We start from the raw sequence: 113,742 nt of genomic DNA on the forward strand, positions 1-113,742 counted from the left end.
GAAAACTAACATCAGACTGTAGAAAGTATACAGCCAAGCGTGATTAAAAGGTTTTATTCCAACAACACAGACGTCCATGCACTGCTATTCAGTGCTCCCTGATGTGCAATATGTTTTGCTTCATATTTCCACAGAACAGATGATTTCATACAGCGAAACATCACTCATGTTCAGTGAATTTAGTTTTCATTGCCCACAGTGTTTTGGTAAGAGTGTGACTCAGTTTTGAAATGGTGGATATCTAATGTTCGAGACAAATTCTGCTTATGCCCTCAAGGAAAAAAACATCCATCACCGAGAATGAGAGAATGAGAGTGCCAGTTAGCTTGGTCAAAATGCCTGAGAAGAGAGACTTTGGCTTGAACGCTGCATGAGATGCTTCCCCAGTTTGTGCTATTATTGATGATGAAAGAGAAAAATGCTGAGCCCTGATCGCTAGCATCTCAGAGCTAATTCTTCAGGCGATGCACTCACTTTGGGGTCATCTTCTTAAAAGATGGAAATGTTACATGAAGTCAGATATTCCATTAGAAAATATTATCACGTCACAGGATTTACACCCAGTTGATGAGAGGAAAGCCAGAAAACAGCCCTGAACTATAAAAGCCCTTTATCATTTCAGGCAACACACTTTAATAAGTTGGCCAATTACACTTCCATCCATCCATCTTCTATGCCGCATATCCCTTTCGGGGTCGCGGAGGGAGCCGGAGCCTATCTCGGCTGTCAACGGGCGAGAGGCAGGGTACACCCTGGACCGGTCGCCAGCCGATCGCAGGGCACACACACACCATTCACACTCACACCTAGGGGCAATTTAGAGTCACCAATTAACCTAATGAGCATGTTTTTGGTCTGTGGGAGGAAGCCGGAGTACCCGGAGAGAACCCACACATGCACAAGAACATGCAAGCTTCACACAGAAAGGCCCGACCCGGGAATCGAACCTGCGACCTTCTTGCTGTGAGGCACGCGCACTACCTGCTGCACCACCGTGCAGCCCCCAATAACACTTCAAAGGTTAAATTTAAAGTAGGAAAATCCAAGTCCCAGATAGCATTATCAACAGTGCTCGAATAAGAATGAGACACACAATGCACGAGTGTACCAGCTGACGTGGTTAATCTGCTCACATCACACCCTGTGCAAATGTCAGTGCTCGAACACAGAACAAGAGGAAACAGATAAGAAAAAAAATGTTCTGTCCTGGTTGTTCCGCGGTGGAAGCATGCCAAAGTTTTCAGCACGGTGATTTTTTTCTCCTCAACATTCCCTCTGTCTGTGGCTTTAAGCATTCCTAGATGGTTGGAAACTAAACTGTGAAGAGATACTGCCAGCAATTAGACAAATCTGAGTGAGGGGGGCCAGTTGTGGGTCAGGAGGTAGAGAGGATCGTCTGCTGATCACATGGTTGGTGGTTCCGTCCCCATTTCCTCATGTCAAAGCGTCCGCGGGCAGAACACTGAACACTGGGATGCTCAGGGATGCCCAAGCCTGATAAATGGGGAGGGTTATGACAGGAAGGGCCTATGCCAAATCAGATATGCGGATCATAAAAATCAGATTGCCATGCCTGGTTGAGCGGGACCTGGTTTGCCAGTGAGATGGAAACAGACGATCCGTTGTGGCGACCCCTAACGGGGAGGAAGAAGAAAAAGAAAGAGAAGACAGATCCCAGTTAATCTTCCACAGAAAGTGCAGAGAGAGAAAACATCCACCCACTTTGTCAACAAGTCACATCCTCTGTGGTTGCAGAGAGCTCTTACATTCATGTTAATACACAGTCATTAACGTCTGAAGACCCAACGTTTCAGTGGAAACTCTCTGGCAAAACAGTTGATTACATCATGTTAGACTCTGAACAAGGCAGTTAAACGTGCTGTAGTTACTGTGTAGTCTGAATCTGAGGAACACGTGATCCAGTCTATCAGCTAATGCAACAATTGTCATTAATTAGCTCAAAACATTGCTAACACTTCATTAATGCGTTTGTTAGTGTCTCATGTTGTCCACCCATTGTTTACATCCGTTTTCAGTTAACATCTTTAGTCACATTTTTCCTTTTTCTTCACTCTCTGGCTGATTTTCTTTATTTATTTAACAGCTGTTTTCCACTCAGATATGTTCTTGACCATTTCTTATATAACATCTTTCCCTTGCTACATCATTCAAAATGTAAAATAAAACATTCTCTGTAATGACATTAAACTCATGTAAAGCTGACATAACAGAATAGAAACATGGATAATTCATATGTTTTTGGCCACTTTAAAATGGATATTTGTTCACTTTTTCTCTTACACAGTGTTAATAGTACATATGACACTGTGCAGCTTAATATTAATTAATAGGTCAAATCACTACACATAATGTAAATCATCACCTGACTCTGCAGTTCCCCTCAGGTCTGCAGAGAGTTTTAGTGTGTTGAGCTTGTGTGTTTTGGTTCATTCTCAGCTCTGATGAACTCAGCGTACACTACCTGCCAAGCAGCAAATGGCAGACAAAGCTAGGAGGTAGCTGCTGAACATAGTGTTAGCTGTTAATCCAGCTCTTTCCCTGTTGGTGGAGACCAAATCCGAGCTGAACTAAGAGCAAATAATGGGCTCACATTTGCAGGTTTGAAAGACACACAGCTCCGTGTCTGACACATCTGTGTTGAGTTTACCGCTTGTTTTGAAAAATCAGTTATGGCTGCTTTAAAGTACATCATGTTTAAAGAACGTGGAAAATTATATTGATTATAGCCGCTTTGAAGTGCGTTCTGTCGAGCAGCTCGACATGCTGCACACATTGTAATGTGCTTTTGAATATTATGGAAGAGCGCAGTTCTTTTCCATCCTCCGTATGACTTCACATTGTTATGCAGTGGTCTGTATAACAACATCATTGATGAAAAGCAGCGGAGGCAGACGGCTCTGAGTGAATTTCCAGAAGGGCTCTTCCTTAAAATAACTTCCCAGTCAGGTCCTGCATACCAAGTCTCTGTGTGTGCCGAACCCCAGCCCGCCCCGATCTGACCACCGCCTCACCCTGCACATACACCTTCAGGACCACCGCAGGACCACACTTCCTCTGGTCGTGTTACAGTTTGGTGCCTTCCTTCTCCAAAATCAACAGGGAGAACTTGCACAACTTTTCGCCTCAATCACAAAGCCGCCTTCGAAAAATAACAAGGACTGAAAGTTTGGCAAATTGTAAAATAACCGCCTGCCAACATGCAGCACATCATCGCTGTGTGGAGTGCTTGTCATATTCTCCAGTGAGGAAGAGAAACCAAGACCTGGTTTGCATTTTTCATGCATGTGTGCATACAGAGTAATACAATTTGTTTCCCTGCTTCATGCAGTGACACAATAAACCCTGGAGGGAGAGCTCCACCCTATCAGCTGGACGGAGCCACGACACAAACCAGATCTGAAGGCTTGACCCCCCCCCCCATCAGCTTTCAGGGAGGGGTGACAGGGGGTCCACCCTGTTGATTTCCTGCCCAGTCCAGACTCTTTGCCTTTTTCATGGTTTGGAGGCCATGAGGACGGACGAGGAGACGGAGGGTGGGTGGTGAAGGAGGGGAGAAAGATGAGGTGCAGTGGAGGGAGGGATGAAAGGAGGGTGGGAGGCTATATTAAACCAGTGCTGTGTTGTTCTTGGCTCACGCTGTAGTCTGTCCCACCCCACTGCAGGGTACTACACACACACACACACACACACACACACACACACACACACACACACACACACACACACACACACACACACACACACACACACACACACACAAGCAAAACACGAGAGAGATTTCCATGACAATAGTGTTCCAGCCAGTGGGAGTAACAAAGCAGGGTGACCACAGTGCCTTTCTCACAGACGAGGAGAGGGTGAAACTCTCACTCAGCGCCGGACCCAAGGAATCATCTGCTCCGCTGGTCAGGCCACAAAACCAAATAAACTGTGCCACGACTTCAGAGGCAAGCTGGCGTCTGGGCGGCCCGCTGGAGAGGCGGCTTGCTAGTGGGGGTCTGTGGCGAGCTGAGGAATGAATTGTGATGCGTTAATTATCTTTCAATCAGTAGAAATCAGTCGCTGTGATGATTGGTGTTTGGCTGATAAACTCTTATGTAGTTACATAACTGTGCTCTAAACCACATCATCCACTACAAACTATTAGTCACCAAGAAGGTGGCTGCAGCAAACCAGGGTAAACTGGACTGGAGTTTGGATTATCAGTCTGGGTATATTTGATGTCATATTGAGAACCCTGAAAAAGTAAACCAGTTTATCATAACTCTTATTTATGGCCATCATTCTTCACCACGGGCTGCACGGTGGCGCAGCAGGTAGTGCGCGTGCCTCACAGCACGAAGGTTGCCGGTTCGATCCCCGGGTCAGACGGGGCCTTTCTGTGTGAAGTTTGCATGTTCTTCCCGTGCATGCGTGGGTTCTCTCCGGGTACTCCGGCTTCCTCCCACAGACCAAAAACATGCTCACTAGGTTAATTGATGACTCTAAATTGTCCGTAGGTGTGAGTGTGAATGTTTGTTTGTCCTTGCATGTGGCCCTGCAATCGGCTGGCGACCGGTTCAGGGTGTACCCCGCCTCTCGCCCATTGTAGCTGGGACAGGCTCCAGCCCCCCGCAACCCCGAAAGGGATAGGCGGTATAGATAATGGATGGATGGATGGATTCTTCACCACAATAATTTAGGATTCTCATCAGGTTATTTGCTTAAATCTTTCTTGGTAGAGAAAATGAAAACAAGTGGTAAGATAATGACGGAAATGTCCATTGAAAACATCCGAAAACATAGTTTACAGACAAACCCTAAACTCTGACTGCGCAGTGAGGAGATCGTTAGCATCAAGCTTCCCTGGAATCCTTGTCATCAGACTCCAGGAGGTCACTGCTCCCAGCCAAGAAATAGTTCCCACACACCCTAATAACTCTGCTATCTGAACTCATTCATTTACCTCTTTAGCTGCTAAATGCTGCTCTGTTGCTGACTTTGTGTGCCATTTGGTGTTGAGCAGGTTATCTAGGCTGCACCTTTTTCACTGGAAGCAGCAGCCTGAGGAGACAGCAGGTGACATCAGAATGACGAGGGCGGTGAGAGAGAAGCATAGTAGAGAAGTACTGGGCTGGAAAACCTAAACAAGGACCTGAAAGACACTATGAAACTAAGGTTCATTTTGTCGGTTAATAAAAGAAATGTGGGATTACAAACCATCCAACAAAAACTACAACCCTAAATTGCTATGATGGCAAAATATGACCAAGAGCTACAATGTGAAATGAAAATTGATGATTTGCATCTAAAACCACAGCTTTGGTGTGTCTGTCTTTTGGGTTTGCATTCTTTTTCTGAGCCCGGTTGTTACGGTAAATGGACAAATATTCTCAGGCCGGGATTCTTTGTGTCCTCTGGTTTCCAGGCTTCGCTAAGCTTAGCTAATAGCTTAGCATGCTGGCTTATAATGTATAGATGTCAGGATAGTACCAATCTTATGAACTCCTCCAAAAAGAGCACAAATGTTCAGCTTTTCCTTTTAAGAATCCAAAATTAATCGTCTGTATGTTTACACTCAGACACCCTTTAAAGGAAGCATAAAGGTTGATTAGCACACCTCTGAGGAAGCTAAGCTAACTCTAAATCCTAGAGAAATGATCCGGTGTTAAAGTGCAACATCAATAGATGGTGTTCCTCTTTTGTTTTGCCACACATTTCCTTGATGGTCAGATTAAGAGTGTGTGTATTAGAGCCTTCCTACAAAGAGTTAATGTAATTACATGGTATACGTCGCCTACTGCGAATGGAATGTAGTTTGGAGATGCGGTTAATGAGGCAGGCATACAGGCTGCAGTATTCAGGGTTTTCACACACAATAACAACGTAACCTAAATCCTTAGGATCTCATTAATGTTCTCATATAGGCTGCATGTCTCCCTTCCTCTTCTCCTCTCTTCTGTCTCTTCTTTCTGTGTTATTTAGCAAAGCTGACATTTCTTTAAAAGATAATAATTCTGCAGTTAACAGACAAAAGATCAGGGGGATTTTTTGAGAGGCTGTAAAATTAGGTGACAGAATCACCTGTAATAAAGGCTGAAGGGCGGGGCATCCTCGACATTTATTAAGCAACATGCTAATATCCAGGCTTAAGCAATGATTCAGCCAGTCTTCAGGATAATTACCTAGATTACTGGTAATCCTGCTTCCTGACGTGTTCAACAGGGTGCAGCGACCTAACGTAGATCTTCCAATTTCACATTGAACTTAAAAACCTATGCTTTCAGTGTCTCACTCCCTGCAGGTTTGCCAGCTCAGACATTTGTATTTTGTAATTTTGAAAACGAGCAACTGTGGCTTTTCAGCATTATGTTGGGTCTATGAATCCTGATGCTGGCAAGTTGACTCCTGCAGCATATGTATTATGTTCTATCATGACCAGCTCATCGGCTGCAAATAATGGGGGAGACAGGAACACCTCAAATGTTTACATTTATTATACTGTTTACAAAATGTATAAAAAGAGATGGGACGTGGAGAATAGATCAGTGCGCAGGTGTGTCAGAGTGACCGCACCCAGCCCACAGCGGGTTGTAGCAGGCTGGTGGGCTGCACCTGCACAGCTGACACTGATGACAGAATGAACTGACACACCCTGGAGGACATTTTTCACATCACTGCAGGAAATTGAGATTTTCAGCAAAAGCAGGACACTCGAGTGAGTTGGGATGGGACCTTTGTTATTGCCAATTTATCAAAATTATTTATTTTATTGAGGATTTTGTAAAATTGTAATTAATAGAAATGTAATAGTGATTTTTGGGACACACTTGGAGTAATTGTTCTCTTGCTGATTCTCTTGGCCAGGACACTCTGGGAAAAATGACTCCTAATCTCAGTGATTCAAAAGAAGGCGAAGGTGAGTCATTGTTTTCTTAAGAACACGAACATTTGTAAGGAAAAGCCCACACACATGCACACACACACACACACACACACACACACACACACACACACACACACACACACACACACACACACACACACACTGTACAGTGTGCAAACAGGCTGTTCACACAGCCACAAAAAACTCGTCATTTATCCCTCATCCAGCTGTCTGTGTGTGTCCTTCTGACTGAAAGGCCTTTCTTTCTGCAGGACTGACTGCAGCAGCAGCGGGGCTGTGTTTGACTCTCACTCTGGCCCCAGTCCAGCACATTACGCTGCTCTCCTGACCCCAACATATGGCCGCGGGGACCCACCTCCAACCCTCTCTGACAGCTGCATGTGTGTGAGTGTTACATGTGTTCAGTACGAATCTCAGAGGATGGTTTCACAGAACATTCACAGAATGTCATTTTTAAAGGACCAGTCTTTAATTGGATGCATTTTATTTCCAAACCTTCTTTGAGTTTATTCAAGTCATCACAGAAAATTCAACTAAGAACAGCCAGTAAAGTATCACCATCTGTAGTTCCTGTTGGAGACATGGAGACATTTTGCTCCTCTCACCATTTACTCAAACTCAAACTCAAACTCTAGGAGATATACATTAAGTGCAATTTGATGGACACATAAAAAGGATATTTGCTTGTGATGCCAACAATATGATGTTGGGCTAACATATGAGCTTGTCATTCTGTTATCTGTATGAAGGTAAGCTATGAATGTGTGGCTCAGAAACGAGCACTTAGCTGCTGCTTAAGCTGATTTTTTTTATGGAATAAGTAGCATCAATTTACACGTGACTGAACTTGAGGTTGAAACAGTGGTGGAAGAAGTGCTTGGATCTTTTATTTAAGCAAAGTAGAAATACCATAGTCTAAAAATACTCCATTCCAAGTAAAAATCCATCCATTTTCTATACCGCCTATCCCTTTCGGGGTTGCGGGGGGGCTGGAGCCTATCCCAGCTGTCAACGGGAGAGAGGCGGGGCACACCCTGAACCGGTCGCCAGCCAATTGCAGGGCAACATACAAAGACAGACAACCATTCACACTCACACTTAGAGTCACCAGTCAACCTAATGAGCATGTTTTTGGTCTGTGGGAGGAAGCTGGAGTACCCGGAGAGAACCCACGCATGCACGGGAAGAACATGCAAACTTCACACAGAAAGGCCCCGCCCGGGGATCGAGCCGTCAACCTTCTTGCTGTGAGGCACGCGCACTACCTGCTTGCGCCACTGTGCTGCAAAAAGTACATTAGTATTGTCAGCAAAGTGTAATTAATGTATCAAAAGAAAAAGGAATTTTCTAATATTACATTATTCTCTCAATGGTATTTTGGGGGCATTTTTGCCTTTATTGGACAGTTTGAAAAGCTAAGAGGCCAACCGAAGGTGAGGAGAGAGACATGCAACAAAGGTCCCTGGCTGGAATATGCAGTATTGTACTGCAGTTATGTGGCATGTACAGTAACCATTTGGCTAACAAGGTTCATCAATGTGGAGCCAATTTTCTATACTTTGTGTACTAATGGGTAGATTAGTATTTGAGTGTTATATCATATAATCAAATAAATGTAGTGGAGTAATGCAGTAAAAGTGTAAAGTAGCATAAAATGGAAATACACAAATAAAGTACAAGTATATCAAAATTGGACTTAAGTACAGCACTTCTGTGTAACCAGGTCACTCAGGCTGAGTGAACGCCCGCTCTGCTTGTGCCTTCCTGGGAAAACTCTTCTGGCACAAACTGACTCATTTTACAGCAGAAATGGCGGTTTCATGGGATAAATAGATGAATGCAACCCACAGAAATTCATCAACCAAGCATCTAAATAATAAGACATCAGTGCCGCCCACACTGCTTGATTGACACATGATCCCTGAGAACTGCAGCGCAGCGACTCCACAGCTTAACACCCGTTATGTTTCCAAAATAAGTACAAACAGGAACTTGTGGAGAGCCACATCAATTAGAGAGAACTTGACTCAGTGGAGGATTCAAAGCGACAGCGCGATGCACCAATCAGGCGTGGAGGTTTGATACTCGGGTTGATGTGGAAGGTGGGAGCAGCGTGCACCGAAACACATCCAGGTTTGGAGGTTTGTCCCGTCACAGGCGGCTCACTGCATGTCGAGAGCTGATGGAGTCTGTAGATAATGTAACAGAGTAAAGTCCAAAGCAAACAGGCATGTCTCTTCCACTGAGGCTGACTCAGGGCCTGCCTTTAAGAGCTAAAGCCTATGTCAACACAACCCAGCTCAGACTTATATTGAAGGGTAACAAGCAACCTGATGTTCTGAAACTCAGAGAGGCCGGATGTAATGCCCACTTAATTGCTGATGCTCTGCTTGTAAAGTAAGTTTGTGACAGACAAGGTCAAACATCTGTCAGAGCTGGGACCTTTTTAGCAGTTTGACTGACAAACAGTGAAGTATTTTATGATTCAGGATCTTCTACTAGAAATGTCTTGTCAAGTGGACAAGATCATCTTTCTTCACTGATGTTGAGAACAAAAGCAAAAAATCCAAAACCATCCGATGTGACACTTTGTCTAGTCCTCGATTTTCACAGTTAAAGACTTCACGCATTTATCTTCACGGCATCTCAAAAATGCTTCCTCCTCCCCGCCTGGTGTGTTTTCATTCCTGTCGGTCTTCTGGGAGAAAGGAGGAGTCAATTGATTCCAAACTAATGCTGGATAACATCAGCCAACAACAACCAATCAGTGGCTCATTCTCTCTGACCAGGCCGAACACATGAAGGAGGCGTCCTGCGCGAAGAAAACACATTTCGATCCAGCGAGAGGCCTGCGGTCGCAAAGAAACGTCCAACTCTGATGTGCGAGCACATCTGAGGGAGTGGGCAGTGGGTGGTGTCCAATCAGTTTCAGCAGAGGGAAATTATTTCCTCCTCAAGCACTTTGTCTCTTCACGGTTTGCATTTTTGGTTGCAGGGTTTAGATTTCCAAACACTTCAGCATCAGAACATCAAGTCTGTCTCCAAGTTGTTAAGAACTGCTCTTAATACATGCTTATAAAGGCATGTCAACCAAGCATTGCTATTTACAGCCTTTATTAAGTATTGTTTCCAGCTTTAATTCATGTTTGATTTTCAGATTAGGAATTTGCATTAGATAGTAACTCTCATGCAGATGTTGATCTGAAATCTACATAACATCTGTGCTGCATAAACATCCACCAGGGTTGCTACCGTTTTATCATCACTATCAGTTTTATTTTTGCTTCACTTACTGGAATTTATCTTTCCAAAGGACGTTTGGTGGTTTTAGTTTAGTTTTGTCTTGATAAATGTTCAGCTTTAGTTTAATTGTGGTTTTGGGATATGATGTGAACAGTAGGCATCAGTGGCAAGGGAGACAATCAGCATTGTTGAGCGTGAGAGTTTAATTCTTTGGAATTTTTCATTTTCTCTCTTGTCACATTTTTTCTATTAGGTTTACTGTTAGCAATCATTGTGAAGTACACTATCCTTATTGTATTCATTTGAAAAGGCATTCAGCTTGAGACTTGACAGCCACAGCACAGTGACATAAGCAGACACATGTGGAGGAACAGCTGTGCCAAGCAGCTTATGAAAGCTCCAGGATGAGCGAAGGCCGAGCAGCAGCAGGCCAGTGACACCGGCAGAAGACAGGAGAGCAGGAAAATGTTCGAAGCTGAGAGAAACGCTTAAAGCAAAGGCCATTCACTGGAAAGAATGACGGATGGAGAGAACCTTGTTAAATGTTGATGAACGGCTGCAAGAACTGTTCTGGTTTCTTTAATGGCCTGTTTGCACCTGACCGCCACCTGGTGGTCAAATGCATGTATAGCATCTATAAAAAGCAGATAAAAGGTTGACAAAAATATGTTTCCCTGGGAAAGATGAAGCACTTTGTTTAGTATTAATAAGTAAAACTGTGTTTCTTGCCTTTAATTTCCTATCCTCACCTCCGGCCATCATTGTAAATAACTGTTTTTCTAAGGCTTTTGCTGACTAAATTAAAACTAGTAAATACATTTACAATCTAAATAGTTTATTTTGCAAATCCATGAGTCTGGTTTATGCATACATACGTTTGCATTGCATTTCAACACAACATGCATATATCATTAAGTAAAATAATATGCAAATATATAATAATTCAACTGCACTTGTAGTGTCATTATGTTGTTCTGATAGGTAACACAGTTGTGTCCTTGGAATAAACTAACTAAGCAAATTAGCTATATAGTGCCATCTAAACATGCTATAATATTAATTACTGCATGGAGAGAAAGTGCTAAAGCAAAAAATGGCCTCACATAAAAGGAAAAATCCCTCTCTATCTCTGGGGTAAAATTATGTACAGTAAGTTAGAAATATAGCACTTTTCAAAACAAAAATGAAAGTGTGCATCATAAAAAAAAAAAAAAAAAAAAAAAAAAAATCAGCAAAGCAGACCTAAAACAGCCATAACACAAAACAAAAGAGTAATGGTATAAGAATAATGGTGGATATATTGTGCTAGTTAAAGTCAGCTGATATAACATTTAACACAGGTTTTGTTGCATGAACATTTTTATTTCTATTAGTGCTGAGAACAAGCTCAGAGGCAGCAATACACGTTTCTCTTGTTCCAGAATCTGGACATTGCTTTGAATTACAATTACTTTTAAAGGTGCCTGTGATGTACACATTATAGCTTCATCTCTGACAAAGCACACAGCTTGTATATATGAACTGATGCATGGGGAGTGACAGAAATAATAAATAATGAAAAATGAGGGGGTGGTGATGAAACTCTGCGATGAACTCAGCCTTCAGTAAGCATAAAATAGACGAGTGACAGAGTGGAGTGATGGGCATCTACACAAACAAATACTCACACACAGACAGTCACACACACTCAGGCATACTTTGCAGCTGATCAGTCTAATTTAATGTGGTTACATGTACCTATATCTCTGATGCAAAACATGATATATATATATATGTCGAGACATTAATCAAGCCCAAAAATCTTACTCAAAAAAAGAATATTTACACATAAAACTGGTAAGATGTGTGGATGTGATATCTTGAAGGAGGAAACAGTATTTTTATTTCAGCTGTCTGTAAGACATAACACATCAGCTCCGTGCTGTCTGTAAAATCTCTACCTACATTTCTTGCTCTCAAAACACCATAAAAATATAAAATGAATACTGCAAAGAAATTATTGTATATTCAGTATATGAACAACGAAGAATAAGGTGTCATCGGTATACAGTATGAGAAGAGAAACGTACAGCAAAACAGTTTTCAGGAAAAAAAGGTTTTCTTTAGTGGATCCATAAAGTTATCTGTTTCTCTCATTGTACACTTTCTACTTCACCTTAAGCACTTACTCAACATTCATCAGCCAGCTAACCATCACAGGTCAGAATCACAACAAAGAGGAACAATAGGAGTCTGCTTTACAGTAACGCTTTTCATACAAAACAAGTCTAAAGAGTCAAAAAATGTCAGGATTTCAATATATGAAATCTGTATATCTGTATATTCAGCTTACATATGGAATGCTTAAAATCAAAAATAGCTTTGGCAACTTAAAAATGAACTATGTCGATGTCTTCACTTGAAATCAATGCAACACAACCAGTGGAGCATTTAATTCATTTTCCCCACCCCGGCACCAACCAGCTTTTATGAATTCTTAATTGCAGACTTGGAAACTGGAAATATCCCAGTATGAGATGACCTCACCTCTGCCTGTCAGCCAATACGGATGGGTTAAGGACCAGTACTACCGAAATAACGTCCTGCCAGTGGTCTACAAACTGTGGACTGTGTAGTTCTGTGGTCAGTGCTGTGCCAGTCCAGTGAACATTTACAAGCACTTTGGAAGCATGTAGAAATAATAACATATGACAGATGATGGCATGATTCTGAGCTAAATTCAATCAAACCTATGCAAGTTACTGCAACAAGTTTTTCATTTTAACTGTTTTTAGTCTTAAACTTTATTCTTTCCACACAAAAGTCAAACTGCTGAAATGTTATTGTGTGATGACAAAGTAATAGTTGACATTTTGAGAATTAGGCTTATTTGCTCTCTTACAGAGTTAGATTAGAGATCAATACCACCCTCTTTCTGTGCATAATGCAGCCACAGCGTGGAGATTGTTAGCTTAGCATAGCTTAAAGGCTAACATCTCCTGGCTGTAGATTCATATTTAACATACAGATACGAGAATGGTATCAGTCATCTTATCTAACTCTTGGAAAAAGAGTGAATTAGCTTATTTTCCCAAATGTTGTGCTATTCCTTTAAACTGAATTTAGCCCTGAGAAACATAATACAATGGTACCTTAAAAACATAATAAAGAGAAAACACAAAGAGGCAGTTTTTCATCTTCTCAATGATACAGCATATATTTACCTCATCATCTATATACAAGGCTTATCAACTTTCCTGAAGAACCAAAAACTAAAACCGAACTATCACAAAGACTTTAAATTACCTCTCCACTCAAAAGAATAATAATGGCCTATGATATCATATGGAATACAATGACAGAGCACACCCAAAATACTTTTTGCAAACACGTGGCATGTTTATGTCTTCATTTGTGCCCTTTGACAAAGAGGAATGATAAAACTAAAATAAATACACATGGCATGAGCCTTCTTAGATAAGAAACTGCCTCTTTCTTTGCCAATAAGTATTCAGTGTTTCATTGCCTGAGAACTTATCCACAGTTATGTTGAGATAAGTAGATAACCAATGGTGTCAAAAAATTATTTTCTTTTATGCTGATGTGGCAAGGTCTTTAATACTGAGAGGAATGATTTACGGAGGCTTCCAAACACTTGAAGATCCACCTCCCTCTGTGTCTTATCTCAAAGTGTCTCAGACCCAGTACTGGTTCTTTTTCAAGGCCGGGTTTGTTGTCCGACAGTGCTGCAACAACTCTGGATCTGCGTCTTTCGAGTCCATGTTGGACATGGGGATGTTGTTGGCTGGGTCAGTTTTGCGAAAGGTTTCTGTACCTGCCACCTCTCCGTTTTTGGGCTTGGATGCTGCCGTTTGGACATTGTGCTTGCCTGTCTTGTTTTTACGGATCAGGTAGTAGGCCAAGATGGCTGCCAGCAGCAAGAGGAGGAGGATTACCAGGATTGGGATGAGAATAGACCAAAAGTTGCTGCGCCGGGAAACATGTGGATTGCCATGGGGGCCAGAACCAGAAGATGTTGTAGTGGGGGCATCTCCGTGGGGCCAGTCCATATTGCCCCCCCAGCGGGGTCTAGCTGGAGTACCACGAGGGGACCCACCCACATCAGGGAGGTCATTACTATCCTTTGATGGGGCTTCTGAGGAAATCGTCAATAGAGTGGCAGGGTAGACCCCAGAGGCATTGTAAGGACCCGTTTGGAAGGAAAGCACACATTCTGCAGGAGGAACCCCATGGGCTTTGAGTAGGAAGCGAGCCTCATCACGAGTGCCACTACCTCTTGATCCAGAAGAGCTATTTAGGATTTCCATAGCTACACGGCCCTCATCCAGGTCCTTCTGGCTGAACGTGTCCACTGGCTGGCCTGCACCAGAACTTCCAGCCCTCACAAAACGAGCACCCCTTGGCTGTTGGATAACTGTGAATGTGGGGGAGGTTCTGGTCTTGTTTGCCAGGGGAGTGGCATCCAGAAGCTTTCTGTCCAGTTGGACAAGAGCACCTTGCGGTAAGAGAGGATCCTGAGCGATGTTGGCCAGAGGCTGGACTGTGATGTTAAGGACAGAGGAGACATTAGCAGCCCGACTGCGTGCTACAAATGCAACACTGTCTCGAGGTGAAGTTGACTTGACAAAGCGGACGCTGACTCTGCCTTCTTTGATCTGTTTCTGGGTGAAGGCAGATGTAGGCTGCCGGTCTACCATGACAGCTGCATATTTAGGGACACTTGTGATCTTGTAAAGAATGTCCTCCTCAACAGGGCCACCGGTCGTGGCCCTCAACATCTCCTCAGTCACCAGGGTCTCATCATCACCTTGCTTCACCTTGATCTCAGGGGCTTTGTCAAGAAGCAGTGTGCGAGCTAGGACGCCGATGTGGAGCGTGTACGGCTCTGTTTGATGTCCTCCATCTGACACGATGAATTCCACAAAGCCATCGGCAAGGCTTCCATCACTGTAGAAGCCCACCTGTCCACGATTGACCATCTCTTGTGTGAACTCAGAAATGGGGTCCATTGTGAGTGAGTCAACCAGTCGACCGTTGCTAGGGGCTTTGGTCACTTTGAAATTCACCTCATCTGGCGGACTGTCCTCATCTTGAGTGTTAAGATGCCTCTGGGTCAAGATGGTCATGGAGCCTTGAAGAACCTCTAAGAGCATGTCTGTAGTGACTAGTTCAGGGGGGTCAGAGCCACGCCGTTTAACTGAAATGTTAAAGACCTCTTCCAGTACCACAGATTCGGCAGGTGAGGCCACACCACGACCCTCAGACTTTAGACGGGCCCTGAAAGAGAAGCTGTCAAACGAGGCCCCTGAGTCATCATGGAGATACTCCAGGTTTCCTTGAGTTACATCTTCCTGCATGAAGGATGGGGCATTACGTGGCAGGTCCTGACCATCAAGAGTGATACGGCCATGGTCAGGGAAACGCTTAATCTCAAAAACCACATCCGCATTGCCTCGTTGAACTTCAGGTAGGGTAGCCAGAAGGTTGGAGGCGTCCAGAATTGAATCGTCAATGACTTTCCTCTGGCCTTGTACAATTTCCAGACCTGAGTGGAAACAACAAAAACAAACAATTTTTAAATGTCATCAAATTTCCAAAGATACTTTCTATCCAGTTTTGGCTGTCTCCTGATGATATTTAATTATGCAGTGCAGTGCATTTAGGCTGCTGGCACATTAGGAGAGACAGATGGAGCAGGGTGCTTGTTGTTTTGGCAGCAAAAGAAGCCGGGGCAGTGAAAAATTACAGTATATACAAAAGTCATTCTAAAACTATAGAAAAAACTGAAATGAAGAATGAGCTGCAATTTCACAGTATAACTGCAGATTAATCAGAAATACAAGTCAAAGTGAATTTAACTAGAATGGACATGTTTTATCATGGAGTGATTTTCAGATATTTTAAGATTCAACACCGAGCTGTGACTGCTGGATGAATTAAGGTGTTTTGTTGAATCCGTGAAGAAATTTCATCCAAATTCAACTCAATCTGCCATCGAAATTTCTTTGAACCATTTTAGGAAAATTTCTGCACATAAAGTCACTTCAAAACATTACAAACCTGCAAAAATGTCAGGTGAGCTTATGAATGTCACTTACATTCTCATGAAAACAGACATGTTGAATCAAAGAATTGTAAATTGAGTCGATCCCAGAGTGTGGAATACAAGTCACATGACTACAGTACTGCAGTCAATCAGTGTTTCCTGCTTCAACTGAGGGCCCTCAATCAAGGGTACCCATTACAACTAATGTATTAATTGCAGACCTCTCCCTCAATTAGTCTTTTACCTTTGTTCTTCCACAGCTGTGAGGAGATGTTGCTGTGAGCAGCGTAGTAAGAGATGGTGATAGGCAGGATGTGACGGACGTCTGGGGCCGGTTGGGATGACAGAGTCAGCTCAATGGAGTCTCTCGCCACCCAAAAAGGATCCTCAGGTATCTGGTGCTCATAGTAGATCGCTCCTGACTCCAGCTGTGCATGAGGGGAAGCAAAGTCAGGAGATGGTGAGTTTACCAAAACTCTTAATAACACTATTTACAAGGTTTACATACTGGAGTGGATAACACATAATATAAGTATTCTGGACACACATCTATGGCACCCTTTACTGTTGGACTTAATCTGTCAATATCTTGTCAATATGGGCCTATGACACCCAGTTTGCAGTCACTTGGTACTGACTTAGGTTTAACTTGAGTGATTTGAAGACATTTTAGTTTGCTAAAACATTTTATTGCTCTCTTTCCCTCTGACGTTTGTGAGCACCACAGTAAAATGGGAGCTCAAATGGCTGCAGCAGTGGTTTGGCTCAGCTGTACTGGGATCCGGGTTTGAGAACTGGAATGTGACGGCCTGTGTTCGCTCTCTGAGGTTGCCGTGTCCTAAACTCAACTCTGCTCCCTCCCCGTCTCTGTTGTTCACACACAGGCAAGCAAGCAAGAGTATATTCATGCATGCATGCGCAAACACACACTGCTGAATAACTCAAATCATTTTTTCAACTCAATGTAGTGTTAAATTTACTGTCACACTCTAAATGGAGGAGTTTCCAGGGAATTTGTTCTCACGCTCGTCCGAGTGTAGTTGGATGTCAGATGGACGAGACGAGATTGTGAACATACTGCAACCATAGCAGTAAAACACGGGGTCTGAGGTACATGCACAGTAGTCAAGTTGTGTATCCCAAAATCCTAAACCAAATCCAGTAAATGCTAAAAATACAATAATTAATGTTTGTTATAGATAATTTTTCTTTTGGTAATGTAACCTGAGTAAACTGAGAAAAACTCCATATTACACTGCACTCAATGAACAAAGGAGCTCTGTGAAAAGAAGGACCACACCCTGATGAAGATTTTTCTCGAAACACTTGGTGTCAACCATTAAAAACCAAAAATATTTTATTATTCTCAGAATTTTCTTTCCTGGAATTTTCCTCCTTTTTACATATAATCTGAATATATCATGTTTTCTGTGTTTGCTATAAGAAATGCTGGAATAAATTCCATAAATTCCTCTTTTTTCTCTTGGTATTATTCTTTGTCTGTAGCCTTTATATGTGTGTGTTTTAATCCTCTCCAACCCTGGCCATTAAATGCAGTGGCTTTGACAGGGAGATTGATCATGTTATTACCATGACTGCTCATGACAATGGCACAATGTCATGTTGAATGAGGCCCCCTGCTGGTGAAGAAGTGAAACATGCAGATAATTAAAACATTGCATCCATGTACAGAATGGAGCACAGTTATAGATGATCTGTTTATGTTTCGTAAAAACTTAATTTAACAGCATATATTATTTCATGAAAAACAATTACATTTTATGTGAAGCAGAACTTGTTTGCATTAGCTAGACAGAGAGGCAGGTTTGTTATGAGATTTGTATGAGACTGAAGTATATATGATAATTTAAGGGCTACATTGGGATGATTAGAAAAACTTGAGCAGTGAAGCTGTGTTCTTGACTGAGAAGGATTTCACCAGTGCTGCAGTATATTTGCATGGGTATGTCACAATAACATAACAAACTTGCTACCGTACAGAATGAAATAATAATACAACAAACAATCCACTGATAATAATTAAAACAACAACTCCATCAGTAGTTTTAGGATACTCTGGGTTATTGATGGTAATGTGCTCAGGATGGGTTATTGTAATGTCATGGTTAGAGTAGCGAGCCTATTCAGAAATTGTGTATAAAAAGAGATATTATTGCCCATGTTACAAAAATGTCTCTCTATAAATGTTTTAAATTTTAGCTCTTCAATCCACTTTAAAGCTACAACAAGTCCTCATACCTAAAGATGACACACCTGAATGATCCAAAGATTTTTGGTCTCCCACCTCTATTTTTAAGGGATTTGGTTAAGTTTAGGTATCTAAAACTGCTTGACTAAGGTTAGGAAATATAAAAACAATGCTGACTGTTGTGTAGCTGAGATTTTCAGTGTCATTCAGACACTGAAGATCTCATAAGAGATCAGTTGTTAGGAATATGTAACACACAGTTCAGTGCCGTTGTTTTTCTGTTTCTTTATAACTACAGTTTTTTTTATACAAACACAAAGCAATGGCTGTAGTTTCAACTGAGTGAGCTTTCCGACTGAGTTTATTGCACTTCAGACTTCTGCAATGTAAATAAAAGTCAGTGCTGAGTAAAATATGTGCAATAACAGTATATTTCTGTGCAGACCGTTAAAAGTATTCACGAGTCAAGAGCTGCAACTGCAAGCATCTTAATGCCTTTTTCCACCTCTGGACGAGTGGTGAGTTCTGCAGCAGCAGTCTGTGAAAAGGAGGATTAGCTGCGTTTATATGCATTAAAGTGTCATTATATCTTCTTATATGTCTTTCTGATGGTCTATGCAGCAGATGAGTGGAGTGCCTTTAACAGCTTTGACTGCTGAGTAACACAAACCTGCTATTAATAGGAGTGTTAAACCTGAAAGTGGAGAGGATTTATTTGACAAGAAGAAAATGAATAATAGTTGAACTCATGGTGCCCCCTTCATGCAACTGCTTATTGAAGAAAGTTTTCATCAAAAGACACTTTTTCCTCTGGTTTTTCTGGCAATGTTTATCCACAAGCTTTTTATTATAATTTTCGACTTTAATCCATTTTACTGATTTGGTGTTTACTTTTACCTTCACTAATAATTTATTATTATCATTAAAGGTTAATGTAGAACATTAATTTTAAGAAGTGAGGAAGGGAATTAGTACAACGCCTCGTCAAAGAAATGCATCCAATAAACACACCATCAGCATCACACACACAGGAAAAGTAATTACCTGTGTTTGTGAGAAACGGCTTATTTCCTCAAACTGGTTCCTGTCATTGGCCAGGATGAGCCTTCCCAAACGAGGTGGGCGGATCAGTGAGTAGCTTATCTCATTTCCATCCTCATTGGTTACAGCCCCCAGATTGGCACTTGTGATAGGCTGTCTTTTTCCTGTGAACACACACACACACACACACACACACACACACACACACACACACACACACACACACACACACACACACACACACACACACACACACACACACACGGTCGTCTGAGTGCTGAGATGATTCTGTGGAAAATGGCTTCTTGGAAGTGTAGCTGAGCTTGTGAAATTAAGCAGAGTCTGGAATTGCCTCAAACTTTAGTGGTTACAGTAATTCATGCACATTACTGCGCAGAAGAGTTTCCTGATGGGGAGAGTTTCACTCCAAATTTTTATCCAAGCTTTCAAACTCATCTCCTATGTCATGCTTAAAAGTTTATTTTTAATAGAGCTGAGCTTATTTCCTGTGCTGACACTTGCGCTCGTGCAATAGTTTCACTTCTCGTAATTTTAGGATGTTTTTTTTTAACCACAACAACAAAATGACATTTTATTTCCAAAGAAGCAAGACAACTAGTCTGAGGTGCACAGGAACATTTTCAACTGAGTTTTGACTATAAAAGGAAGAGAAAGCTGAAAGCAAGACTGTGTAATGTTTGTAAGACATAAAAACACTGTCCTCTTCTTATGAATAAAAAGCAATAAAATACACCTTTGTTGAGTTCAGTGCACTCAGGGCTTTTACAGCTACAAGCTTCCATGGTCTGGCATTAGCAGTAGCTTGTAGTGGCTAATCTTAGCATAGGTACCATGTAACTGATATTAATCAGTGACTTTTCTTCATGATGTTTCTTTTGTGCTGCTGTTACACAACATTTTAGCATGTTTTAGATAAATATTATCGTCTTTAAAACAACTGAGTCAAGATAAAGCAAATCTGTTGTGTCTTGTAATTACCACTTTTGGCCATAGTGGCTGCTGTTCTGCAGCAGAAGCATTCTTCAGTATAACAAGCAGCTAAAATAAACCTAACCAACCAAACTCTTGGCACATTTAATCAAACTGAAAACTAACACTCCATCAAAGTCTGCAAAATTTCATATAATTTATAATATAATAGAGACACCCAATACCAAGATTTATGTTATATGCATGCACTCAAAAAATTTCTCAGCCAGTGGTTAAAAGGATTTTCAAGTTAGCTATCATTTGATAAATTAACATCAGCGGAAAAAGGGAAAATCCAAGGACTTGTTCTTACACAGTAATGACTTAAGTAAGGTTTCTACAAACTGCTTTGACCATGGCTGAAAAACAGAGTGCTTAAAAAAAGACCTATTATTATATTGCTGTAATGGCTGGGTCTGAAGGACATTGGCAGCTTACCTGGAAATACCATGAGCTCCTCCTGTGTTACCATGGTGATGGAGAGAGGCCTGGCCGTGACAACAAATTGGTAGAGAGGAGACGTGTGCTCCCCGTCTGTCACGGTGAAACTGAAACCACCAGACTCCTCACCTGCAGGAAGGGAGGAGTTGAGACGTGACTTTCTGTTCATTCAGTTAGCTCCTGTCTGTCTTTCCTCTTTCATTTTAATTTAGATTATCCGACTTATTTAGATCTACTACTAATTGTTCATTAATTATAAAAGCAGAATGTGATTTTTGCCTTACTTTTGTAATCTTGATGAAAATGACTTCACTTGGCACAATAAAGGGGCAAATATAACTTACTCTCAAGTGCTATTTTTGCTGTCTCATGACGCTAAATGGCCACAATATATCTGTTGGGATTGCTGATCAATACCAGTGACTTAATGAGAATTTTGCCAGGTATTGAGATTTTGGCTTAAAAGCTCAGACACTTGTAGAAGGTGTTTAAGCACTGTAGGTGTAATACCAGCAGTCTAAGAAAGAGTCTAATCATTGATTCATATATGATATACGAAGAAATAACATTTCAAATAGAGGCATTATACGACTGAACATTGACTTCCTGTTGGCTCAACCGAGTGGCCTCACCCTCATGAATGAAGATGACCTCCCCTCTGTTTATGTGGGACTGCGTGAAATTCAGGATGTCCTCATCGGGCGCCTCTTTCAGCGCCACCATCCCATTGATTGGCACCTCAACATGGTAGACCAGCTCCTCCGCAGGGGTATCGGCGTCCTCAGTGTTCAGCATGCTGGAGGTGATGTCAGCTTCCTCTCCGGCGAGAACCTGTGAAATAACCAAGACAGTGAGAGAGAGAGAGAGATGAAAAAGACAATGTTTGGAGGGATGTAATTCAAGCCAGGGGTCAGGAGTTTATTTGAGCATTATTGGAGGCTGCTCCGTGCATAAAAGACAATACGATGCTGTCTGAAGTTCATCAAAGTAGAGAGAAACAAAAAGAAACCAATTACGAGGAACAAAAGAAATAAACAAATCCTACAAACAACTACCTCCAAGGTAACAATTTAAAAGGTTAATTATTTCTCAGTGGCTGTTGAGACGCTCCTGTTATCAGAGGATGGAGCATAGCAGCACAGGCTGACTGACTCTCCCTGGGTGGAGGGGCTTTAATGGACTTCTAATGGTTGGCTGGCTGAAAGGAGCATTAATTGAAAGAAATGGGCCCGATCCCCAGAAAGACATTCTTAAATAGCTGGAATCAGTTGGGAGAGCGAGCTGAGGGTGCCCTGCGGGAAGAGGTACATATTGATCTCAGAAGCCGTTCGCCCTCTGATGCCTCTCTCGCTCCCACTTTCCCAAGACTGAGGATGAAGAGCAAGTTGCCTCCGGCAGAAGGAAGAGGAGAGGAGAAGGCTCATTTGTGGATATTAAACCTTCAGGTGTCAATCACTGAGAGGCAGTTAGAATTAGAAGTTAATTCATGCTACAGCATGTACAAGCACATGCATGAGACATATGTCAAGAGGTATTCTCTAATGAGATACTGGAAGAGCTGTAAATAAACTGAGCCCAGTTTCTCTCCACCTGCCTTATCTTCCACTCTGGCAGCCACTAATTCAATCAACTAACTGTAGTGGCATTCAGTGACCTTGGAGCATGAGTGTGAACTTGTGGCATTCATGTGTTCGTGATGAGAGAAATAATTTAGAAGAGAATGACAGGAGTTGAGAGGCAGCAGGTCAAAACTCGACCGTCTAATAGCTGCATTTGATTGGATACTGTGCAGGGAAGAAAAGGAAATATCTCCCTCGTCCATGACGGACTTCTCTGCAGATGAAAGCTGATGCAAGAACTAAGCTGCTTTTTAAAAACACTGATGTTTATCGATGATATCTAACTTGCAGAAAATTGCTCTTATCTGTGCTTTGAAAACACTTGTACGGTGTCACGTTGTCCACACAGCACATGTGCTTGGTTTTTCATGGGAATTTGAAAATGCAACAAGTAACGCAAGCAAACCAGAAAGACATGGCACATTAACAACAGCTGCTTTCCACAGCGATTAATCGCTTTAGGGTGGACTCTCTTTTTAATTTATTGTAATAGCAGCCTAAATACTTAATTTATTTAACTTTATACTGTAGGCAGTGTAATCCAAAACGCAGATGTAGACACTGCAATTTAGTTGAAAACAATATAGCAGCGTGGCAGAAAGTGCTGAGTCACTCAAATACGAACCATTAATTAAAACAAGACTGCTGCAGCCATGCCAGTGGCTCTGTGTGGCTGCACTCAGGCACAGCGGTGCTTTTAACTAAATGACAGTGAACAGTGACAGTGACAGTGAAAATGCCAACATGCTGATGTTTAGCACGTTTGAGCAGAAATGATGTTTAACATGGCCCCCAGTTTGGTGTGGTTGCATGTTAATGGTTGTTAATAAGCACTCAATTCTGCAGCAAAGTGGCAAATATTTGTGGAGATATCTGCCAGAAAATGTCATAATGGAGCTTGTGGAGAAGTCGGGGGGTCGTTGTTGAGGTATTTCAATTGGTGGACTGAATGACCAACCGTAAAATCCTCTTTACTCCTCATGTTGTGGAACATGAAGACAGAAAACAACATTGCTGTCTCCTCCAGTCCTCTGTGTTATTTCTGGCATCTCAGACCCATTTGGACCGGCTCAGTATAGCATGTGTTGTGAAGTGTATAATTTAGTCGCCTTACTACTCACAACATCCCATTCAGTTTGACACTCCATCAACGCTCTATCAACATGAGTCACAGCATCGACAGTTCAAAGCCATAATCCATCGTTACACTCTGGGATTGTGTCTTTTTCCCTCTCAGATGGTAACTTTCACAACTCGTGACTTCACAGATGAGTAGATTTTGATGTTGTAGCTGCTACACATTAAAGGGGTCATCAGAAGTAGGGTCTGTGTGTACCTGCATTAACTGCAAGAAGCTTTTGTGAATCCTCAAAGACTCCAAATTTCATGTTTGTGCTGAGTTTAGATGCAAAAGAAAGAGACATAAACATGCAATATGGAAAGCAATTCAAATATTTGGAAAACATTTCACATGTCACGTAATGTAATATTGTTAAATGTAACTGGGAAGACTTTGTTTTGCACTTCGTGGCCTCTGTTTGGATGCTGCAGTGAATCTGCTGTTTTGCTTTCCAGCAGAAATAAGATGAGGATCTTTTAATGAGACCATTGTGTGTACCATTGTTCAAACAGGAAGAGCACTGATTTGATGATTTGCACGTCAAAATGTGTCTGGATGTCTAAAATTGGATAATATAAGATGAAATGAGCCTTTATTGATCCCCCGAGGGAAAATTTGGTTGTTGTAATGGCACAAGGACAGAAATGAGTACAGACAAATGGAGAAAGAAAAAAATAAATAATTGGAAGTAGAGAGAAAATCAGAAATAAAAATAGAAACTACAAAAGCAATTTAAATCAAAATTATGGGTAAGTAAGTCTATCCAAACCAGACTAAATCTGGTTGAAAGGTTAACATTTAAGGCGTCTACGTTGCATACAACTATTGTTTCATCAGCATTTAATTGACTATATTCAGATGTGTATTTAGCCCTGCCTGCCCTGAATACAGTCATTCCAGTGCTTAAAGGGCAGCCTCGGGTGCCAGGGTGCTGCTGTTTGGATATAAGGTAAATTTGGAATAATCCCTGGACCATGAGCTTGGAGGTGAGTGAAGCCTGTGAAACATTTGTGAAACAGGATCGATAGGAGCCGCTGGCAGCTCATCCTGTCAGGGGCGAAGAACAAGATTCTGGACCTGAGGCTTTCTCTATGGACCCCTCCCAAAACCCACAGCTCTTCGTTCTGGTATCTTTTGTGGTCCCTGCTCACACGAGGCCCCTGTCATCTCTTTTCCCTCTGAGTCAGACCCTCCTGCCCCCTGTGGTTTGACCACGACTGCTGCACGAAATACCTGCAGAGACTGTTTACCAGATTGCAACTGGGTCTGTTAGCCATGAGGGACTATTGGAGAATCCTGTCCGACAGATCAAAAACCTTTCATGTGTCAGATACCTCCATGACAGAATGGGGCTGATCTGCCTGCATGAGCTCGCTAGGTGGCGTGTCACCTTCAGAGCAAGAATGCCACATCATCCTACTGGAAACGATTGTTCTGCCTCACTTCAAGCCACCGATGGGTTCCGAGGATATTTCGGCTTGAACTGACAACTGCATCATATGAGTGCGCGTCGACAAAAAGCATTTTATCCACTGTGCTGTCGAAGCCTGCAGAGGAGCTGTGATGTGAAGCTTTGGAGAATGTCTACCTCCTCTGGGTGTTTTTACATCTCAGACCTGCAGAAAGCAGAGCCGGATAGTTTGTCTGGGAGCACGCCCCTGGTGTGGGCGTGGCAGCTGAAGCCAAAAACTGAATCTGGACACTTTTAGGAAAGGTGGATGTGGATTTGTTTGCCTTAAGGCAGAAACACCCACTATCCCCCATGCACCATGGATGAGACAGATGCTCTATGCGTTCCCTCCCGTCTGCTGTATCCCTATTGAGAGAGACATAAGAGGCTGATAGCACTTCTGGTAGCTCTGGACACGATATGCAGAGATGACTTAGCTGATAACAGCACCACCCGCCAGGCCAATTTCTCAGCATTAAGGAGAATTTTTGCAGGTAAAAGCTAGTGTTACAATACCCCCCACTATTCTTCATCACTACTGACAGAGCTCATGCTGTTGAAGACTTATTTTTTGAGGAGGGTTGGAACAATCTCCTGATAATACACAAATATGGCCTTAATTTTGAGCAGTTGTCGCCATCTCAACCATAGTTTCATTTGTTTATAGTAACCTTGCCATAGGGTGTTGCCATTAATTGCAACTGATTCAGAAGTTCTCTGTTAGATTCCTTGGAGGAAGCCCCACTGCAATCAGGCTTTAAAGAGTAACTTCACACAAGGCTGAAAAGCTATTTTTTTTGCTGTCCTCTCCAGATGAAAGTTCCAAGCCTGCTTCACCTTTGGCCACATGCCTTGATTGGTGTGGTCAGAAGTGTGCTTCGTAGCACCGGTTACCACTTCCAGTGGTATCACGCGGTCCTGGAGTACTTCTGTGCATCGCTGCAGGAAGGTGAGAAGTTAAACCACAGGAGGTCAACAAAGGGATTTTCTGGAGGTGTTAAATCGCTTTTTGAACTTTGGGGTATGCTGAAATTTGTTCTAGATGGAGAGCCCAAATCAAAAAGTGGCATTTTCCAGTTCAGTGTTAAACCTGGAGCACCAAAAAGTCTGAGCGTATATGCACAAGAACATTCTGTAGGAAAGGTGGAATAAGAGAGAGGAACACTTGATGAGGAAATATAAATGAATACTGCTGCCTGTCTCACATAGACATTTGTAATATTTCTTTACCTGTTAAACACACAATTGTAGAACATCTACTTTCTACTGTGAGTTGCTTTTGTAAGAATAAAGTGTTTCAAGAATCATTTGGGCAGTTTCAACTACAAGCCAAAGGTTAACAAATACACCAAACAGTGCTATAATTACAAGTTAACACCCTCTTAGGTAGACGTGGGGTTTGATCTGTGAGATTGTCTCATTTAAAAGACAGTGAAGGACCTCTGACTCGCTTTGTTTTTGTAGCTTGTTGCCAGTGTTTTCATTGATGAATTTCAATGAGCAGCTGAGGTGAGACAATGCTTTGTTTTTGACACAAATGATTATACTGGCTTGTGATGTCTATAATGAGGGTATAACAGTCACCAAGGATGCAATATTTAAAATGAGGTCACATCACTGGATTCAGAATATCATCAGCATTTGTTCTGATGGACTTTTTTTTTTTTTTAACAGTGCAAGTCCCCCTCCCTAACACTAGATGGCGACATCGACCCATTCTGCATCCCAGCAATGCACCAGGCAATGCAGGGCAGGTAATCTGCAAATGGCCTTGCAAATGACTAGTTTATATAACAATCAATGCATTTAGCACCTAAGAGGACTGGCTGCAAATTTAATTTGACCAGACACAATGGCTGATATTTCATTTGGAGGCAGTAATGAAGGAGCTGCCATAGGCAAATGACTTCGTTTGCCGATGACTCAACAACTCTTAAATGTTTGAGACTCTGAGGGGCGCCAGACATCTGAAGCTGAATCCCTCACTGCCCGGCCATCTGAAATCTTGGCTGGTTTAAGTACTGAGGACACCAGAGCCTGTTTATAACTCTATATTGGGGCTCAGGGAAGTAAAGGTGCACAAGCTATTGGAAAACAACAACACAAAAAAGATGATTGCTGTGAAGCTGTCATCTGTGGCCATGAAGGAAAGAGCGGCGGTGTTCCATTTTGATTTCAGCTGATGGCATTTCTCTGCGAGGCGCAGATTAACCACCCAAATACCGATCAGGTGTGACGCTTCTCCAGCTCTGGGTTTTATGAAGGATAAAACACAAATACTGTACTTCATCTGTCACTCACCAGTCATGTTTGAAAATAGCGAAGGGGATAAGGCTGGCATTCAAAGCAGGAGTGTTTGATGGTTATATAGTCCTGCAAAAATGTGACAGAGACAAGGCAACAGCAGTAATGCAAAGAGCAAAGATTTAAATAGGTGGAAGCCTCAGATGGGGTGCTGTGGAAAATGTAAATAATTTGAATGCAGATGATCTGTGTTTACTGACTTCAGTTTTACAAAGTGTTCCTGAGCTCATATGTAAATCTTAATCTCCTTTTCCAATCATGTGTTCACAAAGTGGTGAACCTCGTTCCATCCTGGGTTGTGACCGACTGAGCCTTTCCAGGATGCCCCTTTCATAGCCAATCATGATACCTATTACCAATCAACCTGTTTACCTGTGGAATGTTCCAAACAGGTGTTTTTGGAGCTTTTAGTTGCTCCTGTCCCAACGTGTTTGAAATGTGTTCCTGCATCAGAATGAGCAGATGTGTACAAAAATCAATGAAGCTGATGAGGAAAACATTAAATATATTGTCTTTGTGCGGTTTTCAATTGAGTATTTATGAAAAAAGAGCAAATTATCACATTCTGTTTTATGTTTTTCACAGCATCCCAACTGTTTTTGGAATCAGGGTGGAAGAAAGACAGATCGAAGAATAAGAAGCTCGAAAGTTTTAAGTCAGGCTCACCCAGAGGGACAACTGTTCAGAGACACAGCAAAGTTGAGTAGAACCAGACAGAGACAATGTAAACCCTAATGGAGACCAGCTGTATCCTATAGACTGGGCCAAATGGGATCAATGGTGAGCTTGAGCAGAGCCGGATCCCGGCCATGTTAGTCATCATGTCTGATCATCTGCTGCAGAGGTCACTACACACACACACACACACACACACACACACACACACACACACACACACACACACACACACACACACACACACACACACACTTCCTGCTTTTAAATCAATCCATGTGCCGCTGGGTCAGCCCTGACTCTGTGTGGAGAGACATCCACATATTATTGTGTTAGATTCTGCAGCCGCAGCAGAGGAGGCACAGGCATTGGATGCCGCCCTCACTCTGCCAGAAAGCCGTGGTCTCGTCGACCATCTTGGTTTTCCAAAAATACGGGTTGCCAGGGAGACGCGGAGCCGCAGGCAGAGCAGGGAGGGCTGAATGACACAGTTGGTTTCCAGTTCTGTGAGCTGATTATTGCTGGCTTTTTCCGACTGCCTGCCTACTCTTACAGTAGAATCCACTTCATTGATGCCTCCAAACTTTTCTTTCATGACTTCTGTAAATCAGTTTGAAAGTGTGTCACAAACATAAACACTGAGCCGACTGTAGATTCAATCAAGCAAAGATGCCGTGGAATAACATCTGTCTTTGTACAGGAAACAGTGATTGTTGTGAGTGAATGATTTAATCAACAGGAATAAAAGAAATATAAGCAGGATTTATCTCCTATGCAGGAAATGTAGTTGTACAGTCCAACACTAGAAGTGTTGAGCACATGAGGGTGCAAATCTACTGGAACACCAGAGCATCAAATAAGACTTAAATATAAATTTAGACACACTTTGACGATAACATGCATGTATGTTAATGTGTATTATTTTGGATTTTTTAATTCAATGTGCACTTTATGAATTGTCACTGCACCTTTCACTGTAGAGCCTGCTGGTGCATATTTGAGTGTGGCATCCAGTTTTAAACACAAAGATGTGACCGGGATTGAGACGTTGTCTAATTAAAAATGTGGGTTGCAGTCATTACTTTTTACACTGAAACAGGCACAGCACAACCAACTCATGAAAAGCTATCAGAAATATTCCATAAAAGCAAAACTATTAATTCCAGCACACTTCTGAATCACATGCTGTAATTTTAATTTTGACTTGACACTGCAGAAGACAAACACTTGAATAATTAAAAACTGGGTTTAAATGAAATAACATGACTATGTTAATCAGAGATGGGAAATAAGGAAAAGCCATTAATTTTAATCTTTTAATACAGTTGCATTGTGATAAATAAAACTCTCAAGTTATACTTCATTGCAGGCTGGTTGTATGTTTCCGTTTATAATCATTCTGTGTTCACTTACTAGTGGTTCTAACTGAGAAGTCTGTAAATTTGAGACTGCATTAAAATGCACACTTATACTGTATAGCTGAAATTCTGCTTGCTCTGCATTGAGTGCATACGCTAGTGAATCACTGCCCTTGTATACTTATGTGGCTTACATGATTCACTTGCTACATTTTGGAGCAGTCAAGCTGAGAATATGCTAATTCACTTCTATTTTATGGCTCTTTATAAAAACAAATATGCTGTGGAGGCCACTGCTGTACTGACGCAGCATGCCTCATCGTCTGTGAGGCCAGTATCCTTCTGTGTCGAAGTAAAAATTCTCTGCATTTATTACACCTGCTGCATGAAGCGAATTTAATTCTCAGTTCATACAGGATTCATGAAACCCGGCTGTAACTGCTGGAGCTATCCAGTATAGATGTGAGAAAGATCAGAAATTACTACAGAGTTCATTCAGAGTTCAGAATCCATCCATCAACTTAAACCTCCAATGTCAAGTATTCCTTGCAGCACAGGAACTTTTGTGTGTTTGCATCTCTTGCAATTAGTAGGTAAACTACGAACTACTATGAAATGCAGATACTCGTCTGTCTGAAAAGTATTTGGATCCTTTACTTAAGTACAAGTACCACTCTGTGAAAATACTTTAATGCAAGTAAAAGACCTACATTCAAAACCGTATTGAAGTTAATGTATACAAGTATTATCAGCAAAATGTACTTTAAGTCTCAAAAGCAAAAGTACTCATTTTGGAGTAAAATGGTCCCTGTCAGTGTTTTACAACGATATAAGATGTGTGTTTGATTAATTTTACTGCTGCATTAACGTGTGTGTTGCGTTTTACTGCTACAGATGTTTAAGGTGGTGCTAATTTCATCTATGGCAGCAGTTTAATAGACAGCAATGCAACATATTCTAAGATCATCATATGTTTGCAGCATTGGTGTCCCGTGAAAAAAACATATCTCTAAAAACTAAACTTTTCCTGAGCTCAGAAAAAAAACACGTTTTCAGCTTTGTGACAATGCATTTTATACCTAACAGAGTTTTTAAAGAACCAGTGTGTAAATTTTAGTGGCATCTAGTGGTGAGGTTGCAGGTTACTTCAAACTACCCTCCAAAATATGTGAAGAGTACTCTCGAAAGCCAGTGTTTGTCTGTTCTGGGCTACTGTAGAAACATGGCTGACTCCATGGAAGTGGACCCACTCTCACTGTAGATATAAAGATCTAATTTTAAGGTAATGAAAACACAACAGTTCTTAGTTCCAGGTGATTATACACTAATGAAAACGTAATTATGAATATAATGTTCCATTTCTGAAAAGTAACTAGTAACTAAAGCGGTTAGACAAATGTAGTGAGTTAAAAGCACAATGTTTGCCTCTGAGATGTCATGGAGTATGACGTTGCAAGCACTTGTACTTAAGTACTCAGGTAAATGTACTTACACCACTGAGAAAGAGGAAGTAGTTTTCATAAAATGACCCCTTTTCAATATTTCAGAATCTCATCAACAGCCATTATAAAGCCACTTATCTGGTGTGGCATCAGACTGATCATGCAAACAGATGGGAATGCCCGCAGCCTGTCAATCACATGCACAAGGTGCGCTAGTTCTTCCAAACAGCAAGAAAGAAAGCAAAGTTATCCACAAAGGCAACATGAAATCAGCTGAGCGCTGGCTCTGAGATAAAGCTGTAGGGAAGCGAGTTATTTTCTCCATAGTTTCATCTTTATGCATAAAAACAAGTCTCTTCTTTCCTCTTTCGCACAAAGTGACGATTAAGGTCAGCTTGAATTCTCATCAGCCGAACATAGAAAGGAAGCTTAGATTTTATAGATAGAAAAGATTTCCAGTTTCCACCCACTTCATTGTGGAGTATGTTGGGACAAAGCTCAACATAAGAGCAAATGCGCATTCAAAGAGCAAAACGTTACCTCCACTCCTGTGTTACGTGTCAGTCTTGGCGGCTCATCATTGACTGGGATGACAGTCACAGTGATGGTGACAGGGAGGCTCTGGCGGTCAATCTCATAAACTGAGGCAGAGAGTGTAAAACTGTCCTCTGTGCTCTCGGTGCTGTCATGCATGTAGTAGACATGTCCGAGTTTCACCTGGAGAAGACAAAAAAGGATCCAGTTGTCACTCCATTCTGGATCAGACCCGAAGGGTAGGAAACATTATAAAATAGGGAGAAGCTTGGGGGGCTTAAAGGGCGGAATACATTTACAGAATGTGTCTCTTAACACGCATATCCAATGAATACTGAAAAGGCTTGAGGACATTATACCCTGTTAACCTGGATTAACTCTGATTAGAACTGAAAGAAACACAAAGTATTTTCTCTGATAGTTGTCCTCCCTCTGATACTCTGACACTCCAATAACTTCACTCATTTACTAATGGTTTAGGGTACCACTCAGCCTGTGAAAACACTTGTATAATGTCGTCTGTGGCTCTGGGGGACCTGATTATCTCAGCATTGGCTGGGAGACTACAATCAGAAAGCCTGAGTTAAGAAGCAGGGTTTGAAACGTGGGCGTTCACTACAAGGAACGTGGAACAAAAAGATGCTGTTGCATCATGGGAAAGGTGGGCTCCAGGGTTTGAACCTTGACTCTTACTAGAGACTAAGAGTCAGAAAGTCTTGGCTTCTGCTGCTTCATCTGCCAAACTTTACAGAAAGCAGTAAATCTCAAGAGTACCCATTTTCCATACATCACTTTCCATCCCATATTGGCTCCAAATACAGTCCAGCAGGGTTATTCTTTAAAGCAAAAGTTGGTTCAGTCAAATTGTTAATTTGCTTGATTTTTACAAGCTGAGGGCATTTTAGCTGTGAGAAAGAAACTGGATTTAGAATAGCACAATTACCTTAGTATTACCCAGTATAATCATGAATGACGTAAACGTGTCCGATGTTGAAAAGCAGTGTACATTTGATTTATTCTTCAGGAAATAGTCGCTGTTTTGGAAAAATGTGCTTTTTAGCTTTCTTGCTTTCAGTCATATGAAAGTTAGCCCAGAGAGACAGATGCGTCTGGTTCTGGGTTGTACATTTTGGGGTCTTTTTGGGCCAGTGATGACCTCTAGCCCAGATGTATTAAACAAACAGGTTAATCTACAGTATGTTTTCAAAGTTTTGAGATAAAGGCTATATCAGGTCTGAAAGTCTGGGAGCAGCTCAGGAACAAGGAGAATGTCCCCTGTGGGATGAAACCTTGAGGGAAAACAGATGCACAAAGGAATCAGTCATCCACTGTCAAGTGAGCCAGAGAGAAAACAGCACCTGCGGCCAGGCCAAGCCAGCTCTGCTGACTTTCTGTATACAGAAGAAGACCCTCAGCACCCAGTATCCTGTGTTTGTCAGTCCTGTAGTCCTACCTGGATCAAATAAACTAACGTTTTCCTCTGATGCTCTTTGACAAGTTGGAACTTTGTCTAGACAAAAGCCAGCAAGCTGCTGTGATGAGAGGACCTGCTTCAGAGAGCAGGAAGTGCCAAATGGATCCCATATGACTGGCATCGCTCTGGAAAAGCAACCCCCATCATCATTACTGATCGGGGAAAGTCAGCGAGACAATCAGTCAGCTCACTGTGACAATAAACAGTGGGTGGTTGTTGGACACGAGGCCTTCGGATTCGCTCTGAGAAAGACTGATGCGGGTGTCAGTATTTGACACTAGCTGCATAATTTATTTTAGTTTCAGGTTTGATTGATGTAAAATCTCAGGTTCTGTGTGCTTACTGTTTTGTGGAAAATTAGTGATATAAACCTTAGAGACTTGCTCACTTTGTTCTGAAAACATTGTGTACTTTGTTCAAAATAAAGATGCCTGTGTGGACCTTAATAGCTTTCCACAGACCTAATTGAGACCCGATGGAGAGCTGAACCTGATTAAAGCAAAGGTGTACTTCAGATTTCCTTTATTTCCCATATTTCCTCAAGTTGGACTCCACTCAACATTGCATATGTTACTGAGTGTGTGCTTTATTGTTCAAAGCCGGAGTAAATCATAGTCATTGCTGTGGTTAGCAAAATGCCGTATGCTGTCTCACTCAGATGTGACACATCTGGGCCACATGGCACTTTACATTCTTTTGGTTGGTTTTCCTATACATCTTCTGCATTAGAGACTTTCCGTTTTTCTCACTGTGCACCCCCATGTTACTGTATGCTTACATAACCACAGTGAACCACCACAATTGATGGCTTACTACACACACTAGCAAGTCCAGCGCCCATTCCCAGGGACAGGGGGGACTTGCCCAGTAGAGCTTGAAACAGCAATTAAACTTTGGGAAAAAGAAAAAAACAAAAAACAGTGCAATACAAAAAAGTACAAACACATCCGACTTTCATTTTGAAACAATTACAGTCTGGTTTAAATGATGAGCAGACTGGGGCTTGGACATTTATTCGTCAGTGTGTTACTGATTTGGGAGAAGTGACTTTTTTTCTTTCTCTAAGTATAGTACAGTGAAAGCAAACCGAAAAAGAGTACACACAGTGCACACATAAGAAAGTCTCCAAGAAGCAGTATAAAGAGACATTCTTTGTTTCCATCGTGGCAGATGATGATATCTTTGTTCATTTTTGCCTCCGTGCCACCGAAGTAATCACTGCTATGCACTAGACCTATTCAAGCTGCACACTGGGATCTTTGAGAGACAGTACGAGTGAGTCTGGCAGTAGCAAAGCGCGGGAGTTTTGTATGCACTCACACATTATTATAGGAACATACCGGGCCAGTTTATTTTGGCTTCAGGCGGTCCAAAGGCATCGTCAGTTTTTCCACAATGGTTCAGCAAAATAGAGTGGAGCAGAGGCAGACCAGGCCGAGATGTAGGAGCTATAAGATATGTGTCTAACTAGCTCCACTAAACTATGTGGTCCTCTCAGAATGCATGAGGTTTTTCCACTGGTAACAACTCATGCATTTTTAATATTTTCCTAAAGCTGGGGCCCTCTGAACCACACGGAGGGAGACCTGATAACTGTGCTGCAGCAGCTCCCAGACTCCCCCTCCTCTCTCTATCTGGTACAACACAACAAATCCAAAACAGCTCTGAGTAGTAACTGGGGAAAGTTCCATGGTGACGCTTTTCTGTGGTAATCCTCTTGAACAACCACCATGATCTAGTCTTATACTCCCTGAAGTTATTAAGACCGGATAAAATAGGGATTATTGGGTTTTTCGGTCTTCTGGGAAGTTTTTGGTACCACGCTGAGAAAAATCTTTTGGCCGAATGAAATTCAGGTGCTTTGTGTGGACACACTTCCTTTAAAGTTACCCTTAAAATGTTAGATAGTAGATCAAATGCTTTAGTGGATTTGACAAAACATCTGGTACACATGTTAACCATTTGGTAAATAAAAACTCTCAAGTTTTATTTTGCAAGAAATCTCTCTGTCCATAAGCAGGGCAAAAAATCTCAGAATTTTGAGTGAAACTTTAGAAACTGCAAGCGAAACCAAATATAAAAACAGTTAGTTTAAAGTTTAGACCAATGGTGATATTTAAAATGCAGTATTATTTGAGTGAGGAAGCAGGGAGATGTTATCCAGAGCTCTTTTGTGATATTTTTTGTTGGAATATGTGACTGATTTTAGAATTTTGATATTTCTTTCATCATGTCACTACGTACCTCCTCCCATGTAAAATAAGTAATTTCATCTCCATCCAGGTAGCGGATGTCCCCGTGCTGTGGTGACTCTTCAACAACAAAGTCGATGTTTGCTGAGCTGTAGAAGGGATGTGAGATGTTAACAATCTCCGCGTTGATTGCCCTGCCGAGGCCTTCCTTCACTGTGAAGTTGAAGGTCTGGATGGGGATGAGCCGAGGAACGACGCTAACAGAAATGTGCAGGTCCTCCACTGTTGTAAAACCATTACTGACATCCACTGTGAAGGCATCGTTTCCCTGAAAGAAATGGATAAGTTATTGATATATTAAAGATAAACCTTGTACCTTAGACACAACGGAGGCTGAGGTTGTGTTTCGTCTCATTTTCCTCTCAGAGTGAATATGAAAGGAAACAAGCTGCCTCGTATGATTTATTACAACAGAATAAATTAAATCACAGTAAACCTGGATTGATGCAGACACATAGAGAATGTGCCCCTGATCAATGTCCTCTTGGGTGAAGGAGTGAATGTAGTTGAGGACAGGCGAGGCTGTGCTGTCTGAGCTGTTTGTGAGCTTGACCACATGACCAAGACGAGGAGGCTGTTTAACAGTGAACACCATTTCTGTAGGCAGAATATCGGCTTGATCCACCTAAAAGGCAAAGGCTCATGGTTAAAATATTATCACTTTTTTATACAATGATAAACCTGTAGTATGGAGTTGGCTTGACAAGAGAAACCCTTTTCATATAAATGTTTTTTGAAATGACTAAGCTCTCTGACTAGTTACATATACCTTGAAATGCAGCAGACATACTAAAATTGCTTGGCTTTTGCACTATGGTTAAGGTAGACGTTGTCTCCAAATGTAATACAACATGGAAACAGAGGAACTTCTCACAGCTGACAAAAATAGCACTGTTGCGCAACTGTTCCAGTGACATTTGGTAAAATAAATCGAATTAAACTTTGAAAAAGTGTTTTCACTCAAAATTGGCAGCAATGTTTCAAAGTTTGGAGTCATACTGGACATCTGGATTTGGACAGTATTTATCATTTCCTTTTAGTACAAGGACTACACTGTAAGTCAATGTCAATATGCCACAATATTTTGTTGTATACTAATTATCAAAACAGGTCACTGAACTTTAGTGCAATTTAAACCTAATAGTATGAGTATGACATATATCATTTAATTGGGACACTGGGACTGTGTAAATGCTGACTTAAAAAACACATTTCTGATATCTGGCAGCATTTAAAGGCATGCTGCAGATTACGTGCAGGCAGATTTATGGTCATCCCACTTTGAAAAGATTTAATAAACTCTGGAGCCTAAGTGTTTAGCAATCATGCTTGCATTTGACAATATTTCAGAAGATCATACTACTTTCCATTTCATAGTAAGAACACGCAATGGAAAAGCTCCCATAAGCAAAAAGTCAATATTTTACCTCTTGTAAAGGCCATTCTGTCAAGGCTTTGTTCAATGCGTATTTCAGTAGCATGTGTACTGGGTATCTATGTTATTCTCCAGTTGATAGTACTGTGTGCACTATGGTGAAATTAACATTTTATCTTCAGAAATGTCCCTCAACATTTTAAAAATCAAGCTATACAGTATATATGGAGAACTTGTTATGAATGGACCGACAATTTAAACCTCATTAATTACGCTGAAGATGAAGTGCAGGCAAGCTCATCTTATAAATTACAGTGGGCTTCAGGAAGCTCCTCAGGGGATACTTAGTGCTCTGTTTTCCACACTTAATAGACTGTAATTTAGTACATAAACTAGATTAAAAGCAGTAACTTTGCAGTCATATTTAGCCCTGCTTTCATGTGGCTATAATGTAGATTAGAGACAGTTACAAAACAGGGCAGTATGCTTGAATGAGTCATGTGAAAGATTTTCTTCACAAAGGGAAAATAAACTTGAAAAGAGAAATACATAATCAGTGCCAAACTGTCTAAATATGCTGTCTTGCTGGATAAACAAATGCATGTTTTATAGATCAAATGTCAGCAAAGGAAATGCATTTAAATAGTAGACTTGTTAGTTGTACTGTAACCCAGGATTGCATATAAAAATCTCTCAGTAAGTAAAACAAACTTTGCTCGAGTCAGTAATCCTTACCTTAAGGTTATTCTGGGTGATTATGGTGTGCTCTCCTTCATAGGAAATGATGACCTCATTGGTTTTCACCTCAGGCTCAGAGAGGTAACCTTTCTTGAATATTTTAATCCTGAATGTGCCCTTTTCAGAATGTCCTCTTGCTTGGACGTTGAAGCTGAAGGAGTCCTTGGACCTCAGGCTCTCATAATTGTGCTCATATGACACAACACCTTTTTTCAGGTCCTCCTGGGTGAACAATGAAGCCTCAATCCCACTCACGATAATCCTGCCATCACTGGGTGGTGATGTGACCTGAAACTTGATTTCACTGTCGTCCCTGATGTCCATGTTGGAGTCAGCACTCAACAGGGTGGTGTTTAGAGTCTTGGTGCTTCCATGGTCGATGACAATGATTGTGTTGTTCATTACTCGGAGGTAGGGCTCACCTGCCTGGATCTGAAGCAGCGTGGTGGTCTTGTGGAAACCATCTGACACCTGCAGTGAGAAGCGTTCCCGGTCAGCACCGTGATGAATGAAGAGGATGTTCTTATCTCGCAGGTCTGCTTGTGTGAAACGGAAAAGGGGCTGTGAGGGGTTAGATGTTGAGACGATATTGCCTGAGAGGATTCCCTCACGAGCGTAAACAATTTGGGTGTCATTGAAGCCTGAGTCGTCATCCTTAAACTGGATGACATCAGTTGTTAGCAGACGTTGACCGTGGCGCACTACATTGAAGACTTTATCCACAACCCTCACAGGGGCATGCTCGTTCTTGGATTGGATGGAAATTCTGAAAGCACCATTTACTATTTTCTGATTGTCTGAACTATCTGCTGCTTGATCAAATGTTGAAAAAAGGAATTCATCACTGGTCGTCTTGGATCCATCATGTTTATAAATAAGCCTGTCAAGCTGGAGGTCTTCATTGCTGAATACTTTTATTGCCCCATCAAATCTAGGTTGCCCTGGTGGGGAGTCCCTTATCAGTCTGCCATGTTTTGGCTCTCGTGTGACCTGGTACACAAAATCCGTTGAACCTGGAGACTGCATCCAAAGGTAGTTTTTGTTGAGAATATTTTCTCCACCCTGCAAGACAACCAGCCTCTCATTGGTCAAAACAGGAGCATCTGCATTGGCAAGGATGTTAATGGGGAAGGTGTATAGAGGGGAGTACTGATCATCAGCAAGGACTCTGAACTGGAACTGGTCTCTGCTATTCACAGCTCTTTGCACACGCACCCTGTAGCTAACAGTGTTATCCAAAATGTCTTTCTGTGTGAAGACATCACCCTCTGTCAACTCTCTGTCTGAGAGCTGGACACTACCGAGTGTTGGAGGCTTGACAAGGATGTATTTTATAGTTTGTGGATCTGGGTTTTTTCCGTTTACTTCCACTTGAAGCTCTGTGAGTCCGATTGTTTGCTCTTCACCGGCCTGCATCTCCAGTGTAACCAGGTTTGAAACTTTCACTTGTGCAGGGATGATCTTGACCAAGAAGGTGTTGTTCCAGAGAGCGAACTGCCCCAAGTGAATGTCAAACTGAATCCGCTCGACCACAACATCTTCCTGGTCGCTTGAGTCTGTGCTGACATATCTGAGGCGGTCCTGATCCAGATCAGATTGATGGAAAGTTGTAACCTGCTTGTACATTCCATCACTTATCTTTATCTGTAGTTCTCCAAATACCAGAGGCTGTGTGAGGTTATACATAATGTCTCCATTACGAGGGTGAGCAAGGACAGCCAGATTATGAACACCTATGGATGCGTTGCTTCCTTGAGACAAGAGAAGTCCAGTGTTGGTGACAATAGTCATATGTGGCTGTGTCACAGAAAACTTAAAAGTAGATGAATGACTTACTGACTGACCATCAGACACCTCCAAGGTAATTCCAGCAGCACTACCTCCTCTGTGTACAAAATAGATATTTCCATCTTTCAGCTCCTTGCAAGTGAACTCTGAGATGCTTTGTCCCGGCTGCCGACTATTTTCTAAGTAACCAACCTCCATGGAAGGCTCTGAGGTTACGGTTACTACTAATTCATCACAGCGGGTGTCAGAATCCATGATTTTAACAAGGCTGGGAGTCAAGCGAGTCCTGCCGTTTTCTGTAATGGTGATTTCCCCTCCACCGAGTTGTGGTATATCATTGACGGGAAGAATTTCAACTGGGAGGATATACTCGTGAGGAGTTTTTAAACATTCTGGAAGGTAACTGTTACTGTGAGCAACCACCTGTAGCTGGATTTGATCTGCATGCCTCTCATTTCCATCATGCATATACTTAATTTTCTTATTGACAATGTCGAGAAGGGTGAACTTTTGTGTGCGTCTTGTGTTAGTGTTGATATCAACCAAGCCATACCAGGGATCATTCAGGATAGTAAAGATTATGTCTGATTGACGCATTCCTGCAGCACTGAGGTCAAAGGTAGGGTTTAGGTTGCCAATATCAATTAAAAGTTCTCCACCTTCAGGCACAAGCAATGGAGAGACATCAAGAAGTTTTCTTACATTTTGGAATATCTCTGGTGTGTTATCTGTTGGGTAGCAGTGCTGTTCATTGAAGTCCATATCAGCAAATCGGATGAGAACAGGTGGAGAAGTTGTGGTTGACTCTGTGTCATCGTAAGTTGAGTAGTCATAGTCCTCTCCTTCACATTTAACATGAACATCTTTGGTCACTATAGCATCCTGCAGGCTTCTATCCTTCTGATTTACTTTGATTTCGCCCAAGCAACCAATGAAGGACTCAGCTGTCATTTCCTCCTCTGCACGATTTAAGGACCCACTGTCACGAAAGACATCCTTCATTTTCCCCTGGATGCCTCCTAAATACAAGTTTCCAACCAAGTCCAATTTTTGTGATGAGTCAAGAGGGAGGGAGGAAGACTGACTGTCTATATTAATGAGGAAAGAATCCTGACTGATCTGAAGCTTAACTCTGTGCCACTGATCATCATCCAGCTGCACCTGGGTATTGTCCAATACCACCATGCCGCTGCCGAGGTCCAGCAGACCTTTGAGGTAGCCTTTTGCAACACCAATAGCAATGAAGTCTGACTCTCGACCAGGGTGGAATACAAGTAATGCATCCTCAATGGTGGTTTTCATCAGGAACTCTAAGACCCTTGGAGCACCACTAGCCCCGCTCCAGGTGGGGAGGGACACAAAGGAATCAGGAGTGCTGAAACTAATTGCCTCCCCATCACCAGCTTCAAACTCACTGCTGCAGGATTCCTTTGTGTCACGGCATTGTTTAAACGCTGTGCTGAGGATATCAAACTGATGGGACTCAAATTTGACCTGAGTCATGCAGCCACGGAAAGGGGGAATGGCATTGCTGAGGTAGGGAACCTCCAGGTCTCCTGTTCCTCCAAGCCAAATGCCCAGGTCAATATTGAGCTGTTCCCCGTCAACATTCACAGGAACATATGTTGGGAAGAGCTCATCAATTGTCATGGTGAATTTGCTATCTTGCAGTGTGAGTGAGATTTTGTGCTCCAGAAGGTTGTTCAGCTGTACTCCTTGGGATGAGGACAACGTCACCTCACCAGCTCCCAAATTCATCCGTGCCTGTGGGGAACATAAAAATATTTTCATTAAATTCAAATTTAAAGTGCATTTTGTAGATATACATTATGGCATATGAGGTTTTTATACATGCACATTTGATAGAATAGCACTTGTAAAGGATTCAGGGCTGAGTCAAGACTGTGAGTTACAACCAACAACTGTACAGTAATGTCAATATTTATGAAGAAGAAAATCTCTTAGACACACAAATACCAACCCAAAAACTCTTGTCTATGCTCATGACCATCTCTGGTTTCTCTTTCTTACCATTTATGGGGGCTAATTTGTTGGCTCATCAAACACTTGAGTTTAAGCTTCTTTTTATTCTAACATTAACATTTCTGATCTAGGCAGTGTATCTACAACCCCAGAAAATTCCTCCCAGTGCTCACAGTGTTGACTAAGCTTTATTTTAAAAATTAACTAGTTTCAGGAACTTTCACTGATAACATCAGCTATCTGTATTTTGCTTAAATAAAGTTAAACAACATGATTCTTACACATGCAGGACAGATAAGGCAATTAGATTTTTGTAAAGCCTTGAGTCTATTTGCTCAGTGCATCTCCTATCACTGGAAGGAACAGGATGAAGAAGACAGGTGAATGAAATATTTCCTTTTATTGCGCATAGCCTGAGAATTCATCTTATTGAAAATGCAGAGATATTGTCCTTTCAGGGAAAAATCTGTATGAATCTCTGTCACAGCAAACCTGATGCTAATGCTGCTTTTCAAGGCTGTCAAGCAATTATTTATAGATGTAAAATGTAATGGTTCCCCTTCCAGTCAGACAAGCAGGGAAGACAGTAGAAAAATTTAATCAGTGTAGGTTGTTTATGAAATGTGTCATATATGCATGTCTTGAAGCTGAGTGGTTGTCAAAACAACATTTAAAGTAACACTCTGTGATGTTTTTGGGATTATAGTAGAGAATTAATCAATTGGTTATTATCCAACAGAATTGAAAACAGTGATGTCATTTTTTTGTATAAAGCATTTTAACTGTTTTATATTATCTTTCACCAAAACAACAGAGAACAAGAACACCTCTTGCATTGGAAAGTGAGCTCATAATATTGGAGACAGTTTGCCTTGACATTGAATTTACATACATATTTAGAACTCTAATTAATTTTTGAAGAAGTTTTCTCATACTTGCTTCTCCTGTGGGGGAAAATGAGGAGCAGTAAAGTCTCACTTTTAAAATTAACACAGAATCTGCTTGTGTATGCCAGGCTATTCTCTTTGGTTGTTCTAGCACAAGAGACAGCCATTGTTTTCTTATTGCCTCAAATGAGTGTATTTAGAGATCATATTTTAATATGGATTTTATTTTTGCTCAGTAATTTTCAGGTCCTGCTTTCTCTCCACTGCAGGAACTTTCCCAAGGGACTAAGAACCTTTGGAGGAATCAAACCAGGGTCTAAATTAAGTTCCCAAAAGGTCCCTGCTGTTTTTTTTTTTATTCTAGCCACCATTTTTAAAAATCTGCAGCTGCGAACCAGTTTGTTTTTTGTTCACTGTGCTTCGACACATCAACATGGAGTTGCAGAGGAAAGCATATGACAGATGGAGCGAAGACGAAGTCTAGGTCATTGTTGTATTGATGTGTGCAACAATTATGTGTAAAAACAGCCATTGCTTTTTCATACGTCAACAGACCTATTCTTTGCAGGTCTTTAGGCCATGATGGAAATACAGACAACAATTGATGAAAGGACCTTTCAGTTCTTTGAACAGTAGTTCCTGGGACTAATAGTTGTGGGTACTTGGGTAGAAACGCAGCTTCTGAGTTGACATTACTTTAGGTACCATCACTAGGTTCTCTTTAAACTAGTGCCACTGCAAATGCTAAACTAGCTATTTTTGGCAACCTGGGCAGGACTTGAAAATTACTTGAATGAAAATAAAATACGCACTAAAATGTGATCAGTAAATTCACTCATTGGAGGCAGTGAGACAACAATGGCTGTGTTTTTTGCTAAAACAACCAGAGAGATCAGCCTGACATACACAAGCAGATTCAGTGTTAATTTTAGAAAAAAGTGAGACAATGTTGCTGCTTGTTTTTCTTCACAGGAAAAATAAGGATGAAAGAAGCGCTTCAAAAAGTGCTAAACATGTATTGAAACTCAATTACAAAGCAAACCATAACCATCAAAGTTTATGGCAGTGGACTAATGTGCCTCATCCTTGCAGGTTTTCAGGCCATGATGGAAACGCAGACAACAGTGGGCTGAAGGAACATTTTAGTTCTTTGAAAGCTAGTTCCTGATGTTCCAGGTACTTTGGGTGTAAACACAGCTTTTTGAGTTGACATTACTTAGGGTATCATGACTGGTTTCTCTTAAAAACAGATCTACTCCTATTGCTAAAATAACTGTTTTTGGCACAGTGAACCTCTCTTGTACCAAGTAAGTTTAAAATGATACAACAATGCTCTAACAGTAAAGTAAAGATTTATTTATTTTCTTAATGTTTGGGACAGACCAACCTATGCTATCTTATACTGTAGTGTCTGAGAATATTTCAGCCTCCTCCACAGTGTGTTGATACTTTACCTGTATTTTCCCATTCTGAAGCTCGAGGAACAGGTAGTCCTCCATTCCTGCAGCCAGTAGCAGCAGCCCACTCCGCCGACTCGTCTTGATCTGTAGTGACAGGTGGAAGCTGGAGACATCTTGGAATGCTTGTAAACTGCAGAAGCTGTCCCCAAAGTAGGATTCTGTGAGGAGTGCAATAGAAAATATAAAGATAAGAAAGAGGCATCAGGTTAGCCTATAAATCAAAGGCATGCTATACAACTGAAACAGTCAGTGATTTCACTCTGCATCACCAAAAACAGACATTCCCTTTGATTGTATGCTTTTGAGTAAAGACAAAAATGACACTTTTGTGTTTTTTTGTCACTTAGACAGGAATTCACCAAACTCTGGTAGCAAAAAATGAAACAGTTTGATTTCACAGTTTGCACTTCACATTTTCTACACTGCATCATATAACATGGCTCACTACATTAAGATGACACAAAAAGACAGCTGCATGCATTGCTGTAAACTCATCCCACAACTGTGAGATGGTGACTGTGAATTCTAATGTGAAAGTTTGGAGAAACCAGTTAGATGAGCATTTTTCTGAGTCTCACGTTACAGTGCAGCTTGCTCTGCACTGATTTCTATATTATCAGGTGTTCTCCAGCTGCTCCTGGCTGAAGAGAAACTCCTCTGGCCTCAAAGGGGTTCTCTCACTGAGACATCAGTCATTACCCCTGCGGAGGTTTTCTGGGCATATAGAGTCTCGGGGTGCAGGATTTCCCAGGCTTGAGCTGTCTCCTTTCCAATGATATGCAAATTCAGCCACCTGCCTCGGACTGCGCTCTCTGGGGCCATCGACAAAATGTAAACCATGGAGGAAGTCAATTATTTCCCAGTGCACATGCTCTGAAATTAAACTGGACCACCTCCAAGACCCCGTTTCCTCACCATGGGTTTTCCATGGCCTTAGCCAAGAGATATAGAAAGGGGGCTTTCCATTAGCTACCCACTTGTCCTCACAGGGGTGATAGTTCAAGACACAGAACCTCATTGGAACGCAGTGTAGCAGGCAGCCTTCTGACACAATGCTAATGCTTTGGAAATTTTGGAAAAGTGAAGTAGAGAGAGACACTGCTGTGTCAAAGTTAGAACATTCCTACAAGATCATGTAGACCAAAATATTCCCTCAAAATCAACAGTAGCATCCAGTAGCCTCAGAGGACTGTGGGCCAGATGCCATGAGGAAAAAATCTCATAAAATAACTTCTCAGACACGGTGGAGTCAGAAAATAGAGAAGAAAATACAATACTAAAAATTCACATTCAAAGCTATAAATGGAAAACGTATTTTTGTGTATTTTTGCTTGTTTGAAGGTGTTCATGTGAGAGAAAATGTGTGTGTTCCTGTAAAGGGCAGCTTATGTCTGTGTGCATCTACATTAATGCCATCCTGCCAACTTCAAAAAAGAAGGGTATATTCGTCCTTTGGTTTCTCATTCTGTGGATGAAGCCCTCCATCCCAGATCTGCAACTCACACTGGAAATGTGAACAAAGACAATCATTTTGATGTCCGCAAGGATGAAAGCAAGCTTTGTTTTTGGTTCCCATGCTTTTGTGATTTCACAGAGGCATTTGCTTTCGGTTCCAAAGCTGCTTGGTCGTGAACAAAGTCGGTGATGAGCGGCCTTAGCACAGGACCAAATACACAGAGACGATCGATTATACACATCTTCACAGCCAAAGGAACGCCACACTGGCAGCTCTCAGAGATGAATATCACATGAAACTATTTTTGACATGATCACATGTTGAACTTTGTAATCTGCATTTTGTGAATAATAACAAATGAACTGTAAGAAATGAGAGAAAACAAAAGCTCCAAGATCCTTCCCGCTAATTCAAAACAAGAATGGAGCTGAACATGCAAATGTCATTTGTATTACTGAATTGAATGGAATTATCACAGTTACACATCATTCATTTTCAGAATGTCGCTTTTTGGAGGCTATTGTCGTTAGCTGTTACTGACTGTGCCAGAGGCTATTATGGTACAGTTCAGAGAGTTTCGTGTAAGGCTAAGGTATTCCAAATGAAAGAATAGTGCTAATTGCACAGGAGCCTTCAGGCTGAAACTGAAAAAAAAAAAATGGGGGAACAGAATCTTTTCTTACAGGCAATTGCATTAACAAAGAAAATCGCAATGAGCTCCATGCTTCTTAAACCCGAGCTTTTGTTGGATTGTTCACTGAGCATGGGGATAAAAAGCTGAAGGAGAGAGCGATGCCAAGACAATTCTGCCTGGGGATTTTCTGGTTCAAATTCAGCTCGCTGCTGTTGCCTTCAGGAAAAGGAGCACATTTTCTAATGATACACACAATAGCTTCACCCTCTGCAGTGTACCTGGACCTGGAATTCATTAGTTCCCCAGCTAAGCTGTGTAAAGCTCAGGCAGAGAATAGGCTTCATGTAGGAAAAGCACATTTTCAATATGCTATCTATTTAAATGCCTCGCTCTGTGACACTCCTTTTGTCTCTGCGCCCTTGCTTGTGTCTAACAGGTATGCAAAAAGCGAATCATAGATACAGGATGAAAGAAAAAACATAATTACGAAGGGCTTTTGAGAATGAGAATGTGCATCATAAGTCTTCTGTTCTCTGCTGCAACATAACACCCAGCTGCAGAGACCTGGGGTGTAGATGGGATCCAGCAGAGATGATTTCACTGACAAGGCAAAGCATCATTATCTGTAAAGGATCATCCCTGCCCCTAAAGCGTGTTAGCTGGGGCTGTGAAGCTGCTCCCACACTTGGTGTCAGTCTGTGTGTGGAGGTTTAACCACCTAAGAGGACAGTCTCTGATCCCCTTTAGCCACCACACCCCTCCTCACACTACTTTATTGTGCATCAAGCAGAATCCTGGTCTCATGCCAATGCAGATGGCTATAATTTGATGACTGACTGCGCTTGTATTTATAATGCTCCGAGGAAACTGAGTCTTCCTCTCTTTCACAGACGGCTGAATGAATTACCCTGTTGTCTTTCTTTCCCTTTCCTCCTCCTCCTCCTCCTCTTCACCATCCTCTTTGGTCTCAGTCTAACGACACATGTCCGGAAAAGCTATGGGGAAGAGAGACGCTCTGACCACAAGTGCAGGAAGATTGGAGACATTCAGACGACTTTGTGTCCTGTGACTTGTCTGTGCCGATGAATCAGGGGTAATTCAGCCATTTTTATGCGAGTGTGAGAATGCCAGACAAGATTTGAGCCTTTGGGCTGCTGATTTTTCCTGCCCTGATTGTATTGGTCGCCACAGAAAACACTGAAATCACGTGCACAATATCCTGAAGCTGAGGTCCAATCCATATTAGTTTGACTAATGTTAGTGTTAACTGAAACAGAGTAACGCACAATGCTATTATGCAGAAGCAAGGATACCCAATGTTCCTCTACAACACTGTTGCCATAGTAACAGTGCCTGCTAGCCAAACAAACCACCTCCTTGCGTAACCCATGGTTAAACCACAGTTAGCTTCGCTTTAAATAGCGGTTGTTGGTCATTTGTTTCCTTTGCTGGGCTGTGCCTACTACAACAGCACATAAAGGCTTCTGGATATAATTATATGAGGGATAGGGTGTTGCTAACCATAGATAGAATTGGGGAGATTTTTTTTGGGTGTAATGCTGTTTACCATATGGCAACATGGTCATTACCATAATGAACGATTACAACAAGGGTCAATAGCACTTCTGCTTGTGATAAGCATTAGTTTTGCAGTTATGTGTGCAGATAGCTGTTCACTGGACTATCAGAACAAGGATTAGAATATATGGGAGTAGCAGTGGATGCATTAATTGATTGTTACAGTTTTGATAAAGATTTATTAGTTTCAGCTTCCCAATTTTCTGTTTTCTCTATTAAATATAGTTCAGAAGAAGAAAGTGTAATATCTTATGCGTTAAAAATCGTGCAGTACATGTTCAGTCAGGTCATTGCAGTTTGTCAATGTTGAGACTTTCTGCTGCAGTACCAGTGCCCGAGAGTGAAATGATGTCTGTATATGTAGAAACTAATAATTTGCAACAGCAAATAAATCTTGAGAGAAATGCAGTGCCACCTGAATTACATTTTTTGACAACATAATAAATTGACTCATGTTTTTACTGAACAAAACACTCACAAACAATGTGCTACTTTGTTTTTCCCCATATCCATTCTGGTAATGCAAAATCTTGAAGCAGGAAGAGTGTGATTAATGTCTTTTGTGGTTATATTTAGGCACTCCATGCTCTTGGTTATCTTATACAAAGATCATGGTCCTGTTTAAATTTCTGCACTGACTTGATTTACAAGACAGGATGAATTTAACCAAAGAACATGATCCTTCCTCAAATTTAGCCAAAGTACTTTTGTAGCCTTAATTTAAGCACATGTGGGATTGTGCTTTGTATGTCCATCATCCAACCTGGCCACCTCCCTCTGACTTGCATGCTTTGGACAAACCTGATAAAAATGCTGCCGCCCAACATAAGCCATGCAGCAACTATGGTAATTAGCAAAAAAGTTAATTGTATATAAAGAATGAACTGCAGTTGACAGAGTCAGTAGAGCATTCCTGTGGCCAGCTCCCATACTGTAGGTGAGAGTGTCAATCAAACATTTGCTGATAATGACTGGAAAAGCATTTGGTAATAAGCTCTTGCCACTTCAGTTTTTGTTTGGTAATCAGATGATTAATTAAGATGAATGGCTATTACAATGTATTTACTGTGAGCATGATATTTTTCAACAGATTATATTCCAGCACACTTGCTGCTCTTAAAAGGAAGTAATCATGTTGGTGCAACATGTTTACAGACATGACTCTGAACGCAGCAGTCTGTATAGGAAAATACTGCTAACTCCTGCATTGTTAAACAGTGGAGAGCAGGACCACAACTCTACATACCTTGACAGCTCTGCTTTATAAGGACCCCCCCGCCTTCCCACTGACTTTTCAGAAGTCACCAGAGACACACTTTTACAGGCTTTATAGAGCCATTTCTCAGACCAGACTATGTCAGCGTGAAAGCAAACACATCATCATTTTAGTCCCTTTTCAAATCCCCATCTACCTCTGCATCCCTCTGAGACACCCCTATGCTGGCTGCAGTGAAGAGGTACAATACGTTAAAAAAAAAAAAAAAAAACGGGCTTGTGGAGCCTCAGCGGGTGGCCTCCTCCCTGGCAATAATTAAAACTTTTCAGGCTCTCTCTGTAAAACTCACACTTACATAACAGACAAGGGGTGGCGGCAGCTACGAAAAATTATGACCTTTCGCTGTGAAAGGAGAAAGGCAGTGTAATGTAATTTCAGTTTAGGAAAATGGACTTGTGAGAAAAGGGAGGGAAAGCGTGGAAAGGATGTGAAAGACTCAGTGTTGTCTGGGTTTGTGCTGTTAATGCGAGAGGGGTCTGAAAGGCTGGGTTGCTAAAAAAACTGAATAGGAAATACCCACTTTCTGTGGAGGGATACAGAAAAAAGGAAGGGTGTTTTCTCTATGGCAGACTTGTTTTGTTGAGGACTGCTCATTTTGTAAAAAAACTGACTGATGTGTTTGGATCTGGTGTTGTTCTCTTCCTCTTTCCATCACTGCGTTGAGATGAGATTGAGAACAGGACATCAGTAGGTGGTGAGAGATATAGAAGGTTAGTTTAACCGCAAAACATCCAATCAAAATCATTCACTTATACTTCAGAAACTCGCCATGAACTCTTCTTTGCGGTCTGCACACTCTTGCACGACTCTTGCACGACTGCCAGTGAAAATATTTCCATCAAATATTGGCTGCATTTCAGTTTCATGTTAACTTTGCTATACTGAGTTTCAAGGCAACAAGGAACAAAGAAATATTGTGCTACTTCAGAAGTACACAATGGGACATTCTCTGCATTTCAAGCCTTCAGCTGCAAGGTAAACATCTTAACTCAAGCTCAATATTCCAGCCAAATAAGGTGTGTGCCGAATTCACAGTTTGTTGGCTCATCACGCTCGGCTAAAAGACTTGTTGGTCATAATGACTTGGGACTGATGAGCTCACTCACCTCCCAACACTGTAAGACAAACATGGCCGTGAACAGAAGCATTGTAGTGACTCAGGGCTCTGCTGTAGTTTATGACTGGCTAATACAAAGCGTGCCTCTGTCGGCCCAGCCGGCCTACGGAAGCCATCAAGCGCCGAGGTCCCAGTGGGTGGGTCCTGTTAAAATAATCCCCCCATGACATCAGAAGACTGACCCCCTCGACCAAACACCCCGCTATTTCAACCTATATCCCTCCTCACACCAACTGACCCCCTCTGCACCCATTCACACACTTCCTTTTGCCAAAACCTCATGTACTGCAAGAAGCGTTCTAACAAGTGATTGTTTATACATATTCTGTGGCTGTGACTTTCTCTGTTTTCCCTCAGCTGAAGCAAGGCTGTTTATGGACTGAGCTGAAGGACATTTTAACACACCGGTAATAAATTCCTGTGTGAAATCTCACCATGTGAAATGTGAGTAGAACAGCATGTCAAGGGAGAGGACAGGAAGGAAGCAAGTAGTGCCAAATAGCAAAGCACATTTATACTATTACGCTTAAGACTTAAAACGATACATTTCTCATCTTGCAGAGATGAAAGTGTCCCATTCTTCTGCTCCTTTACACCTGACTTATCTCCATAAATCGAACTAAAGGTCAATAAAGGATTTTCATTATCCTGCAGTACTTTATTTAAAAAAAAAAAATGCTCAAAGGTGGAAGCACAAACTGAGAGCACTGCATGTAATGCGCGATCGGCTCGACTGCTCTGGCTTTGTTCCACACCACTGACAGTTCAAGGTAATAGCAGGAGGAAATTAAACAGCCGTTAAGTATTGTACAGCCACTTGAGTTTCTGATATTTGGAATGTCAACACAAAATGAGAGGGTAAAGAGTCCTCTGTCCTGTTGCTACATCAACTGATTAGTGCGGGTAATTAAACTGAATTATTCTAATGTTTAGGCAGTTTCCTATGATGCATCTTGGTTTAAGGGCTTTTCCAATTTTGGCCTCAGTCCTCCTTGTAATGTAAATTGCATTAGTTTCCAAAATGTCTGCATATGTCTTGCTTATAAATTGGCGAAAGTTCATGACAGTGCTGTGTGCATCTTAGCTAATGATCAAAGGAGTGTTAAAGTCCAGCTTTAGGTTTGAGAGGAGGCTCTAAAAAATTTGTAGATTGCTCCGTCACTCATAGCAACATGTGTTTGTTTCTCCAAAACAAAATACACCACTTCCTTATGTTGCTCCTCATTGCTCCATGGCTCCACCATGAACAGCACATTTAGCATTTTTCAAAAAAGCAATGTACATTTGGAATATAATGACTATATAGTGAGCATCAATGACGAATAAGTGGAAAATTATACTGCAGGTATGGTAGAGGGTTAATGGGATATTCTAATATGCTTTGATGCGTATTTGCTCTGACTCCGGGTTCTGACTGCAAACTATTGCACAACTACACTTATTTAACAAAATTTCAAGGATAATGCAAGAAAAGTCCAAGACATATGGATGTTATGAAGTCATCTTTGTCATGTTGTAGAAACATGTGACCTGGAGTCCTCTCATTGTGTCAAATAAACTAAACTAAAAGCTGCCATCTGCCATGGGAGCAGGTTACAGTACTTTTAAAGGAATTGTTCTGGAAAATATGTAAGAGAACGTCTTCCACACTCATGGCTGTGCATTACTTGTAGAGCTGGAGCCAGGAAATGATTAGCATAGCTTAGCATGGCATAAGGACTGAAAGCCAGGGAAACCAGCTAGCCTTGCTCTGTTAAAAAAATGCACCTAGCAGCACCTCTAAAGCTTATTATTAACATGTGGTATCTAGTTTGTTTCATCCCTCCACAACAGAAATGTAAATAGTAATATTTATACAGTGAATGAGGTAAACGATTCGCCTTCAGGCTCCAGCTCCATATTTAGTGCACAGACATGAGAGTGCTCCTGATCTTCTCATCTCACTTGGAATGAATGCTCCAAAATGTCAAACTCGTCCATTAAGAGCATTGAAGAGTATTCCTTAAGTTCTGAATTTGGGGTTTTCCAGCTTTGACGTAAGCAGCCACACATTCTTGATGTAACTAGCTTGTTTCCCTGTGTCGTGACTCGAATGCCCTTCTACTATTCCTGGTACTTCATTTACTGTCAGCACACTGCGCTCTTGAGGTTTTTGCCCTCAGTGATTTCTGTGGGTTTTAATGTTTCCATCATACGTATGACTGCTACCCCGCTGCACGCTGTTGAGAGCGTCCCAGGCATTATCGAGGCTGTCACAATTTTAAGTACGAACCAGCAGAGAGGACTTGACAGCTCTATGGTTTGGTCTTAGAATTTTCCACCATCAGACTTTTTTGTGAGTATTGAAAAGGTATGTCTGCATGTTTGCTCTCATCCTGATTCTTTCCCGGTCTGCCTCATTCAACGTGAACAGTCATTTCTGACATATCAATAGCTCCATTCAGCCTTTGCTCAGAGTGCCCTTATAGCTGCAGTTATGAGTACGAGTGCAGGCATCAGTCACTCCACCACTAATTATCAGCATGACATTGGCTTTTGAGTGGGCTGGAAAACACTTTGCTGAGTAGCAGCTCACTGTCATAAATCACTCTACTTAAACATCAGCGCAGGGGAAGAGATTTAGGACCTGGACCATGAGAAACCTCGCTCAGCTGGGGTCCTGTGCAGGGGAGGAACTCTTGATAGAAATGGGATTTAAGTTGGACTTGCCCTCTGTAGGAGCTCCAAATATTTCCCAGACAGATCTCATAAATTAACCAACTTTCCATTTTCTTTTTCTCTTTTTTTTGGTCCAATTTTGTATTTATCCCTCATTAGAGTCTTCTTTATCAAATATTCCGAGAATATTTTTAAATTGTATGTGGACGTCACTATTGTTTGAATGTTTCCGATACTTTTGCTGATGTGATACCTAAGTTTTGGTACTGGTACTTCAAGCGATACTATTTTCTATACTATTCTCTAACTTTGTTTTGCTTTTGAGGTAAAGCGGATTCTCTGTTAATTGTGGAATTGCGGTGTGATGCGCGGCTTCTTGTATTCATATGAAAGTGTCCCTGAGCAAGTTCCTCCCAGTGAACCAGGCTTGCATGGCAGCTCCAATGTCAATGGTGTGTCTGAATAGGTGAGTGAGAAGCAATTGTAATGCACTTAACCTGCCAAGGGAGCAAAGCGCCATATAAATGTAGTCTATTTTGTAGAAAAAGCTCCCAAAATTGACTTAGTTAAGAATATAACCAAGAATTTGAGGCCAGGTTTAGCACTACTCAGTGCTACTGCCATATTTCAGGCAATGTCAAAAGAAGTACTATACATCTGGAGACCCCCATCAGTTTAATAGCGACACACTTTTCCATGACCAAATTGATAGTGAGCCCTTTCTATAAATGAGGCCCCCAGCCTCGCTCTGCTCCAAGGAGGGAAACTGTGATACAGAAGCTGCAGTGAGGGGGCCTCTCAAAACCCATATCCGGCTTTAACCTGGGTCTGCAAAGTCAGTGTGTGTTTGAGATCAGAGCGTCACATTAGCCCCATAATGAGAACCAGCTGAAGGCACACACCACCAGTCTGACCCTCTCCAGCTCCAGACTGACCCCCTCCCTTACCACCTCACCATCTCGCCCCTTCCCCCAAACCCTGGAGACTTTCTCTCGCTTAACTCCGCTGAATGTAGGCCCAGATAAATGCCTTGTCCAGATGCTTGCTCTCAAACCCTTCCATCAACCGGCGCTACACTAAACCATTCCAGCACACACGCCCAAAGACAGAAGTACATGGTGCAAACATAAACACCCACACTCAGCCATTCACATATTAGTGGCCTGAGCACACACACGCACACATGCATGCACGCACACACACTCTCACTCTCTCCATCATGAGTTAGACGTCCACGGCCTGCTGGCTGAGTCAGCCCACCGTCTCCCGCCGTTCACACAACTGTTTTCCACCAGGCTACCGTTGAGGAGGCCCGCCCTGCTCCACCCAGCCACTTTTCTCCCTACAGCAGCTCCTCTCTCATTCAGGAGATATGAGGAGCCCTCTCCAGCACCCCCACCTCTCCTTTATGGCCCCTCCATCCTACTCTCACTCTTTCTCTACCCACCACTTTCAACCCAAAATAAACAGCCTACAACTTGGAAAGCCCGGGAACGCTGTGAAACAACTTAGTGTTCCCACTCCAGCTCATACAGCCATTTCATTTTCCCACAATTTGTTTCATTGTTGAACTACTGTCTTGAAGATTGATAGAGCTGGTTTGACTGGAAAATGGTGGTAGTTGGTACATGCAGAGACGGGCTCCTTTCTCTCTCTTCTTCACCACAAACAAATGTAATTCTGAGCTGATAAAAGCAGTTTTCAATCAATGTGATTCTGAGTTTCATATTAGTTTATTTTCATTTTCGCAGTGATGTGAATTATAAAGTATGACTCAAATGAAAACAGTCAAAACAGTAATGATTATTTGAAAAGGCACAAAGTGGCACAAGCTGGGATGTGGTCCAATGCGCAAATGTGTACTTTGCTTATTTAACCTTTTTCTAAACAGATTCACTGAGCATGAATGCTTTTTTCCAGGAACGCCCTGCTCCACACAGTTACACACACACACACACACACACACACACACACACACACACACACACACACACACACACACACACACACACACACACCTGGAAACTAACAATGCAATGGGAGGTAAGTTCCTTGTTCAAGAGCTCCTTCGCAGTAGTAATGAGGAAGGAACGAGCACTTCTCTTTGCTTTCTCTCTCTCTTGGATTTGTTCGGCCAATCTGAGCCGGATCAAACCGGCAAACTTCTGGTCACAAGCCAGCTTCCTTTTCACATCTCAGTTTTCTCAATCCAAAAAGCCGAATTGTGCCATCTGCCTCGTGAAGCCATTCCTGCAACACATGGCATGTGAGGCCTCAACATAGAATACACATTTACGGTAAACACGGGTTTTGTTAGGTCTAGATGCTCATGCCACATCTGTGGTAACGGTTTAAACATGTGGTGACAAAATTGCCCCATGGGACACAAACTGCATCCCTGCCAAATCATTCACTGACAGCGGCCACTCTGCACACCGCAGTGGGCCTGGAGGGACGTCGTGGCAACACGCGTCCTCTAACACAAGCCACTGTTTAGTGTACATAACTCACACCCATTGGCAGCTGTGCTGTGTACAGATGCAGCAACAGCAGAAGTCCAACTGTGTAATCTATGATGGCTGCACCAACCTTCACCTTGCTGATGAAAAAAATGAAACTTTTTCTTTGCAGCCATCTGTCACAGTTTTCAAAGCAAAGGCTTTGCAGTTGCTAACAAATTCACCAGATATTTGTTGCCCCTCAAAGACCACACAAAGGCATTTCGATCAGCTGCTCACAGCCGCTTTTACTCAAGACATAAATACCCCTGGCAATTACTTCACCTGGAAGCACTTAATTCACTTATAGTTTGCAACATTTGAGACAGAATTATCCATCTTGGCCACTGCAGCGCAGGATAAAAACAGGGTGGGAAAAACCTGCTTTGGCTGCTGCTGCGTCCTCCCAAAAATCCAAATGTGTTATTTGAGACAGGAAGGTGCAGATACTGAGTAACAAAGACCGGATTCCTCTACAGGTTGTTATTTAGACAATACAATGTGTTGTCAGATAAAATGAGAGAGGTATTGAGAGGTAGAAAAGTAGGACAGTCACCTGTATGGGCAGAGTTTGGTTACGTTTAGTCAGCTAAAAACTTTTGATTTGGGAAAGTTCTTTGGTGTTAAAGTCCTTTTTTTCTTCTTGCTCCTATGGCTGAATGTTTGAACTTCACTGTGCAGAATGATGTATGTGCAGATGTTGACACGAGAAGGCTGTTGTCACATGCACCTGCTGACAGTGAAGTTTATCTGCACTCACTGAAAATCCGGTTTTAAAGAGACGGGCCTACAATGACAAATAGTTTGGAAACCAATCACGGTCCAAAAGTCTATACAAGTGTGATGTGGAAACTTGAAGCCTCCAATGCACAAACACAAACAGTAGGAGGCATCTCTTGTGAATTAATCAAACTTTTGAAATTACACATATTTGCATTATCAGAGATTGAGGATTTCTATTAATGAGGGAAAAGGAGTAGATGGAATTTTAAGGATTTTAACAAGATTTTTTTGTGGAAAAACCATATCAGAAACATTATAAGTCAACGTATTTTACATACAGTACAGTACATCATAAACTGTCTGGATGGGCTGTTCAAAGTAGGTTCGTGTGCCACCTCAACCTCATTATTTAATAGTTATTACTTGCATCAAAGTAAAAGGTCACTTTTCAGAAAGACGTGAGCACAGATCGTTTCAAGCATTTGAATGAACAACCAGTGCTGTGTTTTCTTTCGTGGAGACAGTCTCCTTGGTTTTATATCTGAAAGTCCTAAGAGGGTAACTTGTGACAAGGGTCATGAGTCAGATTTGAAGCCACATTGCCACGAGTTCATGTGCATCACAGCTGGTGAACCTCAGGGATGCCTCAAAGACAGAGAGCACAAAAAAACTTCACAAAAATTTAGAAAGAAAAAATGTTCAGACAGAAAGAAATATGATGAAAAAGACGTAGAGAGACATAGAAGCACGCTTCTGGGATATTGAAAAAAAAAAAGAGAAATCCTCAGAAATACAAAGAGTGGGAGCATGAAGAGTGGAGTCTACATCAGACATCCTTTTTCTTTTCGCTGTTCGTGTAAGTTGGCACAGAACTTCAGCAGATAGACAGACAAGGTCCTTATTACATCCAATTTGCATTTAGATGATAACAAGAACAGGGAGTTTGAATGGGCTGTTGTTCCAACAACTTCTCTGTGTCTCCAACAGATGTAATTACAAGTAATGCACCTCATTGCCTCTGACTGATTACAGCGTTATTTCTTCATTTCGTCAGAGAGAAGTTGCTCACAATCTTCCTTTGTGTAACCCCCAAATGAGCTGGCTGATTCAACTAAATGCTCATCACTATGTTTGAAACGACCATATGTATTGCAGATGACTGTGGAGAAATCAAACCTCCTCCCATACTGTACCACCCACCTTGAGGATGACAGTGAATCAGTGCAGCTATTGTTGGAGGTTGACTGCTTCTCAACTGCGGGATTGATCTATGGAGGTGTGTGTCCTGAAAGTGAAACTACTGCACGGCAGTCAATGATCTGTCTGAACTGCCAGAGAGACTAATCGTCTGTGACAGCTGGATGTGGCCTTCAGGTATGCACGGAAACGATGAAGCGTATGTACATGATCTTGCTGTGTTGGCTTTAATATACAGCAGAGAAGAAGTTATGAACACTGCAACTTTCGTGCACTGCAGCGTGTGGGTTATGTGAGGTTGTCCCTGCATCGACGGGTTGGTCTGCTGACTGTGAATCATGGCAATAAACAGGAAAACAAACAAACAAATGTTTGTGAATATTCTCATTCATCCAGGTCATGCTGAAGGCAACTGGTCTTGCTTGTGGTTCTAGAAGATGTTTTGTCTCTCATCCAGGACTGAAGAAGCCTTTTGGATGAGAGGCGAAATGTCTTCTACAACCACAAGCAAGTCAAGTTGCCTTTGGAAACACTCAGAAACCAGCAATGGGAGCATACTTCAGGATTTTGGAAATCCAGCTGATATAAAGACTGTGCCGTATAAGCTAGCGGAACAGAAGCTAACTAAGAGCTTTAGCTCTCGACATCTGGTTTCAGTGGACATGAATTTCCAATATGCACAATCCATTTCTCAACTGTCTCGAGGCTTTTGTGTCTCAAGGCTGCTTCATCAATAAACTTTCAAAGCATCCATTCAGACTTACGTGGTCTATGTTTCAGAGCACATATTCCTCACACTTGTGTACACTGTGCTGGAATCTATCTGCTAATCCAAATCTGCTGCATCTAGTGAGCCTTTCATCCATCATCAGGTAGGCAAATGTTTTATCTTGCCACGGAACAATTACACGTACTGATGAAAGTGCCACACATGGGTGAGTAATTTGATGGTATACGACATGCCATGGGCACAGATGGCCTGCACAGATTTTGTGCATAATTCTCACATCGCTACACATAGTCTTAAATACAATGCCGACAGCTCCTTGGCTATATTTGGACTTATGAACACATTTGTACATCTCATTGGGGAGCTACATGACTTTTTGCCCACTTTGCATGAATATTGACAAGGCTGTCAGACTTTGATGAATCCAGAGGTTTAGAGGAGAGCCATGTTGAAACACAGCATCAATGAGAGGGAGATCATCAACAGGGGCGAGTGACTGAGCGCTGGCAAAAAGGAAAGTGAAGGATGTGTTTTTTTGTTCACTGCTAGAGGCGAAAGCTCAGTTGAGACAGAGTCCCTGCCTCCACTGAAGACGAAAAGCCCGGGCCTGATATCAGTGCTTGCCTTCACAAAACCGTATAGTCGAAGACAGAGCAGACCCTGATACAGGCAGCCATTGTAAACTCTGGTGGTGGAGAAAAAAAATAGATACAAACCCCAGAGGGTTTAAAAGTTTATCTAGACAGCTGATTTTTAAAGTATTGATTGTATGAAAGATTTTACTTGTGTACAGTGTCACTTCTTAACACAGATAGACAGCCTGTTCTCACTCCCAACTCGTCACATATGGGAGGCTTGGTCAGGACGCTTAGGTAATGCCCTTTTTAAAGCCCTGGGTACCCCTTTAGCATAATTTCTTAATGTGGGGTAATATGGATAGTCTAATAGACTTCTATCGACATCCTGCTCTCATTCCCAAAGCAAATTAATGGATGGATTAATGGATGGACATTTGGATGCTTATAAATAATGTACCTAAGTTAATGTATGCAAGTAGCTAATGTACATATTACTTATTTTACTACTTATTTTAAGCATAGCCATGACTATTACTAAACCTAACCAAGTAGTTATGGTGCCTAAATCTAATCAATGTACATATTTATTCTTAATCTCAGCAAGTCTTATGATTTAAGTTAATGGACGTTTTTACCCAGATGTTGTCTATTTAGCTGCATGTTCAAAAATGATGCTGAAGAGGTAACCAGCGCCTTAAAGCTGCAGTAGGTAAGATCGAGAAGAGAGCAGACTTAGCCTGAAAATTCCACGTCACTCCCCCTCCCTCTCCACTGCTCTCATGCTCTGCCTCCAAGCCCCTCCTCCCTGCAGCATCTGCACGGCTGCCATGACAACTAGTAACGTAAGCCTTAGCATTGGTAGCAAGCTAACTCTGCCCAGCCGCTACATCACAGTCAGTAACATACCGATGTCAGACACTCCCACAGACGCTGCTCTGGCTCTGATTGATTGTTTTGTGTCGGGCGTGGTGGATTCTTGCAAATCGCAGTAGGAGCAGTAGGTGGGACCAATGGAGCCATTTTTTTTCACAGATTACGTGTTTCATGTACTGCTGTCTGGGCATAGGAACAGTTTTAGCAAATATGACAAAAAAATACTTTTATACAAGTTACATACTGCAGCTTTAAAGAGTGACGCCAAGTGATCCTGACCAAGCGTCCGTATGTGAGTTGGGAGTGGTGTGTTGACATAGAAATACAGAAATAGACGAAAGTTGGCTTCCCATTTCTAGCTGATAGCCCTCTGTTTTGCCAACAGTTTGGCCAAACTGTTGTTTGAATCAGCTGTAGCTAATTAGCTAACATTAACTGTGTGTTGGTTGATAACGTTTTAAAATGACAATCATAAAACAAGGTCTTAAAGTGGGCTACAAAGTGAACACATTTACATGTATTAATCACTTGTGTGTGCTCTGCTTACTGCAGAGAGCAAGTGTAATTTCATCTTACTGTTAAATTTCATTACCTATTCAGTTTGCTGCATGCACATAAAGTTAGAAAATACGATATATTAGCACTCGACATACTAAGAACAAATTGTGTACCTTGTTTAAAATATGTAAATGAATTCATTAAAAGTCTACTTCTGTGCTCCTGCTCCCTGTGGATGAGTGAAAGTATGTCATGATGGTGCTATTACAGATAATAGTCCTTTCTGGAGCAAATGTTCTGTCCTTCACCTTCTTTTCCCTCCATTTCCCTTCTAATGCTTTATGAACATGTGCTCAACATCCTGTCATTTGGCAGATACTGGCAGCCTGACCACGTCTTGTTAAACAGTTTTGCAGGTCAATTATCCAGCACGGTGTACATACTGGATCACTTTTTAGTGGCGTGAAAGCAGACTTTTACTTTCTGATGTGACATATTTAAAGCTGTAGAGATTTTGAATATTGACTGGCAGCTACGAACGGCAGCAAAGGATGCTTTGAACTTAAAGATTTAACTTTGATATGCAGAGCTCAGTCAGCTGCACACTGTCTTTACCAACTAGTCTGTGATAATTTTATATCAGGGCCTGCCCCTGCTAGACGTTTCTATCAAAACAATTAAAGATAAATTAAAAAATATGCAATATAAATCATGATTTATGCTGTTTTGTTTATTAATTTTTGCACACACTTTACACAGGAAGTCAGTCAATTAAGAGAATTTGGGATCCTACTACCATTAACAGTGGAATACAATACAATAGGTGTTTGCTTTTTGTTTGTGGCCCACCAATAAGTTTCATTTTGCCCAAAGGAAAAAATCTGGACAGCCATGTTTTATATTGGAGGATGCCAAAAATGACAAGTCAGGCAAATGATTTAATGTTGTTCAATTTAACCTTTTTCAGACTGATTTTTCAGTACTGTTTACAAAGACTGTTTGCATTTTACTCTAAAGTTTCAATCAAGTAAAAACCATCATAGCTGCATCTTCAAGTGTCTCATGCAGAAAATTAATGAGAAATGCAGTCAATGCATGTTTTTCCACAAGAACTGATGGCCTCAGGTGCTAATTTCATGCCTTCTTGTGTATATCAAGATGTCAATTTCACAATTGCTATTTCATTAAGATGGTATCAAGATGTGCGGAGGGTATGTTCCTGGAAGCTATTACCTGTTATGAAAAAGGTTAAGCTCCACCACAGTTCCTTCATTGTGTCCTAAATTTGAATCTTATGGCTAAGAAATGCCCAATTTTGTAGTGAGTGGTAACAGCTCCAAACTTTAAAATATCCCTTCAGATAATTACAGACACCACAGTACATCCATCAGCGACCCATGATGAGTCACTTGTTCAATTGCCTGTATTCCCCTCTGCTACAGTCCCAATTTAGTCACGTTACTTCAAGAAGAAAGGAATATTTAAATGTACAGTAACAACTTTCGTAATGTAGCTCTAAACAATACGCAGATTCACTGTGAGTCACTTTAATCAATGTCTATTGATGTGTGCCGTCTCAACTTCCTCAGCTCATTCACAATCACAGTGTGGGTATTAAGGACTATCACAGAATAAATGAGTGTTAACATAAGCTCAAGTGCCTTTAGATTTATTCTCCCTGGAGACATAGAGGAGCACTTCAAGCTGTGTAAAAAAAAAGCCTTGATCATGGAGCCAAGCATCTAAAAGTCAGAAAAATGGTGATAATCCCTCTTTAAGGTTAGATTTTTTGGGCTTACAAGGCTTCAGGCAGGCTTTCTCTGTTAAACTCGCTCTTCTCTTGACCTCCTGCAGAAATCCCCCTTGCACACCTTTATTTGGGACGTTCATTGTGATTCATTAGCTGTTTCTTGAATGTTGGCCGTATAAAACTATTTGAACTTTTTCCAGAAAGGGAATTAACATGCATTATCTTCCACCTGGCTTGTTTGGGAGGAGGAGGAGTTTGTGAAGATCAAACTTTTCCGTTCGCTTTTTGATGATATACTTTTACCTGTAAAACATGGGGAAAAAATGGGACAGGAGGCCCCCTTTAGTGCAAACCCAAACCATCTGCAGATGTGTTCACTGGTGCTTACCCGCTAAGTAAGCAAACCTCGTGGAATGTCAATATGTGTGAGTAGTGATGCGCCACATGGTCTTAACATGCATATATTAAATCTCATATCTCACAGAGAGATGAAATTCCATGCCAATGGGTATGATAATCATAAATCTGAGGATTAGCTTTTTGTGTATTTCACAGATCTGAATGATCTGTCAAGCTGGCAACACAGTTCCTATAAAAAGTCTCTCACAGCATGTATCAAACATCAGACAGACAAATGATAAAAACCCAGTAACTGCATCGTATTAAATACATCATCACAACATTTCAAACCTTTGATGAACGGAGAAATAAGACGTTTTCTTATTAGAATCATTTTTTTTTAATTGAATGAGTAAAATTTTAATATTTCTCTTGTTCCTCAGAGACACATCCTTCAGACACAGGCTTGAAAAACAGAAGCCTACGGTGAAGTGCTCAAATCAATCAACCAACCAGCCAATCAGCTGATTGTTTGCGGCGGCAGCCGTTCAAAAGGCTTGAATGTGAGAGCACTGAAATGTGAAACAGACGTCAGTCTTTGTGAAATGACTTACTTCTAAGGGCTAAAAGTCACTGACATCACCTGTGAAACTGTTGTCTGCTTGTTCACTTCTGTCTGAGTTTGCAGATGAAATGAAAACAGCTTCCAAAGCCATTAATTTACCATCCAAACAACATAAGCTAACCCAGTTGAAAGCTATCTGAGAGTAATTAAAATTCCTCTGGATTTAAATACATTCTCGAGTGTGTATGCTAACGGCCCTTTTGGGAGCTTCTTGGACTAATCGGAGAGACTGAGAAGTGTGTTCCTTTTGCTAATGGGTGAACACATGATTTCACAGCTCCCAATGCGATTATACTCTTATTAGGGTCAGACATTCATAAAGACTCATTAGCAATTTTTCCCATCATGTGTGTGGGTGATATCGTTTCTATCTCTTTCGGTGTGTGCAGCCTTCTTGCTTTGATTCCACTGACTCGCTCCCTTTGAACCAATTTGTAAGCCGCTGAGAGTGCTTGCACCCAAACTTAACCCAGACTTAATGACAAGCAAAACTCTAACCAAAAAGACAAAAAGGCTAAGAGCCTCTCTTGGCTGGTTTGATGTCGCAAATGTTCAGATGGTTCAGTTTTGAACAGACTTTGAGGGATCATGGGATGGTTAGATTTCTGACAAATTAAAACCACTAATTCTGGACAGACAGCTTGTACACGCTTCTGTTTTTGGCAAGGAACATCCCAAACAACATATGTTGATGATGCTGAGGAGGTAGGAAAAGGTGGAAGTCACCAGCCTGAGAAACCTGGCATCACGTAAAAATTATTATCATTATTTGTGACAACATTGCCTATTTTCAGGAAGGTTAATACAGGCAATTCACTGCTGCTTTGTGCTCTCCTTTTCTGCTAAAAATAAAGAGCTGCACTTTTCTGAATATTGTCAGCCCACCTGCAGAGATAGTTTACATTCAAGCTAATTGAATAATGTGCAGGTACTCAGTGATGGCAGCGTAATTAACGGTTAACAAGCCATCACTGAAAATAGTTGGCTGTGTATGCGGCTGTCGTTCTTGGATGGTATTTTAGGCGCATTTACTGCAGTTTGGTCAGCAGTTTTGCAGAAGCTTCATGACGCTTTATTTCCTTTATTTGAGTCATGCAAAGGGTGTGGCGCTGGCTTGGGCACAGATACTTCTCCTTTCATTCCTTAATTGACTCTATTTGCTGCATGAAGTTCGTGTTCTGTTTTCTAACATTTAATATCAACTGCGCAGTACCTTTGTCCAAACATCACCTGATATATTGAGTTGGTTTTTTTTTGTGGCTGTCTATGCACAGATTACCACTGAGTGTGGTAAAGGGAGCACAGCTGCTTTCACAAAATACATAATGGTTGTCATTATTCAGAGAAATCTACATTAAATACAGTCCAATCCAGGTTTGTTAAAAAGTTTTTTCACACAGCAACAAAGGACATAAATATGGATAAAAATAAAACAACGGAACCAAATGTATTGGCAGCACCAAGAGAGAAAAGCTTAAAATTTATGACTCATCCATCTGTCTTCTTGCTTCAAATGGCCACACACGAAACACACACACACACACACATATAAACATGCGGATCCCAATTTCCTGCTCTCACAAAATCCTGCTGATGAGCCACAGACACGCTCAATTCAATCCACTCAGGCAAAAGCAGGCACAAACACACACCCTTCAATGCAGATAAAGGACCTCCTGATTAAGCGAAAGCATATGCATGTGCTAGTGGCATGAAGGTTATAGAGGACGGTTTATGACTGCAGGGATGTCAGTTTGAATCCCAGCTGAGCTGGAGGTTGAGTGATGTCGTTTCCTCCCACTAAAAATGAGGTGCCTTTGGGCAAGACACACAAGCCACAGTTAACACCGGTGGCTCCCCAGTGTGAAGGGGCCTAATGGCGTGAATGTGAAGCTGGGCATTCGTCAGCACTGAAAAGTTCCTTATCTCTGAAGTGCTCACCTGCCATATGGAGAATATATCAACATTCACGGCTCTGCCACATGAAAAACAAACGTTCGGGGTGTGGTGAGCAAACATAAACTGTGAGACTTGTAGTGAGTTGACAGAACTTTGGAGAACTGAGCTGCACACATGCACACATTGATTTACTCACAAACACACAACCTCGCGGGCACAACCAGTGCTGTTTTGTGCAGCTGATGACATGGAATGTGTTTGCTACGTTTTACTGCGTTTGTCCTTTAACTCTGCCAAGCTTTGAGGTGGTTTTGGATGGAGGAGAAGAAGGCTCTTTTTTAAACATTTATAAGCTACAGGGCGACTCCGCTGCAAAAGGGAGGGGCCATCCAATCCAGGCTGTGGAGGAAACCGCCTCCCCAAAAAAGGCAAACCAAACAAATGGCACAAAAAGTTATTTTTCAGATGGCTACTGTAAAAGGGAGTCTTTGTGTTCCCAAAAATCTGCTCCAACTGACACTGGACTAAGTGCAGCAAAGGAAAGGACAAATGGAAAGAAAGACTCAAAGAGAAAGTACGCAGTGTACCCGGTGGGAGGAGGGGATTTTCTGGTGAGCAGCAAAAGATGTATTTTGGGGAAAAGCGTTCCTTCTGGAGGCTTCTGATCCGCTGTTTCACCAGAAGGCCTTGGCGTAGTGTCAGGGCGTTGGTCTTGTTTCCAATTGCGTCACTTTCTGTGTGACAGCAAATTCATAAGACCTTAATAATGTGTTTTATTTTTAACTGCTTCAGTTGTCTGATGTGGCAGTGCTAACCGCAACAGTCACGTTCAATGAGAAGCTGTCGTTAAACTAAGACACACACAAACTACAAGTGCGCATTTATCTTGACAGACAACTCAATGAAGCAATGTGTTGCACTGTTCGCCCATGAGGAAGAAGTCTGTGTGCGCCGAGCACTACTCTTTTAACTGCAGTGCCGGGCAACTTCTAATGGGCATTGATGCTCCGGGCTGTTGCCATGCGACTACAGCAAACCCATTCAAAGCATTTCAGCCATTTACAACAAAAAGATATGATAATTATAAAAATGGTTTTGTTTCTCTGAGCACTTAATAGCAGGAACATACAGTAAGCATCCTTCCAACTGAAAATACTGAGCAAGAGATGCCTGCTGTGAAGGGAGGCTTCTGGTAAACATATGCAGCCCTGTTAAATCACACAATACCGATATCCATTGGAGAATGAACATCACTCACTTTCTAACACAGTTCACTCAGAGGTCTTCTTCACATGCTTGAAACTTACTTAAGTTAAGCCTTTAACTACCTCTGCTTTATGTGTCAGTGTTAGGATCCCAGATATTATAGCAGGTTGGAAACATGTATGTAGCACAGCGTATGCCACTTTTCAAAATTCATAACACTGGTCCTGTGATGTAAATGAGCTCTGGCCTGTAGTTATGAATATATTCACAGTTGTTTATTAGAATTTAAATGAGGTTGAGGAATTGAATTCCACAGGCCAAATAAAGTCCGTATATTTCTGACTACTAATGAATGCTGTTCCGAAATGCACTGATTCTCGATAATCCTGCCAAAGGCATCCAGTACCATCCAGCTGGCATTCAGATGTTCTACAGATGCTCTCAATTCACTAAGAATAAGGCCCATGGAAATGAATGCATCCAGAACACTGCAGTGCAAAGTATGGAATGCGTGAATGATGCATTTTCACAAACATGCTTAGCTGTGTGACTTCCAAGCCAACAGTAACACTGCAGAGAGACAACAGTCCATTTGTTGTTGAGTGTCTTGGTTCCGCAGGATGTCGTGGTTCATGCTTTACGTAAAGTCAAATGAGGTGACCGATGCTTTGATACATGACATCCATTTGTCTTTTACTGCTGCCCCACAGGCGGAATTTACAGAAAGCCACATTTGAACACCTACGTACATAATGTCATCTTTCCGGAAAACATCTAACATACATACGCATGCATTGGATGTGCTGCTGTGCACTGCATTAACTGTACACTGAGAAATGTAAATTCCAATTATGCAAATACTTCAGGGACATAGGCAGAAATAATTTTCAGTGGGTTTCATTGAATATTGTTGGACGAGGCCACGAAGCCACAGAATGTGGGTAAGTGAGATGTACTGGAGTATAGTGAAAATGTCAAGAGGAGAGAGGAGGGCGCTATTATTATGAAGTCTGCCTCTTTGAATTAAAAACTGCAATCCGGCCATGATAAGCTAACGGAGCTGCTTGTTATCTGATTTTAATTTCATCACGTGCACGATAGTTATTAATATATATAAAAAAAGACTCATTGCATGCCTAGAGGAGGAGAGCAGGGAGAGCTGACACAGGAGGGCGAGGCAGGGTGGAGCCGGGCAGTGCAACGCTGCTCCTGTTGGATTTGGCAATGAAATGTCCAACTGTGCACCACCACAGCATCCTCCACACACATGCCTTCACATGTCTTCACAGTGATTCACTAAAATCATACCATGTCAGAGTTTGGTACGCCTGAGGTTCAGCGGTTTAACATTATCTATATTTCTCAGAACAAAGGTACGGAGCTCCTCTTTTAAACAATATATTTTTATAGCGCAAGACTGACAGTAAGGAAGTCTGCTATATCCGTAACACAAGACACCTGCTCACAGTTAAACCCTCATTCATAAATCCAATACAACAGCCTGTTACAGTACATACTATCCAACTCCAAAATTTCTCTGCAGACAGACTGTTTCAGGGCCACTAACTTGGTTTCCAAATGACCTCACGCTGAAGTGATGTTACTCAGGAGTCAGCAGAGAGTTCACATGGAGACCACCGTCAATAGTTTATGACTTGCATTTAAAAGAGGCCAGAGAAGGTCTTTTCTGGTCAGGCTGAAACCATTATCGTCTTTGAAGGAATCATATATTTGATAGTCGGGGTTCACATAACCCACCACATGGGACAGAAACCACATGCTTTGGAAAAAAGCTGTCTGGTAATGGCAGTGTCATTCGATCAGTGTGGAAGGGGGTCAAATGGAATATTTGGCACGCTGTAGGTGCTGGAGTCATTCCCTTTGGTGGCGTTAAAAGTAAAAAAGACTAAAAATCTTAAACCCTGCTAGAGGCTTGTCAGCAATGCTTGTTAAACCTCATGAGATGAAGATATTGGAAAACAATAAGACTTGAGAAATCTTTTGTGGTCCCCTGATCTTTCCTCTAGCTCCAACAGCACGCCAAGTTTTCACTTATCCTGTGAAATGTGAAAAAAACTACATAACAGATTGGCCCATATCTTGACAACCAGGGTCTCCAGAGAATGAATCCCCTGACTTTTTGTCTAGCGCTGTCATGAGGTTGAGGTTTTGTGGTTTGGATTGCGCTAATCAGCAAATGTTAGCATGCTAGCACAATGAACTAAAATGAACATGCTAAACATTGTACCCACTTAGCATTAGCATGCTAGCCGTTTGGGAGCATGTTAGCATGATGATGCTAGGATTTAGCTCAAAGCACCGCTGTGCCTAAGTCTGACAGAGCACGGCTGACTCTGAGTCTTATTTACATATCAATGGTCGAGTGGAAATTTTGACTCAAAGGAGCACAAAACAAAAGGTCAGAGATTCCTAAGAATCAATGGGAACTGTTGTCTTGAAAGTTTCGTGGTAATCTAACTCGCACTCATCGAGATGTCTTGCTCTTTACCAAAGTACTGGACAGGCGGACCACATCATCCGGTCACAGTTTTGAGCCCTCAATCGGGGCAGAAACATAAATAGAAATGATTTACAGCATCACGTTAGCTGCCTCCTCCAGAATGGACAAGAAGGAAAATTACCGTGATCATCAGTCTTTCAATGTATTTATGTGTACAAAAGTGCTGTTTGCATTAAGATAGGTGTAAAAAAATGTAAATCTATCTTTTATTTATGTTTTGGTTATTATTAACAGCAACTTAAGGGTTGTGTGCAACAATACTCTTCAGCCAGACCCAAATGCTAACTTCAGGTCTATGCAGCTGTTTTATATTTTGTTTCCACTTAAAGGTATTGCAGTTAATTCCCTGCATCAGCTCCCAAACGGTATCCACTCAGTCCAACAGCGGGCTCAGGAATGCTGACCTGCATCGACCGAGGCAGATGTCAGGTAACGGCTCAGCATTCCTTGGCAGTAATGCTCCATTTCATATTTCCAGAGACCACAGAATCATCTTTTTATTAGAATGCAGACCGCTCAGAACAGCACTATAGGTGTCATGTTGAAAACGGCCTCTTCTGCCGCGCTATCTGGAGGCGAGCTTTCCCAGCAAAGCCCTGTGCAGACATTCTTGGCGAGGCGAGTTGGCTGTGTTCAAATAGTCGGTCAGTTTTGAGAGGTACTGATGGTTTTGCATTAGAGGAGAAGGGGAGGTTAAACAGACGCCAACATGTTTAACAACACACATACTGTAATTTGTTGAAGACTGCAAGCAGAAGCGGTAGCCTGATGTGGGCCTGTTAAGGATAATAAGGATGTTCATGATTAAACCTAATCAGCGGTCCTTTATTCAGGCATATTCTTGATTGTGTGCGGTTTTAATCATTGTTATCAAGCTGATTCATTGCTCTGGCATGAGATATTTACTTTATTTACTTGTCATGTACAAGCATCGTGAGAGCAGAAATACTAAACATACAAGCTTTATGATAACATGACTTGTTCTTTGTCAGCCATGTTCAGTCATGCCTCCAAAAGAAATCCACAGTTTGGCAAGGCAATGAATCAAGTTAATTCCACTTTCAGTTGCCAGGAAAATATTTGTGCTCACAAGTATCTGCATGTTGGATGACACCGTGGTTCCTCTGCAACAACAGCTGCTGAGCGAGTTGTGTCGAGACTTCCACCAAAATACACAACATGACAAATGACCGAAGGCGAATCTTTACTTCTGCAGAAGGAGTGAAACGTCTCGGTGGGTTTTTTTGTGGAGCTTTTCATACTTGTCTCACTCTGATTGATTGTATCAAACTCTATTTCTGTCCTATCAGTTCTCTGAACCCATCACCCCTCAACAAACTGATCTGCTATCTGGTTTGATAATGTCTGGTTGCAAAGTGGAAAACATGAATTTTGTTTGGGGAAAGTTTGTTGAGGCTGTAAAACTGTCTTTGCAATGAGAATGAAATCTAATCGTGGGAAGTTAGTCTTATTTTAAAGTTTGGGCCATACTTTCCAGGGATCAGATATTTCTATTTTAAACCGCTGACCTCGCTTTCACTGTCTGCTGAAGTAGAGTGGAAGCTTGTGTGTGTAACACTTTAGACCCACCCTCCTTAAACTTGCTCCCTCATCCATGATGTCTCAATTGACTCATAACTTAAAGCAGGTTAAAAACATCTCCTCCTCTTTGCCTTCATCTCCCATTTGAAACTGAACTCAGGCTAATTAGTCAACTCAATAAAGGATCGTAACTTTAGGCTGGATTCACCTGCCATTGAGGAACGGGCAGATGGTCTTGATATTATGAATATAGACTTTCACAGATGGAATCCAGTGAGTTAAAAATGTTAGTTCAACAGCTCAAGGATACAAACCATTTGAAAGCATTGAGGAGTTACAGTAAAAGCCACACACAGACTATGTTTTTACTTATCTGCAAGATTTGTTTATGCATTTAATGGCAGGAGGGCAAATAAACACTGGGAGCTTGCTCATTTTTCTAATAAATTAATGTGCATTAGAGAGTCAGACAGCCAGAAAGAGCAGGTTCAGTTTTCCCCCCTTAGGCTGGCCTTAAGCTAATTGCCATCCAGTGGTTATTGGTGCCTTTATGTGTAGCAAAATGCTCTCTCACACTGCAAATTAGTTATACAGCCTCCGGAGGTTATTACACAGGGACTGGACCATATTGCTGTTAGATTGGAATACCTTAGCAGGTCATGTGTATCATTAGTTTGCTTTAAAGGAAGAAATGGAAGCTTTCTTGCTGTAGCAGCATCTCCACGGTGCTTAAATCTACTGTACTTTTCTATTCAGAGGACCAAAAATACCAAATGAATCTGAGAGCATTGCAATTAAGGTCACCAAATCCAGAGTGAACTCAACAATGTTTAAAACATCTAAAGTGTCTCCTTTGTGGTCACTTATACAATAGAGATTTGTCTTGAAGAGGAGCTCGGGAATGCGTAATTGGCTGTAAAGTGACAGGACGCTCCGGGGTCACACGTGGTCAGCTTTCCTATTCTGTATCTTTTCATTCTCCAGAGACCTCTTCCCATGACCCAGTCTGGCACAGTCTAGTACATCAGATTGCATAGTTGGCCACAAAAATAGTGGTTGTTCTCGGTGTGAACTCGTCTCTCCTGTCATCTGCGTTTCTTCTGGTTTGGCGCATCGATTGTTGACTTGACTGTGCTCAGCTGCTGTTGTCAGTCGCTCAAAGATTCTGGTTATTTTTCTCATTTCTCACAATCTTTTTCTCTTCCACAAGATAGAGTAGCTTTAAGAAATATGTTTGCTTTCTCTGTTTGTTTAATCAAGCATGTAATCATTTTTGAGCTTGGTCTCCCCCAAATTTCGTGAAACGTGAATAATGTCTGGAAATGCAAATATGTGCTCAGAGGCGAGGCACGAAAAGTGAGAGACATGTTTTTGTTTTTTTTTTTCAGCAGAGCAGGTGTTTGAAGGAGACTCAGCTCGTCACCCTGAGACAGTCAGGTGGACGTTTGATGATGAACCAACAGAAACTGAGTTTGCTACGATGGGAGCAGTGAGCATAGCGTTGTACTTTACTTCAATACTGTGTTTATATTTTAATTTCTGTGGATCAGTGTTTGAGCACAGTAATTGTCTTTTAATGTTATTTAAGGGCAGAAACATCACTATTCCCACCTTCTGAAAACCAACAAAAGTAAAAATTAAGCAAATAAGTCAACAAAAAATATATGTGTTCAGTGCGTTTCAAACATCAGAGATGGTTACTGGCTTGTAGCCTTTGAGTATTAAATATACAGATTGCATCAGACTTACAGGACTGTCACGTCTGTGCACTAAATATAAAGCTCCAGCTGAAAGCCACTTAACTCACGGTCGACAAATGCAAAGACCGGACACAGGAGGAGACAGCTAGCATGGCACACCATTTTTCCTTTTAATTTTAAACAAATGCTGTTTAGAGGTGCAGGCGGAGCTGCACTGCCTTGCCCTGTTTCCAGTCTTTGTGCTAAGCATGACTAACTGGCTGCTACGGTAACTTTAGCTTCATATTTATCTGATGAAAAAGCATATTTCCCCAAATGTCTAATGTCCAGTTACATCATGCTTATGCTTTGCTATGTAATGTGTGTTTACCTATATTTTATTATTTTATTTTGTGGTTTTATTTCCCATCTCATGTTATGTATCGTCTTTTGCTAACGTTATCGAGGGGGTTTATTCAACCTTTTTATTTGACATTAATTTTTCATCTCTGTTTTTATGTACATTTATATCTTTTCTATGTGAGGCACTCACTTTCTTTGTTGTGAAGCACTTTGAGCTGCAATTCCTCCTATGAAAGGTGCTATACAAATAAAGTTTATTATTATTATTATTATTATTGCTATAATGTCTTCTTGAGCACAAGCACCTCACTAGAAAATGCATGTTCTCCTTGAGTTCTGCTTACTTTCTGTTTGTCTTCAGCTTGTTCTGACTTCACTATTCTACATGCTTGAACATATTTAGGAACTCCACTTTCTATGTGACAGACAGCAGAATTAAAAATATACTATAATCATAATCTGAGTTTCTTCTCACTTGATGATATTCCATGAAACAATGATGAACTTTTTAGCATCTGCTTTGACACAACTGTGTGAAAGATTCAACACATGGTTGCACAAGAGGCTCGGTTGTCTGGCTTGGCGAACCAGTGACGTGTGCTTCAGCTCCTCTGTGCAGCTGTTTCTGCTTCATGCTACAGTCAGTCAAACCGAACTTCATGAGACACATCGTTTCCTCTGGTTATTTTAAGCCTTCATAACCAGCGCGATGACGGCATTTGCTCTGGCCTCCTAACACTGGGATCTGTGTGAACCACAGCACATACAGAATACACGCCCTCACACACACACACACAAATTCCCCACCCTGGGTCCCCTTTCCTCTCCGGTCGAGCTTTCGTCAGCCTCATGTGAAGCAACATGCTCTTTTGTTGGTCCTCCCGTCTAGCTATATTTATCTGGGCAAGCTATTCCAGTCTGTCATCTACCCGATCCCAGACCTGGTGCTATCCCCAGCCCCCTTGATTCTGTCTGAACCCAGCCTGTAATGAGGCCGTCTGGCGTCAAATTACTCAGAACACTTCATGGTCCCTTGGCGGTGCTGATGAAGATTTTCAACAGGATGGGAGCTGGCGCTGATTTGCCTTCATGTCAGCATGCTGTGAAAAGTGGCCCTCGTAACTGCAGCCTCCCGCTGCTATGTTGTGAGAATGATAGAGCAGGAGACTAGCAATTTGGATGAAACGGGGGATCTTCATATTTATTTTACATAGCTCAAAATCATCGTCATGGAAAATGAAGACAATTAAGTCACATTCTTGGTGAAGTTGCTCACCGGGTGTCAGGTGTTCGCCAGGATCTGTGAGAATCTGTGAGACAATCACTACGTTTACATGCAGTCCATATTCGGGTTATGGTCAATATTCCGGTTTCTGAAACATTCAGAATAACCTGTTTACATGCGTGAGCAAACAGGGCTAATCAATTGGGATATCCCGATCAAAACAGCGACGCACGGACGTGTCAACGCACAGAGAACGTCATGACGCAGTGCGCGTCATTTCAGCTTCTTCTTCCTGCATCCAAAAACAACATCAACAACAGCAGCACGGCGGATAATGAACAGCCCGGGGCCGGTAGCAGTCGCCTTCGTTTGCGCTTTGGTGCTGGTGCTGACCCTCCACCAGTACTTGACACTACTCTGTCTCACTTTCTTCATTAATGGAAGGCGAGAACGTGAAGAAATAGGAAATGGAGCTGGAGCTGTGCCATCCATACCCATGCTACCTGCACTCAAAAGACCAAGATTCCTTGTGAATAGAACATGCGCAGAACACAAATTAATGTTCTGTACGATGGGGATATTCTGATAGGCGAATACATGGCCAAATAGTCGGGTTAGAAAAGGAGTAACCCGGGGGTCATATTTGGGTTTTTAAAAACCGGAATATGAGCAATTCCAGTTTTTCAAAAGGGTTATTGGTGTTTACATGGCCGTGCGCAACCAGGTTATTGCTGATATTCCGGTTATGAAAGGGTTACTTGACTGCATGTAAACGTAGAGACTCAGAAAGTCGTCTATGACCAAATGCACCGTGTGGAAATATTTTATCATCTCCCAGCAAAAGCTCAGTCCCTGAGTGTTGGAGCAAAGGCTAATAATGTCTCAGAGTGGGGAACTAATTAGAAGTACAAAAAACTATTAGTTTGGAGTGTGATGTCTCATGATTAGCCCTTGTGCTTATGAGTCACACACCCTCTGGGCTGGAGGGAGTCCCTGGATTTCTCTATATTTAAAATAGTGAGTCATACTCATGTGCGAGATACTGTCCCTGCTGGACTTGTGAAAACAACAGACTCCGGTCTCTAAGGGATAGTACTGTGTAGAAGGACACTTAAAGCATGTGAAATAAGTTTTGCAATTTGTTTGACTCACTACTGTGTGTTGCTTGGGATGTATAGCATTTGCTGAAAAGCTCCAAGTTCTCAGGAGTTGGAGGTTTGCAAACATAAAACACCTCTGATAGCAAACAGGTCCCTTTTACTTCAGATCTAACACTGAGCATTCTCCAAAACTTGGCTAATTGCGGCACACTGGCATTCTTTCACCACAGTTGTTTTGTCTATATTAGGTAAGAGAAGTGGAGGGACACTGTGATTAAAGCCTGCAGCTCTGGCTTGTTACTAACTGACCAAGCCGACTCCAGATGTTGGAGTGGAAACCTCAGGCTTTTCCTAACACGTCTCGGATGAATCAGCCTACACTGGAAACATTTCCCATGATTCACGCTGCTTTTCCAGTGCCGTAGCAGCCTTTTGTTACCCCACTGGCCACATCAGTCTGATTCCACTGATCAGGGCATGTGAGCTACATGCGACGCAGAGTGCTTAACAGAGAAAGCATTGTTCTTAAATCTGATTAAGACAGTAATATATATCACATGATGGTGTAAGATAACAATACATATCTGATGATACTAACAGCTGATAACATTCGCGATAAACAAGGAGAGATCTTGAGAGCTGATCTTGGGAAGTAAACTGAATAATTCCATAAAAGCCCTTTGGGGTGAGAAGACATTTTGCTATCCCTTTTCCCTTTTACTCTCAGTGGATAGGAGAAACAATGGCAGCCAGAAAAGAACTGATTTCTCTTTATTCAACCAAAAATGATAAAACAGACTGTTCTCTAAAAAAAAGGAGAAAACCCATAGAGGGCACTCGTATCGAGACATCTGGTCATGCATAATTCCTGCTTATTGAAAACTTGGCAGTTCTGTGATGATGAGAATTTTCTCTGGAGTTTTCATTTTTGGGCACTAAACTCCCCAACAGCTCTTATCAAAAATAAACAGAGTTCAGTCACTGCAGTGGGGGAAGAATAAAAGTCTGTCTGTCTGTCTCAGGGTCATAACGCACACTTTGAGTTTTCCTCTTTAGGTCTTGGTCTTAAAAGTGACCTGATGTGCATGACATTAGGTTGTCTTTTTGATTTTATACAGCACTGTTAATTTGTTTTATTATTACTTTCTTGTACTTTACAGTTCTTACTCCTTATTATATTAAATAATCAACATCTAATTTTCATCCATATCCTGTTGCCTGCCGCTGCAAAGACCCAATATCCTCAAAAATGTCATGAATCAGATCTAATCTACTTTTCCAGATTTCTGAGTATGTCCAGCCTTTTGGCCAAGGACATGAATTTAATAGGACATTGTCCCACACACTTTTGCTGAGAAAAACATAAAAACCCTCTTTGGGCCCTGCCCTTTAGCTTTAAAACTCTCTGTATAAACAGTTGTGAAGAGACAGTTAAATGCTAAATGTTGGAGTGCCCTTCAGCAAGGCATTTCTTTTAATAGTGCAGTCATCTGGAGTAAATGCTGACTATTCTCCTCCTTCACTCATGCAGCTCGAACTGCTGCTGCTGTAGGTACAACTTTGTCCTTAGAAGTGCCTAAAATTGCATGGCGACAAGGTAATCACAGTTTAACAACAACTTGAAATCCCAAATTGCTACTTGCAGACCTGAAATCTGGGTGTTGACCATCCGTCACTAATCTGCTGCAAAACCCCCTTTCCACAGACTTATCTGATTGACGTGGAAAGGGTTAAAACAACGCAGGAGTACATCATGAGATGGCCTTTGACCTTGCACCTAGGGACAGAATCTGGGCCTGTGTTTATGTACAGAAACTCTTTTGTGTACACACCCAAGGCTAAATGAGGTCTGTGTGTGGGCTGTCTGCCCGCTCTAAGAAGATCACGGCCCTAAAATATAATCCGAGCAGCCTGCCGTTGACAGCCAGCAACCTCAAAGAGAGCAATGTGGGAAAGATCATCTGCCAGGGGAGTATAGAGACCTCAAGGCGAGGGACATGTCTTTTTTTTCAGTGTTCTTGCATCACAATGAGAATAAACTGAGCTATGATATGTGCTTTTGAAGTCCCTGAGTCCTCTGCTTTAAGTGTGGCAACAAAGCGAGTTATACATCCAGAAGGAAGAGGAGTATTGCTCTGTTGTTTTGGAAGGGTTGCGCATCTGGCACATCTGTGGCCCTGCGAGGGACAACTTGATAGCTTCATCGCACGTGTCTCCTGCTTTGAAGGATCATTCTGATTTATTACAACTTTAGTCTTATTTTTGAAGTTATCACCATCATTCCAGTCAGTAATTATAAAATCTGTAACACTGTTATAAATAAGTCAGATGGTGGAAAAAGCAAGAGCCTTTATTTTCATCCTTATTCTGTCTCACTTTTACTGTTATTACCAAGTGGATTTTATCTTATTTTACATAAATCTTTTATCCCTGTTTTTATGTCCATTCTGTGCCTTTTCTATGTGAAGCACTTACATTTAATTTCTTTGTTGTAAAGCTATAGGTGCATTACAAATAAAGTTATTATTATTGTTATTATGAGCAGTGAGATAACCAGCTCAAGGAAATAATAACACACGGTGAAACTTAAGCCTGTGGGAGTCCATAGCATGTGGGGCCCCTGGCCAGTTGCCTGTTTGTAATCTATGCTTGTCCCAGGTTTAGCCAATTTATTTGGAAGAGAAACCAAAGATGAAGTTTAAATTATTACACAAACTATGGGTTGTAAACATCCATCACAGTTTACAGAGCGACTTACTGTAATCATGTGCAGTTTGTCTTTGTTCACTTTCAGTTTTATGTCCAAATAAAGTGGTTTGATAATCTGGCTAAAATATTGTCTTATTTCCGCCATGTCTGGTTGTTCTTGCCCTGTTAGACATTTTTGTAGGGATGTCACTGTGTGTCAAGATCTCAGCAGTTACTTATAACTGAAAGAAGTAATGGCCATAACTGTGATGATAAGAGCCAAGTTGTAATTAAATTAAATAAGGCATTCTTTGCATTTCATATTTCTGGCTTTTAGCTTTTGATCTGAACACAGCAGCTCTGTGTGAATGAGCAGCAGTGGCTCTGTGTCTCAGTTGCTGCTGTTGCACGCATCAGGCGTCTAACATTTCCATTATGGGGTCGACACTGTATTCACTGAGCAGATATGCTGCCCGCTCTGTTGCTGCACGTGAGATATGAACCTCTACCTGCAGGAACAAGATGAAGTTGAAGGAGCTAACTTTGGATTCTTGCAATGATGTTTGCCTCAGGCCAGAATCCCAGAAAATAGTCAATAAACCATGAGTCACTGAAACTTTCTCTGTGAAGTGCTGGATAAAACATCAGGCAGGCAGAAATGAGGGAGGTCATATCACATTAGAAGTGTATCAGTAGTGATTGTCTCCCATGCTGAGATGTTATGAGGGTCTCGTCAAGCCTTCCAAAGCACAAGAATGTTTTAGAAGACATGCACTGCAGCAGAGAAAACGTATCCTTGTCAACCGTGAAATATGTTGTACTGTATTTTGGTGCAGATTAGAGGCTGAAGTGAAAATAACAATAGCACGTGATGCTCCTCAGACATTTCAAAGTTGAAGTGAAGATTTATTCTTTCGGACATTCTGCCCTTCAGTCCCACATGGAGGGATTCTGACAGAGAGAAAGCAGGCAAGGGGCTGTTCATTCAGCTCTGCATTTATAAACACTCTGATTTTCTTGTTTGGATTTACTCCAAATGCCCCATTTCTATTCTCTCCTAACATCGCGCTGTGTTTAAACTAAGAGGTGAGGGGAGGGTCACAACGTGTGTCTGTGGGACCAACACAACCGGCAGAACACTAATCTCATCAATTTCCCAATGCAAATATTGGACTTATTAATCTTCTGTGCAGACACTTGTAGTCACACCATTCCCCGTGCCAACTCTCAAGGAACACATGGAGGCCTTGTACACAGACACTTCACGCAGCCCGGGCAAATTTCATGTTTATTTTTTCTTGTTACCATAGAGACATTATACTCTAGGGGAGATAGTGGGCTCATATGCAGGCTTGGGATGCAAATCCCCTCGTTAAGCTTTGCAATTGAAAATGCAAACACATTCAGGAGGAAGACGTTGCTAAAACACTCAAAAAATGTGCAGACACTGTTTGCAGCACATGTTGTTGTCTTATATGTTATTTGAGCTTTTTAAGGCAAGCATCTGCAGTAATTCAGTCAGTGCTGTTACAATGTTATCTACTGTTAAAATCACACATGCAGTATCGGTAGTGTTTTACACAGCGCATCAGTAGCTCTGCCACCGGAGTTTTATTTTCTGTCTGTTTCATCTGTTCGTCTGTCGCTTCATCTGTCAGGTCATGTTGGTATTTGAGAAAATGCCAATATTTCATAAATGGATTTTCAGAAAGCAACACAGGTTGACACAAAAGACAGCAAGCAGAAGACTTTGTTGAAAGGTTGCTTATGGGGCAAGAAAGGAGCTGTTAACTTTTCACACTGTTTGGCTAACAGAGGGGAGTGGCGGTGGACTTGGCTTCCTCAGGAGCACATAACTGCCAAACAGATTGACATAAAAGCATTCAACTTCATGTGCTTACTGTATCAGCAGACAGAAAAGCAAATAAAAAACAAACAAACAAACAATGAACTGTGTTACCAGGCCAACCAAACAACATGGAAGCACTGGAGAGCAATTTATGGTTTGGAAATAACTACCCTGGCAATTTTTCCAAACCTCGGTAAAGTAGTGATTAAAAAGCAGCCTTCTTGGCCACTGAAGAGATACAGAGCTGCAGGCTTTTTTGAAGAACAGGAACATGTCATGTCCAATTTCAGATAGAGCCACGATAAAGTGAGCATCCCTTGATTTGAGAGAAGTGTCACATGGCTGCTGAATACAGAGCCCTGCTGGTCGTCTACTTTGATTTGATTGTGTGGTGAAATGATATTCACGGATATACAGTACAGGGTCTAAAGGGCTCGGCGGGTGTTTAGTGAGCTTGGGTAGGTGACAGAGGGTGTTATCAATCACCTGGGAAGTTCTGAATTGAGGGCTACGACATCGCCAGAAAGCTAAACGGGCAGATCTTCGAGCATGAATGCTAAAATATATTGATCGTGTAATGCTTAATCTCATGTCTGAGTTTGCTTACATTTACTTTAAATATTCTATGTGAAGAGAAGATTATGGAATTGATTTGGTGAGCTCACTCTGCATCATAATTGTTCCCGAGGCTGCTATGGGGGCGGACTATGCGAAAGTGGTAGGTTGCACCACTGAAAAAAAAAACTCATGGAAAATATTATTAAAGGGGAAGACTCACTGTGCTTGTGCTCTGACTCAATGCACTTCTGCTACTGAGCAAGATGCTCCTGAAGATAGGGACATATGGTAAGAGTGGGTGCAGGTAGACCCCTTGGAGGCTGCACAGTGCTGCTGTAAAGACAGGCGGCAATGACTTGGAGGCATCTGGACGTCATGTGGCGCATGGCCTGTGACATTTGAAGTTGTAAACACATAGAAGAAAAGAAACCTTCTGGATGCCTTCTAGGTAGTTGGTGGAAGAGTCCCCCGACAGCTTGTGGCAGGCATTTTGCAGAGTGAAGGGGCGCCAAAATCTAATCAGTGACTTGGTACATCTGGTCAACATTAGCATTTAGTTCTCCAGGGTCAGTGGGTGAGTACTGTTCACACTGAGGCAGCAAGGATTCTGCCAGCAGACAATTAGATGAGGAGAAATTGTCCCCTTCATACAGTTTTGCTGTTTCATCATTGCCATCAGTTTGATTAGAGAAACATCTACTGCACCATTTAACCATTCAGCATGATCTATAATGCTATCTATTGTATGTACATTTGCATTAAGATGCTGTTAAGGCCAAAAGGTTTCTGTACGGTGGTCGCTGCTTCCTCAGTGTACAGCTAATTCTTTAGCGGAGGTGTCGCCGTCCAGTCAGTTGGGTTTATCTATAAATGAGCAAACAGAAGGGCAAATGACTCTTTTCATGCATGTGGTGAACAGAACATAGTGCAGAAGAGCTGACTCCAGCTCTCCAGCTGAGCTTTGATTCTGTGCCACAGAAACAAAGTGATACTCCTCCATTCAGATCAAGATCCACTTTTTCACTCTAGCTGCAAATGCTCATGGAGAGGTTTGCCCGGACTTAATTGGAGTGGAATTTGCACTGAGAGTTTGAAGATCTGACAGCCGGCAGAAGACAATGGGCCTGACAGCTGTTCTAAGTCCAAGGCTGATCCTGCCAACACGCCATATGTACAATTTTGCACTGGGGTGAACTGGTTAAGCTGTTTGACGACACTCTCAACTTCCCATCCACGTACCAGATTTGCCTCACCCAAACACTTCGCATCCCACATTAACTGCACTTAGGAGGGAAAAAGAAGAAGAATGACTGCATGGTATCACATTGAGACATATCTGTAGCTGACTTTACTCATGCACTATGAGGCCATTGTATGGGCCTTGGCCTTCCAGCATCCCCCTCCCTAACACACATACACACCCTCTCTCACTCCCTTACTAGCCCCTCTCACACTTTCATCTCTCCTCTCTGGGTGGATAAGTAGCAGCTCTGCCTGCAACTGTGCACTTCTCTCTGAAAGAGCCATTCATTGCTGCCAGCAGAGGGACCTCAGCGCACCTTCTAACCACAGAGGGCTTCAGCGTCGCTACCTCCTGCCTTTTGGCAACATGCTTTCAATGCAAACATTCTCAAAGTAAATGCTCTCACACATTCAGCTGGGCACGGACCGAAAGGCACAGAGAAAAAAAAAGTGCATTAGATGAGAAATCGACAGATGTCGTCTCAGTCCTTGGACCACAGACAGACCCTTGGCACATCTTTCCCCTCATATATTAAGTTTCATCCGAGAAAAGGAAGGCTTCACTGTTGAGCGGTGAATGGCATGAGGACTGTGAGAGTGGATGACAAAAAAGTAAAAGAGAAATAAAGGGAAAGCAAAACCTTATCTGGAGTTTACTTCTAAACCTTTTGCTCAATGCAGTGTTGGTGCAGGTAAAAGTTCCTCAGTTTTAAGTTTCCCAGTCATGGTTTGCATCAGCTTGTCATGCTTTAATTTATGCGCTGGGGAAGTCTCTGACAGGGACAGTGATCTGATCTCCTCCTGTGCATCTCTGACAGAAGGGAGCAGAAGGAGGGAACAGGACACTAAAAGAGTGATTTGCAGTGGCACTTACCTCCATGACCGGGGCTGGGGAGGCAGAGCAGCAGGGTCAGGAAGGCACCGACCAGGACCGAATGTAGGGCTCTCATATTTTCGTGCTGAAAGTTAAGTCCTCCACTATCACGTTAAAGACACTCCATTCAGAAGGGACTGAATGAGTTTCCAGTTTTGGGACCTGCTACAGGATACTCCTCTATGTGAAGGGGCAGGGCTGGGGAGGGACCATGAGAGGGACGCCCTCTTTCAACTCCCACCCGCCTCCAGCACACACACACACACACACACACACACACACACACACACACACACACACACACACACACACACACACACACACACACACACTTGCAAAGATTGGAAAATCATATCCTGTTTCCTGCCTCTCCCTCCTGCCCCTGCGAACATTTACATGTTCAAGACCTGCAGAGTGCAAAAAATCAATTAAATAATTATTCACCATTCTGTGAACAAGACACTTGAACAAGTTACTCATGCTCATGCAGGTTGTGGAGGGTGTCTCCAGCTGTGCATAGTTGTCCTGTAGTGATCAATTCAAGGAAACTTGGAAAACTTGCGTTGAGCCCCCAAACTGTCGATGCAATCAGAAAACCAGATGCAATCCAGTAATGGATGGATGGAGGGAGTGAAATACTCAAATGCAGCATCTGTTTTTGACTCTAGTTCCTGAGAATTCTTTATTGTGCTCAATACAGGAAAGACTAACTAAAAGAGCAGGTACATTACGTACTGGGTAACAAACAAATCACAAGTTTTCTACCTTAAAAAGCATTAAACACAGTCATTCACCTTTCTGTGAAGACGTGACTTCTGGGTCTGCCTCAGATGAGGTGCTGATGCAACCCAGTATGATGGCAAAGTGTGTTATACACCTGCTGGTCCACTGTGTCAGTGCCGCGTTTCACGTTGTCTAGCCATGAGCACATCTCATTCTGCGGTCAATAGCAATAACAAATATGCAACATCTGGTTAGACTTTCAAAATAAAGCTTGCTAAGAAAGATTCAATTGACGGCTGCAGTTTGTTTAGGTAGATTATGGTTTGGCTTAAAATAACCACCTACTACACTTGATCCAAAGACTCTACCCCAACCTCCATCCTTAGATGGATGCTGTTGCCCTTCATACTACTTTGTCCTTCACTCCCGCCGCTGCTGGTACTGCACTTTCATACACGCCTGTACTCTCATGCCTTGATGTGACACTACCACTCTATTCACACTTTGGCGTGAGAGTTTGCTGGTTAGTATCTATCACATCTATCTTCATACATGTTCTTCAAGAGCAGTGACTTGTGGCTACTTCAATATCTCACAGAAGTGATACAAGTTGGAGGTGTGGTGCTCACCTCCAGCACTTACACACTGTCTAGACTTAACAACAGTTATCATGCAGTAACAACAGTCTAGAACAAGACACATACACACGCGCGCACGCACACACACACACACACACACACACACACACACACACACACACACACACACACACACACGTTCACGTACATCAGTCCACAAACATGCTTCCTGTACCACACCACAAATCAAACACCCCCCTGCCAGCACCACCTCCCTGGCTCTCTCTCTTTCTGGCCACTGCTGGATTTGTAGAACTCCCCCTTTTGTCTCACTCAGTAATTGGAGTGGCCTTTAGAGAGGCGGCTGCTTTCTGCAAGGATAACCCTTTTACTTTTAATTAAAGACAAATCAGGTTGCCCAACTCTCTTTGCGTTTATCTCCCTAGCCTTCCCTTGATCAATGTCTCGTTCTTCAGGTTTTTGTTCAACAAACCTGCTCCCGAAGCTAATTAAGCTCACACTTTAGCGTGGAATAGAGGTGGGTTGTGTTGGATTTGCATTCGCTATCTCTCCTCTATTGATAGGGCAGGGACAATGGAAGAGTTTCACTGCTCAAGTTATCAGAGAGGCACTCAGAGAGAGACTTTAATCGTGGTGAGTGCTGTCACTGGTTGTTCTCCACTTGGTTTTTACTTTCATTTTTTTTGTAATGAACATGCACACACTCCTCTCTAGGATTAGTATTTTCTGGTTGGATGCTAAGATTAAACCTCAAGTTCACTCTCAAAGCCTGAACGTTCAATTTCACCTGTCTCACAGTCAACTTGTTGGCAAATTATGCCTCGTTCTCTCTGACAGCTGAAATGGGAATACAATTAGAATTTTCTAAACACTTCCTCTCAGGTGTGGAATAACTTTACAACAGTAATTCACTGTTGAGTGAAGCCCATACAGTTCAATTAGTTTTTCTTTTCAACTGAACAAACAATTCCTCAGAAATTCTCTCCAAATTAACTGGCATATAAAAAGTGATAAAGCATCCCAAAACACGGGGAATATATCTAAAAATAAATAATAATAAATATAAAATAAAAACCTTTGCATAAAGTTTTTTACTTCCTTGTGCTTGAATGCACATTATATCAGAAACACATCCAAAATAATGTTTTTAATATGTTTTTCTCCATTATGACTGAAGCTGAATATGGCCTTTGTCTGATTTCTCTGATCTGTGCAGAAAAAATTCTCCTTCAAGTACAATCGTAATACGTCTTTTCTTTGGATCAACAGCACCTCCAGTGGCAGCAGGCACAGCAGCTTCACACTGAGGTGCCATTAATTTGTTCGGAAAACAGCAAACACAGCGAAGATGAAGTGGACCTCTCATCTCTGCACTCTGCACAAGGAGGCGAGTTGTTGTAGCTGTAAGAAAACCTGTGAAATAACACATGGCACCTGGAACACGACACTGTTTATTGCAGGCAACCTTTCCTGACATGGCAGACTCCCTGATTATTTCAGCATGACACAAGCTACAATTAAAAGGCTCCCTCTGAGCCTCGGCCAGCCGTTTGCACCGATGACATACTCTCACCTCCCTAGGGAGGCATAATTTAACCTGGAGGGATGCACCCACTGATATGAGTGGGCTGACGCAGTATGTGAGAGCGCAGGCAGTCTTATGTAAAGCGTAACACCAGTGGCCCCCTTAGCATAAGCACTTCAGCTGATGCAAGCAGACATGTGTGAACCCACCTTTATCAGACTGAGTTGATGCAATTCTTGTCTTGTTTTTTTTTTTGTGTGTGGCTTTAATAATGCATGGACAGGCGATGATTAAAGATGTCCTGTGGAGTCTTTATTGCGAACAGAGTTTGTTTACTTTCAGCTATCCTCACCAGAAATACATTATATGTGTCCTTGAGGCCTAAAAACACGTTGAGTGTACTTTCCACCTCTTAAAACATCTGCAAACCCCTTTTTAATCTTTCCAAACCTGCCATGTGCTCTTCTTCTTCGTGCGCTCTTTTATAGCTGCATTGCTTTATTTTATTGTGAATTTTATATCGCGTTAACCTCCTGCTTGTGTTGTGCATGTGCATCCCCGTGGTGGTGAAACACAAGATAAAAACAATATGAAGACCCACTCACGAAAACATTATACAGAGCACACCAGTGATCAAAAAGCTCCATAAAGTGCTTTTAAGCTGCTTTACTATATTTTGGCTAATTTGGGGCAGCAGAATAAGCTGAAAACATCTGACATTTAAAGCTGTTGCAAGCCTGTTAGAGAACATCCTCACTTTAACACATCCAGCAGACATGGAGCAACATTTTCATCTGGACTTGTGTTTCTGTCAACTTGAACAATTTAAGTCCAGCACTAACTCTTCTTCCAGCTCTGTTTTCATCTCCACCAACTCCTGAGCGAAATATCTGCCTCTTAAGCTGCTAAAGGCTCCACCATACTTTGTCCAACTACCCTTTGGTGCTGGGCACGTAGTGTATAGTGAGTTTATCAGAACTTTATTGGCTGAAAACAGCTGCTGACTGTGTCTGGGTACCCTGTAAGGCTGATGAGCTGCAGGCCAGAAAACTAAAACAATGAGCTAAAAGAGGCTACAAGGCTTGGTAGAGCTGCATGCATACAGACATATGATTATTCTCTGTTGGCTGTGAGGGTCATCTGGTCATTGCCTTCATTGTTAATATAAAAAGTATTCACTGCAGTTTATGCAGATAGGTTCACGTGATTTCAAGTCAAACTTAACACAATACACACATGCCCATATGTACATTAATGGTTATTGCAGTCATCCCTCCTCTCCATACTGGCAGTGAAGTTCTCCCTTCACAGCACAAGTCTAATGTGAGAGGGGAGAACAAAATCCACAGTCCTGTTGCAAAAATAGCCTCCAGAATAAGCCAAAGCTAACACAAGGCTTCAGCAGTCAGACAAATCAAAGCGGTATCTTCCAAAATAAAGTTTTTTTTTTCTTTCCATGAAATTCCCTCTTTGTGCTTCTGCCCCTTCCTTGCAGCTCAGCAAGGAAAGAGTGTCCATATGAAAAGACTGTAACTTAAGATCCCCACATGATCTGAGGAGTTCAGACTGATTAAGCCTCACATTAGCTTCAGATGCATTTTCGAATGCAGTTTTATACCGACTTTGTGCTGCATCTCTCACATTTCTTCACAAAAGAGTCCTTTAAGTATAAATATTTGTGAAATCACATACAGTATTTGATTCTGCCTTCTCACCATATGTTATATCTCAGTAACTTTCCTGAGCTTGGATACAGTTCAGACATTCTTATCAGATCTCATTTCTCTCCCACTTGATGTAATCTTCACACAGAGCAGTAACTTAGGACGTTTTGCTGAAATATCACCTCTCAAGTCACTTTAGGCAGAGCGAAGGAGCTCAGCTTTCACCACACAGGCTCAAATATCATCTTCGTGTGTTGCTACAGCCGTCTGGCCAGACCACCGCTATGCTCTTAAAGCTCCAGACTTGATTAAACCACAGCAAGTATGTCAGTGTTATTCTAGACCTTTTCTTTTCTTTTTTCTCTGTCAGGATAAGAACTTGAGCCAAATGCCATATAATCACAGTGGTCTGTTTTGATCAGCATGATTTACTGCTTTTAAAATACACTGTAATAATCAAGTGGCCTCTGAACAAAAACCTTCAGAGGCACTGGCAGTAGTGAGGACCTTGCTGTGGGAAAACATTTTCAGAAGAAAAGATTCTTCATTTTGTCCAGGAGACACCGCTTTTCTATGCCTTCAGCTAATGTGAGCCCTCTCACTTTTCACCTATTTCGACCTGCTTCACTTTTCATTAGCTCAATTATTGGACTATGTTCATAATATTAATCCATGACTTTGTGACTATTTTCTTCCCTTTCCATGTCAGCCTAAATTGAGAATAAACTGAAACCACCTGCATAACATGTGTGTTCCCCGTGTGGAAGTGGAGTGGAAAGGTTTCTTGAGGAGGTTGCAGGGTGCGAGAGCTGTCATTTAACAGCACAGGTAAACACTTTGATGTGTAGCTGTGAGAGAAAGCAGCACAGCGAGAGGCAAAGTTCATGGTGACATTAATTCTGGACTGGGTGAGAAGGTGATGTTCAAAGTGTAATCTGTTAAAGATCAATGATTATTGTAAAATAACCTTAACAGATGAAACAGTGAAAGTAGAAAGTAGTATATAATGATGCACTGAGCTTTTTATTGGTTTCTACAGCAGGTCTGTTAAATTTCAAATAGGATTAGATCATCAATAGAGTATGATTTGCTAAATATTTTGATAATCAATTAGTTTTGTGGGTCATTTATGAAGGAAATTTCTACAAGTGTGACAGACAGTTTTGACTATTTTCTGATGTTTCATTAACTATTAATTCATTAATTGAGAAAATAATTACCAGATTAATCCATAATGAAAGCAGTCATTGCAGCTCTATTACAAAATGTGCCAGATGTTAATGGATTTCAACAAGGAATCATCACAATTTATTTTAAAATCAGGCGATCTGAATCCATATAATAGCTTTCTCCTCTTCCTACTTGTGGCTTGATGCATAGCAGAGATTTTATGAATTTTAAGTGTTTCTGTCCAGGAACAAGCTCTGCAGTCCAGAGAGGAATTTGTCACATACAGCATTAAGATAAGATTAGGATTCCAGCTTCTCTATATAATTCTGTATGCAGGCTCACTGCCAAAGAGCTAAATATGTCCTGCACTGGAGATGCTAACAGGCTTATATGGATACATTTTGGGTGGATTGTTAATTCAAATAAATCTATCTTAAGATATGAGAATCAATGTCGGCCCACCTCTCAGAGGTAGAGGTGTTACAGTGTGATTAACAAGCCTAACATTGCTGGAGAGGTGTTGATGAAGCTCAGGTTCTGAGGCTGAAGCCCGGTGTTTATATCACGCAGGCAAAATGAAGCTCTAACAATTATTGGGATTATTAAGTGAAAATCCTTAAGGTATTATGATCAATAAATGATCAGGCCTGCATATTGTACCCTGGCTGACAGTAACCGATAAAGTCAGTCCACTCGTTACAAATTCTCAACTTTCAAAAGGACTCCCAATGACCAGCAGCCAACACTTTCAGATCTTAAAAAGGCATGACGAATATAATTTCTCAGACTTCTGTTTTGTGCTGCAACACGAGCAGACGCTAGTTGTCAGAGTTACTTTCTTCCGACTGTAAGCCTATTACAGTCCTTTTTTGGCAATCCATCGGCAGTGTCAACTTAATTTGCTTTTCTCACCTCTGCTGATGCATGACACCGCTGGAAAATGGTTGAGTCATTTGCAGTGCATGCAATGTTTCTCCATGTTTATTAATGGTGCAAACTCCTATGACAATATTTGCGTCCCCTTCAGATTTTTTTCAAGTTCAGCTCAGTAATCACTTGTTTAGACATGTTTGCTGAAGGAGAGGAGCGGATTAAGCTTGCCAATCAAATAATTCCACGCAGCCTTTGAAATGATATAACTTGATAATATTTTGTGTTTTGGCATTTTCAGGGTCTTAATCTGTATTAGCATGTAGTTTTTAAAGGCGCAGGGCTCCCTGGCTAAATCCTCACCGCATCCAGTTTGTTTATCTTTTCCCTGACAGCTTTGTGACTTTGAATCTCCGTCCCTAATGCGATGCTCTGGGGCGCATTGTCTGCAGATAGACGGGGCTCCTCAGGTATTAAATGATGCTTCTGGAGAAAAGAAACATATAACTAAATTAAACACAAAGATGCATGGAAAATGGAGGATGAATAACTAAGCAGAAGTGTTAATGAAAACAGACTTAGAGCTGTTAAAGATAAAGATAGCGCCCAGCAGAACCGCCTGACAGTACACACAGAAAGCTTTTTATTCTTCCTCTCTTTCGGTAAAACAATAGCTGACTATTTACCAACGATCTATTCACTACAAGGTTACCATTGGAATCTGTTGAATTTCAAGGTTAAATTCAGACAAACATGCTTGCTTTAACACATAAAAAACTTTTCCAGTCCTATTTGACACAAGCATAATACTGTGAGGCATAACATCACAGCTGATCGTCTAAAACTGGATTTTCCCTCCATCAAAGCCAACAGATCATCAGTGTGACAGTGGGACAGAAATCTTTCGAACAATCAACTCTGTGGCAGCGTCAGCATGTACACAAAACCAAATTCAGAATTTCACACGCTGTTTCACTTGATAAAGAGGGGAATGTCAGCCGCTCAGCTGCTCGCATATGAACTTGCTAAATGGAAGGAGGGATGGGAGGGCGGCAAACATTGTTACTGTAACACTGAGCCCCCCTGCTGCGCTCTGAATATCATGCTGCTTTAAAGAGGCATTATGGAGCATGAAGTGGCATGTGAAGCTGCTCGTACCAAGCAGCGATTGAAACACTGAGAAAAGAACAGTTAAAGCGTGTGTGACTGAGGCTGTTTTTTCTTTTACTTGAAATAACATTCTTTGATTTCTCACCTGAAATCAATAAGTAATGTGTTGCAGCTTAAAGCTCATCCCTGAAAGAGCACAAACAGGAGAGGACTGCAAGCTGTGCATGAAACTCCTGTTTCTACTGTATGAACCTGAATCCAAACAATTCCTAAGACACCGCTTTAAACCTGTCTCACAAGGTTTTTATCTTGATAGGCTTTTGTCTGTGAATTTAAAGCAACAGCCAGCAGCTGGTTAGCTTAGCAAGAGGTAACAAAATATGCCTACCAGCATGTCAGACGCTCACTAATTAAACCACTACATCTTGTTTGTTTAGTCCAAAAACTGAAATGACTCTACTTACCCTGGTGTAGCAATTCCTGGAGTCTCTGCTAGTGGCCTGAGATTCATGGTGACTCCAGAGCCAAGGTAGCTGTGAGCTTTGTGCTAAGCTAAGCTAACACAGTGGCTGGTTGTAGCTTTTTCTTCGCCTTACAGGCATCCTCTGTGTCTCACCCAGTGGAATTATGAAGTTAGTTGTACACATGATTGTGTCATCATCACACAAAAATATCTGAAGTAGATTGAAGCGTTGATGCAGTGCGGCAGCAGTGACTATGATAAATAATAATATAATATAATAGAATTCATGTTGCCTGATTCAACAGAGGTTCAAGAAGAGCTTTTTTCAGATGTATTTATTTACTCTCTTGTGGAATCTGTGATCATGTACTCCATGTCCTCCCAAGCTTTTAGCCTCTATATATCCTCAATGTTATCTTTGCAAAACATATGTCTCTCACTTTGCACAGAAGCATAATGAAGCAAAATGGCGTTCTCACTTTAAAGAGTGTAGAGACCGACTTTATTAGTTACTGAACTAGAAACATATATTTATATCATATAATGTGATCGCGTCGTTTAAATGCCAAGATGTGGGCGGTGAGAGGCCCGTCTTCACAGAGGTCAGTGCACAGCCTTGGCCAAACCACTGAATGCACAGGCTGAAAAAAGGACTTGGCTTACAGTTGTGATATTCAAAAGACACTATTGATAAATGCGAAAGCACAACATTTCATGAAAGAGGCTGAAGGCTACAGAGGTGTGTTTTAATTTTCTTTTCTGATATTCTTAGGTAGTAATACGTCATAAAGAAGCTTGTCACTGGTCTGGGCTCTCCTGTCACAACCAGATATTAACTTCACGGTGCACATAAGAGACTCAAACAACTTACAGTTAACTTCTGCTCTGCAACCTTGATCGAGGACATGTGAAAACCCGGTATCATTAATTTTTCAGCATTTTAAGAAACCTGCTGGGGGCCTAAAAGAATGCTTTTACAGCCTTTTGTGTATGTGCCGGACATGTTCAGACACAAAAGACACAGTGAGATACAAAGCTTAACACAGTGTGACAACACGATGATTAACAAAGCTCAGTTTCAACGCTGTCCCTGATTTTGTGCATTCTCTGTTTGTATTCTTTTTTGAGAGGCGCTGGCAAAGATCCAAAGCACCTCCCATCGATGCATTGGGAAAAAAGGAACAAGGGTTTATACCACATGGAGTCAAGGCAAGAAAAGATTCATCCCACATTGTCTGAAAGTTAAAGCTCCGCAATGCCTGCTAAGTAGCACTCAATGTTGCAGGAATATAGAAAATGCCATCAATGTATTGGACGGTGTCAACATCTGCAGCAATTAGTGGCTGTTTTTTGCTTGATATCATCATGTAAAGTGTGCTGATGACAATTAAACAACAATTCAGCTCTGAGGTGGAGCATTTGATGGGATGGAATACAGCCGCTGCACCACCAGGGAGTCCACCAGAGCTGTGAGGTCAAGAGACCATTTAGCACTGCCCTCTGGTGGAGGATCAAATGTGCTTTGATGACCACCCATCAGGCCTCTTTGCCTGCACACACTTGAATGTGTAAGTACAGTTTTATAATGAATAAATTGTTGCAATACACTGTTGTTGTTTTTCCTAAGGATGCACCAGAATCTGTTTCATGGGAAAATATTTCGCACTAAAAGCATCCGGTTCACAGAATAGGTACTTTCAGCGCTGTTGAGTGAAATCGAGCCACTAGAATGAATGAACTACGTCAACAAACATTGCGGTGAATAAACAGTTGTTTCCGTTGTGCAGCTGCATTCACATGCAGGTCAAACTGAGATGGTCAGAAATGCAAGGTCAGCCTGTGGGTCCCTGGGAACAAGACAAAGCAGGATGCTTGTAAAATTAATTCATGCATGTGAATGTAATCTCATTAGTTAGCTGCGGTCAGAGGTTGTCATCACTTAATGGCAACTGAAAGAATCAGAGAAAATGATTTTGCCTCACATGAGCAGTTCGACTGCTGTGTGTGAAAGTGTGTGTTCGCATGCTAAATGCAGTATTTTTTAGCTGATGCTGATTTTCCACTATTTACAAAGGACAGCTGGTTCCATCCTTAAATTCCTGTTCCTTCATTAATAAAAGCCCAGCTCATAATTTCAGTGACATTTAACAGTGGATTGTATTTTCATGCCAGCAATCAGTCTGCAAAGGGTTCCTATTTTTCAAAAGCTGCCTTTCTTATTTTATGAGCTGTGTAAAACCATGTGGCAGTCCATTCACATTTCAACAATGCAACAACCCAGAGTGATAGAGGAGGCTCTGGTAAGTACCATAGCAAGATTATGCAAAGTGCAGCATGCATGGTTTCTAAATCACTGTTTTAAAATGAACAAGATGGCCTCCTCTGTGCTTCTGTTGGACCCTCATTCCTTGAATGATACTGACGGTGACATTTGAAAGGCAGTTTTGTTCACAAAAACGGTCCCCTGTGCAAAGACTTTCAGCCAGATACAAATGCTCTGGCATGACAGCAACACACATATGTGGAGATGTGTGTGAGTGTGTGTAGGTGTCATGAGAAATCAACACCTACTCCTGTGTCCTGCCAGCCTTGTAATGCAGCTCTATGAATACACCAATGTTGAGCCAATTTTTTTATGTTTGTGAGTTATGGTGTTTTTTCCCAGCAGACCTTGGCTGTCTCTCTCTCTCTTTCTCAATCGCCACATCTCTGTCTTTTTTTCCCTCTCTGTCCGTCTCCTCCTCTCACTCCCTCTCCCTGTCTCTTCCTCTCCTTCTCCTCAGTGCACCAGGGCCATTGTAAAACACTGGCCCAAGTCCCAAGCCCTCAGGAGGCTCAGGGGCTCAGGGTTGACTGATCGCTGGATTTCACCACAGGCTCCAAGAACGGGGATTGTTCAAGAAGCTTTTCCTTCCCACTGAGACCCCTGTGGATTAAGGATTCCTGGCTTCTGTTGCAATAATAAGGCCTCACACACTGCCAAAAGAAAATACTGCAGCAAAGCTCTGCACTGCTTCAACTGTAGATGTTGCGCACTGCCACGTTTTGCCACCTTTTTATAAATAAATAAATAAATAAATAAATAAATAATTTACCTTCAGCAGCGTTCTCATACACAAAAGACTGAAGATTGCTGTCAGTGTTAGCAGTAGGGAACAATGATGTGATATGTTAATTATTTATGTCAGAAGGTTGTCTGTTTAATGCACAATAAGGGCTTACAGATTGGCCTAACCATATTGAAAATTCCAAAACAACTTCACTTTAATTAGTTCAACTGGAGACACACAGTTTGCAACTGGATAGAAAACAAAACAAAACAAATAGTAAATAATAAAGGCATTGCTTCTATCATGAGTAGCATTCAAAAGTTTAAAGTGAAACACCTTGAGGAAAAAGATTGTAACTATGATTCTTGCCCACATACTGACACCAGTGCACATGTATATATTGACACATCCATGCCTGTGTACATTACATCTGCAGACGCCGGTGGCTTTGCAGCATCTAAACTGCTCCAGAAAAGATGCATATGTTACCCACGTCTCTCCTCTCATGCTTTATTACTCACTTAGCACTCAGCTGAGTGCCAATAGGTTGAATCAGAAAGCAAGAGTGAGCCAAATGCAATAAAAATGACACAAATCCTGAAGCCAGTAAAGATGTAGTAAGATGCAGGCTGGATCTGAGGAAGGAAGGGAAAATCTATAATAAGAATTAAAATGATAATGATTCTTTTTCTCTTTAAGAGATGCAGTATGAAGATCTGAGGCATGAAAACCCCAGTGTTTGCAAGCATCTGCCCCCCTCAAGTTTACCTTGAGCTTCCTCTCTGCCTCAGGGCTGCTCCAGGGCTGCTACAGCATGTCCTACAACTGTTTCATGTCAATATCACATTATCATTAACAATATTCTCCAGGATTTATGGTATAAAATAAAAAGTTTGCAAATTAAATTGAAATTTATTTGGAATGGATGGCAATCCATCCATCCATCCATTTTCTATGCCGCTTATCCCTTTCAGAGTCGCGGGGGGCCGGAGCCTATCTCGGCTGTCAACGGGCGAGAGGCGGGGTACACCCTGGACTGGTCGCCAGCCGATCGCAGGGCACATACACACAACCATTCACACTCACACTCACACCTAGGGGCAATTTAGAGTCACCAATCAACCTAATGAGCATGTTTTTGGTCTGTGGGAGGAAGCTGGAGTGCCCAGAAAGAACCCACGCATGCACGGGAAGAACATGCAAAGACCCGGGAATCGAACCTGCGACCTTCTTGCTGTGAGGCACGCGCACTACCTGCTGCCCATTTTATGGAGATGCATTGATTGCATCTGCTGATTGACAGCTGAGTTAGCAGGGCCATAAAGATACAACACAAACAAAGTTTAGCTGATAACTAGCTTACAAACTAAGGAGCGTTAGTAGAATAAGAATAACACCATTGAGTATTTAAAATGACTGATGCTGACATTTTCAGGCACGTTTTCAAACTGTCCACTGTGCTGTGGCTGAAGCGCTAATTAGCAATGTAGCTTGCAAACTGACATTAGCAGTGGTTGCTTTCTCAGGGGATGTTTGATGGCTGATGCAGCCATCCTCCTTACAAAAGTTGTCTAATTAAGGTGTACTGATTTTCTTTGAGATCATGGGACATGTAATTTACAGAGCAGATGTGTGTTATAGCAGACAGAAAAACAAACAAATATATAGATGTGACATGAGAAGAGATGGAGCAACTATGACTGAGGCTGGGACTAAGACATTACCAGCCGCCTCCACCCTGTGGGCCTTTGATGTAATGTTGATTGGCTTAGGTACAGTAACAGTACTTATTGCTAATGGCATATGCAGGCGGCTGCCATTGGGCTGCAGATCCAGATGGCTCTCAGCTGTGTTTCTGACGCCACGGCCCTCTCCATGCAAATTAGTGGCAAAGGCTGACCAACATTAGCTCTTTATGGACGTCAGATTTCATTAACGCCATTGATTACATTATTGTAGAGTGCCTCAAACAGCCATTGCCCCCTTATCAACATGCTGTCCTTCCAACCCAACAATAAAGCAGCAGAAACGATCCGCATCTTGGGCACAGTTGTGAATTGCTCAGATGAAGCTTTCTGGAGCCAACATTTCAAGTCTGAAATAACCAGTCAATACAAAGAGGAGTAATTTAATGTAGTGGAAGAATAAAGTCAATGGGTAGTAATGACAAAGTTGGACTTGAACAGTAGTTCAGTAGCTCTACTGACATGACCAGATGCTAAACCCTCCGGACTCTTGGGAATTGACATACTGCCAGTTAATTAAATGCAACCCTTGACGGCTAAATAATGCCAATACAGCGGCCGAGATTCTCAATGTTGAGGCTTTCCGAATGGATTGATTTTTTCTGGCCTCCATCAACATGGGCAGCGAATTCTAATGTAAGCTGGTGTGAATATAACGAGACGCCACTTCCATTGCACAATAGAAAGGATTACAGAAGCCTACTTTCCTGATCTCCCTAAGGTCAGGGGAAAAGAAATTGCTGGACTTTTGCACCTGATAAAACCAAGCCAGAGACAAATGGACGGCCTCCATGGTTTCGCCTCAAAGTAAAAGTAGTCAATAATTCCTCTGTTAATCCTTTCTCCTTGCTTTGAGATCTCTAAAGAAGGACTTGAAAGACAATTAAGAGGAGGTGGAGAGGGAAAGAGGTGGATCTTTATTTTTCTCCTGAGAACAGACAGAAGGAAAATACACTCAAGAGCTACTTTGTGTTTTTCTTCCATTTGGTTTGTGTTTTATTAGGCATTTTTACTTTCTACTGTCGACATGTCAAACATCAAACAGCCCTAAAACAGTTTTACTTTTTCAATAACTATTCAGAGGCTATGAGCCACTGTGGAGAACTTGTTTTACTTTCTAATGCCTGCAAAGTAGTATTGATTGCTTAGTTTTTCTTTAAGTACTGCCATATTGCTGGAACTTATTTAACCATCCCTCAAAAGCAGATCTCATTTGCAAAATAGCTGCAGGTGTGAATGTGCAATTGTATATGCACAAACATACGCACAGACAGCCATCAAAAGAGTCTGAATGCCAGTGGGTACACAAGGATAAAAAGAAAAAAAAACAACAACTATGTTATTAAGGTTTGTCACTCATGTCTCGCATCTACGCCCTTCTCACTCCACCTTGACTGTTGCATAGCGTGTCCTGACACATTAAATTCAAAGTCACATTAGCTCAGTGTACTCACAGGCTCCTTAACAGCTTTGAAAGTGATTGCAGCTCCATTCTTGTCAGTTTTCCACCCGCAATCCATTACTGCACAATAAATTTTGCTGTAGTGGAAACGCAGCTTGAGACAGAAAACAACAAGTCCCTTCACATGTCGCAAGTGATAAGAACATACAAAGGAGGCAGGATGCTCTGTGTTCTGGTGGTTTATATGATATTATACTTTCATTTCACACATAAAGGCTGCAGCTACAGCAGATATTCCAAGACCAGAAATTTGCTCACATCATCAGATCATCAGATGACCACAGCACATAGTGTATATTCCATCAAACCCTCAGCTTTATTAAACTTGAACTAAAATTTTGATAGGACATATCTCAAATTGTGCCGTTGGTGCTTTGTAATAATCTGAAAGGTCAAGGTAATCATTTTTGTAGTCTCGTATTGATTCTCAAAAAGGCATTAGATTGACAAAACAATAAAATGTCTGAGGCACACTGGTGGATTAGAAAGGGCACCTTATGTTGACAGACCTGGATTTGTCTTTTGGATTGGTGTCCAACAAACCTTAGCAGCATTTTACTACTTCAACACTGACCTTAAACATAAAATGTTGGATATTTTTGTCAGCAACACCAGCAACATCTCTGGTATGAGGTGCCAAACTGCACAAAAACAGAGGGAAAATTGCAGGAGGAAACAAATGTATACAAAAGATGCCCCGCTAACTAGGCTATGCAAAGTGCAGTTCATCTGAAGGTGGCGATATAAGCTATGTTCTGCATGGATAAAATAAACAGAGTAGAAGAAGAAGCAACTGAAAAAAACACGAGTGAACTGAGAGGTCTGCAGAAATTTGGTTCATGTGGTTTCATGTCAGTTTGTATCGGCCTTGTTTTCACATACCTGTTACAACACGACTATTGAGTGACCATGTGACAGGGAATCAGTGTCTCACGCATTAACTCGCCCTTTTTGCATGTTAGCCATGTTTCCTCTTGCAATTTTCCCTCATTTTTTTCCAGTTTGACGCTATTCTGCTTCGGATTTGCCAGTGTGTTTATTTCTATTCAACTAAAAGAAAAACAAACAAAAAACTTGCAGACTATCACCTGGAATTATCTGTTTACAGCTGGGTTGAATAGTCAACACTGGACTCCTGAACTTTGCTCAAACCAGGTGTTTTGTTTATCTTCCAAACTGAGAACCTCAAACCAACCTCTGCAGCTTCTCACTTCCCGCAAACCAAACACACCTCGTCTCCTCCAAATCAAACACACACAACCTTAAACTGGAAAAAAAACAGAGCCAAACAAAAGAATATGCTCTTTCTAAGTCAACTCATCAAATATCTATGAGTGAAACACTGGTGAGAAGCTCACAGGAGCGTGAAGTGAAGGCCCCAGTTCAACTTGCCAAAGGCTCTCCTGAATGAGGCTGTGTGCTGGGTGACAGGCTCAGCTTTGACTCTGGCTGTGAGCTTTCACCTGCAGCATGGATGCACATGCACCATACCGAGTACTCATGAGTATCTGCACATATGAAGTAAACCAGCAGCTGGCAAATGACTGCATCATCAGAACAGTGTGGGAAAGTAAACAATTAGAGAACAGATACCGTGGTACTGTCCGCTGGGCTTTGAAGACAGCAATTAGTCAAGTATGATGGCAAAGACTGGTTAGATTTCCTGTTCTCCTGTGGTGGAAAATCAATATTTACTCCTGCACCGTATGTACAATTTAAGGTACTTGTACTTTACACGATTATCTCTGTTGTTTGTCTTTATATTTTATTCTGCTACAGGAAAATAATGATTTTTGTTTATTTAGCAGCTATTATTAGTTTCTGCAGATTGAGAATTTACATACAAATGAATGAATGACATTTTTATCATTGTGTCATGAATATAAATATGCTCAGCACACATGGGCTGATAGTACAAGGCACCGTACATTCATGCAAGCCAGGATGGGAGCGCAGCACTCACATTTTCAAACAACAGAGAGTCCAGAGAGAGAAAAACAGCAAAAACATCTTTCACAATCAGATCTTCAGACAACCAAACAAAACCCATGAATCTCTAACAGACACATTTACGTTGTCGAACTGGAAAATTCAGAATCAAAACAAATCAAACAATTTATCCTGCTTTCTTTTCCAGGTTTGGCAAACTTAAACACATCAAAATTAAACAGCTGCTGCAGTTTTTGCTCATCTGCACACCAGAATATTTCAGGGTTTTGTGGAGCCATTTCATGCCACATTAACTCTCTTAAATCGTCATCATTTGTACACTACAAAAGAAAATAAGACTCACTTTCAGCTTCACCCAAATCACACTGTTCACACAACTGGTTCCCCTGACTGTTTTTGAATCAACCATGTACACAATATGATGCATTATTGCAACTTAAACTACTGAACAGTAAGTAATAGTAGTTATTAACATTAGCTCTGCTATTATTAGCCGAATAATCAGTAACTACAATACCTTATTGTTGTAATAAAAAAAGTACTTTTGATACTTAATCTTATAATCCTTTAGATTTCAGTGCTGGAAGATTCTTCAACTTTTACATACATCGACCACTGGGGGCAGGAAACAGCTCTTGACTGGTAGCCCTGTCAGAAACAGAAGAAGGGCAGCTTGTGCATATGTTTGCAGTGAAGCCAAACAGAGTGGACTGAGGGAATAATGGGTCACTTTGAAATAAAGAAGACAACAATGGTGATGTAAAACATGCATCGAATCCAATGCATGTATGCATCAGTTGAATCTCTTCTCTCACATTTCGACTTGTCATCACAGAAAAAGCACAGATGATCACAAGATTCATTAATGATGGCTCGGTTCAATTAAGTACCAGTGAGCCAGCATGCACCAGGACCTTGGACCTAGCTCGCCTAAATAGAATGCAGTCATTAAATTAGTGCACTTGCTCTTTTTCTGCTATGACTTGCCAAAATGTCTGATATGAGAAAGGCCTACTGCTGCAAAAACTGCTGACCATAAATAAAAAATAGGCTTTAATATAATTAATGCCAGGCTTTAAAGAAACATTTTCACTCATACTGCTTATGTTATTTGCTTGAGTGAATTTTTATATTCAGGAATTCTTACTTGTCATGATTATTACTTTGTTTTATTTCTACTTTAAGGATGTGAGCACTTTCTCCACTGCTTCCTCACATTCATGCAAGCACATACACACCCACAAATCACCATCATCTTTACCTCCATCCTGCCTCTGCCCTCATGCCCTTGTGGTACGAGTGCCCTGCATTGCCTCCACCAATGACAGCAGCAGCTTAGCTGACCTGCAGGTATAACATCAGCAGCTTGTTATTTATGCAAGAGGTAAAAGTGAGGGTACATCATTCACAGGTAGCACACTCACAGAATAGTGAGATATGACCGATAAATCCATTTGTGTGGGTGCCCAGGAGTGGATAAATACCAATCCTCCATAAGGAGATCCTGATGTTTTGAATAAGATTCTAATATTCGGGGTGAAGGTGTCTACATTTCAATCGCGCATGAAAAGCAAAAGAACAAACTCGCTTTGGGACAATTATGTGAGAGAGGTGATCAGAGAGTCACAAAACATTCTCCATTTCAAACCGGAGAGAGAGAGAGAGAGAGAGAGAGAGAGAGAGAGAGAGAGAGAGAGAGAGAGAGAGAGAGAGAGAGAGAGAGAGAGAGAGAAAGGAAGACAGACACAAAGAGACAGAGGGTATGAGAGGACACATGAGGCCAGGCAGGGCTGGCAGACGAAGCATAACAAGTATCTGAGGAGGAGCGGCTCATGTCTGAGCTGCTCTGATATTAGGAAATGAAACGGTGGTTTGATAATTACAGTTAGTGGGGTATAAAATCCATTTGGGCCTTCCTTGGCTCATTAAGGATGAAAACAATGGGACGTTTGTGAATATAAAATGTTAAACATACTTTTTATGTATAGACAAAAATACACAAAATACAGTGTACTGACAGTCTTCACATTTATGACTTTATTGCACTACTTTTTATTGTAGCATAACACACATAGTTTACATACTGTTTATTGTTTATGGTTGATTTATATTGTAGTATAGCATACATATGTTTACACAATCAATATTTCTTATCTCTATTTTAATTACTTGTTCGATAAAGTATTCTGGTACTTTAGTGTTATTCTGCTTTTGATTCTGGTCCTTTCTGGTTTATTTTACACTTTAACTTCTTCAAGAAAAATCTTACGATGTGCCAGAGGGTTTGTTCCACAGAACCATCTGAGAAGTCATCCTTGGAAACTGTTTGGAAAAGGGCAAGCGCTTTAAGAAAATCCTTGGCATGTGATTGGATGAACCATCTGTCCATCACCATCTATCACTGGCTAACTTAAATCAATCAGATCAACGAAGCATATGGCTTAAATCAAATTCTTGCCAAAGCCGGGAGAAAAGTGAAATTGTCTTTTCCATAGAGAAAAGCCTTCAGTGAGGTTCTTTACTCTTCTTTCACTGAAGAAATACTAGTTTTGATATAACTGATATGCTATAACAGCATCCATGCTAACCTCTTTAGGGGCTGCCATTGTCATCACAACACTTGAACCATGCCGCTAGCTGCTTGTTGTGAACAAGCCACAACTGCATGATTGACCCTCAGCTCCATCAAACTTAGTTTTACACTTGATATCCCAGAGGTAACGACACATTCAGATTTCCTGGTTTGGGTAATTAATGTGTGTTAAGAGGATCAGCACACATAACTTCTAAAAATCCTATGAATCTGAACACAGCTACAGTAGAAAAAAACAAAACAAAAACCAGGCCCACAGTAAAAAAGAGGCTGCAGACTCAGAGTGTGCTCCCTGACTCCTCCTCACATCTGTCTAGTGCGGTCAGTATAAAGATGTATGTGTTCAGATCTCCACGGTTGTCTGCTCCTGTTTCAGGACAGAGAGAAGAAAGCGTAGACAGTCCAAATTTCCCCTCAGGGCAGATCTGGACGGTGGAGTTCAATAGACGTAACACTAATTGGCCGTACTTCATTCTTTGTGACACAAACTTTGGAGCTTACCACGCTCTAAAGGGGGAGCTGTTGCTCAGACTTCAACATCTGCCGACCTATTGATCAGCGGATCACCAGGCAGCAGCAGCAGCAGCAGCAGCAGCAGCAGCAGCAAAGGCCAGCGTTAGTCTGCTGAGAGACAGTTTGTCACACCACAGCTCATCGGAGCTCACAGACCTCATTTGCAATCAGACTGTCAAAAGTTTAAACACTTAACCTGATGGAGATGGTTCAACAGCTCGCCTTTGGCTCCCCCCCCCCCTCCAGCTTTCCTAACCTCTTTTCCTGTCACCTCTTCAAAGCTGCAGGCTTGCCAATTTCATTTGTTGCTGTCTCTCACAATAATAGTAATTGTTTAAATCTCCAGGGCCCCCTGTTTCCACTAGTTATCATCATTTGCATAATAATAAAACAGACAGCCATTCTGCCACATCATTCCATTTTTTTTCTCAAATGATTTTTTAGTATTATGAAAAGGTTGGGCAGTGTCATTATAATGGAGTCTATATACGGTGCAGGATCCACGCCCTCATCTAAGACCTTATGGCATTTCAGAATCTCCACACAAAGCCTCGTTGCATTCAGGAATGGCTAAACTACACTAAACTTTGACTGTGGCATTTTCTAGACTTTCAGCGAAATATGTATCTCATTGCGTAAAAGACAATCAATCTGCTGATGTAGGGCAAGCACCCAAGAGGAGCCTTTTTACCTTTCAGTGGCCACAGATGAAATGGCAACTTTGTGCATACACGATCATTGAAGAAGAAGGACTGGTGGCAAACTATGTACACATTATAGTAATATTATAGGCTCTAATGCTTGAATTCTGACACTATTTCAGGGTTTAGCCTTAGGTGGCCGATTAGGGCAAGAGCGCTGCAAAATCCCAAAATCTTTGGAGCAGCGTGCTGCAGCTGCAGAAATGATGGCAATTCAAAAATACATATGAAAATCGAAAACAAATACAAGAATGGAAATGTGCTGCAAATGAAAAAAATGTGCTGCAGAAAGCCAAAACAGATACATTAAAAGCAACTGTGCTGCAATTCAGATGGGACGCAAAGTCTAAAACACACAAACTCAGAAAGGACATACAGGAGAGAAATGCTGCATGTCCAGACAACACATGGAAGTCCTCCAGGCCTGTAGGGGGAGCGCTAAGTGGAGCAGCTTGATTTTTGACCCGGGACAGTCCAGACGACAAGTGTTTGTTTCTGCGGGAAGAAAAGTGGAGTAAAGAGGTTGCTTGCTGTAATTTTTTTTGTCTCGTCACCTCTTCCACATCAAAGTGACGACTGGAGCATTTCAGCTTTTCTCTTGCATTTGTTTGTGTGTGTTTGCAGCACGGTTGCATTTCATTTTGGCTTTCTGCAGCATCATTTTTGAAGATGCAGCATGTTTCTTCACATGGAAATGTTTTGGAGTTTTGCAGCGTGTTTGCCCTTATCGGCCATCGTAGAAGCCTAAGTGACAGCAAGAGTCTGCCCTGCTGAAGTGTCCTTGAGTAAGAAACTGAATCCTGACCAGCTCCCCAGGCGCTGCTCTGAGTTTGATCTCTGACCTCCACGTGAAAGCTAAGACAACATTTCGAAAAGGGGTAAATACTATAAATGAATGGCTGGCTGAAAGAACAGCAAACAAATAAACAGGTTAAACAAGTCAACATCGCAGTGAGCCAGAGATGAAACACATTTTGCGAAGGTCTTTTTCCAACAGGCAGTGACATTCACATTTAACAATGTATGCAGAGACACCAGAGACACTGCAGCCTAACAAAATCACACTGAAACAGATCTACTGTGACATGCAAATGAATATGTAAATGACAAATTTTCGAGCCTCACATCCACTCAGCTGAATTGAATATCTGGTCCAAAAGCTTGATGAGTGACTTTTCCCACATAGACTTGAGTCTTCCTCTGAGGAAATGTGACAGTAAGAACAGCTGTTTCCCTAAATTATAATATCTATTGTTTTTATCCCTTTTTCTTAAGGTGGAATACATCAAACCTGGTCATTGTTTCAGGTTTTTATTTGGTTTAGGAAGAGTATTTGGCTCAAAAGTTGTAGTTGGAATTATTTTCTAAAGCCCTATTTGCATGTGTCTAATATTACCTGGAGACTAAATCACATGATTTAGAAATTACCCCCACGTCTCATGTTTTGTGCAGTGCATTTACACCAGCCTCCATAATTGTCAACTGGGAAAGAGGCAGAAAGAAGAGAAGATAAAAAACCTTGCAACTGCAAACAACTGATTTGCAAAAACAACAACAACTGCATTTGTTGAAGTATGGATATATTGTGGGTTTTTTACTTAACATATTACAGACATGGCAGATTCGCATGGGATTAAGATCACAGACGACCTCTGTAATTATTACAAATTACCAGAGGTCCCCGGGTAATACTAGGCCTGTGAGAATAGGGCTAATAACTCACATTGTTGTAGGATGTCAGCATGAAGAGTTTGAGCAGCAGCCTGTCGAAATCCAGGAAACTGATTTTAAACACAAATTCATGAGGGTTTCTTATGTGCAGGGGAATAAAGCCACAGGTTTGCCATTGCACTGACTTGACAGGTGGTTTCATAAGCATTTATTTGGCCATAAGGCATCTCCATTCCAGCAGCTCATGTAAACATTATTGAGCTGTTTCATTGCATGGAGGATAGCTGAGCATTTCATTTCTGTCTTTATGTACTGTAAAAGTCACCAAACAGACCAGGGCTGACTCAGAAGTGTTTCTGTTTCTTGTTGAAAGATGCCACAAGACATTTTGGAGAAAAGGCCGCTGTAAAAATGGAGGTAAGACACCACCAGCACTTCAGTGTTGGCGGTTTGCTGTGAGTCAGCCAGTAATCACTGAAACAGATTGCACTTTTCTTCCACAACTCAAAGAGACTGAGAGAACGAGCAAAAACAAAACAAAAAAAACCAACCAAACAAACAAACAAACAAAACAGAGATGCCGTGTTTTGGTCTCAAGGAGATTGTCTTTCTGAGTCAAAGCCTGAATCTAGTCAGAAAACAACTGTGTGAACAACAATAACATGCTGCATCTCCATATTCAGCTCAGCAGAATGCAGAAATAAACAATTTGAGACACATTTCCATCGTAACACTTCTCCTGTATAGGAAGTAAATATACATATACTTCAAAATCAGCCTTGGAACCTTATTTGGGACTCTTCAGGAGTAAATGAATAGATGAATGAAAGTGCAATGACATTAAGATTTTAACATCAGAGGGACATTTCTGCTGAGGTTCCACGGGATTCTGGCTTTTAAAACTCTTTATGAAACTTTTACTGAGACATGCAACAAACACAAATCCATCCATTTTCTATTCAGACTATCCCTTTTGGGGTTGTGGGGGGGCTGGAGCCTATCCCAGCTGTCAGCTGGCGAGAGGCGGGGTACGCCCTGGACCGGTTGCCAGTCGATTGCAGGGCAACAAAAAGAGACAGACAACCATTCACGCTCACACTCACACCTAAGGACAATTTAGAGTCACCAGTTAACCTAATGATTGCAAACTTCACACAGAAAGGCCCTGCCCGACCCAAGGATCGAAACGGCAACCTTCTTGTTGTGAGGCACACGCACTACCTGCTGCGCCACCGTGCCGCCCTACAAACACAAATTCATATTGTGATACAATATAACACCCAACAAATGATTATGTCAAATTTCTGCGTCAATGCGATCACTGAATAATTATTTTAATAACAATTTTCACATTATAATTTATGTCACCAGAAGGTTGGAGAATTTCTCACCAATAAAGGTCATCTAAGTCAGGATTACTTAAACCTGCAATAACTCATAATTATGGCCACCTGGGGGCCTGTGTGACATATAATCACTTTTTAAGCCAATAATGTGAACTTGTTTGCAAACAATTTCCTCCTTACACATCCTGCAGTTACAGTGACATCATCATTCATATGGAGTCGTGTTTGTAGCCAAATTGCAAATGATAGTCCAAAATTCACTCTCTTTTAGCCATGTTTTTGGTCTCTACCGTTCTGTAGGTTTTTAGAGCAGTCTTTTTCGCCGAAAACGGCTGCCTGCTGCTGCTATGAGAGTGATGATAGTGAACCAAAACTGTAAATAAAACCAAAGGGAGCTGTCAATTCAGATGATGGATAGACAGATGACAAATTGTTTTCACATTGTCATTTGATACAGCTTAAAAGGACAATTCAGATTTTTGACAACTTTGCTGTAACGTTTTGTGATTTTTGGCCATCGTTTCTGTCAGTTATGATAACATTACTCCAAACATAAGAATTATTAGTGTGGCATTGCTAGCACAAAGTCCAAAGAACCGCAAGCTGTCACATAATTTGACTGTTTTTAAGTTGTTAATAAGCCATCTTTCGCTAGATTAATTACTTTATTTAAGATAAGTATTAAAACATAATATTGGCACCTCATTCTTTGCAGAGAAAACCTGTTTATATGGCTTGAAAACTGAAGCGCAATTGAGAGATTGAATAATAATGTTATCGTTCCTCTTCATCACTTCTTCCAAATAAACCAGATTCATCTTTTGATGCCACCTTTTAATGTAAAGATGTAGCAGCATCACTGAATGTGACTTAATAGGATCAAGATCACCAAAAAGCTGAGAGATCTGAACTGAACTGAAGACCACGCTTGATCATCAGTAGATGTCAGTGTTAAAGTAGGAGGAGATCCTCACACACAGAGTTGAGCAGCTTGTGACTTAATTGACCATAATGTGAACGCGATCATGGGTAATCCCATTTCATATGCAGGGTTTCAATACAAGATGGCGTTTCGGCTGTTATAGAATATACAGTTACATGACAGCACTGCAGGAAACCTTGCCATTATATAGGCAGGCTTCCACTGAAGCGTCTTTGCACAGGGGAAAATGGTCGTAAAATCCAGCTGTATGAATTGTTTTGCTGCATGTCTGTATTTATTGTTTGATGCAGATTACAACCCCCCACTCATCCAGCATCTTTTGCCGCGTCACAGGAGTGTGGATTGTGGAGTGTGTGTTCAGCTTCAATTATGAGCTGTCTTTTGGCATTTGTTTTTGTACAGTATTCAGCAGAGGTATTGATTCATGCCGTCATTTTTGCACTGATGCACTTACACTGATCTGGCAAGTCATGTATTTATTTATCAATAATGCTTGATTCAAATACACACTCAGAACTAAGAGGCTATACGCTGTATCCTTCTATGCTGCCATACCTGTCCATCCTTGTGAATCTAATCTATTAAAATACTGATAAAAAAGATGAATTATTGCTTATACCTTAATGGAAAATTATAACAACCATCAATATTAGAACAGCGAGCTCTTGAGCCCCACGAACGGTTCCTAGAGGCTCTGATGCTGATTACACACTACAATAGGAAAGCCACAGACAAAATGCTATTCTTAAAAGATTAGAAATTGAGGTGCAAAAATGTAAAATTTGCATGAGATGAAACACTTTGAGGTCATTACATTTTTCTTGGGACCATGAATATTCACACATTCATGCATTAATGGCAGTCTAGCCATTAGTTTTTGATGTGACCAATGGATAATTATTCCCCAATATAGCAAAAAACAACAAAAAACGTGCCCCTCTGCATCCCTATGTGTGGTAAATGTCAGTCTGTGTGGTGAACAGTGGTATAGCAGTGCTGCTGAGGGAGTCATGTCAAGCCCAGTGAGGGGAAGCCAGGTGAAGTTCATTACCTTTAATTAGTGACTTCATGAAACCCAATGTTCAAGACTCCTGGGCAAAGAAAACTGTGAAGGGAGCCAAAGTCAAGGAAGTTAACAAGTTATGATATCAGCTGCTGTGTTTTTGGGGAAGTTTTTAGCCAGCAGCTAAAGAAGGTGGATTTAAGGGCTTAAAATTGCCCTGAGCCTGGAAGGTAAAGAGGTATGGAGTTAGAACAATTGTGCACAGAAGAAAAATGGAATATGTGAATATATGCAATGATTTTGGAAGCACATGGACTTCAGATCAGCAGTGGGTGAGTCAAAAACACCCCATTTTCTCCCTCTCTGCTTGCTGTTTGTGGTTGGATTTCTTGAAATGGGCATAATATAATGGCTGATTGTGTTGGTCCAAGATTACTCAAGTTTATCACTGAGTGGGCCCGCTGAGGTTTCGAACCAATTTCAAATTCCCTGATGTCACATTTGTATCTGTGGTCGTGTAGTTCTGATCGGCTGTGTCATCTGTGATCGTTGTAATCTGTGCAGAGGTCTGGTGCTTAGATGTTGTCATATTTGAATGTAGTGTATGCTGTGTGGTTTGAGGTAGCTGCTCTTTGATGGTTACATTACACTTTCCACTACATTTCAGAGCAAACTACCATGCTTTCACTCAACACAACATTTATGTGACAGACAACAGCTCTTAAGATTCAGCCAAAAACAAATGGTCATAAAATATAATATGACGGCATGTTAAGCAACCAAACAACACACCCAACTCGCTACAACAAGCTCCACCTTGACAACGTTGAAATGCTGCATACAAACTAGCCATTCTGTGCAAGTATTCGTGGTTTTGATACTTCAGATGTATTTTGCGAATATTATACTCTGAAGTAAAATTGTGAATGCATTGGCTTGTAATTTCACACTTTGGTATAGCTATTCCTAAATTAGTGATCCAAATTCATCTAAAAGTTTCTGTTGGAGGCAATAAGATACGAGTGTAAACCGCTTGTCTGTATGATGCATGTTAGACTTGGTCTGGCATCAAATAATTCCTCTAGCATTGCCTTTATCCTCCATTATCTTCATTTTGCATACATGTCCTACCCTGCATGCTTTCCATGTTTTGCACAATTTCCTGTTGTAAATTTCTACAATATTTAAATATTTTGTAATGAGGAAAACGTTATTTCTGTGGGACATGAATTGCTGGTTTTATGCTCCAGTCTGCCTCTGGATATACCGCATTGTTTTTCTGCTCAGCTTCAATAAAGCATTCCTAGTTGTGTTCACTCACAGCCTCCCTTCAATGAAATATGTAAAGACACGGTACTTACAAGATCTGCAAAAAGTCCATCAAACTTTGGGTGATACATTTTTTATCTTACAATAGGACATGTATAAATGCATCTGCACAAGAAATGACAGTGGCAAGAAAGAATAATTGCAGTGTTCAAAAAAGTTTATTTGCAAGTTTTGCACACTGTTTCATATTTTTTCCTATTTAATCATTTATTCGACACAGTCTTGTTCAGGATGCTGGTGTTTTAATTGCATTATACCATGTATTTTAATGTCCGTGAATTTGCATAGTTTCAACTCTTTTTTTTCATTATATCCTAATATTATTACGAGTGTGAGTCCTGTGTGAGAGGCTGCTCCTGTCCCTGTTCTCCCTGTAGGCTGCATATTTTCATGTGGATGTGTCAGAGCTTGTTATTCTCCATTTGCTGCCATTCGTTCTTGTACAGTATGAACAGTAAACAACATCTACTGGAATGAAATAATCCACTGCAGCAAACACTGAGCCTAAATTTGGCTTTGTCACTGCTTGTGTGTGTGTTGTTTTATTGTGCTCCAGTGTTTTTACATCAGTGCACACAATATGTTACGCTCTACTTCCTGTCAATCACCTGATACCCACAGGAAGAAGTGGAAGTGTCTGTCAGCATGTGGACTTAGCATACTTTATTAACACATTCATGTTTTCTTATCTGGGACACAGTCGTTAGCTGGGGATGCAGTTAATTTTAAACTAGGTTTAACAACTCAAAGTTTGTGCTGCACACAAATGAGGAAATGTTAAAAATATATGTTTGATTGGATTTTGCAAGCAATTCACACTCGACAGAGATAAATAGTCTATAGGACGACCCTATAGGCCTTTGTGGCAATTACTGATGTTGCTACTTGCAGTAGTTCAGCGGTTTTGACTTCTCAAGTGTGAAATTTGTCAGTTTTCAGCCAATATTTACAATTCTGTGTTAGTATGTTAAATATTCTTGGCCTTTGGATCGTTGGACAGACAAAACAACACATTTGAAGAGGTCACTTTGGGAAATTGTGATTTCAGCTGCTATTTTCTGACATTTTATTCTTGTAAATGGGAAGATTAATCAATATTTTAAATAGTAGTTAGCTGGAATTCAAAATTTTGACTATATTAGTGTATAATTTATGTGTTTCAACACAGTAAATCTGGAGCATGGAGGCACACAATAAGGGCAACCATTGTGATGAGAACACAATCACAGCACATTGGCAAATGCAAATGCACATAATGGAGGAAAAACAATGCAATACGTGAAACCCTTGGGGTGAAACCAGCTACGGAAATGCTGAGGCTGATATGAAGAAAGATGGAAGTGACAACTGAGAAATGTATGTTAACATTTACAATGTACCTCAGGTTATTATGACCTAGGCCATTGTAGTTATTTCAGCAAAGCGTGCAGCTGCTATTGATAATGAAGGACAGACTGACTTTTGGGACACACAGGAGGTTTATTTGAGGGTTATTTGTTTGGTTTTGTTTTGTTTTTAACTTGAATGAGCTTTATTTCCTTTTCCACACTCTATGCTACGCTGCCTCAGTACACACAGTGGTGGCATGGTGGTGTCTACTGTCCATTGTTAGTCAGATATCGTCCTCCTGAAGGACACATGAGGCTTTGTTGGCTTTGCATTATGTTCCTGTTCACATGTACCTGTGTTACAAACCCAGTCATACATACTATAAGTTTTTCATATTTATATGTAAATTATGAGTATTCTGAGGGAATGCAAAATCCTTATGTCACATACATGCACATGTACTGTATGCAGCCAATGAAATCAATTCTGATAGACATACTTCCTTTGAATAAAATGTATCCATGTACCCATGAAAACAAACAAACAAACAAACAAAAACAAAACAAGGTGCTGTCCCAGACACAGGTGAACACTGATACAACACGTGTGTGAAAATGACAGAGGCAGAAACTATTGTAGGAGTGAAGGGTTCATTTGCAAAGCAGTTATTTGTTATGATTTATTTTCCAAAATCATGATTTTTAATTGTGCAGCCAAAGGAAAATCAATTGAGCTGGTGTTGCTTTATTCATTTTAAAAATGGCTTTTATCTGCTTTTGCAAATTAACTCTTGAATCATACTAAATGTGCATTTAATACATGTACATGCTGATTTGGTAACACTGTCAAACTGATATTTCAAAGAGAGCAGACTAAAACACAGAACCTCTGTCTTTGCTGTTGGTGGTACAGTAACAGTTTTACAAAGTGTAGAGTCCATGGAGTAATCTCCTTTATCCAATCATGTGTTCACAAAGTGGTGAGCCTCTCTCCATCCTCGGTTGTGATTGACTGAGTCTTTCCAGGATGCCCCTTTCATACCCAATCATGATACTATCACCTGTTACCAATCAACCTGTTTACCTGTGGAATGTTCCAAACAGGTGTTTTTGGAGTGTTCCACATCTTTCCCAGCCTTTAGTTGCTCCTGTCCCAACTTGTTTGAAACGTGTTGCTGAATCAAATTCACAATAAGCAGATATTTACAAAAATCAATGAGGCTGATGAAGGAAAAACATTAAAAAAGGATGAGCAAATGATCAGTCTGTTTTATTTATGGTTTATATGGCATCCAATTTTTGCTGGAAAGGGAGTTGAAATACAGTCAATACAGGACTTCATCAACTGAGGTGATTAAACCGACTGTCAGAATAAAATACGTCCTTGAAAGGGTTGGTTAATGCTGCTCTGTGGTCAAAAGTGGCTGAACGAGCACTGATAAATGTAAGTGGTACCTGACTCCACTTTAATCACAGTCATTGCGGTGGGAGGGCAAGCCAGCAAAATATAAAGCCAAGCAGGAAAGTACTGTAAGGGAGAGCAGAGCAGGAGAGATGTGCCGACGCCTCAGGGAGGGAGACAGATAGAGAGATGGTCAGAACGTTTGGGAGAGATTGAGAAAGCAGAGTAGACACGGAGCCAGAGGAAACCAATTAGGACAGTGATGGGCACTTAAATCAGGCTGTTATTCAATACTGCACAGTCTGTGTGGGAGTATTACAATTCCCTGAAGCTTGATGGAGTATTTCTTGTCTCTTGTTGACAATGGCTTAAAAGGAGGATAATACTGATTTTTAGCTTTGTGTGTTGCTCTTACACTCCAAGAAAACTGTCTGTATTGGAGAACATTTTCTGCAGCCTCTTACAGTCAGAAACAAGAACAAAGCTTGTCCTGCCTTCTAAGCTGTGATGTGACACCTTCTGTATATATCTGCACTGTAGAACACGTTTTTTAATTTAGTGCTACAATAAAACATTTTTTGAATTGTGAACTGCTTCTGTTTAGCACTATTTAGTCATAAAATACAATAATGGTGGTCGTATTGTCAGCACTTGAGCACAAAATGTTCTGATGCTGTATTTATCCCAACAAGCATTTTGAGCAAGCCCTCCAGTATTCAAAGCTGCATTAATTCATGTTTTAGCCTCTTGGCAGTAACAGAAGCTGAAAATATGACATCTGACATAGAATCATAGGATTACTATGTTAGCATATCCAAGGCATAGCTGCGTATTTACATATCTAGCAGACACAAATCAACAGAGTGGGCCTGAAAACCGAAACACTGAGCTAAAAGTGGCTGAACGACTCTGCAGAAGTGGTGGGAACAACAGACTTTGAGAATAATTCTCTGTGAGTCACTTGCTCTGTTGTTAAATATTAATATGTGTAGCTTTGAAATAGGTGGTTCAAGTTTCATCCAAACTTTAATACTTTCACAAACTCAAACTGTTATGGTTTTCACCAGGGTTTCAGAACAGGACCCAAAGATGCAGACCAGAGAGAAGGCAGGTAAGAATAACACAAATTTATTAACAACGAAAAGCGCGCTGAAAAGCAGTGGAGCCAACAACCACAAACGAAAAGTGCACTCTATCCATCCATCCTTTTTCTATGCCGCTTATCCCTTTCGGAGTCGCGGGGGGGCCGGAACCTATCTCGGCTGTCAACGAGCGAGAGGTGGGGTACACCCTGGACCAGTTGCCGGCCGATCGCAGGGCACATACACACAACCATTCACACTCACACTCACACCTAGGGGCAATTTAGAGTCACCAATCAACCTAATGAGCATGTTTTTGGTCTGTGGGAGGAAGCTGGAGTGCCCGGAGAGAACCCACGCATGCACGGGAAGAACATGCAAACTTAACACAGAAAGGCCCGACCCGGGAATCAAACCTGCGACCTTCTTGCTGTGAGGCACGCACACTACTTGCTGTGCCACCGTGCAGCCCTGAAGTGCACTCTGAGTGGAAATAACTAAGGGAGCTCCACACGATGGGTCTGAGGCAAGGCACACGTGGAAGTGGGACAGGCAACTGAAACAAAAGAAACACACCTTTAGTGGTGGAGGAAAAAACACATTAGCACACTCACGGTAGCTACAGAGAAAGTACTCACAATAAAGGATCACAAACAGGCCTGGAAGGATCTTGGGAGGAAGGCGACTGAAACAATCCAGCGACAGCTAGGAGAGAGCTCTCTCTCCTTAAATACTGTGCATGAGCCTGATGAGCAACCGGTGTGCACAGGTAGGTGGAGCTGGCCAGGTGTAGGACAGACAGACAGACAGACAGACAGACAGACAGACAGACAGACAGACAGACAGACACACACACACACACACAGGGAAAAGGGAAAAAAGAAACACAAGGGAGAGACACACTACCAGATCCTAACACTAACAAAGCTGTCTTGGAGTTGATGCACTACACTGAAAGAAGGTCATACTGGATGTAATCTTACTTTTCAGCATGCAAGTTGGGACCTTGGATGGACCTGTGGTTGTGTTATCACTTCATAAAGTTGTCTAATAACACATCCAGCACACGTGAGACCAACATCAGCGTTCATGTATCGTCATATTTCTGGCCACCTGATAAATTGTCTGTAGATTAGTGCTGGGTAGGTAGTGTGCAGTCACCTTATCAGAGATTTTTCACTGAAAAAGCATCAGTATGATGCTGGAAATTAGATTCATGAGAGCAGTTAGAGTGAATCAGAACGATAAGTCTGTGAGCCGCAAATCCAAAATCTAAAAGATATTAAAATGCTCTGCAGAGTCAGGTAATGTCACTACAAACACTCCCCTTCATACAACACATCTCTATATGACCAATTGTGAATAGAAAAATATTGAGTATTGGTGATTTGGATTAACCTATAATCCTAAGAGCTGTCATGCATTCATTTAGAATCCAGATTCAATCTGGATTTGTAGCCATAATACATGAGGAACACATTTAAGAGATGCCTGCAGTTTGATACCTATCATAGCAAAGTCCCATTTCATTTGGATTCAGACATAATGAATTCACTCAGATTTGATAATGAGATGAGATAACGTTTGCTTTATTGTTCCCTGCAGGGAAATTTCCTTGTCATACAAAATAAAAGCACCCACACATACCAAGAGCAAAACACAAGTATGATCCACTAAACAGCAAACAAATGAACTGCCTGTGCTTTTTATCCATTTATTAAACAATGGATGTCAGTGGAGGAGTTTTATTCTGTAAACTGTGCAATATGATATGAGACTGGAGCCTTTTCTGTTTGAAGGAGGGTGTATGTTCATGGTCGCAAAGGCTGTCTGATCCAAACATCAACTAAGATTCATTTAAGAAGAGAGGAGTTCAGTTCCAGCCTGGTGCTTTTCATTTCCTCTCTCTTTCCTCTGCCTCTCCTGACTCTCTCCAGCTATCACCATGTAATAAAAGCAGAAATGTGAAAAAGGAGGTGTTCCCTCCTTTTAATAGCTATACTTGGAATTGAGCACTACTTACTGTAACTGAAACAAAGACAAACAATGAAATGCTATAAATGAACTGCCAGTGCCGCTATTCTCACAGCTAACAGAATAAACTCTGTGATATGTTGCAGTTGTAATTACCTCCAACAGTGATTTTCCCATTGATTACTGCACTGCTCCCTCTCGTGATAATACGTCTAATCCAAATTCAAACTGATATCAGCTTTAATATTTACTGCCATTAAAGCTGATGCACCTAATTAAACATGTGCGGCATTTGGTCTTTGTTTGTTCTGCTGGCACTTAAATCCCTTCATACAAACATCCTCTCTCTCTCTCTCTCTCTCTCTCACACACACACACACACACACACACACACACACACACACACACACACACACACACCCTCCTCCCCTGCCGCCTCTAGAGATCTAGTAGAATTACTGAGTGTAAATAACAAGGTATAAAGAGGGAAGGCTTTATGTCCAGCCACCAAAGATGTGTGCGTGTGTGTTTGTGTGTGTGTGGGGGGGGTTGCCGTGAAATGGACAAAACTCAGGCATGGAACACAGCCAGCATCAGTTTTTATGCTTAAGTGACTTGTGTTTGTGGACCTGCCTTGCACACGACCCCGTCAAATTGATCCGTTTGGGGAGCCAAAACAGGAAGAAGCAAAGGCCCATTGCCCTATTTCAAAAAGACATCTTCATTTGTATTGATTTGACTGGAGAGTCTGCCAACAGCTCTCTCTGTATCCCCTGTCATGCCTTCTTAGTCTTGTCCTCAACAGGCCTGTATTTGGGCACTGGACACTTTATTGCACGCTTAGCGTACACTTCTCAGTGATCAGCAGTTGGGAAACTGCAGAAACGGATGCTGAATTTCATCTGTCTTGCCAC

The 113,742-nt window shown here is 41.5% G+C and overlaps 1 protein-coding gene across 1 annotated transcript; it reads right to left on the reverse strand.

Annotated features, from left to right (window-relative positions):
* Nucleotides 1-11,549: 11,549 nt before the first annotated feature.
* Nucleotides 11,550-80,703, reverse strand: cspg4 (chondroitin sulfate proteoglycan 4). The gene is made up of 11 exons (XM_070973126.1): nucleotides 80,613-80,703; nucleotides 43,331-43,494; nucleotides 37,216-40,770; nucleotides 35,542-35,730; nucleotides 35,098-35,373; nucleotides 31,386-31,562; nucleotides 21,510-21,708; nucleotides 20,875-21,006; nucleotides 19,450-19,610; nucleotides 16,441-16,624; nucleotides 11,550-15,695 (listed from the first exon to the last, which is right to left on the reverse strand). The coding sequence occupies exons 1-11, from the start codon at nucleotides 80,686-80,688 to the stop codon at nucleotides 13,825-13,827; spliced, it is 6,984 nt and encodes a 2,327-aa protein (XP_070829227.1). The 5' UTR covers nucleotides 80,689-80,703; the 3' UTR covers nucleotides 11,550-13,824.
* Between the last annotated feature and the right edge of the window lie 33,039 nt (nucleotides 80,704-113,742).

Source organism: Chaetodon trifascialis, chromosome 10 (assembly GCF_039877785.1).
Source record: "Chaetodon trifascialis isolate fChaTrf1 chromosome 10, fChaTrf1.hap1, whole genome shotgun sequence".
In the NCBI taxonomy this organism is placed as follows: domain Eukaryota; kingdom Metazoa; phylum Chordata; class Actinopteri; order Chaetodontiformes; family Chaetodontidae; genus Chaetodon; species Chaetodon trifascialis.

Coding starts and splice junctions, on each gene's coding strand:
- cspg4 (XM_070973126.1), bottom strand. CDS start 80,688: ATGAGAGCCCTACATTCGGTCCTGGTCGGTGCCTTCCTGACCCTGCTG. Junction 19,611..20,874: donor GGAGCTCATGGTATTTCCAG/GTAAGCTGCCAA, acceptor GTGTGTTCACAG/GAAAAAGACAGCCTATCACA. Junction 15,696..16,440: donor ACAGCTGTGGAAGAACAAAG/GTAAAAGACTAA, acceptor GTTTCCACTCAG/GTCTGGAAATTGTACAAGGC.